General features: G+C 44.9%; 5 protein-coding genes across 9 annotated transcripts; 2 read left to right on the top strand and 3 right to left on the bottom strand.

Annotated features, from left to right (window-relative positions):
- The first annotated feature begins 393 nt into the window (after positions 1 to 393).
- Positions 394 to 32,273, top strand: ZC3H6 (zinc finger CCCH-type containing 6). The gene is made up of 14 exons (XM_054062278.1): positions 394 to 890; positions 12,901 to 13,081; positions 13,928 to 14,053; positions 15,304 to 15,559; positions 17,461 to 17,582; positions 19,922 to 20,038; positions 21,517 to 21,630; positions 22,149 to 22,256; positions 23,030 to 23,280; positions 23,879 to 24,399; positions 24,669 to 24,908; positions 27,036 to 31,132; positions 31,275 to 31,440; positions 32,149 to 32,273. The coding sequence occupies exons 1-12, from the start codon at positions 799 to 801 to the stop codon at positions 28,532 to 28,534; spliced, it is 3,627 nt and encodes a 1,208-aa protein (XP_053918253.1). The 5' UTR covers positions 394 to 798; the 3' UTR covers positions 28,535 to 31,132; positions 31,275 to 31,440; positions 32,149 to 32,273.
- A 184-nt stretch (positions 32,274 to 32,457) lies between these two features.
- On the bottom strand, positions 32,458 to 41,368 carry LOC128851672 (uncharacterized). Its single transcript, XM_054062277.1, has 8 exons — positions 40,929 to 41,368; positions 40,314 to 40,529; positions 39,507 to 39,690; positions 35,936 to 39,187; positions 35,037 to 35,207; positions 34,559 to 34,731; positions 34,135 to 34,252; positions 32,458 to 33,125 (listed from the first exon to the last, which is right to left on the bottom strand). The coding sequence occupies exons 1-8, from the start codon at positions 41,006 to 41,008 to the stop codon at positions 32,871 to 32,873; spliced, it is 4,449 nt and encodes a 1,482-aa protein (XP_053918252.1). The 5' UTR covers positions 41,009 to 41,368; the 3' UTR covers positions 32,458 to 32,870.
- A 3,194-nt stretch (positions 41,369 to 44,562) lies between these two features.
- On the top strand, positions 44,563 to 56,623 carry NAPB (NSF attachment protein beta). The gene is made up of 11 exons (XM_009560986.2): positions 44,563 to 44,719; positions 47,344 to 47,423; positions 48,078 to 48,194; positions 49,347 to 49,393; positions 49,516 to 49,593; positions 50,601 to 50,656; positions 51,108 to 51,192; positions 51,921 to 52,025; positions 52,293 to 52,361; positions 52,831 to 52,881; positions 53,559 to 56,623. The coding sequence occupies exons 1-11, from the start codon at positions 44,622 to 44,624 to the stop codon at positions 53,661 to 53,663; spliced, it is 891 nt and encodes a 296-aa protein (XP_009559281.2). The 5' UTR covers positions 44,563 to 44,621; the 3' UTR covers positions 53,664 to 56,623.
- An 888-nt stretch (positions 56,624 to 57,511) lies between these two features.
- Positions 57,512 to 72,092, bottom strand: GZF1 (GDNF inducible zinc finger protein 1). 3 transcript variants are annotated; one of them, XM_054061434.1, is made up of 6 exons: positions 71,960 to 72,092; positions 65,806 to 67,172; positions 63,651 to 63,745; positions 62,500 to 62,667; positions 61,119 to 61,276; positions 57,512 to 59,650 (listed from the first exon to the last, which is right to left on the bottom strand). In XM_054061434.1, the coding sequence occupies exons 2-6, from the start codon at positions 67,149 to 67,151 to the stop codon at positions 59,294 to 59,296; spliced, it is 2,124 nt and encodes a 707-aa protein (XP_053917409.1). In that variant the 5' UTR covers positions 67,152 to 67,172; positions 71,960 to 72,092; the 3' UTR covers positions 57,512 to 59,293. The 3 variants fall into 3 exon arrangements, with proteins under 3 accessions (XP_053917409.1, XP_053917408.1, XP_053917410.1); XM_054061433.1 differs by lacking the exon at positions 71,960 to 72,092 and adding an exon at positions 70,769 to 70,815; XM_054061435.1 differs by lacking the exon at positions 71,960 to 72,092 and adding an exon at positions 70,534 to 70,708.
- On the bottom strand, positions 71,136 to 82,533 carry LOC104059327 (GDNF-inducible zinc finger protein 1-like). Of its 3 annotated transcripts, none has more exons than XM_054061430.1 (7): positions 82,372 to 82,468; positions 77,746 to 79,050; positions 75,716 to 76,651; positions 74,125 to 74,219; positions 73,721 to 73,888; positions 73,057 to 73,214; positions 71,136 to 72,101 (listed from the first exon to the last, which is right to left on the bottom strand). In XM_054061430.1, the coding sequence occupies exons 1-7, from the start codon at positions 82,395 to 82,397 to the stop codon at positions 71,856 to 71,858; spliced, it is 2,934 nt and encodes a 977-aa protein (XP_053917405.1). In that variant the 5' UTR covers positions 82,398 to 82,468; the 3' UTR covers positions 71,136 to 71,855. The 3 variants fall into 3 exon arrangements, with proteins under 3 accessions (XP_053917405.1, XP_053917406.1, XP_053917407.1); XM_054061431.1 differs by lacking the exon at positions 82,372 to 82,468 and adding an exon at positions 81,709 to 82,046; XM_054061432.1 differs by lacking the exon at positions 82,372 to 82,468 and adding an exon at positions 82,482 to 82,533 and having other exon boundaries at positions 71,137 to 72,101.
- Positions 82,534 to 113,615: the final 31,082 nt, after the last annotated feature.

Genomic DNA, 113,615 nt, shown 5'->3' with positions numbered 1-113,615 from the left:
CACACATACACACGTCGCCCGCGTGAGGCGGTGTGTGTGAGACTGAGGGAAGGAGGAGGGGGCGTGTCCTGTGACGTCACGGCGGCGCTGACGAGCGGCGCGCGGAGGCCAATCGGCGCTCGGCGAGGCGCCGGGGGCGGGGTGCGGCCGGCGCGCGCGGCGGCGCGGAGGAGGAGGAGCAGCAGAGCGAGCGCGGGCGGGTCGGCGGCCACAGCGAAGGCGACGCCATCGCCGCCCCGACGGGCGCCGAGAAGACGCTGTGGTGGTGGCGGCGGCGGTGGCGGCGGCGGCGGGGCCGCTGAGCCGTCTGGGGAGGGCAAAGCGCCGCGGGGGTCGCTGCTGCTGTTGCTGCCGATCGGCTCCGCCGCCGCCGCCGCCATTTTGTGAGAGTGCCTCGAGCGGGCGCCATGTTTGTAAGGAAGAATTAGGGCAGCCATCTCCGGCCACCAGCACCTCCCTCCCCCCGTGTGTGTGTCCTCTCGTTCTCCTGTGCCCCGGGCCTGCTCCTGCGAGCCGCCGCCACCGCCGCCGCCTCCTCCTCCCGCCCGCGCGGGGCGGCCGGGCTCAGCCTTGTGTGCAGCCTCGCCCTGCACTGAGTGCCCGTTAAGTGTCTCACTAAGTAACCGTGAGTGAAACCTTCATCATCTCTCCGCACTGAGGGACTCCTCCTCACCGAGCCGCCCCCAGAGCGGCTGTGCGCGCCGCCGCCGCCTCCTCCCTCCGCACCACGGGCAGCGGCGGTGTCCTGCCTTCCTCCACCTCCCTCCTCCTCCTCCTCACCACACCACAGCCAGCACAATGGCCTTTGAAAGCCTGTTCTCCAAACCCCCAAACCCAGTTCTTGACCCAAACATGCCCGACTCTGACAGGCAACATGCAGGGGACGAAAGGTCGAGTAACATTCTTCTCTCTCCGCTTCTCATAATGGTGATACTAGTGGGGTGATGATGCTGGTAATGATGATGATGATGATGATGATGATGTCTGTTAATGTGCCTAGGGGGTTAACGATGTTTTTGTGGGGCGCAGGTCACCTTCAGGCTGGAAGACCGGGGTGAGGACCGGGGGTGGTGGTGATGGGGAATGCGAGGAGGGGGGGGGGTTTCTCACTGAATTAGATGTGCATTATTAGCAGGGTTTTATTTTCTGGAATGCATGCATTTTACATCTTCATTTATTTATTCTGGCTGGGAAGGGGGACTGTTTTCCATTTCTTTCCATAAATTGTAGTTTCCAGCGGGTGTCTGTTGAATGTCACCATTGTTCTTTTTCTCCCTTGCCCTGGTGCTGCTAGTCAGATAGGAAAGGGTGCTTTGAGTTGGGTTTTTTTTTTGTTGGTTTGTTTTGGTTTTTTTTTGTTCATACAAGAATCTCTCACTAGATCCATGTTTAACCATTTTTTTGCCAGATTACACTTTACACATTTAACTGGATCTTTTTTTTATGCAGATTAAGCTCTGACTGACGTTATCTTTGCCACCTCTCAATCCCCATGCGCAGAAAACCAGAGTCCTGTTCCTGGTTAAAGGACCTCTGTTCCTCCCTCCCTTTCTCTCCTGCAGCTCTGGCCTTCCTAACTAGTTCCAAAAATACTATGCCAGGGTGACAGCAACCAGTCAGTCCTTCCGTCTACATCTACTCAGAGCATTTGTGACACAACTACAGGAGTTAAAAATGCTGGTTTTGGACAGCTGGGCTTCAGTCTGTCCTCCCCACACAGCTCCACAACCATGCTCGGTGCTTGCTTTAGGGGTCTGAAAATCGAGGGGGGAAAAGACATAGGGGAGTGTTTGTGAGGGAATGTAACCTTTCCCTCACTGGAGAAAGATTCTGTGTTACAAATTGGGAAGCAAAGGGCCCTTGTGCTGACTGACCCACTGGTCCAGAATTCGTACTGTGGTTTAGTAACAGGTTCAGGGGAGACCCCAGAGTTGCTGGTTCTTGTTTTCACCTTTCTGATTCTGATTGTGAAATAGTGTAAGTTGTGTCATGCTATACATTCCAAAAAGCGTGCTGTATAAAAAGCAGACGAGTAATCCATTGGGACTGCTGAAGGTAGGGCAGAACTACTTATTAAAAGTGTGCAGCAGTAGCAAGCAAAGTGTTTCAGAGTTCCTGGAGTTAGCAAGTCAGTGACTTTTTACTGTTTCAGGCATTGAAAATACTTTGTGTTTTAAAGTCCTTCAGGACAAGCCCAAGTTACCCACTGTTCTGCTGGAAGTCTAGTTTTTCTGACTTGGGAGTTACTCATGCGATGTTGACCAGTAGAATTCCTCTGACCAGCTGTTCTCACCAGTACGCCTGCTATTACACTGGGAAATTATGAAACAGAATAAATAAGTACTGCCCAATAGTCTAGTGTACTTCTAATACAGGTTAATTTATAAACATTGTTTTATAATGTTTTCAGAAGAGCAGAAGAATAAAAAAATAAACACATTTACCTGTTAAATAATACTTTTGTAAACAAAACTTATAAAACTTCTGCTCATCTCTGGACTGAGATGTGTAAAGTGTATTCTTAATACACCTAGGTGTTGTTAAAAGAAAAAAGCCCCTCTGTATCATATCAGGTGTGTGAATGTAATCCTATCAGAACGTAACATTTTAGTTTTCTGAAGTTTATAAGGATTTCTCTGCCAGCTGGTGCCTGGGAAGGCCTGAAGAGAAACAATGTCTTTCCCGTTCACAGCAAACATGGCTGTTGGCTCACCAGGGGGAGGGGCAGCACAGCTTTAACTATGAACGGTTGTAGTTCTGAATTGGTTGTGTCCAGTCTCCCTTGTAGTCAGCTGAAAAGCCAGTTGTAAGATCTACAGAAAAGATACACTTGTGTTCTTAGTTACCTTGAATTTGAGCCTCAGTGTAAGACAAGTGTAAGACAAGTTTGGTATTTTAAAATTAATTGTTTCCATCAGTTTTTTTACTGCGTTGGTAGCTCAGTAGGACTAGTTTACTGTATTTACAGCCCGTAATAGGAAGCTGCTGAAATAATTTCTCAGTTTAGATCAATTCATGCAGTGTGAATTAATAGCAGTTCTATTAACATTTAGTTAGTTTGATTTTTAATTAATCTGTAGAATCATAACAAATTTGTTAATGTTTTTGAGAAGTAGAATATATTAAAGAACCTCATGTGTGCATACTTCACACTTTGAATATTCTAAGTTGGAAGGTTGTTTTAATTCAAAGTCTTCATTTTCTTTGATGGGGCACCTGATTAAGTAAGGAAGATTTCTCATTCTTTAGATATTTGTAGATAACTCGTTGTGGAGACATTCTCTTGGATGAAGTATTATGCAGGTAACCTTTGACAGGGTGAGAAAATGGTCCAAGCCAGGGTGCAGGCAAACTCAGTTACAGCAAACAAATACACAAAAGCGTACACAAGCAGAACTCCCCTGGCCCTCAGCAATGCCAGGCTGTATCGAAGAGAGGAATGTAGCTCGCTGAAAGGAGCCTCAGTCTATAAGCAGCTGTATGTGCAAATTATTGCTCTCTTCCAGAGGTCAGCAAGGTCTGGTTACCTGGGATAGTTTGTGGTTGCTGGTGCCATGGTCTGCAGGACTGGGCACTTCATGTTTCTTTTAAACTAAGTTTTGTAAGCTCTCTCCCACCTATGCATCGTGCTTTAGGGATATGCACGCCTATATGCACGCCTAAGGGAAGAACCAAACAGTTGTCACAAATCTCAAAGAATGCAGTCCTCATGCAGACTTCTTTTATTTTCTGACTAATCGTGAGCTAATTATGGGCATGAGAAGGACTGGTTTGCAAGTTTGTTCTGCATTTGAAATCGGTGCCAGCTTTGCAATTTCCAGGAACTTTAGAAAATAACTTGGAGTTCATTTACTTTTAAAGTGTGAAACAGTAGGCTGGTACTGGTACTTTCTGTTGGCTCTCTCTGCTTTACTGTCATTTAATCTCCAGACTTGGGAGATTGCTTATACCATTATCTGCGATAAAAATAGCAGTGACCTAATGATGGGTCTGAACATTGAGATGCTAACTTACACATCACGGAGCTGCCAGTAATGCTTCTGTAGCGAGCATGATCCTATGAATCACATTGCAAGTGTCAGTACCAGGGCTGTTTTTGTGTGCTCATGGTACGATAAAGGGAATGCTGCAGTAGAAACAGCTCTCCAACAGACACCCAAGTGGCCTGTGCAAAGATTCTTTAGAAAATTGTCCTGATTTTGGCAGAGGATGTTTGGATTTTTGCCACTCCTGTTGCATTTTGGCTTCCTTTTCTCAAGAACCATGCTAAAAGTGCACCATCCTCGTGCACTTTTAAATTACATATTGATATAATTTTTATATTTTAAAATTAAATTGGTAAAGTCGTCTTGTTATTCAAGATAAACTGATTTGAGTTTTATGAAGTGTAGCTGAGGTGTTTGATTATGCGAGTCTGCCTGCTTCTAACTGTGGTACTGTTCTTACAAAGCCTCTCCTTCACCAGCTGTATGTCCCTGGTGTATGTCCAGATAAGCCAAGTAAATGGAGACTCCACATAGCCACCCCTTTGTTCTTTTATTTTCCCAGTTTCTTCTTCCAGCTGTCTTAGGAATTGCCTACTCCCTTTCCATCTACCAGGTCTGCACTCCTGTTCTCAGCAAACATGATTTACACTCTGCTGCTCTAGCACGTCTGTCTGGTTCACCGTAATAAAGACCTGCTCTGTTAAATTACAGCCGGTGGCAAGGAAATGGAAAAATGCAAATGATGGGTTATGACCAAGATGAGTAACAGCAAATTGAAATCAGTATTTTATACCTTAGTTCTACATTTTCTCCGTTACTACTTAGTCAACATTGTATTGCAAAAGGCTTTGCCTTTGTCTTCTTTGGATCTGCGCAGCTCCTAAGCTCCCTGAAGCGCTGCAGCATTACAGATCAGGGAAGCATTTGTGGAGCAAAAGGGCTAAAGATCTCCTGTAATCTGTAGCTGCTATTGTCCAGCCCGGCTGCTCTCCCAGTCTCCCTTGCCATAAGGCATCCATCCATCTGTGGTTAAACTTGATGACTTTAATGTGTCTCTTTTATTCTACCTGGTGCTTTAATTCCCTGCGCCCACATGTGTGTAGTTTGGTTAGAAAATGTTTACTTAGAACTGGTTATAGAGATTTTTTTTTTTTTTTGTTAGTTAATCTCCAAAGAATGTGTTCATGTTAAATTGAAGTTGTGTGTGATCACTGGATGCAACCTTGTAGTGATTTATTGTTTTTTTCAGCGTGATTTCGAAACTTGCTTTGTCATTAAGAAACCAGGAAGCAAAGAGAGAATTGCTCCCAGATATGCCCTGTGGGCAAGCAAGGCTTGCTTGCCATCCAGCAAACATTGCAGGAGTGGCAAAAACACTGCTAGCTCACCTAGCTGTTACTCCTCATCCTCCTGGGCAGCAGGAGGTGGCCTGTCTGAATTTTTGTGATTTCTTCCACCATAGTAAATCCATGAGAGTGGAGATGGTCAGGTGATAGGTGAGCTTTCCACAAGTTGCTCACTGGCCTACAGCACCACCACAGGAAGCTATTTTTTGGCATGCCTTACTGCTCTCTCGCTTCCTTCCCCTGTTTTGTGGGAACACAGTAGCTGTTAGAGCCAGCCCTGGGGATGAAGGCTTGTGGGGATAGGACCAGGGAGAGCGGGTATAAACTGGAGAGGGGGAGATTTAGACTGGACATTAGGAAGAATTTCTTCACTATGAGAGTGGTGAGACACTGGAACGGTTGCCCAGGGAGGTTGTGGATGCCCCATCTCTGGTCGTGTTCAAGGCTAGGTTGGATGGGGTGTTGGGCAGCCTGATTTAGTGGGGTGTGCCTGCCCATGACAAGGGGGTTGGAACTAGATGATCTTTAAGGTCCCTTCCAACCCTTACTATACTATGATAGTATGAAAGCAAAACAGAGGTTAAAACCCCCAGGCAGTCTGGTCTGACTTTTTCATGATAAAAATTTCACTGCCGGGCTGTAGATAAAATAACATCACATTTGCAGAGTAGCCAAAACTAATGGGTAGGTGAAAAGTGCCTTAAGGGACCTGCATGACATTGTCAAAGAAGCCAGTACCAGTTCTTGGTAGACATTGGCTTGTGTTAACTGTGAAAACACCTTCTAGTTTTGTAGTTATTTTTCTTATTAATTCATAAATTCTTCAGTGTCACAGTGCGCTAGGACAAATATTTTTGTGAATTTTAGCCCTCTAAGAGCTTTAGACGTGATTTTTGTGACATCAAATTGCATCTTGAGTTATTGTGGTCTTCATGGTATTATAAATCCAAAATCTTACCTGTGAGAGTATTGAAGATTCATCACGTGGTAGTGAGCAGGCTAGAAAGTAGTCATGTAATAATAATGAGAGATAGCTGTGTACGTTCATGCAGTCACAAGTGCTGCATAGCACCGTGGTTTTCTAGATGTGTTGCCCATGGAAAATACGTGCGGGAGGGTTACACAAAGCAGTAGGAGAGTATGAGGAGCTAGAATAGAGGGGTCAAGGGAGAAATCTTCTTTGGGGTACTCTGAAAAACATGTCCAGAGGAAACTAGGGAGAAAAAAATGTCCTGGAGGGGTGTAAGGTTTTTTCACCTAGTCAATCTTGACTGGTGTAAAAAACACTCAGGTAGTTTCCCATCAGTTTAGGCTCTGCGCTGCATTATGTGTCTGTATCACAGATATTTGAAGGTCAGCAGAACAGGTGAATGGTGCTGTTAGCAGTGACTGTATATTATGGGCTGTTAGCCTGTTGTTTCTATATGAGAAGATGAGTTTTTGGACATCCTGAATGTTTTCTGATAACCTGTCTCTTCTAGAAGGAATTACATTAAAAAGAGGATAAGGGTTAACTTTAGGAAGAAATAGATTTTATTTTCTGTTTGGACAGTAATATTAAGTTCTCACCAGAAATTAGTAGTTTCCTAAAAATAATTTATTACTCAACGTGTTAGAGATCTGCTCACGTATAAAGTTTGCATTCTTTCTCCTGTACCTTTTCCATGTACAAGAAGTAAAAGGAAGATGTTTTGCAGCCTTTAATTTTTTTTCTACTGATACTTTATCTAGTCTCAGTAATGTGTTTGGTAAGTCTTGGCTACTTATATTCAAGGCTTATTCTAATAAATAAAGTCAAAAGCATTATATTTTAAACAAAAATGGCATTATTTTTAAGTAAGACCTTTCCTCAGCTGTGAAACAAACCTACAAAAAATGGACTAAGATAATGTTTGATGTTAGGGATTCACATTTTGGTTGTTTGATCTTGTTCATCTAAGTTCTTAAAACATAGGAAAGTATGGTTCTTGTGTCACACCTGCTCTGTCTGCAAGTATGCTAAGTATTTCTGCTAGGAAGATTGGAATAACAGTCCCACAGGGAGAAAAGCCTTTTAATTTTCTTAAAATATTTCAGAGCTATAATCATCAGTGTGCTGAGAAAACGCATCATGGACTTACCAGCTTGAGTTGTAACTCTTATTTAAAAAATACTCAGAAAGGGCAAGAAAGGTGAGGTAAATTGGAGTTTGAATGCTGAGAGTTAAAATGTAACCACTAGAGTAATGGTGAGTTACTCTAAGCCTGGCTTTCAATTTCCTTAACCAAATATTTGCATAACTGCTCTTTCAGTGATTTCACCAGACTGATTCTGTCTGAAAAATAATTTGTCTTCTGTGCCTTTCTAATCCATTTTAGAGATGCTCTAGAAATACACTTGGGACAGTGGAAATGCTTAATGGCTTTGGTTTCGCATAGCCAGCAAGCTCCAAGTATCTGGGGATTGTGGAAGAGGGAGTGATCCATCAGTGATTTTAGTTCTTTGTCTTGCATTTGGAGATGAACTGTTTTTTTTTTCATGTGTGCCCAGTCCTTGTACAGGGCCTCATAGGAAGGACCATGCCCAGTATGCTGCCATATACTTATTTAGGATTTGTTTAGCTCATGGAGTCTAGGTGGTGTTAGTTAATTTTGCATCTCCTATGTTCTGGATTGCAAGATTGCATTTGCTGTCCCATGGGTTCTGACAAATTAGTAGAACCATATGGCAACTTGTTTTAATCATTCAAGTCATCTGAGGCTCTTAGTAAAGCAGTTCCAGTGGGCCAGGCAGCGATATCTAAGCACCTCTAAGCAACTTCAAAGGGGTGTTGAATGAAGATGCTTTTGTTTCTCTTCCAAAAGGACTTTAAATACCCTAGGATTGTAAGCCTTGGTAATGCTGGCTGAGATGTCTAACTAGAGGCGAGTTAACCTCTTCTGTTGTCTTTGCGAGAATTTTGTACTGCAGCTCTGCACTGAAATAGGTCAGAAATTAATTTCTGTTAATTTGAAGACATATCAGATTTAGTTCAGTCTTTGAAAATACAAGGATAGAATCTGAGAAAATAACACATGGCAGAAGTTAAAAATGGCCAGTGTTTGCCCCTTCAGCGCAGAGGCTCTTTTTGACTCCTGAGGTATGTGTTGTGTAGGCATCTTAAACTGTCTTCATCCCTCACAGATTGTTGGCATTATTTCAGTGAAGATTCTTTTTTGTGGTCTGTTGTTTTGTGGGATAAGGTAGTTGAAAGAAGCGGATCCTGAAACAGACAACAAAATTATACTTCCTTTCTAGATCAAGAAAATTTTGAGTCTTGTGTGTCAGGTATTTCTAGCAATAATAGAAGCAAACTAAGATAGTTTGTAAGCAAGAGGCTGTGCTTTGCAAAACAGAAATTCATATTCTCTAGTTACATCAGTGTTGTGATTTCTTTGCTGTAGATACTGCCAGAGGGAAAGCAACCTAACACTAAGACGCGTTTCCTAGAAAATCATCTGCTGGTGTGTTTTTTTTCCAGACCACATCTGTTTGTTGGCTTGTATTACTCATAGTGGAAAAGGAGGTAGTCTTGGTTCATATCACTGAAAACCCGAAGCCAGGTCTGTGGCATAAATGTAGGAAGTGGACTTCTAAAAGGTTCTGCACCTGCTTTCTAGCATATAGCTCCAGTTCGGATTTTAAGTGTGGGACAAAAAGCCTACAAAGCAGAAAGCGGTTTCTCCCCTATGACTTCCTGTAAACTTTATTTGAAGACTAATTGAATTATTTCCCTGCAATGAGAAATTTTTCACCATTATCCTTTCAAACCATATTTATCTGGTCTTTTTTTTTTTTTTAACATTCTTGCTGTTCAGTGCTTGGAAAAATCTAGGATGTTGTGGAAAGAACTCAGACATTTGGGAATTAGAGGACTTTTGTAACCTTACCTTTGAAATGTAATTCAAAGGATAGTGTTATTGAGATTCTGCATGATTGTTTTGACTAGAAAGTTATTCAAGTCCTGGATTCGTCTGAGAAGTGTAAATACATGACAGCAGTTCCCAAAGGAACTGGTAACTGGTAAATACCTTATTTCCCAAAGAGCATTTTCAGTAGGATTTCACTTAAGAGGATATTTTAATTGAGTAGATATCCTTGAGAGAGCAAATTTAACTCACTTTGTCAAAATCTGAAATACTGTTTTTTTCTAGTAGCTGCACGTGCTTGATAAATATTTGCATTTCAGTTTGATTAGGCACACTTTATTAATTATCTCCTGGAAAGATGTCACACATGCTTTCTTGGGATATTACATGAGGTACTGCAGAATTTGGCAGGGAATGCTGGACATAATGGACACTGGTATTTGAAGACAGATTTATTTTATGTGTGGGGTACGTATTCAGAAGATCATTTCTCATCTAAAGAATGGAAGTATCTTGGTGCTGCGTTCTTCTTTGTGAGACAGTGTAAGGATTCTGTGTGAGCAGATCTCCATGAGCACCTTGTAAAGATCACATAAAAATGGGTTCTGAAGCTGCCTCTGTACTTCACATTTGGTGCCCACTTGGTAGTGGGCTTACCTTTATTATTATAATTGTAATTGCTATTATTTATTTGCATTATTTATTCAAAAGTTCACTTTGGCTTCATAGCTTCCTGTTGTTTTATATTTGCAATATACAATAATGTCCTTTTCGAAGTGTTTCCAAGTAAATGTTTAAGGCCAGAAGCAAAACTGCTGACCACTGCATTTGCAGTGCAGCTAAACTTAAGACATAGCAGTTGAGCAGTTTTCCTTACCTTTTTTCTAAGTTCCGTTTTGTTTTCCGGAACCCACAGTTGTATTTGGTGTGTGAGAGGGAACAGCCATGCCTTTAATGGGCTTTTTTTCTGTGAATTTGTTCAACCCCTTTCTGTGTCTGCTGCTATCTGCCTCAACAACTGCCTTTGGCAAAGTCCTAAAAGTTCTCTTGCTACCCGCTGTGAGCTTTCTTTTACCACGCATCAATGTGAGTGATTGTCTTTAAATGACACCTTCTGCAATCTGCACCTTTTGTTCAGAGTAAATTTGGGGGTTTTTTATACCTATTTTTTAATATTTTGACATTTGGAAGTTTCTTATAAACTTTCATAGAATCACAGAATCACTGAGGTTGGAAAAGACCTCTAAGATCATTGAGTCAAACCGTCAGCCCAACAGCACCATGCTTACTAAACCATGTCCTAAGGGCCACATCTATACACGTTCTGAACACCTCCAGGGATGTGGACTCCACCACTTCCCTGGGCAGCCTCTTCACCAGTGTCCTCCTGGTAGTGAGATGCTGAAAGCTGAACATAGTATTCAAGGTGCAGCCTCACTGTCTTTCTAGTCCTATTACTTCGCAAAACTATCTTCAGTACTTGTCCAGAAGATTATTTTCTTCCATGTTCCAGAGTATTTTTTTCAGTTGCTAGTCAGGCAGGCTGCCTTTACAGTCCCCTAATGTAATAGATCATGTAATAAAGCGAAGCATCTCTCTTCATGAGCCTGAGATGTATATAATTTGTCTGCGTGGTTGCAGTGGGCTACCTCAAGATTACAGAAAAGTGTTGCAGTTGCTGTAGGAGCTCACCAGTAGTTGGGAATTAAAAGTGTAGAGGTGGTGTCTTGAAATTGATGAATTTTCTTAGTTTTGTTCCATAACCTTTATGTGAGGTTTTTGGTGTTTTTTTTTGCATTGTGGTTGTTAAAGAGTGTTTAGTTCTAAGAAGTTGCAGGACATGTGAAGTGGCAATACAGCAGTCCTCCCCTTTTCTTCTTCCTTCCATGTTCATTTACTCCTCTTACAAGAAGTCAGACCTTTGGGTGGCTTCTAACTTCTTGACCATTGTCTTCTACTGTGGAGACTCGGGTCTTTTGGTTCCTGGTGAGTTCTTCCCCCTTCCTACTATTCACAGTCCTTTGAAGTAGACAAGAGTTAATCATTAGGTTAGCTAATACGTTCTGAATACTGGACTGAGGTGGACAAATTGTAAGGCATTTAAATATAGCCTAATTACTCCTTCTGTCTTAGTACCTTGTACTGCCCCCCGCACTACTGTGGCCTTGGTTTAGATTGGTTTTTTATGTAGTTTTCTAGTATCTACAGGCTTTTCCCTTTACTGCCCCCACCATCTGCTGAATCTGGTACATTCATAGAGAGAGGGTTTCAGGCACCACAGGACTGATGGCATTTTCAAGCAAACTCCATGTAAAAAATCAGGACTGAATTTCCATAAAGTTCCATGATGCCTGCAAAGGCTGAATTCCTGAAGCAGTGATAATGTAGAAATAACTACATAGACCCAATTATAAACGATTAAAAGCAGTAATTTTTTGCACTACCAAACCCCAGCAAGTACCAGATACTAGAAGGGGAGTTTGCTGCAGCAGTCTGTCTGAAGTATAGATGAGAAATAGGTTAGCTGGTGTTTTGCCAGATGTTTCCTTCATGGCAAAATATTTTCAAGGTTGTTATTATTTGGGTCAGTAGACAAAACATGAAATATTTAGAGTCCTATATAACAATAGAAACTTTTTCCTTGAAGAGAAGCACAAGCTGTTCTGTTATTTCGGCTACCAGCACTTAAAGTATTACATTTTATGTATCTTTTTTAGTCATCCTTTGGTGTTATTCTGCTTTAAAGACTTCTGAGACAGTCGCATTTGTGTGCAGAAGTTACATTCACATGCATATTGTTCCATTTACACTATTTATTAACGTATGAAACAACTCCCTACAAATGTCATCGTTACATTTTTTAAAAAGAAAAAAGCTATGCGGAGTAGCTTAAAAAACCAGCATCATCGGGTGTCTGTGGTCTGTTTTTAGATTCTAGGAAATGAAATTGAAATGATAACTACTCCTTTCTTGTCAGCTGCTATTACTAATTCCTTTTGAAGGCTCCTCTTAATCGCTAAATTAATTATTTTTCAAATTGCTCTTGACTTGGCACTTGCAACCTCAATATTACAGATCCATCTTTAGTTCAGGAGCTGATGTGTTGAAGAAAATGTGCTTGTATTACTGTGCATTGTTTTTCTTGTAGTGCTCAACTGCTTTTTTAATTATTGCTACTTTTTTTACTATATGAATGTTGGAGCATTTTAATTGCCTTTAATTTTGACCATATCTGTTCTGCAAATAGAGCAACATAAAGTCATAATTGTTTTGGGAGTATTTCCAGAAATTGTTAAACTACCTCTTCAGTTTGAAATGTGTTTAAGGGCAGGAGAGTGCTTTATATGAAACCAGGGTTTTTTTATATAGGTTAGAGAAAACTGTATAAGAAGAGACCGTTGTTCTGAGAAGTAAAACAAACACATAGTAGTTTTTAAACTTTAACTTTGCAGTGCGTTTCAAGGCTGTTAATGGCTTGCTTTCAATTTTTCTTAATAAAAGGGAATTCTAAAATCCTAGTAGTTACGGGGTTGTTAAGTGTATTAAAATGTATATGCATGTTTACAAAAATAAAACTGGTGGAAAGAAATACTGGGTGTGTTTGTTTTTGGTGTGCTGTTGGACAGATGAGATTGATAATAACATGTAATTTTATTGTATTAATATTGTTCCTACCTACAGAGAAGATGGAGAGCTAGAAGATGGTGAGATAGATGATGCAGCGTATGAAGATGTGAAAGAACATGGTACAAAAGGTGATGATAAACAGAAAAATGAAAAAGGACATAGAAAATCACGGAAGAAACGCAAAAAAGAGAAAGAAAAGAAAAAATCAAAAAGGAGAAGACGGGATAAGCATAAGGTTAGGAAATACAAACCCAAATATTGAAGGTGCTTTTTTTAATTCTAGGTTTCCAGGTTTAGACAAGGATCCAGGAAGTTAGGGAAGAAATCTAAAGTAGTTTTATTGCTATTTAGGCCGTTTTAGGATGCTGAGTGCAATTTTTGAGATTCCTATCTTACCAATGCATTTCAGTATTAAAGAATTTGTTGAAATAGACTTTTGACATGTTGAAGTTTGTATTCACACATTTCAGTGACAGTGGGGTAAGAGACAATAAATCATTAAATAGTGCACCTGTAGTACATTTCAAATGATAGTTTGAATAACTACTTGTTAGCTTTGGAAAATTAAACCTGAAGGTCCTTTGCTAAAAATCACAGAAATATAGTTTTCTTTTAGGGTTTTCCCTCTCAATTTTCTGCAAAACAGTGAACAAAGTACTTGTAGTGTTGTAACAATGATTTTTTTTCGCAGCAGAAAATGACAGGGTCCTAATAACTTTTACAGGCATATGCAAGTTTCTGGCCATCTTCCAGATTTGTTAGCCCTCCAGTAGCATCCCTGCTATGTCGTAAAGAAGCAGGGCTCAGGGACACCCGTAGGAAGCTGCTATAACCCAGAAAAACCACATAGCTCTCAGTGTTTACATTCAGAAGCCTCATCAGATCAGATCTCTTTCTTTGATAAAAAAGAGTGGGTCATCAAAGAGTGTGCTTTTTTTAGCTTCAGAAGCAGAGGATTGTGAGAATTAGGAAAATATTTGCTTTTATTGGGCTGACGCTTCCTTAAAGTATATACACAGCAGACCAGTTACACAGAAAATTATACAACAATGTCTGAGAACTATTTTCTTCTTTCTTTCAGCATAACTCTCCTTCCAGCGATGACAGTTCAGACTACAGCCATGACTCTGATATTGAGCGCTCAGAAAGATCACATAAGAAAAGTAGCAGCTCTTCATACAGAGATTATGATTCTTCGTTCAGTCAGGTAGCATTTTTTTAAACTGATTTCTCATGGCTTTACTTAGGTGTAATTTAAATAGTGCAAATGTAAATGATACAATCCTCAAAGGGTGACTTGATCGCAGTGCCCATTTTCTGAGGTTTAAATTTAATAATGCTTTTAATTGTCTTAAATGCTTTAAATTGGGAGGGGGAAGATTTAAATTAGTTATTAGGAAGAAGTTCTTCACAGTGAGGGTGGTGAGGCACTGGCAGAGGTTGGATGGGGCCTTGAGCAGCCTGATCCAGTGGGACGTGTCCCTGCGCATGGCAGGTGGGTTGGAACTGGATGGGTTTTGAGTTCCCTTCCAACCCAAATCATTCTATGATTCTATGATTGCAGGAAACACAACTAGTTCTGTTCTCCTTGGGTAGATTTCCTATTGTAAAGCATTATCTGTTGCATGAATGTAGGTGGTGTAAACAAGCCTGATATTATTTTTAACTCCATCTGGCAACAATTAAGATATCTTTATTGTTGCCTGCATTGGATTTAGACTGTACTAAGCGGGAACAGCTCTTGAAAAGCCGCCTTTAAATATCTAGCATTGATTCTAATTTCCTGTAGTTCAGTTTGTCCCGGCCTTGTTCAGTCTGTGCAGCTCAATAGTCGTCCAGAGACAGTGGGTGAAATAGAATGCCATTCTCTAAAACTGTGATAGAGCAGGTGAAGACTTAATGAAACTCCAGAGGAAAGGAGACTCCTTTTAGCCTGATACTGTTCCATAAGCCTCTAAGCCAGCCAAGTTTATTAACAAACCGAAGATCTGGTCTGCAGAAATTGTAGAAGGGAAAGTGCTGGCTTAAGAGTAGCCATAAGAAGTGTTTCATCCTGACTGATAGAGACAGGACAGATAGCATCATGTGTGTCCGATATTGTCAGGATTGGAGGTCATGAGGGGAAAAAAGTATTTTAATCATAGTTCATCAAGGTAGCACTTCAAATTGCTTAGGTTAAAATGCTTTGTCAACCTCACTGAGAAGTTTTCTGGAGTATAGATGTTGATGCTGTTCTTTTTTTATCTTTTTTTTCCAATTCTGATGTATTCAGAATCAAAAGTAGTAATTTTTACTGAATACTGATTTTCACTGTGTGTTATTGATGCTTGTTTGTGCAAGTCTGGTAGACAGTGTGCCAATAAAACAGCATAAACCAGTTTGTTTTGCAGAGCAGTTTGCAGGGATGTTTTCTGAAATATTGAGTTGCTACTAAACAATGCAATGCTTTTTGCACAGCATGGACACGTATCAGGAAATTACATGAGTTCACAGAAAATGCAACATAAAAAAAATGTGAAAAGTAAGGAGTATGATGACTACAGTCATTACAGTGATGAAAACTTTGGTAATTATAATGAGGAAGAAAAGGATGAAGATTTTGCTGATCAGCTTAAACAATACAGGCAAGCTAAGGAGACCTCCAGCAGTGATTTAGGACCTCCATTTGCAAAAGAGCCGGTGAAAAAACAGGGGATGAAAGGGGTCCAGAAAGGTAAGGTAATTTGAATTGTTAACGATAGTAATGAATGGTGGCAGCAGTTGTATTGTGCATAAATTCAGCATGTTTGTCTCAAGAGCTGAGTGAAGTAAGCTGTCTCGAGAGCTGAGTGAAGAAAGCTGCCAGTGGTGGCTTTGGTATGAGTTTGCAGTCTCCCATCTGTAAGTGATACTGCATTCATTGTGAAGGAATAATATTGTGTGGTTGCACTGATGCATATATTGAATAAAAAGATCAGGTATCAGATAATGTGTGCGTAGTAAATAAAGAAATAAATCCCTATTAAAAAGCCAAGATCTTTGTTTGATTTCTTACTGCTTGAGTAAGAAATCATAGAGCTGTAAAGTGGCTTTCTGGTGTAGTTTATGAAAGTCTGAAATGAGACTTGATCCAGGAGAAGGAATGTAAATATGTTGATTCTGAAATCTAATTTAGGCCCTTTTCCCCCCAGAAAAGTAGGTATCTAGAAATTTTGATAGGTGCTTGAGTACTTATATCAGTATGCCCCACAGATAAGCCAGTATCCTTTTCTTTTTCTTTATACAACTTTTCTTGCATTCAAAGCTGGGCTAATACAAATGCTGGTGAAAAACTATTCCTCTAAAGCAATGTATTCCTGAAAAGGTCCTGCTGCCCTTATTTCAAGCCTTAGTTATGCAAGCCTGGTTATGCAAGTGTTCTTGTTTGTACCTTTCACTTGGTGTCTGACCATTTCATTACCATTGGAGTGCAAGTCAAGGAGCCAGCTTACATCTCTAGCCTCTGTTCTGACTCCCCAGTCATCTGTATTACTGCATATTGCCCTGGGCTGTGGAAGGCTCGGCAGTGAAGACAGTGCACACCATTGACCGAGATAGCCTGATCTACCACCTAGAGACCCTTAACTTGTTCTCATCCCTTTCCCTATGTGATCAAGTTCTCATCTCAGAAATTGTCTGTTCAGTTTGCAAAATTTTCTCCCTTTAAGATTTTGTCTCCTAGGCAAAATTTGAGCAGAGTTTTGTATGACAATATGAATACTTTATTAGTTCTTGGGAAGATAGTGTGTGTTAAACTGTCTTTCATTTACTACAGTGAAAATTTATTGTGTTCTGCTTTGGTTTGCAGTAAAATAAATTGGGAAAAGATTGGCAGAATCTTTTTAGCTGACACAGAAATGGCTTTTGATGTGCTGCTGCTTGGTAATACTGCTTCAAAATCTGAGATAAAGTCAAGGTGTTTTTGCTGGAATCAGCCTCGCTGTCATGGGGTGGCTACCACCTGAGTCAAGCATGATGCCTACAGAACTTTCTAACTGGTTTTCTTTGGCTTTAAATTGATGAGATAGCAGATCATGTTTTGGTGGCTCTAGTTGAGGCCATTACTCCTGGCATGCTGGTAGCTGGATAATTACCCTCCTGAGGCTTCCAAACAGTTACCATTAAATGGTTTTATATTCAAAGCTGTTCTGTCATATTCCTTAGGTTGTGATCTCGGATTTCTTGCATGTTGTGACAGTGAAACATGCACACGCATCTGGGTGCTGATTGTACTGGCTTGTTCCGTGTTCAGAAAGTGGCCAAAAAGCACAGAATATTTCAAATATTTGGGCTGCTTAGAAATAACATGTCTGCACTTCTAATTATGAAGTGCTGCTTTGAATGAGATTAATTTTATGTTCAGTGTGTCAGTCAGCTATTGATTTGAAGAGCTTTTCAAAGAGCAGGCAGTTGCACAGAATTACGGTTGGCTGGTATAGTTGTACTTGCCAACTCCTGATTCAAAGTAGTTATTTAGGAATTCAGACTGCAAAAAGGCAGATACTAAGTTTGTTAGAGTTTTCTGTATTCAATGTCACTAGATAACCGTTCTTTTACTTTCTGAGGTCATTTAAAGAGGTCATTGCTGTTTTTCAGGTATTTCTCAGAGAGGTAATAATTACAATGTTGGTCGAGGGCGTGGAATGCAAAAGAAATTGAAACGTAAGGATCGTGGAAGAGGAAGAGGGGGCAATAAAGGATCTGACGGCTTTCATGAGGTACATGGAATTAAAGCTGAATTCCTAATGTAGTTGTTTAAAATGACTGGATGCTTTGCTTTAGTAGATGAGTATTTAAAAATACATACCTTTACACTTCTGTCTAGAAAATCAGTACCATTTTCCAGTGCTCAATGTACAAATTATAATTGATAACTTAATACCTAATTTTCTTGTTTTTCTTGGAAATAGGAAAAACTAGCAGAAAGTGATTTATGAGCTTTGATTTTAAATGGTGCATGAACTTCGATGTTAACTGTATCTGAAATAAGGTGTTTTGCTACTGCCAGTTCGCCTCAGATTTTTCAGTAAACAAAATGGACACCTTCACAACTTTTGCCAGTGAATCCTGGGGGATTCTCCTTCTCTTTCCATAGCTGTGACTGTGGAAATGGAAATATATGTGACTTCGGTTTTCATTTAGTAATTCTTTGCACAGGAATTAGAGACATAGTGTTCAGTAGTGCCGCAGTATTCGTAAATTTCTCAATCCAGTCTTCATTTACATGAAAAACAATACAAAATTGATTATTAATGGATCAAATCCAGCCATGGCTGAAAAAAATTATATAACCCAAATCATATTTAAGTCTGTATACTGCAACTAAAATGTCTGTGGTTTTCCTCCATCCTGCACTCAAGCATGCACATGGCTGGCTTCTCACTAATGTGGTGATGTAAAATTCAACCATGTTTGTTTTATCCTGTGTTCTCCAGCTGGTCTAACTCTCTGGGACTCGTGGGTGGTCCTGGTCAGATTTTCTTTTCCCTGCCCTGCATGTGGTAGGGAAAAGGATAGCCATTTGATGTGTTAGGATGATGCCCCGTTTATAGGACTCCTCGTTCTTGTTGCTGCCCTGTCTTCCAGTGCTGTCTCCCAAGCCGTGGGGAAGGGTGGAATCAAGGCGGCGGCTGTAGGCAGGTCCCAGCAGGGCTGGGAGGCAGAAAACAAAGCTGGGCTTCTTGCTACAGCGAAATAATGAATCCTGCGATGCAGGTGTTGAGCTGTGTGGCGTGGTAGGGTAACCACTGAGACTCCTGACCTGCACAGTGACGTGCCTGGGATTCCTGGGGATGCGATGGGAGGATTTCAGCCTTCCTTGGGCCACTGTTTCAAGTGCTTTGTGGCGTGGGTCGGTCACTGGTTTGCAGTCTTCCCAGAGAGGCTTGTGACATTGTGTTCATGTGATATTTGCATTCATCTTGAAATGGATCAGTTATTAGATTCAAATGTGCTCTGTCTGAAGCAGCTGAGGTTTCTCTGGAGTTAATGTGTTCAGAGTAGGAAATGGATCTCGACTGATCCAGGAGTGACATTTCTAGCTCAAAGATTTCTGTTTCTCAATATCAACAAAATGCGCTAATCATTCTTAGTGTTAATGGTTTGTGACATTGCTTAATCTGCTGAGCAAAATGAGACCAGACGCTTGATGTGCTGATGCTTGTGTGTGCTCACGGTTCAGTGTGATGACTTTGGAGAACCACATCCATTCTGTTCAGTATTTCCTACTCAGCAGTCAGATCCCTGTTCACTTGTGAAAATTCTATCACCAGGTCAGTAGGCAACCACACAGCACTGCAAAGAAAATGTTTGTTTCTACCCTTTGTTGCAGTGGCTGTCTGCGTCCATGACTTCAGTAGCTCTGCCCTCCATGCTTGTCCCAGACTCTCTAGTTAAATGAGTTTAATGAGGTTTCTTTAGTTTATCTCAAGTGCAGATGCCATGTGGTAATCAAATCACAAGACAGAACAATTATTTGCCTCATCAGGTACATAGTAATTCTTACGTGTTCGATCATGACTGAACTGTGCTTCCTCTCTCCTTTGCCTCATAGTAGAAGCAAACAGGTTATTTTTCTTCTAATGGGAGAAGAAAGAAAATAGGTAATCTGGAGATAACGATCGCGTGAGAAGCACCTAGAGGGGAAGGATTGGCAAAGTGTAGCCTTATGGTTAAGACAGTGATCTGAAAGCCTGGATGGTTACTCAGCTTCTGGCTGTCTGCAGAGGTGTCCTTTACCAGGGGTTGGTTGGCACTGACTTAGTGGGTGCACTGTTGAATGAAGTGTGGGACACTGTCCATTCAGTGAAGTTATTTGTGTCTGGTTTTACTGTAAAAAGTTTCTGAATTGGTTGCTTTTATAAAAAAACTGTATTAAAGCAGCTGAGTAAAAGTATATGTGTTTACCTGTTATGCTGTGGGTATAACAATTTTAAGAACCTAAATCGTGGTGTAGTAAATCACATTTTGGGGGAATTAGTGCACCAAGTACCCTCTAACATTTTTTGCAACTGTTCTTAATAACTAAACATCAGTGGGATGTTAATTTTTCTTACAGGATGGCAAACCAGTGAAGAAATGGGTTAATATGAGTCAGGAGTTCATAAATCAGCACACAGTGGAACACAAAGGCAAACAAATCTGTAAATATTTCCTTGAAGGGAGGTGTATTAAGGTAATTGTGCACTGTGTCTCTTGGTCTGCTTCTTTGGAAGGGGAGGAGATGCTCTGTTCTTTTATGCTTAAGCTGATGCAAAGAAAACTTGTATGTTGAAACTCAGCGTTTTGAATATTTGTAGATAAATGCCAACAGAAGTACTTGGAGAAAAATATCCTCTCCTGTTACGCATTTTGAGCTCTAAGAAATCTTATTTAAAATTATTGTGTTTGCTTATTAATATATACAGTAGAAACATCTGCAATAATATCATAAACTCACACTGACAGTATCAGTTGTAAATATATATAAAATCTTACTAATATGGGTGTAAATAGGCAGTGATTTCTGCATGTGTAATTTTCTTTAATACGTTATTGCTAAGTTTGAAACATTGAAGGAATTGCTTAATTATGCAAAATTGTTTCTCTCCCTAAAGTAAAAAGTAGGGTTGTAGCAATAGTTCCCCTACCAAAGTATCATCTTCCTTCAGCTAGCAAGTGGAAGGCAGCAGAAAGAAGAGAAGCTATTAAGAGCAGTCAGCTGTCAAGCAAAAGCCCTATCAAGATAGTCTGGTTTTACATTAAAAAAATGCTGTTGCTTCACTTGGAAGCTTCTGCTGCTGTGGAGTTGAATCTTCTGATGTCAAACTAGTTCAGTCAGTTAGAAAACACACTTAAGAAAAACCACATGCTTCTCGAGTGAGTGAGTGCGTCATTTATATTTGGTTCCTCTGTTTATTTAGAGATAGACCGTTTTCTGTTTCTTTTTCAAATAGTGAAAGTAAATGTGAAAATTCGTATGCTTTTTTCTGAAACTGGGAGGAATCGAAAATGGTGCATTTGTCTATTTTAATATGCTGTACTCAGTAAGATGAGTATTTGCTGCCACCTTCAGTTTTAAAACAAATGGCTGAAAGAGCACAGTACATTTTTCATGACAATAAATACAAAAAATAAGCAAGAAAACTCTCCAGCAAAGTAATCCTAATGTTTAATGTGGTATGGTTGATGTAAACTTGATACTTATTTGGACTCCGTTATACCTTCGTTGAAGAGTCTTAATACTTTCCTTGCTGGATTTTTCTAAGTTCTCCCTCACACTCTTAAAACGGAGTCAGGTTTTCTGATCAAATGCATATTGTCTATATGGAAAAGAATTTCAGTAAAGCATTTGTATATATGCCTTTTTAATGCGAATTGCTAGGTGGAGGCAGAGAAAAGAATGGTAACGTGAGGCCAGCTTGTTTTCTGTGACTGCTGCATATATTCCTGATTGGATGGCTATTCAGGAATTCTTGCTCTGTATCCAGGCCCCTCTGTTCACTGTTTTAAGGGACTTTTATAATACACTTCTATGTTAGTAAAGATAAAAAGTTTAAATTCCACTAAGGAGGATGTTTTTCTTTAAATATGAGGTGGAATTACTTAGTATTTGAGATTGATAATGTCTTTTCTTGTTTGTTTGTTTGTTTATTTATTTTTATTTATTTATAGGGAGAGCAGTGTAAATTTGATCATGATGCAGAGATTGAAAAGAAAAAGGAGATCTGCAAGTTTTACATACAGGGTTACTGCACCAAAGGAGAGAATTGCATTTATTTGCACAATATCCTTTAAAAAATATACTCAAACTAAACTAAAAGTTTGTATTTTATTTAATGCAAGTGATTTTTAAGGATAACTAGTTAGTTTTTTAAGAGACTATGCCAAAGACTATGTAGATTTGCTCCAAGAAGATTTACTTTTCTGCTCAAATACTTAGGAGTAGAAAATATGTATAAATTTACTTAAGGATTGGTCTTAAGGATTTTTAATGTTTTGAAAGATAAAACCAGTTGAAGTTAGATGGATTTGTCTGTATACTTTTAAAACCCTAATCTGTTTTTGTTTGTTGTAAAGATCAGTCTGGAATTGAGACCTTCATCTTTTAAAAATCGCAATTCTATAATCAAATAAAAAAGTAATACTAAGGCCACAGTAATGTAATTAATAGAATGGTAAGCAGAACTAGGAGGCAAGTTGGTTATTAGCTTTCAAAATTCTCAACTTATTGCTTTGGAAAGATCAAGTACTAGTGCAAACTGGAGATCAGCCTTTGTTAGGAATCCTTAATGCATTGCTTACATGAATTCCCTTGCAAGTTCTACCACACAGGAGCAAAATGCTATCAAGGAGATAAGTGCAAATTTTCTCATGCTCCCCTGACTGCAGAAACAAAAGAGCTGTTGGATAAGGTGAGCAATTCTTAATCTGTAAACACTGTGTTTGTTTCTAGAATGAATAGGGGGGAGGCTGCTAGAAATTATTGTGGGATTCTTAAGGAGTATGATGCTAAACAGTAATGATGTTAAGCTTCTCTGTTGCTCTTCAGCACAGTAAGTCTGTGACCAAGTTCAAGGACAGGAATTTCACAGTTATTTTTCAGCCATATCAGACTCATTTTCACAACTGAAGCTTCTGCCCGTGGACTTTCTTTTGCATCCCTTTCAATGGAAATCTTTGTGTACTTGTTTAAAAAGAAGTATGGCTTTTATATTGTCTGCCTTTAGCTGCCTACAAGTTAGATATCATCTATCTGACTTCTGCACTAAGGGTGGGGAATGGACTGAGGTGCCTCCTCTGAGTGGTTTATGAAATCTTTTGTGTTAAGTAAGATATTTGTGTCTCTTTCCCATTACTGTACAACAGGCCTTAACAGAAAAGCGGCCTGAATTTAACACAAGAAACATTATGAATCTTAGAATGAATCCTTCAATTCCTGTCACTTAAAATTACTGTTTGAAGGATGTGGACTTGTGTGAAATTGTCCTTTCCTGACTAGAGAAGTGATTTTGTTCCTGGCTGTAAATTGATGTCCTGCGGAACAAGCAATAAAGGATTTATAATTCATCTGAGTTTGATGTCAGTGTATAGGAGTATTGTAGCAGGTAATTATATTTAAATGGGAAATGCAAGATTAAATTAAATGCAAAATTAATGAAGTGTTTGCTGTACTGCTTTGTTCTAGGTTTTGAATAATGAGGAAGAGCCACAAAATGAAGATGAGAAAGAACTGGAGGAACTCAGAAAGCGTGGCATAGTTCCTCTCCCTAAGCCACCACCAGGTGTTGGGCTTCTGCCAACCCCAGAGCAATATCCGTTTTCTGAGTCTGATATGGAAAATTATCAAGATCCTTCAGGAGATTATAAGAAAATACCATCTCTCTTTGAAATAGTTGTGAAGCCTACTGTGGATTTAGCACACAAAATTGGGAAAAAGTAGGTGTTAGAATTTTGTGTAGGACTCTCCTTAAAATGTGGCTGCATAAATATTTAAACAATTATGTTAGTTTCTGACAGAAACATATAATTATGAGTATATTGCTAAGATAATGATCTGTCAGATATTTGCTATCATAATTATTTACTTATTTAATGTTTTCCATAGGAGAGAACTTACTGAACCTTGACCTTCTGGAAAGTCACTCCATTGGCTTTTGTTTTGGCTCTGTGCCTCTGTCCGTTTGCAGGCTGAGCAAAGTTTTGTATTCAGTTTTTTCTTGACCAAAGCCAGTCAACACTCCTGATGGAGACTACTGGTCTTGTGATGTTTAAAACTCTTTAATTGCAGCAAACATCCAGTTCTGCGTGTGCTGATATTGAAACGACGTTCTACTTCCAGACAAGCTCTGTCATGTGTAATGCATACAATTACTGTCTTTGAAAATTATTTTGCTTCTTTCAGGTTTTTATCCAACTTACGATCAAATAAGTACAGACAGACATCTCTAAGAGTGAGGAGAGGGGAGGAGATAGCTAATAGGCTATTAGTCTTTGTAGATGCAAAATGCGATTCACTAATTTTCTTTGCCTACAGGCCGCCGACCTTCTATAACAGTGGATCACCTCCGAGACAACCATTCCAGGGAAATGACCCCCATTCTCAGCATATGTATAATCCAGGCTCAAGTCCAGGGCCAGGACCTGGCATGTCACAAGGACATAATGGACCGCCAGTGCACCCGGGTTCTCCTGGACATCATCCATGCACAGGGCCTCAAGGCCCAGGAATGCCACAGAGTCCGCCTATGCAGGGTGTTCCACCAGGCTTTCTCGGACCCCAGAACCAGTCTGGTATGCCTATGCAAGGACAGCAGGGCGGTCCACCTCTCACACCACCAGGGCTCGGTGGATCTTACAATGCCCCAGGAGTTCAAGGACATATGGTGAATATGCCAAGAGAGAATCATTGTCCTCCAGGGCCACAATACCAGCAGATGCCTAGTGAACGGCAGCCGAATATGAATTACGAGCCTATCCAGAACCCAGCTGATTTCTATGACAATTACTATTCTCATCAAGCTGTACATAACTTCCAGCCAGCTAATAACTCTGGTGGTAAGGACATTAAAAGGTTCCTTGATATGGTGCTTTGCAGTTGTGCGGTATTGAAACATCATGGCTCCAAAGCTGAGCAGCTAAAAGAGTTTTGGATAGAGAGACAAACCTGCTGGGATATCTTCAGTGTATAGGCTTTTTCAGCTGATGCTTTCCAGCCGTGTCATATATGTCACATTAGTTTTGCTTGATTGTGTTTTACGTTTTTATCTCCTCTGCTGTAAAAGCTCGTATGGGTTAGCTGCTAATTTTTTTTTTCTGTACTGCAGATGGCACGTGGCACGGAGAATTTACAGATCACCAGGCTCACCTAATGGCTCAAGAGTCACATCAAGGTGGAAGTGAGTCAGACTGCATGAGTAGCCATATGGGCCATAAACCAGCCATTAATGTACCGGATTTTCTTCCAGCAATGCAGAAGGCCCTTTATGCAAGACTTAGTCAAAAGCATCAAAGAGATGGAGACTCTGTCAGCAGCCAGGGTCAGAGGGCAATGAGCAAAGATGAAGGTAAAGATAATATTGTTAGAGTTCCAAACATACTTACTTGACCATATATTAGCAAAACAATTAGCAGAACAAATCTGTGACTTGGGTTTTCATTACATTCCTATTCACAATTATTGTGAATGAGCAAGTACCAAATCAAATAATGTTTTCAGCTGAATATACTTGCTTTCATTTTCAGCTTGTTCTAGGATTTTAGTATAGGCTTAGCTGTTGCATTCCAGTTCAAAGGAGAAAGAACTGGATAATTTTTGGATGTAGCTCACACTTGTAAAAGGTTCTGTTGTTGATAGCTCAATTATTTATTCAAGCCCTTGACTGAAACACAAAGGTTGTTATTTATAACTGCCAGTACTGCAAGTGCATCTTAGTGTTTACTCAGTTGTGCCACTTGATCATTTTTGCATATTTTTATGCAAAAATGAGCAGTACTTTTTACCTCTGTGATATCTGAAATATGCAGTGTTTAATCTGAGTGTCTCTCCTGTAACCTGGACAATGGAAAGCAGTAAGCCTGCTGATCAGATTCAGCCGCGTGGAGTACGTTTGTCTCTTGGCCTGCTTCCTGCTGCGCCCTTTTCTGAGGCTGCTAGGCTGTTTGACCAGCAATGCACCTTCTGTCCGACTGAGAGGCAGCTGCTGTATCCAGTGTTTTTCAGGACATTGCCAATATAATTCTGATCAAATGATGAGAGAGATCTGGAGTTGCAGCCCTTCAGGCTGCGTACAAAACCAGTGACCTGAAGTGAACTAGTCTGAACTGAAGACCTCTCGCTAGTGCTTTAGAGTAACTGATACTCCTTTCTAGAGCACTTGCAGAAAGCAGTTTAATGGAAAAATGTTCCTGTTAGCTGCCTTCTTGTGGCTTCACCATGTCACTTCCTGTTCTTGAATGTTGTGTGGTACAGGAAGCATTGAGGAAATGCACATTACTGAGTTTTGACTTCATTTTTCATTTTACTGAGCCAGAATAGACCACCAGTCTCCTTCAGGCTCAGGTTATGGGCCTGAGCACACAGCTGTGTTGATAAGGCTCTCCTGAGGATACTTGACAATTTAGCTTTTAAAAGGAAAAAAGAAAAAAATGAACTTTCTGAATCTTGACCTTGCCCTGAAACCTTGTGATTTGATGCAGCAGCAAATTACACATTTATAGTTTACCTGCTTTTAAGACCACTGTATGGTGCCATTTTACATCTCATTCTGCCGCCTCGCAATGAAGGTCAATTTAATTGATTTTATCATGATTTTTAAATGGTTTTTAACTAGTACTGGTAGAAATAATTGTTTGAAAGCAGGTTATTTTCCCAGTTTAATAATGACAGATATCTAGAGAGAAAGCAGTGGAATTTAGAGTCATAGAATCATGGAATGGTTTGGATTGGAGGAGACCTTGAAGGTCATCCAGTCTAAGCGCCCTGCAGTGAGCAGGGACACCTTGCACTGCATCAGGTTGCTCAGAGCCATCCAGCCTAACCTTGAATATTTCCAGGCATGGGGCATCCGCTGCCTCTCTGGGCAGCATGTGCCAGTGCCTCTCCACCCTCAGCAAAAAAAATTTCTTTCTAATAGCTAGTCTAAATCTCTCATTTTTCAGCTTAAAACCGTTACCTTCATGCTATTGCTCCAGGCCCCGCTGAAAAGTTTTCCCCCATCTTTCTTTTAAGCCCCTTTAAGTATTGAAAGTCCGCAATAAGCTTTCCTTGGAGTCTTCTCTTATCCAAGCTGAACAACCCCTACCCTCTCAGCCTTTCTTCATAGGGCAGGCGTTCCAGGCATTTGATCATTTTAGTGGCCTCCTCTAGACCTGCTTCAACAGTTCCATGTCCTTCCTGTGCATGCTGAGAATTCTGGAGCTGGATGCAGGTGTGGTCTCACCAGAAAGAGTAGTTTAGGAATACAGCTACAGTTATGTCAGATTTTGCTTATGTTAGTTGTGGTTGTGTCAGTTTTTAATTTAAATTTATTTTTCTCGTTTTAGATAACAATTATTGTAATATAGGGAGTGATATCTTAATATCAGGCCTTCTCAGTTTGATTCTACTGAGAAGTTACCCTTTATTATGAGTAAACATGTTGTATTCCTTGGTGATAGTTTGCTTGAATATTCCTTTTTTGTTGTTGTTTTAGATGACAATGTCAACTGGTATTCCAGTAGTGAAGAGGAAGAGGGGAGCAGTGTTAAATCGATACTAAAAACCTTAAAGAAACAAAGTGAAAACTTTAGGAATCTACAACAACATTCCACAGAGCAGCACATGCTTGGTATTCCTACTGATCCAAGGCTGGCAAAAGAAAAAGGTGCAGGGCCTCAGGCTGACCCGAGACTTCGAGCCTCTCCAAGGTCCAACCCCAGAAAGCCTTCAGAATCCACGTCCTTGGACCCACGGCTTGCACGAGATCCCAGGATGCACAAGGTCAGTGAGGGTGGTCGTGCCAGCTCATCTCTTGGGGCAGCAAAGTTAGATTTACACCATGCGCACACTGGAGTTAAAGTCAAGCAGAAAGGGGTGGATGATGATGAAGAGGACTCAGAAAGAGAACTGAGAGAACGAGCTTTTCTGATACCGTTGGAACCTTTGCCTGGTGTGACGTTAAGGGATCCCCGATCTCAGCTTAGGCAGTTCAGCCACATTAAAATGGACGTTACCCTGATGAAACCAAACTTTGCTAAGCATATTGTATGGGCACCTGAAGACTTGCTCCCAGTACCTTTGCCTAAGCCTGATCCTGTCTCTTCAATCAATTTACCTCTCCCTCCGCTCATTGCAGACCAGAGACTTAATAAACTAAGGAATTTGAAAAATGATCCCCATCCAAATGCAATGCCAGCTGACCCGCGACTAGCTGCCAAGGCAAAAAACAGCTTAGCGGGCAGGAGTGGCTATTTGGATCCGTCTGCAGAGTCGCATGCCAGTAGCTCAAGCAAATTAGGAGATCCTCGCTTACAAAAAAACGTTGATCCCAGGCTCCACAGACTGTTGAGTACAGACACGCATCATGGAGTTACAAAGGATTCACACCCTCCGAAGTTTGACCCCCGCCTGGCCAGATCTGCTGCTGGCTCATCGCAGCCCACAGAAGCTGCGACTGCTAAACCTGACCCAGACGCTCTGCCTCCATACGCACCCAAATTATCATCGAGTGGTGTCAAGCTGGGAACTCCAGGCTCGATACTGAGCGGTATTAGTTTGTATGATCCGAGAGATCACAGCTCATCATCGGACACAGCTCCAGCTAGTTCAGGAGAGAACGGAGAGAACCAGAAAAAAAGTATTTTGAAAAATTCTGGTAAAAATGAACCCAGTCTCTCAGAAGATTCCTCACTGCAAAAGGCTGCCTCGAATGTGGAAAAAACTACAGAAGGATCCACGGAAGCTACTTTGGATAAAGCAAACAGCACCAGTAAATCTCAGGCTAAACACTCCAGCGCTGCACCTGCGGTGCATAATCTTCCTATCCAAGCTTTATCAGGATTAATCAGACCACAGTATAGTGACCCGAGGCAGGTCAGACAGCCTGGACAGGTAACTCAAACACAGGAAAATGATCCAAATGGGGAATCAGATGATAAGTCATTAAAAGATGTTTTCAAGACTTTCGATCCAACCGCTTCACCGTTTTGTTAGCAATTGATTTTAAGTCTTTTTACTGTTGTGAATATTGCAGTTTTCTGCTGTTTTGTAACTGGTTTACCTCTTTGCTTTATTTATTTTTAAATTATAATTATCAACACTTTTCAGCTGCTAATCTCAGAACCACATGCAGTTATACAGTATGCTATAGTGTTTGCAAAGCTGTGGTATTTTCTATATAATACTTTTCCAATTTCAGGGAGACTAATAATTGACATGTAGAAAAAACCCATGTATTGTGCTAGAGCTGATAAAAGCACTTTCATTGTAAATAAGTCATTAAGAAAGCCCCAAGACCTGTATATGTGTGAGCTGTCTCTTTCATAAACAACATTTAGATATGATTGCCACATTTGTATGATTGTATAGATACAAGCAATATTATGTACATTACTGTGAGAGACACTGTTTGACAAGGATTGTCTGACGTATCAAGCCAAACCTACTAACTGATTAAATCCTACGTAAATGATTTAAAAAGGAAAATGTTGATCCTCCTTTTCAGATCAGTTGATGTAAGACATTGACAGTTTTTATTCATGCCGTCAATATTCTTAGTGTAAAAGAGACCTATATCGCATATTGAGGATTAAAAATGTCATATCTTTTAAAAGTATTTTATTCTATGCTGTATATAGAAATTGTGAAGTACATAAGTAGAAAAAAGTTACTGTTAAAAGTGGAGAATACTTAAGTTGTCTAATACAAGAAAAGGTTTTTATTTAATTTTTTCACGCATACACAATTCTGATTAGTGCTCTAAGTTACATTGTGGTGTTCATGTATTTCAATGTATTTTTGTATTCAGCTGCTTAATTTGTATTGCTTTTTTTGTATTGATGTAACTACAGTACTTGTATTCATGGTGTCTTTATGACATTTTTAACAAAAAAATTAAAAAGGGTACAGTTAAAATCTGGTAATGACTGTGATGTTGACATGTTTGTAGCTGGTTCAGCACCGGGGGAAGGGCAGTGGGGTGTCTGAAGGATGAAGGTGACTACAGCTGGTTTTAATACAGTCACTACACCGCTTTACAGTTAGACAGTAGCGGGTTTTTAAACTAACCTTGTAGTGAATCCCAATGGAGTTAGCTTGCTGTGTGGTTCCAAGATCAGACTGCTGACTTGGAGAAAGTCGTCATTCTCTTACTACACTTACCAGCATTGCTATGAGAAATGTCATGCATGTTCTTTAATTTCTAAAGATGTTGCATGCCGAGAGCACAACTGTCTCAAAGCCTCTCTTGTTTTGCGTTTTGGGTTGCTTTTTGTATAGGGAAAATGTAGTCGTACCTAGCTAGCTACATTTACAATAAAAAATTGCCGTCTGTTCAATAACAATCTGATTCCCGCCCACTTGGAATGTTTCTTTATGTTAAGTGTCCTCCTTGGTGGATGTTTTCTTCTTTGTTTATGTTTGCTGGCCCAGGTAATGCTTGTGAGTGGGACAGTGTAGTGTTTATGACGACTTGTGTGGGTTTGGTTTCTTGTACCTGTGAGACAGTGATCCAGGGTGGAATTGAGATGTCTTGCTTTGATAAGCAGAGCCTGGATGAATGGAGCGAAGCTTCTGATTTCTACATGTGCCAAGACGTGGCAGAGGAGACATTGCTGAAAGCAACAATGGTTTCAGTTTGCCTTCCTAATTTCCCAGTGTACACATTGTATTAATTTTATGATACTCTGAATCATGCTCACTCAAAATAATTGAAAACTAGGTAACAGACACAAAGCTTTGTTGTTGATTTGGAGTGATCTATTAGTCCTCCATAAGTACTTCTGATTACTTCTTCATCTGGTGATGAGTTTCGCTGTTCAAGAATTTCATCAGAAAACCAAGCCAGCAGAATTTGACAGCAGGGAAAAACAAATAGTTTGGAGACAGCTCATGGATTGATAGGGGAACAAAGAGAAAGAGGGACAGTACGGAAGCCAAATGCGTGGTTTCACATTTAGATGTGAAACTGAACTTCAGCTCCACCTTGAAATTACTGCTTCCTGTAAGCTGGTGATGATGGTGTCATCACTGAATTAGATTCTGTGTTTTTTTGAAAGTACTGGAAAAATAAGAGTCAAAGGAAAAGGTTTGATTCCAAGAACAAAACTACATGCTTTACAGCTGAGGTAACTGAAGGATTTTGAGTGGTTTGCCATTGGCCTGGTTATGGACCCATTTGGAGTGGCAGGGTGTGTTCTTGTAGGGGACCCAGAGTGCTGGCTTCTCACCTTGGAGATGCTCTGCTATCTCAGTATCTTTAATACAATACAATTCTTGACTGTAAAAGTGCTACAAAGTAAGGAGCAAGGGTAATCTGAAAGGGGCCGGCTAGTCCTTGCAGACCATTGTCTCAATGTGTAACTGCCTCCTTCCTTCCTTCTTCCCACATCCAGCTGTACCCAGCCAGGAGGTCCCTGTGGGGCTTCCCTGCTGTGGTGTGAGGGTCTATGGGCTGCTACTCTGCATCTTTGCTCATGTGTTCTTGCTGGTTTGTTCATTGCAGATTTCTTGCTGGAGTTTTTGCTTCCTCTGGTGTGCCTGCTACTACTGTGCACTCTCGAAATGCGGAGAAGGTTCATTGCTACAGTGCAGGTACCAAACTACCCTGTACAGGGAACGTGTTGGAGCAGGCAGGTGGGGACAGGCCTGTCACACGAAGGTGGGCTGGAATGGGCTGTAGCCACCAAGCAAGTCAAGTCAGATCTGTCGTGTGTTTTGATTGTATATTTTGCAGGGGAGTCTTGTTTCCGTCTCTACCGCACATGCAGTATGCTGGCACGGAGCATTGTTTCCCTCAGACACTTGCAACTCCTACCCCTGAGGCTGTGAAGCCCAAGTGTGGACAGCAGTTACAGGAGCAGCTAGTATCATTGGTCCTGGATACTTGGGAAGCCTGTGAGGTGGGTGATCATCAGCAGTGAATGTTTTATTCTGGGTAAAAGAATCCTGGGGCTGAGAGGGATTTGGGGAGAAAAGTCTCATTTCTCTGTAGGCTGCAGGATCTGCTGAGTCACAGGCAGCAGGTGAGACAGTGTTCCTGCTCCCGATAGCCCCAGAGATGTGAGAAAGTAAAATGTCTCTGATCTTATCTGTTCTCTGTGCTTCAGAAAGACTGAGCATTGCTAGATCACCACCACAATAAAAATACTCACAGAGAGATTTCAAGTATCCCTAGGTAGCCTGTTTTAGTATTCTACCCTAATGAAAAGACTCTAATGTGAATCCTTCATATTACAAAGTAAATCAATTTATTCTTGCAAAGTAGAAAATACTTAAATGTGCTCCTGTTTTGTGTTTGAAAAGTCAGTGATCCTATCCCTTAGTCTTCTTGCCCACTCAGTTCTTTCCTCCAGCTTTTGTAGTGCATGTTGCCCTCTGAAAGATGTATTTTGTGTATGACCTCCACCCAGCATGCTGGCTCTTCTGCAGGACTACATTATCTCTGTCTGCCCTTCCAGTGCAGCATTTAGGATTGCTAGCCCTAGAAGAAAAGGGGATGGTGGCTAAAAAGGTGATGGTTGCAAAAAAGGTGATGGTGTGCTGAAGAGCATGGCCTGACGAAAACATCCCATCTCTGAGGCTTTCTTATACAATTCAATTATTTACAGAACCTCCTGATCTTTCCCTCCAGCCAGATTTGCTGGTGTTGGTACAAGTGCTTTCCTGCATCCTTCTGCTCACATCTTGGGCACTGAAGAACACAGAATAACTGGCAGGTATTGAAAGTGATATGAAGGTACCTCAGCAAATGCTCTCTTCCCTATATCAATGTTCATGACTGACTACATAACAGAGCTGTCTCACAGCTGGACAGGATGTGCATTACATGAATAAAAAAAGATTTAATTCCTGTGTAGTCCTACTTGGTGGCTATTGATGCAGCAGTAATGGTTTCAGAGTGACTCCCATGCCAGGTAAAAAAAGATCAGTGAGTGATGTTTTACAGAACAGGAAAACCTCTGTTTTCCCTTTAACTGGGTCTTAAAGTTCTTCACCAACTCCTGTGTCCTCTGTGGCTTCATATCACATCTTACTGCTGAAATTCACATGCCACCTGGATGAGAGGCTTCTTAGCAAATACACTAGCATGTGGCATAATTTTATTCTCTACATTCAGTTGCCAGAAGGAAGCAGTGTCTCTGCAGGGTGGAATTTGCCGCAGGAGGAGCGACCAGCGCACAAAAGCCATTTCACGCCTTGCACTTCCAGTCCTCCTGCAAGAGCAGCTCCAGCAGAAGACACGTGAGCTGGCAGGAGTGTCAGGAGTACATTGTTTCTTCTAGGCCAGTTAGCAATGCAGTTCCCCTCCAGCAGAAGTCCCTTCCTGTTTTTACAGGTGGCTGTCCGTAACTGTGTGTCCTTTAATAGTTTTTTGATGCCTGGGGGTATTGGTCTGAGGTGATTGTTCTTGCATCATAGCTGTCAGGGAGGGTTCAGCCCTTGCCTGAGTCTTTCGGAGCCCTAATTCATCCCTGTCTGAGTTCAAAGACTTCTTGGCTCTATGCCACAACAGGTTTTTCCTCCAGCACATGCAAAAAGCAGCTACTTCCTCTTCTTCAGGGTCAGGCAGAGGCTGTTGCAAACCCTATTAGACAATATTTGCATGCTTTAATATATTGTTGTACACAAACTTGTTTAAAATATCTTAAATTATATATAAGTCTAAATGTATTAATGTGTGTTTCCAATGTGGCATCTGTACCTGTTAATGCTTAGAAAATGCTTAAAATGCTTAAAACTTCTTAAAAGCCTGCTTACAGAGAGATAAAAGGAATGCAGTGTAGTTATTTCCCAGCTTATCAATAAACTTTTGAAAAGGGAAAAAGCCAGCCCATAAAAGACTTTGTAAAGAATAGTTAGTTAATTCTGACTGACATCATCAAAGTAAAAAATAGACATATATAATAAGTTTTTAACAGTGTGGACATTTACCCACAGGAGAGGCTTTTCCATCCTTGTGGCTGATTGTTCATCAAACAGGATTCTAATAAAAAATATGTGTCTCTCCAAAAGACATGCTCAAGCTCAGCAGAAGTTGTAGGATTATCTAGGAGGCTAGTGCAGATGAAAAACTGCATCAATGGGAGTCTGATTGTATTGGCACTTGTTTTCTGAGTGCTTTCAGAGAAAGTCTGCTCTCACAAACTATGTACAGAGGAATCAATCAGCTGTAATTCACAGCTGCAAGGGAAGCTATTGGGAGCTTCGATCAAAGCTCATCTCGAGCTAACACAAAGGCTAAGACTGACACGGACTATTTCCAAATAAAGGCATCCAGTGAGATGCTCCTGCTCTCCTACCCAAAAATGAAATGGGAAATGGCCCAGATAAAGATGATATCAGAGTTGGTAGCAGTGACAGAGCAGACTCAATGCTTGGAAAGATGTGTAGTGGGCTTTGGAAACAAATCAAAAAGGCATAAAATAACAACATTGCAGTAAGAATGTTTAACCCCAGCTGGAGTCAACAGAGGGGTTGACTCCACGTCAGCCAGCTCCCACCTCCCATAACCAGACTTGGTTGTAGGATCTCCCCACAGCATGGACTCACCTTGCAAAATGGCACCTTATTTGATGCCGTCAGCTTTAACTTACTTTGATACACGCTGCCTCAGCTGCCTTCAGAACATGCAGAACTGCTTGAATTAGGTTCTGTGCGTTGCTCACGAGCAGCTCAGAGGAGGACTTGCTCTCTGCAGTGACTGCTTTTACCCTTAAAAGACATTTTAAAGGATTTTGCTGGAAGAGCATTAGACAGTGTGCCTCCCCTGTGTGGTCAGAACTATGTTGGTTATCCCAAACCCAGAATATTGTCCCCTGCACCAGCAGAGCAGGTTTCCATTAAAGCAGGTAAGCCAGGTGAGAAAAGGGCTGTTTACAGCATTAGGAAGAAGAGTGGGAGCCCTCTGAATTGTATCTGAACACCCTGATCTAACAAGGACCTCTGGAGACCACCATGCACGTATCTGAATTGGGCCACCGGCTTTGGGAGAGATTGCCCTTGACCCCAGCAACTCACCTGGCCACAATGCCGAGCTGGCTGCTGATGGTGTGGGTCTGCTCTGTGGCGCACAGCAGCTCTGTGGAGCACCTGTTGTCCAGGCAGTGTTTCGCAATGATGTGGCCAAATTTAACGAACACCTGCCCATCAGAAGCAATTTGCTTTGCACAGTCGACAAGCTGGTCCTTGCTCTAAAATAAGATAGAAATAAATGTGTTTTGGGAAAAAAGGAGAACGAAGACCACTTTTCCTGTAAGGCGGGGGGGCACAGGAAGCCCAGATATATTCTGAAACAAGGATAGGACTGAATGCCATGTTCACATTTGATCAGGAGGAAGTAATTTATAATGCTTTGCATGAATATAGCTGGTGCCACTCTTACACAAGTAGGGTAATGCAGGCGTTCCAGCAGGCACTGGGCAGCCTTGTTGCTGGCTTTGACTGGGCTCTTGAGGAAAAAAATATGCTGGGGTGGAGGGAGTGAAACACTCCATACCATGATGGGGCCCTTTTTCCTCAGGAACTGTGTCATGTGAAGCATCCTTGTTGCCATGTCCTTGATGACCTGGGATATCTTGCTGGAGCCACTCTGCCACGTGCCACTGTCTCCTCTCTCATGCTTCCCAGGGCTGCTGGCAAGGGAGACACTGCGAGGACCGTCACAGTGCTGCCAAGACAATGAGCAAACAGATTTGAAGTCTGCAGACACACTGATGCAGAGAAATCTCTGCCTGTGTGTTTCTGAAGCAGTTTTTGGTGAGTAAAGGAGAAAGAAATGCTGCTTGCCACCTTATTGGATCTGCTCTACCTTCCCAACCGGCTATTCTCTCCCCTGTCATCACCCATAGCAGCGCTATCAAATCCCAGTGCCCTGTGCCACCATCCCCAGGAGTTGTCTCTAGATGGGTGGTAGCTGTCAGACAGTGCCTGCGGTTGAGAGGTACGATTAAGTGCTCTAAACCACTCTCTGAGTGATCTGTATTGTGTTGCTGAAGCCTTTGCCAGCTCCTAACAGCCAATAGCAGTTATTGTGGGAGTGGTGGAGTTGCAGGTACTCCCAAAGGGTGCTTGTGGGGAGGAGAGAGGCTGAGCAGAGAAAGGTAGTGTTTTAGGGGAGGGAGAGCAGTACAGCCCTTTGTGCCTCAGAAGAAGCATTTTGGAGATGGGTTTATTTATGCAAGATTGTCCGTCAGATCAGATATCCAGAACTCAGACGAGTAGGGCAGCCAGCAACCTGATCCAACTTTAAAGGTAGCCAGGGGTTGGACTATTGATCTCCAGAGGTCCCTGCCAACTTCCCTTATCTTAATGCTCCATAGTGTGAGTAACAGGAAGGACTGACAGCCCTGACCATCACCCTGCAGTAAGGGTTGGTGGAGGAAAAAGCTACTGTACCGTTTCACATGCCTCTCTGGCAGCTCCACTTCCTTGTCCACTCCTGCTAGGGCAAGTTTCTGATGACTTGGTGTGGCTCAGAGCATCAAGCTCTTGGGCTGGAAAAAGCTTGGCTGTGCTGGTGCATTGTGTTGGGGAGCACTGGTTCCCATCATTCTCCAGGTGTTGTCTGATGAGCTGCAGAACATGTCCACTGATGCCTTGGACAGCCTGGAGCTGCGTGATGAGGTAGTGTGCCTTTGCTGACCAGTACCAGACAATGCTCTCTAGGTGGAGATACCGTTTGTCCCAGCAGCTCTGGAAAAGCTGACTGGCACTGCCCACTGCTTCAGATGTGAGGACGAGGAGGTGGTCTGCAGTGGAGAGCAGGCTTGCCTGCAACTGCAGTTGAGCACTGGCCTCCAGAATGTCTTGGAGGGTGGTTTTGACCCACTGAACACTGGCCATTAGTTGACTGGCCTTCTCTTCAAAGGCCTGTTTGCTTCTCTCCCTGTCCTTTTGAGAGAGGGGGGACAGGGCTGGTCCAATGACATCTCGGATGACCTGTAGGTGTTTGGTATTGACCTTCTCCAGGTGGAGCAATAATGCCTTGGCCCTGAGGGCTAAGTCTCTCTGCAGGAGCTCAAAGCGACTATACAAGCTGGCAGCAGACAGTGGGGAGGCCAAGAGGGTATTGGAGGCATCCAGCAGTGCTTCCATTAGTACCTTTATCTCCTCCCTGAGCACTAGGATTTCACTGCAACCATGCTCCTCAGGGCAGGCCAAGTACGAGAGCAGGGCAGCCTCCTGCAGCCTCAGGGAGTTCTCAGACACAGCAGCCAAGAGGCCCTGTGAGCAAAGCTTGTTCTTCACGGCACTCCTCAGCTCCCTCAGGAACAGAGCATCCCTTCCTATGAATTGATCCACAGCGCCCAGCAGGACACTCATGCTGACAGCCCACTGGACACAATGCAGCTCTAGGATGGCCTTTTCCACTCCGCAGGAGCTGTCAAAGGACATTGCTTTCTCAAGTAACACTTTGGTGTTCATCTGAGCATGTGAAAACTTGGCTTGGACTTGTAGAAAGCTCTCCCAGACATCAGAGGAAATGGGATTTCCGTTACTAGAGGTCATGTTTGCAATGTCTCCTGCTAACTGAACTGCTCCTGCTAAACTCATCATGGTCTCGTCCAAAGCCTGTTTGCCTCTCAGAAAGTCAGCGGACAAGATAAAGCCAAACACTTGCTGAGACAGACTGTACCAAGAGCCGGCCACAGCTGCCAGGCACTTTTCAGTCTCACAGATCCTTTCTGAGAGCATGAGTGCCATTTGGAGAAGTCTACTTGGAAGATGAAGCTGCTCTGGGGCTGTTTCCCTGGCCAGGCTAATAACACGTGGTGTCAGTAATACCATCATCTGATACTGCCCCAGTGTCTCTGTCTCGGGAAACTCGGCAACAGGCAGCGCTTCCTTTGCCGCATCGATACAGCCATTGGAGAGTTCAAGCAAGGCGGAGCAAGCAGCATTGACAGCTGCCATATTGTGAGATCTTGTTGCTGCTAGGAGAGCTGTAATGACAGGGTGCGTATTTCCTCTCTTTGGAACAACATCCGGGTATAAGTTACCTGGTTGTGAAGATGGACGAGCTGAGATGTCTTCTTGCAATGCAGCCTCATCCATAATGGTTTTTAGCCCAGCACCTGATGGGCTGAGTTCAAGCCCCTTTGCAATGCCAGTGTTTCGTACTTGTTCCCGGAGAGGGCTGAGGATATCTGGATGGTTGGACCCATCCAGCCCACCTTGGACATGGTAAGCAGCATCCATCAGGCAGCTCACTGTCTTTGAAAACACATCCCTAGTTTGGAGACAGGAGAGTCTGTCTAGACAAAGGCTTGTGACTGTTTTCAGCTGAAGAGTGCAGCTGGCCAGTTGCTCAAGCCAAACCAGCAAGCCATTCCTGAAAATGGGGTCTGTAGCTCTGTCCACGTACCTAGTGGTAGCTTCAACCACCCACTGAGCCCAACTGGTGAGGTGAGTTGCATGCCAAGAGAGCCTTTCAGAGTCCTGACTTTCCAGGGCCTTTTCACACCATTCCCTGTGCTTGCCCATTTCCTGGATGGACAGCTTAAGGAATTCATGCATGCTGACCATCTCCTCGAAACACCACAACAGGCTTTCTGTTGTTCCAGCCCACATGTGGTACAAGGACTGCAACTGCTCAGCAGCTCTCACCTGGGCTGTATTTTTGCTCATTTCTGTAAGCAGTGGAGGGAGACTGGCAAGAAGCCTCTTCAAATACTCCACCCACTCTCTGATTTCTCTAGCTGTTTGGGTTTTGGTACACCTGGCCAGAACAAAGTCTGCTGCTCTGAGCATCTTCTGCGCGTGCGTGAAGAAGGTGGCAGTTAGGGGCTGAAGCTTCTTTAAAAGTCCTCCTTGTCCTGCTGCAGGACAGCCTGTACCAGCAAGGTTAAGGGCCTCTTCAACTAACTGCCTCAGGGGTTCCTTACCCTCAAAGAAGGTGTTGAGGATTTGGCACAGAGTAGCTGTGAGCACTGCCTGATTGAGAGCCTCCACTTCTTCTTTCATGGCGTGACATTCCTTCTCTAGGCTGCTTTCTCCCCAGCTTTGCCCTGGATATCTTTCCTGATGGCTTACATAGCTGCAGATGCTTTTCCTCAGCTGTAGGAGAGCCCAGCAGTGTTTTACCAGGTCCAGCTTCAGATCTGGCCTGGATGAGTCTGCTAGAAGCAAGCAGTAGAAAATGACCACTTCCACATGAGCACTGAACTCACTGTCGGAGAGGTGCACTGGGTCTGGATGAGAGAGGAGACCCAGCAGCTTGCTCATGTGCTGAGAGAAGGTTCCATTTCTGTCCTGTGGCTCCTTGCTGCCCATATTGTGAACGAGCAGGGAAGTGAGCTCTTTGATGGTCCTCTCCGTCAGCTGGAAAGCATAGTCTTTGGAGAGGTTAACTTGCTGATCCCAGGAGTGTTTAATATCACTGTGCTTGGCTCGATGAAGCACAGGAATGCACTTCTGAAGGAGCTGCAAAGTTTGGGCCAAGCTCTTCTGTCGAGGACAATCTCCGAGTTCCTCGAGGCGCTTCATTGTCAGATTGCTCAGCAGAAGCAAAGCCTCAGAAAAGGCCCGGAAAGCAGCCAGCAGTCCTGGCATGTCCCCTGCATCCTGCAGCATGCTCAAGCAATCCAAAAGCCAGCTGGCAGCCTGAGTTATCCTCCTCGCCCCAGCAGCATCTTTGATCTGAAGGATCTAACCAGAAAAAAATGGCAGAAAAACGAGTCAGGGTGGCTAAGGCTCAATAATCCCTGTTCACTGTTTCTTCCCTTGTGCAGACAAGGTGACATCCCAGTCCTTGCAGGGATAAGAGCTGGATTTTGGTCAGCAGAGCTGCCCTAGTGAACACACAGTGAAGGAACAACCACTGCTCCAACCAGATCTTCACCCAAGCCCCAGCCCATCTCCTGGTGGTGGGCAGCTCTTGTCCCTCCTACAGCTGCACCCTGACCCATTACTGTGTCCTAGCCTGACCTCCTCCTCTGCACTCTGGCACTGTTCCCCTCTGCATTACCTTCCCTGTCTCTGTTACGATTCTCTTTGCTGATGCAGCCAGCTTCTCCCTGTGGCTAGGGTTGTCCGGGTGTACCTGGAGCTTGCAGCCTGCCAGCAGCACGCACCTCCCTGCTAGGACGAGGGACTCAGCTGCACCATGCATCTCCTCCTTGAACATCTCATCGCCAGACTCCTCGGCCAACCTGGAATGGAAACCGCTGTGCTCAGCTCTTCACTGTTGTGTGAGCCTTGCCAGACAGCAGGTACTGGTCTTTGGCTTTATCACAATTACCCACACCAGAACTTTACTGGGCTTGAGTTGATTTTAGCTTTATTTGCTAAAAATAGCTGTTTCAGAGCCTTCTGCAGTGGCTGCAGTTCACTGTATGATCAGGTGTCTGCTGTCTACCAGGGCCTTAACTGTAACAGCAAAATAACCCAGTGGCGAGTGCCTCATCTGGAGATTTGGGCTTTGGTTTATGGAAGCACTCAGTAAATTCACTGAAGCATTTGGTCCGTTGTCCAACTATTCCTTTAAGATGTGTTTAGCTTAAACATTGCTTGTTGAGGTTTTACTTACTTTGCCCCATCCCTTCCAAGCACATATCCTTGCTTCGTCCCATCTCTCCTTTTCCCTTCCTAATCCTATTCCTTTCAGCCTCCCTCATGTTCCCCATCCCTTGCTCCTCACATTCCCACCGTCTCTAGTGGGATGCAGGCAGACAGCACCAGGCAGGAGAGGCAGGCTCTCTGCAAGTTTATTTGCTATTCCTTCCTCCTCCTTCTCAGCCCCCAAATCTGTCAGGGAGACACCCAGCAAACCCACCTTCTTGCAACAGAAGCAAATACTTCTGTGGCTTTGGCTAATTTTTCCACATTCTCCCCTAAATTGGGAAAGGCCTGACACATCCCATCTTCCCGTTCCAGGGCGAGGATTAGATGGCAGAGCTGCACAGCCATGGGACAGAGGATCCTTTGAATAGTTTTGTTTTCCGTTGGGAGCCCAAGGTCATAGAGATAAAGAGGCTCCATTGCATCTTGCCTGGAAAGGGGGAACAAAACCTGGGATTATTTGGGATCCTTTGCAACCTGTGACCATTATCATTTTTAATAGCGACCATGGATTTAGATGGCAGCTTCTGGCTTTGGAAACGTGACAGGGTTTAGTTACTTTCAGCCCTGCGACCTGTGTTTCCCCAGCAGTGGGCCTTTGCCCCAGTTTTCCCAGCACTGACCCTCAGCTCTGCAGCCTGGCTTTGCTCAGCACCCAGACATGGCCATACCTTGGGAATGCACCAGAACCAACCCACGGTCCCATTTTCACATCCGCTTGGCTCCCATCCTGATGTAAGCCCAAATATTTCCTTACCCAGGCACGGATGGTGCTAGGGACGGGGTCATAGGCTGTTCCTTATGGGTGTAAGCCCAAATATTTCCTTACCCAGGCACAGACGGTGCTGAGAACAGGGTTGCAGGCTGTTCCTCATGGATGATGGTGACAGTGACGTTTCCTCCCTGCATCTGTCTGTCAGAGGGGGAATATGGAGGCTCCTGTGCCACCACGGGCCTGTGTTCACGCACACAGCTCCCGGGCAGGGATATGAATGCACGGCAGGCGGTGGGGGGGATTAATTACACCTTGATTACCATCACTGGTCCCTGCGGTGGACACGGTGGAAGGCGAGCGCCTGCTGCCGGTGTGTATGGGGTGCGGGGCGTGTGTGTGTGTGTGTGTGTGCTGGCAGCTGGCACCTCTGTGGGGTTCCCTGCAGATCCCCCTGCTCTTTGGGGACCAGGGAGTTGTCCGGGGGCCAGGATACCGCCTCATTCCTGGGGATGGCTGGAGGGGCCGCAGGCTGCCTGTGCGAGGTGTGATGCCATGGCGGGCGCCCGCCGTGGGCACGCTGGGAGCTGTAGTCAGGCATCAGCCACAGCCGCAGGCCGGAACCCCGCAGCCCAGGGCGGCTGATCTGCCTCGGCCAGCTGTCTGCACGGCTTAGTCCTGGTCCTTCCAGTCCCTTAATCCTCGCACTGTGGATGCGCTCCCTGCCTCCCGAGTTGGGGGCGGGGAGGGGCAAGGGGGCTGTGTCTGGGGACACACCGCTATTGCCCTAAAAACCTGAGGAAATATGGGGCTGTTTGAGGAGTGAAGGCACCTGGAGGGGCTCCCGTCTGAGACCCAGGCTCTGGCTTTGGCCAGCGAGCATCCCTCACTGGGCCTGGGCCGTTTGGCCTTCAGTTACGATGTGAAGCTGGTACAGCTTTACAGGGTAAAACCAGAGTGATTCCTGCCTTCTCCTTTCCTGCTGTGTGAAGTTTGTAAGCCCTGTAGATTTAAATTAAATATTAGGAATAAATGTTTTCCTGTGAGGGTGGTCAGGCACTGGCACAGGTTGCCCAGAGAAGTCGTGGCTGCCCCATCCCTGGAGGTGTTCAAGGCCAGGCTGGATGAGGTTCTGAGCAACCTGATTCAGTGGAAGGTGTCCCTGCCCATGGCAGGAGGGTTGGAACTGTGGATGAGTATTGAGATCCCTTCTGAGTCAAACCATTCCATGATGAAGGAGGGCTCAGCTGTGTGCTTGGATAATTGGGAGGGTAGGACACAAATGGAAGTGAGAGAGAAAACCAAGCACATTTTCTGCCTATTCTGATTTTTTCTGTATCCTTTTGCTTAATGTAGAGTATCACAGAATCACATAATCATCTCTCAGGGAGACCAGGGCTTGGCAACATCCGTAGGGTCCAAATCAGAGTCCGCCTGGGGAAAGCCCGAATCCTGGGTGGAGTCTGGGCTCTCCTCAGGCAGGCTGGTGTTGATGTAGATGATGTCTCCGGATCCCCTGACGATAGGCAGGTTTTCTAGCAGCTTCTCCAGATGGACCTTCAGCTGGGAGAATGTTGGGCAGGCGGCAGGGTCAGCTCTCCAGCACACAGACATTTTTTATACCTGAAAATTGGGAAAGGAGTGTGGTTATTGCAGAGGATGTTGCTAGGTGCTGGGCTACATATGGAACTGGGGTGTGCGTGTTAAATTCTCATCTTCTCTCAAAACTGGGCAAACCGTAAGCTGCTTTCTATTAAATCAAATCAAACCAAACTATCTCCCTTAGGCTGTTTGCCCAGCTGCAGGGATTTATGAGCCCAAGCTGAAGTTAGAAGTCTCTTCCAGTACCTGGCACTCCCTGAGGGTCAGGAAGAGGCAGCCAGCTGCAGCCCTGCAACTGCTCTCTGGGAACATCCCAGTTCTGCTCCTGGGACACCAAGTCCTTCTCTTGTCCTTCCCACAGTGCCTGTTCCCAGGCTGGATGTCAGGGCACACTGGGAACTCCCAGTGTCTCCCTGCAACCACGTCACTGCAGGATACACATCGCCTCCACTGCCCTCTAACAGGCTGGATCAGGTAAACCTTTCTTCGCCGGTTCCTTCAAGGCATTGGAGAAGGGCCTTGTAGAAACTATTGTGTGACTCTGAGCAGCTTTGCTAGTTTAACCATTTTTGTATTTGCAGCTCTTTGCCATAGAACAGAAACAGAATCATAGAGTGGTTTGGGTTGGAAGGGACCTTAAAGACCATCCAGCTCCAACCCCCCTGCCATAGGTAGGGACACCTTTCCACATTGTGGAAACTCAGACAGTGATGTAAATGAAAGCGGAATCAAAGCTGCAAAAAAAAAGACCTTCAGGTTGGGATAAATTCACTTTTTCTTCTTTGTGGCACGCTCTGTACGTGGGGCAAGCATGGGAATGGGTGCTTTGGCTGCGGAGCAGTAAGAATTTAGCCTGACTGAGATCTGTTAGCAACCTGTGCTCCTCGTGGATGTCTGGAGCTGGATCCTGCCCCGATTTGCTCATGTTGGTAGGACTGACAATAACAGTGGTAAGTACTGCTCAGTGTCATCCTTTTTGTCTAGTGACAAAAATGCCTTCAGTATTGTATATTATAAAAAAGTCTGGGAGATAAATGCTGTCTGTTACAATAGTAAATGCAGATTGCAGTTTAACTGGAATAGAGAATGAAGCATTGTTAAAATGTTGGCAACATCAACCATATGTAATTTAACAAGGGCAATGTTGGGTTTTACACCTGGGACATGGCAACCCTGGATGTCCATACAGACTGGGGAGTGAGGGGCTGGAGAACAGCCCGGTGGAAAGGGATCTGGGAGTTTTGGTTGATGGCAAGTGGAACATGAGCCAGCAGCGCCCTGGTAGCCAAGAGGAACCGTGTCCTTGCGGGCATCTAGCATGGCATTGCCAGCCGGTTGAGGGAGGGGATGGATCTGTTTTGCTCCACACTGGTGTGGCCCCACCTGGGATACTGGGTGCAGTTTTGAGTGCCACAGTATAAAAAGGATCTAAAGCTACTGGAGAGTGTCCAGAGGAGGCCACAAAGTTGGTGAAGGGTCTAGATGGGAAGCTGTATGATGAGTGGCTAAAGTCACTTGGTCTGTTCAGCCTGGAGGAGACTGAGGGGGACCTCATGGCAGTCTTGTGCTTTCTCACAAGGAGAGGAGAAGAAGCAGGAGCTGATCTCCTCTCTGGTGACCAATGATAGGACCTGAGGGAATGGCAGGAAGATGTGCCAGGGAGATTTAGGTTGGATATCAGGAAAAGGTTCTTCACCCAGAGGGTGGTGGAGCACTGGAACAGCTCCCCAGGGAAGTGGTCTTAGCACCAAGCCTGACAATATTCCAGTAGCATTTGGACACCGCTCTCAGACACACAGTGTGGATGTTGGGGTTGCGCTGTGCTGTGACAGGAGTTGGATTCGATGATCCTTGTGGGTCCTTTCCAACTCGGGTTGTTCTGTGATTTTAATAACTCCTTATTCTAGGCTGATTCGCCAATGGGGACGCATTTTTCCAGGAAGGTCCTAAAATGCCTTTTGGAATTCAGAGGGTTACCAGCACTTTTGTTGGCACAGCAGCTTCAGCCTCTCCTCCTTGCGCAGCCCTCTCCTTGATGGGAAGACGCAGGAGCCGATCGATTCCGGCTGTTCCCGCAGCTCTCGGGATGCTTTAGCACCGGGCAACCGGATCACGCATCCTGCAGCGTGCCCGCGCCCCGCCCCGTGCGCGCTCCCGCCGCGCAGCGCAGGAGGAGGAGGAGGAGGAGGAGGAGGGAGGCTCGCCGCGATGGACAGCACGGGGAAGGAGCGGGAGGCCGTGCAGCTGATGGCGGAGGCCGAGAAGCGAGTGAAGGGCTCCCACTCCTTCCTGCGGGGGCTCTTCGGGTGAGCGGGGCGGGGGCAGCGTGAAGGAGCGCAGAAGGGAGGGGGTGCGGGTGTGCAGTGCCCGCAGCGTGGGCGAGGGTCTCCCTTGGCCTCTGCAGCGGCTGGGCTGGGGCAGGGCACGGGGAGAGGGGGGACACAGCCCCCACGGCGCTGTGCCGTGCGATGAGCTCGCTCGGCCTCTGCAGCTCGAGGTGTATGTGCGATGAGTTCACTCGGCCTCTGCAGCTCCGGATGTGTATGTGTGACGAGCTCGCTCGGCCTCTGCAGCTCGGGGGTGTGTGTGTATGTGATGAGCTCGCTCAGCCTCTGCAGCTCAGGGTGTCTGTTTTGATGAGCTCACTCGGCCTCTGCAGCTCCGGATGTGTGTGTGTGATGAGCTCGCTCGGCCTCTGCAGCTCGAGGGGTGTGTGTGTGTGTGTGATGAGCTCGTTCGGCCTCTGCAGCTCAGAGTGTCTGTTTTGATGAGCTCGCTCGGCCTCTGCGGCTCGGGGTGCCTCTGTGTGTGTGTGTGTGTGTCCTCCCCCCATGTCCACAGCGGCTGCGCTCATCCCGACTTTATCCCGGTGGGGACTTGCTGCTGCTAATCCTCTCACGGCTGCCGCGTCACCAGGATTCACCCTGCTGAGGGCTTGCCTCTCCCATTATCCCAGGAAGCATCCTCGGGCAGCTGCCAGTGCTGCCAGTGGGGAGGCTCGAAGCCCTCCACCCTCCTTGAGGTTTTGTTGCGGCTTAGAGGGGATTCTGACCAGGCTCAGGGTTTTACAGATGCTTTTCTGCCCCGCAGAGCCGTGGTCCCCTCACAGCGCCCAGCCCATGGTGTGGAGCCCCTCCAGAGGGATGGGGTTGCTGGGGAGGAGCAATATTCCCAGATAATGGTAGAGTTTCATTTTTATCGCATTTGTATGTTCAAAAGTAGATATTACTGCAGGAGCTGTGCCTGGAAGGGTGGCAGGTTTGGCCACCTCTATCTTGGCTATTTTTTCCTTAATTTTTCAGAAAAGAGCATTTACGGAGCGATGCTTCTCATGGAGGCCTCAATGTTTCTAAACAACAGCCTGGAAAAATCGAGGATCTGAGTCCAAAAGGCAGAAGTTTTAAAAATAAATTCCTCTCCGGCCTCTGGCAGATTAATTGGTCAGAGCGTGCTCCAGGGGCGTAATCCGGGCAGCAAATTGCTGAAAATCCTTAGAGTGAACCGGCAGAGATTTTGAGAGACAAATTTCTCATTTTCCTGGGCTAAAAATAGATGCAAGAAAAAATTGCTTTTAAAATGGAAGCAAAAAAGGGTGGTGGGTGCCTTTGCTCTCAGCATCCTCCTGGTGAAAAAGGCTGCCCAGGCTGCTGAACGCCCAGCCAAAAACGTTATTGACAGCTGGGCTTTTTCCTGAAGAGCTCCATTAGCTTGCACAAGTGCTTTTCATTTTTATTTTTTGAGACTAAAAGGGCTGCAAGCTGCCCCGTTTTGGATTCCTCACAGGGTGTAGTGTTACCTTGCGCTGCCTCCTTTGGCTTTAGTTCACGCAAAAGGCGGCTTTCAAGGGCAAAGAAGAGCAATCCAAAAAACCCGCCTGTGCTTAGAAATGAAATGTGGTCGGCTGCCAGAAGCAGGAAAGGAAAGAAGCCCTGGCAATAACAAATGTTGTCACCTCCCATTCTCCAGCCCTTTCTAGGGTCAACGGGACTCTGTGCTGTAGAGGGCAGAACCGAGTTTGCAGGTGTAAGTGCATGAAGAAATCTGCATTTAATTAACATAATATTTAACTTCTCTCTCAAGATAAATTAATCAATAATAATCCAGGTTGGGGAGCTGAGTTATGCTACTAAACCCCATCAGTCAGACTTGTGTTGAGTTGTTCCCGCACTTGCATTTCCTGCCAGAAGATGCAGAGGTGAAAAGCCACCAGCGTGCTGGGGCTTGGTCTGATGAGGTTTATTTGTGGGGGCTGGAGAGCACATGCTTGTTTGTTATGCAAGCAGCAAGTTGTCTTGCATCTCCTAATTTCTTATTTGCTTTATGTTCCCTAAATGATGCAGTCATTTGTTGGGTACTAGAGTTTGCTTTTTGCAGGTTTTTTTGCTGAGTGTCTCTTGAGACACTTGTGAGCTGGCTGCTCCTGCCGGAAAAAGGTGGGACTGGAGTCAAAGAGCAGATGGGGGCTTGCTCCAGGCTTCAAAATCTTTGGGACTGTGCAAGACCCCTAAGATGACATTTCAAGAGTGGGTTTCCCCTCTGCTTCATGCAATGAAAAACTCTGCCTCCCCTTTCTAGCAAGAACTTGGTTATTTAGTGCCTGCCAGCTCTGTTCGCAGCAGGGTCTGGGGGCTTCCGTTAGGTGCTAACTGAATGTCTCCCCACCTCCAACCTGCATTCATAGTGAGCTGGCACCCCCCGGAAAAGGGTCTGGCAAGGGCTGGGTCTGCTACACCCAAATCTGGCTTTCCCCTCTCTGAAAAGCACGATGTTCACCCTACATTTTGAAATTAGGATGGTCGGCCTCATCAAGCGTGGAGGAAGGAGGCACATGGGGCTGCAAAATCCCATACCCTATGTCAGCTGTTGGCCCCTGTTTTGGGAGTGACATTTCATTCCAGCAAGGTATCAGAGTGCTCTCGTTGTGTTTCAGGGGCAACACCAGGGTGGAGGAGGCCTGCGAAATGTACACCAGGGCTGCTAACATGTTCAAGATCGCCAAAAACTGGAGTGGTGAGTACAGCCCCTGCTATTGGGGGAGCTGCACAGAGGGTGGCTTGATGCTGGGGTGGCCCATGAGTGCTTGAGCATCTTTCTCTAAGTTATTGGGGTGGAGTTTTACATCCCAGGCTGTTTCCATGGGGATAGTGCCTGTGGTGATGCAATTTCTCTGCTTTGCCCTGTGACGGTTTAAGTATTAGGAAGGTGGGCAAAGGGGGGTGACCTGACTGTTCCTGAGGTTAAATTATCCTGGGTGTGGTTTACCATTTTTAAATGAAAGCTTGTAGTTCTGCAGGGAAGTCTGCTTAAGGGACTTGCCCTGGGTTTGCTTATCCTGCAAGGAAATACCTTTGAGATAGAATATCATGCCAATGGATTTTGAGATCCAAGGTATCGCCCTTGTTGATCCAGTAGATGCAGGGTGTAGCAAGGATGAACATGCACTGCCAAGGATGAGCGTGCAGGTGTAGTGCCCCCACTGCTCTCCGTGGGGATGAGGTCAGCCCTCGGTAGACAAACAGTGCCTGGACACAAACAGTTTGGGGTTCTTGCATCTCTCAGCCTCTCTGGGTCCTGGGTGGTGACTTGTGCTTTGCTGTTTTGTGGCAATCACGCTTGTTGTTGGGCTAGAGGACTACGTGATGTTGGTATGTATTTCTCTCGTAGCCGCAGGAAACGCGTTCTGTCAGGCGGCCAAGCTGCACATGCAGCTGCAGAGCAAACACGACTCAGCCACTAGCTTTGTGGACGCCGGGAACGCCTACAAAAAAGCAGACCCACAAGGTAAAGAGAGTGAAACCTGGGATTGCTTCTTGCACAGCTGCTTAGTGGCAGAGGAAGTGGTGTGCTGAGGCTTTCAGTAATCACTGGCTCTCTAAGGCTGCAGAGCCTCACTGCAGGCTACTCGAAAGCTGTAACACCTCCTCCACTTCTCCAAAGCAGTCCTTAAGATGATGTGAACTAGGCAGCATTGTCTTGGTCTGCCATGCAGACTGGTACGTGTAGGGGTGTGATCTCCTCCAGGTGTTCTCCGGTGCTTTGGCTGTGCCAAAGCCTTCGCTGAGCTTTGGTAGTCTTGCAGTGCGTTGGTTGTGAAGCACTGCTGTCAGTAGCTTCCTTCCCGGTTTAATTTGGCTTTGGAGACACGCTCACTTCTTAAGGCGTACTTAAAGCAGGTCTCAGGTCTGGATCACAGTGGGATCCCTGCCCTTAGCCCCGGATCCTCCCAGGGTTTCATTGAAACAGAGGTGAGGTGGGAGGAAGCTGGACTGACCTTTAGTGGGGTCAGGATAAAGGATTTGTATTCTTTGATTCTGGTTGTAAAGAGCAGGGTTGTGGTTTCCTGGAAGACCTCTGATTCCCCCCCCATAGCTGAGTAGGGAATCAACCAGCCTACCACTCTTACTGATGGCTTCCTATGCCGGGGGCTGAAGAAACTGACTTAGGGCTGGTGCTACTGTTTTATTTATAATTACAAAACACCCCAATTTCCTAGAAAATGGCAGTCTCTATATACTTATGAGATTGGCATTTTGAATTGTGCTCTGTAGATGCAGCCTGACAACCTTGGGTACGAGTCATTTGTATTTCGCCCATACTAATTTCTGGCTGTTGCCTTCCAGTGTGAGAGTTTTTGCCCAGGTGAACCAGCAGGCTCTTGGTGGGATGCAGGCTGTTCAGGGTGGGTGAATCTGGATTAGATCTGCAGGTGCAAAAACGCAGGGGATATGTTACATCTGTAGGTCTTGGGGTTAAAAATGCCATGTTGGTTGTTCCAGACACGCATACATGTGTGAGCAGGTATTTATTGAAGCAGCTGGTTTGTGGTCTGATGAAATGTTACCTGGATCTGATTTTTGGAGTGGGGAGAGGTCTTGGGCTGGGAAGTCTGTTGTGCTGGCTGACTCTTGTTTTTCTTGAACACTCATGCTGCAGAGGCCATCAACTGCTTAAATGCAGCTATCGATATCTACACTGACATGGTAAGAAGCTGCTCCGGCAGCTCGTGGACTGATGTGCTTGTAAGAGATGCAGTTCAGTAAATACTGTGTGCACTGGCTGGAAGGGGAGCCTCTGACTCATGTGCAACCTCTGCCTTCTCTAGGGGCGATTCACTATTGCGGCCAAGCACCACATCACCATTGCAGAGATCTACGAGGCTGAGCTGGTAGACATCGAAAAGGTAAGGATGCCGGGCACTGCTGGTGCTGCTCTGCAGGTGCTGCGGTGGCTGCTGCATTTCCTTCCCTGGCCAGAGCAGCACCGAGCTCAGTGCGGCCAATAAAACCCATCTCCCATCTGGCATCAGACTTCTTTATGTAGGTGCCAGTCACCTTTAACTTGAAGTTAGTGTTAACAAGGCGAGTGAGGATTTTCCTAGTATGGGTCTCTTGCAGGGCAATCCCAGCTCTTTCTTGTGCCCCTTTGCTGAGCAACGGCATGGCAGGGCTGGCAAAAATGCCCAGGTGAGAAACTTTCATGACTGAAGTGGTGTTTCACATCTAAAAAGCACTTTGGGAAAGGTGTGGCGCAGTTTTATAGGTATTTTCTGGTGCACCCAAAGGAAGCTGCTGTTACTTCTACGTCACTGTTCAGCACTGACTCTCTCTCATTCCCATAACTGAGGCCCCTGAACAGGAATTCTGCACCAGCTCAACTGGCTGCAGATCTGCTTGAAGTTTGCAGAACCCAAGTTTATGGTTTCCAGACATTGTTTTCTAGACAAACATTTGCTTCCTCGGCTCCACTTCCTTGGATCTGATCTGTCTCTATCAATGACTTCAGTGTTACCTCTCCACATGCGGCCCCACTTAAAGCAAGCCCTGCTCTGTTGGGACTGTTCTGTTAAGCAGTTTATTATATCGAGGCAAATCTGGCAGAAGCTTTGCAGCGCTGTGATTATAAGCAGTTGCAGTCATAACTTCAGTAGTGTCATCTGTATCAAACCTCTTCTGGACTTTGGGGCTCTTAACAAGTTCATGGTCAGATTTCCAAGGGTGTCCTCCTGTTGTGAGCACATAGGGGATGCGCAGCAGCGCCCTGCTTCAGCAGAAGCCCCGTGGCGTGCCATGCTGCTGCTCCCTTTGTGCGCAGAATGGGAAAGCTTTTGTGAATACGGTCACTGGATGCTGGTCTGACCAAAAATGGTACTTCAGAAGTGGCATTGAAGCGCGATGTTTCTGTCCTCAGGCGATTGCACACTACGAGCAGGCTGCAGACTATTACAAAGGAGAGGAGTCAAACAGGCAAGTGATCTTTATTAGAGGGTCACAACAAGGAAGGGTGGAGACATGGATTTGTCCTACATGGCCCACATGCCTGCACATGTTGCCCGCCTGCCTCTTCTGAAATATTCTTTGGTGGGATGGCCAAGTCCTGCTTGGAGAGATTTCTGTTTAAGCTTTTCATCCTGCACACTGGCTTGTCTGTTTTGGGGTGCCTGATTTGGGTGCAGAGAATGCACAGAGGGATTGAACGGTGTCTGACCCCAGGTCTGTGTTATGCTGAAGGTCTTTGTGCCTTTCCGTGTGTTTAAATTTTTCCTGTTAGAAAGAAATCTCCCCTAATTTGCAGCTTTTTGGTTGCACTTTTATTTATGCTAAATAGTACAGGTAGTGCTGGGAGGTACCAGGGTATGGATTTTTTTTTTTTCCCTTGGGACACAATTAATTACTTTAATGCTATAATTGATTGTAGCTCAGCCAACAAGTGTCTGCTGAAGGTGGCTGCCTACGCTGCACAGCTGGAGCAGTACCAGAAGGCGATAGAAATCTATGAACAGGTGAGAATGCGTGCTTCGTCTGATGGGGAAAGGTATCTTGAAAATGAAAAGCGGGTCAGTGTATTGGCTTCACAACGTTGCTGTGGCTTAGAAGCTCCTACACTTACTTATTTTGGAGCTGACTGTGTCCTTATGAGACGTTTGCTCCTTCGTTTTTAAGAGTTGCTTTAACTTTCCAAAGGCATTTTTTTCCCTTAAATCGTAGTGTTTCTAGAGAAAGGCTGGGGGAAGCAAGGGGAAGGAAATCTGTAATTACACTTTGATTCTATTTACAAATATGTTTGGCAGAAAATTTCCCCTATATTTATAAACTTGATTGCTCTGCTTTTGTGCCAGGGATTTACCTGGAATCCTGGCTGTGCTGCTTTTGTGCTTCTGGAGGGTTAATAGTGAAGCAGGTTTTTACTGAGTCAACTCGCTTTCTACATCAGACAGGGCGTGTTGAGGTGCCAGCATGGTACCCCTGCACTGGAGCAGTGGCTCCCTGGGAGGACTGGCTGCACGGGTGCTCGCTTGTGGCTGCCTGCGAATCTCTGATTTCACTTGGGTTTAGTTAAAAATCTGCCTGGCTTCCCAGTTGCTTTCTGTACGAACACTGGAATTTTTTTCTGTGGTCTTTATTTGCATTAGGGTTCTGTGTGTCATTTTCATCAGCTGTCCTCTTTTTGATTCAGTTCTTAATGATGTGGTTTTATTTCCCAACTCTAATAGTATCTTTTTGTGCCTAGGTTGGAACAAACACAATGGATAATCCTTTGCTCAAGTACAGCGCGAAAGAGTATTTCTTCAAAGCTGCTCTGTGCCACTTCATTGTGGATGAGCTGAATGCGAAGGTCAGTGGGCTCAGAGCAGTTATCTCAAACCTTCTGTGTCGATCTTTATCTGTCTTTGTCAGCTGAGACACGTTCTTGCGTGCACGGGGATTTGTGTCGCTGTTGCACGGACTGAAGCTTGAAGTGCCGTAGTGTTGAACTGGATTTACTGGGAACACTTTCCTAAGCTGTCTGTGTGGCTTTAGGATGGGAAGGCAAAAAAATGAAATAAAAAGCAAGTAGTTTTGTGTGAAACTAGTGTAAGGGTTCCCATCTTCTCTCTTTCAGCTTGCACTTGAGAAATATGAAGAAATGTTCCCTGCGTTCACAGATTCACGGGAGTGCAAGCTATTGAAGGTGAGTAAAGCCAGTATTGAAATAACAGGCATGCTTGGAAATGTGTACTGCTCGTTACTTGATGCTTTTTCACCTTGCTGTATATCTGATCATTTATTCCAACATTTTAGAGAAGATCAGACTGGCTTTGCATTGAGTTTGTACCAGATCGTACAAGTAGCTGCAGCAGAAGAGTGTAATCATCGTTGGATCCAATCAGTCTCTATTAATGACTTCAATGTTGCCTTTCAATGGGCAGCTGCACTTAAATTGGGTTTGTTCCAATTCCAGCTAAATTAAAACCCTGAACCAACCTATGCTTGTGCTCGTGGCAGATGGTTTGAAGAGGTTGTGCCGCTGCTGGACTTGTTGGGTGCCCTGCAGTGCGGACACAGAGGTCCCCTCGCTCTGAGGGATGAACTACCCGCACATTGGCCCTGAGGAAACACAGTAATGGAGTGTTTTCTAATATTTAATGGTGTTTTCCTAGAAACTGCTGGAAGCCCATGAGGAGCAAAACAGCGAGGCATACACCGAGGCAGTAAGTAGTCACAAATTCACTAAGGTGTGCTTGTGGGTGGCGGATTGTTACTTTTTGATCTTTATTTAGTGTGTGTGTACTGTTAAATGTCAGGTAACTGGTTGCCTGAGCTCTGAGTGCTGTGACTGAGCCCAGTGGGGCAAAACACCAGGCACCGCTTCACCGTCCTGCCATGAACATCCTGCAGGAAATGGACGTTAGCAGAGCTGCTTCCAGTCTGTGCTCCACTGAGTCCCAGATTTAATGCTGTAAAACTACTAGTTTATCTTTGGGAGTTAAGTGAGGATCCTGCCTGGTTGTGCTCCAGCCCCTTTTGGTGTTTGACAGGGTCTTGAAGTGCTGTGTGTGCTTTTGGATAGATAGATCATATTCTCTCCTCTTCCTCTCCTCTTCCTCTCCTCTTCCTCTCCTCTTCCTCTCCTCTTCCTCTCCTCTTCCTCTCCTCTTCCTCTCCTCTTCCTCTCCTCTTCCTCTCCTCTTCCTCTCCTCTTCCTCTCCTCTTCCTCTCCTCTTCCTCTCCTCTTCCTCTCCTCTTCCTCTCCTCTTCCTCTCCTCTTCCTCTCCTCTTCCGTAGAAGTTTTAAAAGACCATACTTGAAGAACTGCAAAATACTTCTTTAGAGCAGTCTCATTTGCTTTCTAATATCTTAATGTAAACCTTTTTTCCCCCCCTAATAGGTTAAAGAATTTGATTCAATATCGCGGTTGGATCAGTGGCTTACAACCATGTTGCTTCGCATCAAAAAGTCAATCCAAGGCGAAGGGGATGGGGACCTGAAGTGAATCGTGCGTGGTATTTGTGGCATGCAGCCTAAGTAATCTGTTGTTGTGTTACAGCCAAGGACCACTATGGGATACGTGATACAATATCTAGCTTTATTTTGTTGCTTACAAATCCAATGACTTGTGTATTTCTTTAGTATCCTGCTCTTTGTTGTGACAACATGGGTAGATGGGAAGCGATGCTCTGGGTATCATGGGCAGATCTTTCTGAGGCAAAAAAAGCACTTGTGGCAGAAATACTTTATTGGTTTTATTAGCTATGAGCCCAAAGTTTGCCCTTTTAACTACTAATTTTTCTTGCTGTTCTGTCTTAAGGCTCAGTACCATTGATTTCAGCATGTAAATATTTTGTCCAGGCCAGTACAGTACAAATAATCGCTCCTGATCTGTTGCTGTATTGTTACTGTTTTCTGTTCCTAATAGACCTCTGTCCAATACACTTGGTTTCGTTTTTTTTTTAACTGAATGAGCTTTTTTAACGGTGCTAGTGAAAAGCTTTGTGACTTATATGCAGTAAGCGTGTGTCTATACATCTTTTACCGATACATGTGTGCATGTATAGGTACCGAGTACACGATGACCTAGTGCTGAAAGCATTGCACGCGTGGGGACAAGACTGCTTAGATTGGCACCAGCCCTCCAGACGGTTTGTCACGAGTAGGCCTAGTTAATGGTGTATTTTATATTTCAGATCTAAATATAAAATGTAAGGCTCTTCTATATTTTCTTGGATCTATTTTTCCACTTACTTTATTTTGTGGTGCATCCCATCCCTCTTACCCTGAGACGACTTGACCCGAGTAATAATCTATTTTTCTAACTTCATTTTCCTGAGCTCCTGCTGCCGTTCCTCCTAAAAGGTCTTTTGTGTGGGCTGGGCAATACCCATTAGTTTCTCACCCCTCTGCTGCTGGTGAAGCTGCCTCGTTCTTGTGACGTGCGAAGGTGTTGACCGAGACTTGATGTTGCACAGAACCCATGTGTTGGTTATCTGCGTGACAGGTGAATCGAGTTTGCTTTGAAAAGGTGTAGACACTATCAAAAATTCTTGCAGTAATTTTAGACATTTAAAATGTCTGCAACCAAGGCTCTTCTTCACAATGCTTTGTTTAACTAGAGATGATTCAGCTACCTAGTATTCCATGTGTATCCATGAAGTAGGTCTTAGAAGACTATGCAATTTGTCGGTGGGAGTTGTCACTCAGTATTTCTTTGTAATGAGGTGATTTTCAGCTGCACTACTGACATGTAAAGAATGAAAAAGTAATTAATTGCTTTATTTGGCACCACTGCTGTTTAAGTGGGCCCTCTTCCACGGCTGGGGCAGGAATAGCATAGTAGCCCCCAGTAGGCAGCTTGGGCGGGCAGCGCTGCCCAGTTTGGACTCTGCCTGTTTGTTTTTTTGAAGAAGCGATTGTCTCTGCTCATATTCTGGCAGCCAAAATGCTGGCTTTTGCACTTCTCTTCAGTTTGTTTTTAATCTAGATGTTTATTTGAGCCGAACACAATTTGGCTTTTTGGTCCAAGGGGCTGAGTTTTAGTAAAGTGGTATTTTCTGTCTACCACTGGCTTATGAAAAAGAAAACAAAAAACATGCTGACTTTTTCCTCTGACTCATCTGGTCAGTCAGATCATTTTCCATAGGCCGGTCTGTGATTGTAACTAGGAAGAAAAGCTGTGCAGAACTGGCAAGGTGAGTGCATTAAAAAAGCCTCGATGGACAATGCTCGTTCTTCCAAGAAACTTCAGTTTCTTTGCTCCTCAGAGGTGTGTTTAAAGCTGCTGCTCACAATCAACCTCTGTCCGTAACACAACCATCACCTTAACTTGGACCACCCTGTGCTGCGTCTGTCCTTCCAGAAGTGTGGCAAAGAAATACTTCACATTCTTTTTAGCTTGTGGTCCTGGTCTGTGTCTGCCTGAGATGCTCTGAGAGACAGGTGCGTGCCTCTGCTCATCAGGAACAAGGACCGAATGGCATTTTCTGAGGGTGTCCCATTCTTCTACCAGAGTCCTCTGCGTGCTCATCCCACTTCCACTGGGCAGAGACAGAACTGGCCATAAGACGCAGCTAGCACGATAGGTAGGTAACCTCGCAGCTGATGTTAGATGAGCTTCAGATCCAATCTCATTTTGGACGAGAGGGCCAAAAGATGTAACTGCTGCTGAACAGACCTGTCTTAAAATTATGGGTTGGAGTAGGTTTTTATTTAATTTACGTGTTTCGTTAGTGAGCAAAGACCCATCGTATTGACGGGTTCGTCTTGACTTGTATCCAACAGTGTTGGAGCTCTGTCGAGGCAAAGCACAGGCTGAGAGGTTTGCTTTTCCTAACGTCACACAGAACTGAGGCGAGTGTTTTATGCCTTTTTATGTTCGCTTTTCCAGCTGTCGGTATTATGCACAGTTGTAACGAGATGAAGACCGTACCCATGGGGTTGTGTGGTCTGTTACTGTGCTCTGGAGTCATAGCATTAAAATACCAATGTTAGTTCTGTAGAAGTAGGCTGCAGCATGTCCTCCAGTAGTGTATCAGTGCTGAATTGTGACCCTTTCAAAATAACAATCTGCCACACTGCTGTATTTCCCCCCCTCCCAGTACACAACTCTGTACTATGAAAACTTATTAATGAAATGGCCTTAGCGAGAATATAATGTTTTGTGTGAATCTGTACATTAATAAAGTGAAAATCATGAATGTAAGTAGCAATACGTGTTCTTTCCTGGAAAATGCAAAAGGCAGGCTAAAGGCAGAGCCCAGCGTAAAGCCATGGGGTGTGATGGTAAAAGCCAGCATGCATTATGCTTCTGTTCAGTTACTTTGACATGTGAAGGCACATGTTAAGGGTAAATACTCCTATCAGAAAATGCTGGCTGACCATTTTACAGCAACTGTTACACCATTTAATTGCCTATTGTATAATGTGTTGTCTGTAGGAAAGGCGGATGTCCCAACATGTCACATTTCCTATTTTTTCAGGAGTGTTTCTTATCACCTAACTAGGTGGGCTCCAAGAAACTGATCCTGACTGCGGGAAGGTGGTGAGGCCTAGTTCAGGCTTCCATAGTGCTGTGCTGTTGCTCTCTGTCAGCTTCAGGCCTGCAGCAGTGCCAAGTTAGCATTCACACCATTCACAGCGAAGGGAATCTGTGCATTACATGGAAGTGTAGAAACACTCGATTACCATCATCAAGTCACTGGAAAGGTTAGACTTAATATTTCAATATTTTAATAAGAACAGTTCATACAAGTAACTCACTTCGTACATTCATGGAGTACAAATGTTTCCCTGGCTACAGGTACTAATGCTCAGACTTTAAATATATCTACAAACTCTTTACATTGGTCATCGGGAATACTGAGCTTCAACAGGAACATCGTGCTTGAATAAATATTTCAAATATAACCTCTTGGAAATGTTCTCTTTTAAAAAAATTCCCTTTCTATAGATTAAGTTATGATTCCATGTTAACATATCAGAGATCCCTTTAAAGGTTCAAAAATAGCTCTGTGCCACAGTTTGGATATTGTTATTGCTTTGCCAACCCCTAAGCCTTAGAACGGGCCCTAACAAGACTTGATTGTGCTTATCTTCATGCTAATGCAATCTTTCACAAAGTTTATCTCGCAGCTTCAGCTGAGACAGTTTCTGTGGAAATACTATATTAATATTAAAATAAAGAAAAACAGAAAAGCAAAATAGGAAAATTAATTAGAAAAGCTCCAGATTTTTACGTGGTGGCACTGGAAATCTGGTCCTGAGTTTGAAGTGTCAACCATACCAACAAGTTGCTGTTGATTTACAGCTCCTCTCGAAAATGCAAGTCATCCCAGTCAGACGTTTCTGTGTCAGTGGCGACTACTTCAAAGGTTTTTTTCCCTGCACAGGGAAACTATTCCAAATCCTCCCAAGCATTCCTGTGAGGTTAATGTGAGGTCAACCAACTTAACTTTCTCATGCCAGCCCAGCTGTGGTGTTAGCAAAGGAAACACACAAAATGTTTACCCTGGACAGAAACTCTCTCAGGTTTCCCTATGCAACAGCTTTCCCAGCTACTGGACATGACTGGGGAGAGAACAAGGGGATGTACCCCCTGGGGAAGGGGAGGAGACATCAAGGAAAGATCTGGCTGTCTTGGTAAGAAATGCCCAAAGAGAAGCATGATTCCCATAGTGATGGGTGGTGCTGGGATCCAAACCCAGTGGGTGTTGGAGCAGACTGTGTGAAGCTCCAGCTCTGGAACGTGGGCTGAACAGTGATAATACTGGGGACCCTTGATCCCTCTGCTCACTTTGTCACATTTTCTTATTTAAAACAAACCAAAAAAAGGCGCATTGCCAGGGTTACTTACTAAAATTCAGCAGCAAACACTAATCAGTTAAAGCCTTTGAACTGTAAATTTGTTCATCCCTTACATTTGTAAGGCCTGCCTCAAAACTTCACGGGGACTCTTAAACAGACCAGAACTGCCACTCAGGCCCCAGCACGGTCTTACAGACAAGGTATTCAGTCTGAAAAGTGAAGACCTAAATCCCTTGAACAGCCCTACACATTTTTCACTTATTTGCATCTCTTTATGCCATCAGTCATATGAACCCTGACTGCCTCCTGTTCGTAAGTGAATTTGTCTCTGGAGACTCTTGCACTGGTGGAATTAGCTGTAGCGACCTGACAGCAGAACAGTAATTAAATTTTCCCACAGGAGTTATTACTTAATTTAAAAGCAGGTTTGCAGTTCAGAGCAACAGCAATGTTTGAGTTACAGTGGAGAAGAGCATCACTGACTAATCTAGATGAACAGAAAACAGCTTGGATAGGTACCAGTTAGCAGGACAATGCCAAGAAGCTGTCCTACACCAGCTTTTCCAGCACAGCTGAAGTACTGCTTTTCAGAGGTGGTTTTACAAACAAAGCTGGAGCCATAAGATGACAACTCTGACCGAATGTGACCAAGTTCCACTGAAGTGTAAAAATAATACAACTACCTGCGCAGACACAGCACTTGGCTCCCACTGCCCATTTTACTACTGGAGAATCAAAACTCCTGGAATGAAACTCTAGATTTTTCTGCAACTTGCTCCCACTCATTCCAAAGGAGCGAGCTGGCTCACTGCTCGGATCTTTGGCAAAAGCAGAGATAAACCAATATTTCCTGAAAAGCAATTTGGTAAAACATTTTATGTATCCATTTCCACTAGGGAAAACAAAATTTCACTAGGCTACGAGGCTGGGAAACACAAGATAATTTCTTTTGATTGTACATGTGACATCAAATCAACCGGAAATCAAACTCACAGCTTCTTTATAACCTATCTGAATGTAGGTACTTACTTTCACTGCAGGCCAGCGAGAGAGTAAGCTGAACTGCAAGCTTTTATGCATAGGGAATAAACTTAATGGGGACTACTGCCACCTCTACAACCACTCGGGCATGGTGAGACTCTGCCCTGCCTTCCAGAGATGGAGCTGTACACATTGAAGGTGGATAACGATTTTTTGAGGAAATTCTGGAAATCCAGTGCATGTCTTTCATGTTTACCCCTGCTTCATTGTTCCCTCAGTAGGTTATTGGCAAAGTCAAAGGACTATACAAAGGGTGCAGCTTAAACTGGATTTGTAAACACCACACTATTCCATATTCACCAGAGCATGAAGCTGTGGCTGAATAGAGTCTGTCTGTGTGTGCAGCACTGTCAGCTCACTCAAAGTGGTGGCTATAAGGGCTTCCTGAGGTCCCGGAGTCCCATCTGACTTACAGTCTGTTCCTGTGGCAGAACCATTGTCATGCAGCGCGGCCACGCTCCCCGGGACAGCAGTCAAGTTCTGATAGTGGCCGTTCTCAGAGAAAGACAGCAGCTTCTCTGGTATTTTAGGTGACATGTCATATTCTTCATCAGGAAGCTCTGTTTTGTGACCTTCGTCGTTCTTAGAGGCTCCTTCAACAATGACAAGGAAGGACTTCCAGGGTGTGTTTTTATCGTGTATCTGAAAAAAAAAAAAAATACCCAAGAAACAGAAGGGTGAACACATGATGACTGTCTGGGAGGTAAAAGCTTGGATTCAACTCATACCTGACACTGGCAGAAAAGGTCTGTATTTTCATCCCACATAACTATCCCAAAACTAGGTCAGTATACATCCATGCACTAATCTGTGTACCCAGTGAGCTTCCTGATTTCAAGAATCATAGAATCATTAGGTTGGAAAAGACCTTAGAGATCATCGACTCCAATTACACCTGTCTACTGCTAAATCATGTCTCCAGGCACCTAATCTACCTGCCTTTTAAACACCTGCGGGGATGGTGACTCAACCACCTCCCTGGGCAGCTGTTCCAGTGCCCTAGAAGCCTTTCTGTGCAGAAATTTTTCCTAATGTCCAAACTAAACTTGCTCTGACACAGCCTGACACCATCCCTCTTGTCCTATCACCTAGAAGAGACGAACACCCACTTCTCTGCAACCTCCTTTTAGGTAGGTGTAGAGAGCAATAAGGTCTCTGCTCAGCCTCTTCTCCAGGCTAAACCACCCCAGTCCCTTCAGATGCTCCTTCTAAGACTTTTTTTCCAGCCTCTTCACCAGCTTCGTTGCTCTTCTCTGGACACGCTCCCGGACCTTAATGTCTTTCTTATAGTGAGGGGCCCAAAACCAAACACAGTATTTGAGGTGCAGCCTCACCAGTGCAGAGTACAGTAGGAGAATCACTTCCCAGGACCTGGTGCCCACATCATTTCTGATACAAGCCAAGATGCCATTGGCCTTCTTGGTCCCCTGGGCACACTGCTGGCTCATGTTCAGTCCGCTGTCAACCAACACCCCCAGGTCTTCCTCTGCCAGGCAGCTTTCCCAGCCACTCTTCCACAAGTCTGTAGCACTGCACAGGGCTTTTGTGTCCCAAGTACAGGACTCTGCACTTGGCCTTAATAAACCTCATCCCACTGGCCTCAGCCCATCCATCCAGCCTGTTTAGAACCCTCTGTAGAGCCTCCCTACATTCCAGCAGATCAACACTTCCTCCCAGTTTAGTGTCATCCAGAAACTTGCTAAGGCTGCATTAGATCCCCTCATCTAGGTTATTGATAAAGATATTGAACAGGACTGAACCCAGAAGCAGCAGCATCTAACCAGTCCAGTAGAGAGTCTGCCCCAGCAGTGAACTCTCCTGTCCCCTGCCAGCTCAATGAGGAACATGCTCAGAGGTCACAGAACAAATCCATGACTGAACAGTCCTCAGGCATGACCTATACAGGCTATGCCATGATGGATTAAGAATGGCTTCCCTGAAGATTCAGAACGGAATGCAAATCGTTGGAGAATTTTAACACTATGTCAGAAAAAGAACAATGTGCTAAACCCAACAAGAACTAGAAAGAAATCCTCTTCAGGCCTGACAAAGTCAATACGTCCCCATGGAGGAAGCCTGAGGGCTACAAGGTGGGATGACTGGTTCCTACCGAAGTGTGCCGTCGGAGGGTGGACTTGTCAGTGAAAGTTCGCCCACAGGCATTGCACATGAAGGGTTTCTCCCCAGTGTGAATTCGATGGTGACGCTGCAGCGCATTCAGCTGTGTGAACTGCTTCCCACACTGGTCACAGCAATAGGGCCGCTCGCCTGAAAGCAGAGCACAGTGTTAAAGTGGAGACGTAGGGTTACTGCGAGAGCTGCTCGCTGAGGAACCTCACACAACCCTGTACTTCATGGAAGGGTAAGGCACACTCAGGCACCTCCAGAAAAAAAACCAAGATGTTTTCAGAATTCTCACAGTTGGGCAAATTTTGACATATCTGAAGTTAGCAGATACTTACAGAGTCAAGGCTAGACCCATAGCCCACAGAAATCTGTGTGATCACTGAAGCCTCCACATTTTTTACACGTATTTTCCATTAGCAACTGCAGTCTTGTGTGGAATACAAATTTTTCTACTTACAAGGTACATTAATACCAGAGCTGCTCATAACACCCCTAGGTTCTCTCCAAATACATCATAAGCTGCCTCGCCACAGTCACTATACTAAGCACTTTTTGAAAGAACCACATGATACTCCTCCCTTGGTTAAGGTAGAAAAAGGGATGCCAAAACACTTTATAATGGGTACAAGAGGTGTCACAGAAGAAGGCGTAACATTCCAGAACAGGCAAAAATTGTAAACATGAGCACTGCCATGCCAATGTCCCCAGATCCTCCTAGAGTAACACCATACTGGGCACAGATGTAGGAAGTAAAGAAAGAGCAAGCCCCACAAAACATGAATTTTATTTACACAGAGTACAGTGGCTGGGACACTTCCTGCAGTGGCACTGGATATGCAAGCATGGTATTTATTATGTGATGCAAGTAACATGAATATTTGCAAACTACTGTATTGCTGAACAGCGTGGACTTCGAGAGAGCAGACAAGAAAACTTAAAAACAGACACTGAAAAGAAAATCTAAGCAGGAGAGACCAATGAATGGTGGGCAAGAAGACAAGAACAAGATTGGCTCTCTGCAGTGCTTTGCTCAGAGCTAAAACAAAGATGGTTCTTTGGTCACTAATAAACTCGCTAATAACACAGCAGCATCATTAACAATATCAGCATCATTAACAAGATCTGCACAGCTCTTGGAAGCATTTCAGAGAATTGCTGTAGCTCAGTAAATAGCACAGGGAGTACCAGGAGAAGAGATGTAGATGAAAGTACATGCTGCATCAAGAATTAAAATGTGCACAGAGGGTAGGAATTAAAATAATGGGAAATCCCAGCTGAGAAATTCCTTGTCTGAACTATGCAATTGTCAGGTCTACGTCTTTAAATTGTTATCGCGTGTTTCGAACAAAAAGAGCACCTCCTACCTGTGTGAACTTTTATATGCTGGTAAAGAGAGTTCCTTTGTGCAAATGTTCTGAAGCAAACTTCACATTTGAATGGTTTAGATCCAGTATGGATTCTGTTATGGTGCTTCAAGTACTCCTTAGAGGCAAAACTCTTCCCGCAGGTTTCACACATAAAAGGTCTTTCTCCTACAACAATGGTGAAAAGGACAATGCTATTAATCATCACACACTAAAAGTGAACGCTGTTAGATACAAATGAAGCACGTGCCGGCCTCACTAAGGGATCAGTGACAGCAGTGATCTCTGCATACAGCACAGAGCTTTCCTCAGAGACACCTGCACAAAAGCCTCCCCGTGCAAGGGCAACTGTGTGTACCCAACCGTACACTAACAGCTCTACATCATCCATGAAAAGCCCAAGGAGATCTGCAGCCAGCAGTCTTCTCGCCACCTTTGGAGTACCCTGGCTTACTCTCATCATAAACACAATGCTATGTCCCTCTGATGAAAAGCCTCCAGCTGTAAGTAGCCACTTCTAGTTACAGGTGTCTTGAAAAGTGTTAGTGGAATTACATTTCATCATGATTTAATGTTTTCTGCTATCCATGTTTAGCTACAAGGTACTGGCAGAAGGCAGACCATTTTAAGACAGGCCGATTAAGAGATGCAGAAGTACCACATACAACGTGTGGGTGGTATGAAGGGTGAATTCAAAACACTGATTTATACTATGAAGGATACCAAGGAGGAGGACACATGCTTTTAAAAGGATTTCTTTGCAGATCAGGATAAGCAAAGACAGCTGTTTTATATTCCTTTATATTCCTTTCATTTATAGAGAAATAATTTTTCTCTTTAAGAATTGAACTAGACCATTTATTGATGACAGATCTTGGGATACGGAAGACTACCCAAAGCAGACTCAGTCCACGCTTCAGATGTTAGATCCCAAGCAGATGGAAGCTCCTTTTCTCTTTAATCAGCTCCTTCTATTCCCTACACTGTCTGTCTATAGGAACCTTTCTCACTAAAATCGTGCCTAGAGATGATAATATCTGATTTTATATAAAGAATAACCACAAAAAAAGCATTTTCTGAATGAAAACAAGATATCTGATTTCACAGCAGGCCTTCTCCTATATGTAGTACACCGCAGAAGAAAGCCTTACCTGTGTGACATCGTTTGTGATAGATAAGCATGTGATTCTGAGTGAACCTGGCACCACATTCATCACAGACAAAAGGTTTTTCACCAGTATGGATTCTGAAATGAGAAAGCAATATTAAAGCACCACAGTCTCTCTTCCCTCTGCAGCACAATGCAAGCTGTCTTTACTTTGTGGCTGCTTTCTGAAGAGTGACTGTTAAGCCTGCACAGCATTTTAATGTCTTTCAGAAACACCTTCAGGTGGGCCAAGTTCTGCACTGTCATTTCTGCAGTGATGCTTTTATTGGTCTATCAGGCATGTACTGCACAATCAAGGCACAGATCCAGAAATTTCTTTACAGTAAAAACAAATTTTTAAAGGAAAAAAATTGAGTCAAGTTTAGAAAATCTGAATCCAGACAGACAAACTGAAAGGAAAATGTAACCACCTTTTGGGATCTGAAGTAAAGTGGGTATCTTTATATTGCTGACCCTTTCAACAAAATACTCCACATGGAACGTGAGGGATGTGTTCCGTGTCACGCTGCTCTTGCAAGGTGATCGAGTAGGGGACTGGCTACTGTGGAACAAATGGCAGAACGAAAAGATGCCACTTTTATGCAGTCATTTTTCTTGCTGTCACCCCAAGCCTGCAGCGTGATTCTCCAGGGAAAGGTGTGTATACATGAAGGGCAGTTTACAGAATTGTTGCCTATACTGATATTCCAGTTTTCTCTACATTAAACTTTGCTCCCATCCATGCTTCAGGACTCTCTTGAATAGTGCTGCAGGAACACAGCCAACATAAGGCCAGTTTTCATGGTAATACACCCACAGGAGTAGCATATATATAAATATATACAATGAGATGAGAAATCCTCCCCACAGACTATCATGACACACAAGCTGGACGGTATTGTGTTTCCAGTGTTCAACAAGCTCACTGAATAATCATAGTACACAATAGAGGAGAAACTCCACTTATGCCCAAATCTGATTTTTTAAGTAGCACAAAGCAGTTAAGTTAGACAAGGAAAGCACACACGATGAAAGAGATAGAGAGAGAGTGATGCTGTGCAGCTGCATCAGCAACAACATCATAGCAACGCTCTAGCAAAAATTGCGCTTCTGGGTGTCCTTTCTACCATTGGGGGTAAACCCACTGACTTCAAAAGAGGCAGTGAAACAAAGCCGTGGTTAACAAACCCTCCTACCTCATAGGAAACGCCACCTAGGAGTACACCACTGCATTCTCTTTTTGGATCTGAGTAGTAGTACTAAGCTGCGGACACCTCACTCCTGGAGGTGTTCAAGGCCAGGCTGGATGAGGCTTTCAGCAACCTAATCCAGTGGAAGGTATGGCAGGGGGGTTGGAATTTCATGATCTTTAAGGTTTCTTCCAATCCAAACCATACTATGATTCTACTTTGGGTATTTCTCCTACACCTCCCTCTCCACGCTTACTCCCTGGCTATAATCTGCTTTGGCAGACCAATAAAAGCAGGTTAAAGCCCTCAATAGCTAGAATGTTTGCCTTAGTAAAAATGTCTCTCCCATGAACTCTTAAGACCTTTGCACCTCCACCTTTGAGTCTCACTGCAATGGAAGTGCTACAACTGATTTCATCAGGTCCACAGGTGTGCCTTCAGTGCCTCATTCACCTGCAGATGGTGATGTACTAGCCTGTTTCTAGTCATATATCAGTTGCTTTCTATGCTTATCACCCAAATCTGGTGTTCTTGAGTTTAACACAGGCCAAATCTTTTCAGAGTATTTTCATTCTTATTGCCTACCATTCTTCTATTGGCTATAAAAAGGCATCAAATTAGCTAAAATAATTATAGGCCTAATCCTGCAAGTAATTAGGCATGCAGGTTGCTATTCTCATGTGAAACATCCCATCGACTCTTAATAGGTCTGCTCCCATGAGAAAAGCTAAACATGCACTATGGCAGTGGCACGCCTCAGCTCATGCACCTCTTACTTTGGCTTAAAGAAAATTAAAATAACTCCTTCAGCCTGAAAAGCAGGAAAAAAAAAAAAGCTAAAAAAGGAAATGCAGACTTCCAGTCAAGTCAGGTTTTACATCCCCACTCCACTTGAAGGCTCAAGGTGTGTTCCAGGGGATTCTGCTTCTCCCCCCAGAATCTAACAAGGCCAGTTAAGTCTGTTCATACCTCATGTGTGTTTTAAGTGCAGAAGGCTGAGAAAATTTAGCCTCACACTCTGTGCACCCATAAGGCTTGTCGCCTGTATGCGTCCTTTCATGGAGCCTCAAGGCAGTTTTGGAGCTCAACCCCTTTCCACACTGCTGGCACTGATGACGCTCCCCACCACCCTCATGAACCTGGAGAATGTGCCTCTTGACGTCCTTCTTCCTCTTGAACTTCTTACCGCAGAGCTCACAAGGGAAGTGACGCTCGCCGCTGTGGACATGGCGCTGATGGCTTTTTAGGTTGCACCGGTTGGCAAAGGTCTGACTGCAGGTTTCACAACGATAAACTATTTCGGCTGCAATGCCGTGGTTGTGTTTTATGTGCTTGAGAAAACTTTTCTTATACAGGAATTCCTTCTCACATGTGCTACACTTGAAGTTACTGCCTCGTTTCTTTTTATCCTCTTCAGATTTTTTCAGGTTTTCTTCCGATTCAAAGTTGCCATCACACTCCTCACTCTCAGGTTTGATGTTGTTCTCTGCTTGCTCCTCCTCTCTCTCCATATCACACATATCTTGATCTTGAGGGTATTTGTTTCCTTCAACAGCAATCTCAGCACTCTTCTGCTGCTCTCTCAGACGCCTCGTGTATTTCTTCTTTGGAATTTCCACAAATACTTTCCTCCCAGCCAGTCTCCCACTTGCCCTTCTGATTTTGGCATAAGGAGGCTTCATAATTTCCTTCTTTTTGTCCATTTTCTCTTTTGATTTGGTAGCCGGCACCTCAGGAGACATTCCACAGCTGGGCCTGTCTACTGGGGAATCCAGAGGATGCAGAGGACAGTCTGCCTGGTCAGCTTCTGCCACAGCAGCTGCTTTGGACTCCAGCAAAACACTTGGCTGGGTAGTGCTCTCTTCCTCAGAGTTCTGAGATTCAGAGAAGTTTTGCAACTCCAACAGCACTGATTCAAGCATTTGTTTCTTTAACTGAAAGCAGGTTTCAGAGAGATCCAAGCACTTCAGCTTTTCAGCTATTTCTAGCATGCGCTGCACTCTGTCTTCTTCCACCTCTACCTTAGAGGTATAGACAAACTCAAGAAATGAAGCAAAGTCAGCAACCTGGACCTCATTCAAGAACACGTTGGTCCTTGGGCCATCCACGCCCTTCTCATTAAGGAACACCTCCTTAAAAAATTTGCTTGTTGCTGCCAACACAGCCTTGTGAGCAACAAACTCTGCCCTGACACCTTGATACTCCACACTGACGGTCACGTCGCAGAGGTGGCCCAGGAGACGCAGCTGATGCATTTCGTTCAGAAGGTTGATAGGAGAGGACTTGGATTCCAGTAAAACTGCATTACTTTCCATCTTTCTTCTCTCTGCAAAAAGCTGTTAACAACATTACACGTTAGCTATTTGCATGGAAGCTAACATAATCCAAAGATATCAGTGGCCAAAAGTCACAACTAGACTTTTAAGAGTGCTTCACTTTAGATTTAAGCACTCGAGGTGCTTGAGCTTCAGAGACCAGACTTTCAAAGGAGCACTGTGAAAAGTCTGGCTGGAAGCACAGATTTGAACAAGTGGCACCCTAAGCGGTCGTATCAAAAAACACACTGCCAGTCATATATAGAGACTTCTCTGAAGTTAATTTGAGTTTAAATCTCAACCGTAATTTTACCTGAAACAGTAGAGTCTATTACAACCTGTAATAGGGACAAAGCAAACAGAGGAAGATCAAAAGGAATGTCCTCATTAAGGCACGTGGAATTAAGAAATTATTCTCTCTTCTAATCGGGCAATAAGAGAAAGGTAAGATGAAGCAAAAGTTGACTGCAATCCTAAATAAACACTTCCTCAAACAGGCTTCTGAGATAAGACTTTTAAACAAGACTTGGATAAAATCCCAAATGCTTAACCGACCGAAGCACAGGACCTGCATGAATACATTATCAAACTGTAAATCTAAGAAAACATAAAACTTCCTTGAAGTGTTTTCTTTATTAAAAAAATCATCACTCAAAATGGACTTTTATCCTCTAAATGTTCAACGTTCATTTTCAGCTTTACCATTTCCACTACTGTTTAGGTTATGTCACATTCCCAAGTAATGGTTGAAGTTGCTCCAAAGTTCTCCAAAGAACCAAGTTTTTTTTTAAAAAACCCCACATTTGATCCCAGAACAAACAACATTTCTGTGAACTCTGAAGATGCTCTGAGCAATAACCCCCCTTGCACTCTACTGAGCTTTACTATGTTCCTAACAATGACGTACACGTGCATTAAGAATCTGGAGAATTTCTTCCCACTTCCTAGAAGTTAATTAAAGTTCCTATTCTCTGTACGTGCTCAGGTATAGTAGACTTTCAGCCTTTTATAAATGGAGCACTAGAAATCTTGCTTAGAAAGAAAACAAAAAAAAATAGTGTACAAATGGAACAAAATTTATATTAAAACAATACTGAGGAAACTATATTAAGCATGAAAGAGACAAAAGAATAACATCCATAGCATCAGAAAGAGATATTTCCCCCTCAGCCCCCAGAGTTATAAAATAAAATTTTAGTCCATACTAAAATTAGTCCAAACAAAAATCAGACTCACATCCCAATACAGTTTTCTGCTAAAACAGCTTTGATAGAAGTATTATAAGAAATGGCAAGATAGAGTTGTAAAATACAGTTTTATGGAGATCATTAGTAGCCGTGCAAAGTGAATGCTTCATGGACGTGATGCTACAAAAGGTAAAAAGCAACAGGAAGCCCCTGCCCTAAGGAGTTTACTAACAAGGCAGACAAGACCACAGGAAGCAGAATTGTTCCCCCAACCTTAGGCAGCAAGGAAGTGGCAGAAGAGGGGACACAATCCACCACGAGCACCCAAACTTTTACATAAGATCCTACAGAAAAAGATTATCCTCAGAACCAAGCCCATCCTATTTCCTAACATTTGAATCTTCAGTTCAATAAGCTTTTAATATTAAGATCTAAATAGCTTGATTAATGTTATTCTAATAAATACCTAAAACCCACTATTACCAAGTCACACTTACTACACCTGAAACAAAAGACCCAGGAAGGGGACAGAGAATGGCCTACACCAGCTCAGCGCTCAACAAGCATCTCAAAACACTGTTCACTTATAAAGGCAAACCCCCAAGCTGCAGTGTAGTTTTGATAGAAATTTTGTATGAATGGGAATTTGACTCCTAACTGAAAGGCTGACTCTTACAAATAAGCATAAAAAATTATGTTTAAACTTTGCTTCCCTTTTCTCCACAGTCACTCTGTGATTTTTCCTCCTAGTTGCACAACATACTGGCACTCTGCGTATTTGAGGGTTAATTAAGCAGACTCGCTGAATGCTTTATCTGAAACAAACACTGATATAAAAACATAACTTTTTTTTTCCTCGGTACAATTATTTTTTAACTACTTATCATGTTATTTCATCACTATCCACCTATTTTCTATTTAAGCACAGAGGAAAAATTGTGCTCACATGTAAACAAGAGTGATCCCAAAAAGGAAACAAGAACCCAAACCACAGACACCTTCCACTTGGGTGAACAAGCTCATAACTATATTCAGCCAACTGCTCACTTCAGGAGCTGACCACAGACGTGTGTGTTAACAGACGTTATGCCAATTCCTTTCTTCTTAAGGCTGCAGAACAGAAACCTCCTGTTTTTCCCACCACAGTATTTGCAGAATCAAGAGCTGCTATTAGAACACATCGCTTGCTCTCATTGCCATCCTTCCACTGGTTTGGAATTTGTCCAGAGGAAGTGATCCAACACACAGAGTAAGATATGTTGCACCATGAAGGCTTTTAATTGCCACTCCTGTGGCAAGGATTCCAAACAGCTGAGCACTGGGCTGGCACAACATCTTTCACAAAAACACGATATATTCATCTTAAAAAGACAAGACCTGAAAATTTGCAGTCTGAGCCTGCTCACTAGGGCTGGCCTGGAGAACCGAGATTCAAATAGAAGCAACTCTTCCAGACAGCCAGCCATCACACACCATGAACATGTCCTCATCCAGAGGCAGAACTAGCCGAAAAGAGATAAACAGAGCCAGCTAGACTGAACAGATTGTGAACCCACAAACTTGTCTACTGTTCTGCACCAACAATTCCATGCAACCTAGTAAGAGACGTGACTGCTACACACCAACCTGCCTTGTTTAGGATTGCTCCAGCTACTGACACTACAATAACGGCACTGCGACACGAGGCACACTCCCCTGCGCTGAAGCAGAAATTAAACCTACAAAGCAAAGGGCGGTGCAATGCAGCAGACACACAGCAAATGCTCATTTGCCTGAGCACTGGGCATAGCCCCTGCAGCCCCGGTGAGTGCAGGGCACTCAGAGAGGCGCACTGACCCCAGAGGTGGCCAAGAAACTCCTGCAGGGAAGAAGGGGGCATTCCCACATCCTTTATCACAGCTCATGTGAGAAGGCCTGCTGCCCTCCTCCTCAGCAGGTTTCTCCTCAGCCTCCCCGCCTGCCACAGGCCCCGAAGCAGCCGAGCTCAGGGCCAGGCTACAGCCCACATCTCCCTCAGCTCCCCTAATTGCCGCAGGGCCCAAAGCAGCCAGGGCTGCGATGCAGCCTCCATCTCCCTTGTCCTTCCCGCTCGCCACAGGGCCCGAGGCAGCCCGGGCTGAGACGCAGCTCTAGCTCCCTCAGCCTCCCTGCGTGCGGCAGGGCCCAAAGTAACCAAGGCTGAGACACAGCCCCACCTCTGCCGCCCACGCCTGGGACAGGTGACAAGGCTGCCCCCCTGCTGCCCGGGGCGATCCCTTCCCGTTCGCAAGAGGCCGCGGATCACGGGATCGCGCCCCACCGCCCCCGCCGGCGGGTCGGGGCGCCGAGCGGCTGCCGGGCCGCGGCGAGGAGGGGAGGGGAGGGGAGGGAACCGGGCCGGGGCTGCGGGGGGCGTCGGGGACCGGGACAGGGACCGGGACCGGCACTCACCGCGCAGCCCCGCCCGCCCCGGCTCCGGCCGGAAGCGTGCAGCCCCGCCCCAGCGCGCCGGAAGTGACGCCGCGGCCGAGCTTGCGCTGTGCGTGCGGGACCTGGAGGAGTGCGTCTGCTGGTCTCCCTGGCCGCTGGAATGATCGGAGGAGCGGGAAACACGCCCTGCGAAGGCTGAGAGGCTTAGGGGAGACCTCATCACCTTGTACAGTACATAAAGGGTGTCTGCCAAGAGGATGTAGAAAAGAGAAGGGGTAGCGGGCAGAGGTTGCTCCTGGGGGGATTGCAGTTGGATTCTACAAGGGCATGTAGTGATAGAGCAAGAGGGAATGGCTTAAAATTTGAGGGGGAAGGTTTAGATTAGTAATTAGAAAGAAATTCTACACGACGAGGGTGATGACCTACTGGCACAGGTTGCCCAGGGAAGTCATGGATGCCCCATTCCTGGAGGTGTTCAAGGCCAGGTTGGATCGGGCTTTGAGTAGCCCGATCCAGCGGGAGGAGCCCCTGCCCATGGCAGGGGGGTTGGAACTGGATGGTCTTTAAGGTCCCTTTCAACCCAAACCATTCTGTGATTTCAGAAGAAAATTTTTTACCATAAGAACCGTTAAACATTGGAACAGTTTCCTCAGGGAAGTGCTGGATTCCTCTACACCAGACACTTCTGAGGCTCAGCTTGACAGGGTGCTGGGCCATCTCATTTAAACTATATATTTCCTAAAAAGGTTGGACCAGATGATCCTTGAAGTCCCTTCCAATCTGGCATTCTGTGATTCTTTATTCAAAACAAGCAATAACTTACAGTAACGGCACCAGCCCCATGTCCACATACACACACAAACCCACATGCTGTCATGAAGAGATACTCTGTGGTGTATTCAAGGCTCTGCAAAAAATAGAGCTCAATATGGATCCAAAATCTAATTGGCAAAATCTAATTAAAGACTTCTACAACAGAACGATGAACCCCTTCTCCGATTCAAGGCCAGTCACTCCAGCTCACCTGTGGGAACATGGCAGCAGGCACCTGAGACAAGTTCACCTGTTCGGACCTGGAGAGACTGCAGTTTTCCATCAATAACTAATGTCACAAGTACAGAAGGGAGCGATCGGTACCCTCTGCATTATCCACACCCGATGGCACATGTTCTGCTGCTTTAAGAGTGACACTGCCAGGTTTATAAAGTTTACCTTGGTCAACCGACCAAATTTCCGGCATGGAGTCTTCGCCCATACAGGCTTCTGAGAATGTTTCTATCTTCGACCAGTTATGGTCTTTTTTGGTTGTAAGATCTATTAAGAAACTTCTCCAGTGAGCGTTCCGGTCATGAATCTAGAAAAAAGAGGGAAAACAATTATAGCTGAGTTTTTTCTAACAGTAACTTTAATACTGAAGACGAAATCCAGTGCAGAATCAAACAGTATTGGGATTAACTCTGTGATGCTCAAATGTAAAAGCTGAATTCTGAAATGCAAGAACAAGTCTGGCTTGCTAACCCTATGCTGATTTTCTGACTGCTCTCAGGGAAAACTTCCAGAAGAGGCCAGATTTTTAGCGAACAGGCAAATATTAACTTAAAAATTTGTAATTGGAAAACCTCTAATGTTCCCTCTTAACAATTACTTCAAGTCACCACTTGGTATTTAAAAGATGTGTAGATGTGGTGCTTAGGGACTTGGTGTAGTGGTGGACTTGGCAGTGCTAGGTTTATGGTCGGAGTTCATGATCTTAAAGGTCTTTTCCAACCTAAATGATTCTGTGATTCAGGTACCCAAATGTCCCTGAAAATAGCTAATAATTCATTTTTCAGTGTATTGCAATGCTGGAAACACGTAAAATCATATTCATCTGCAACACAAAAATGTTATAAACCATCGTGTTATGGCCACTGTAGTAATACAAAACGCAGACTCATTCCTTTTCCAAGAAAAGGACTCCATCAGCAATAAGCATTTCAACTAACCACTGTCTAAGATGAGATTTTCATTTTGAAGACGACACAAGTACTTGGCAGATGGTTGGTTTGACAGCCAGTAGTGGGAGCTGCGGTGCTGCTGAGGAAAGTTCTGCACACTACAGAAATGCACTGTCAAAAGCTGCCTGTAGATGGTAGACCGAGCTCACAGCCCTAGTAATAATTCTTCCACTTTTTTTTGTTTAATAAAGATCCTTAAGTTCTGATCTTTAGCACCAATGTGAACCTTCATTAAGGCAAGAAACTTCTCTTGGCAGTTATATGTCACCACTGCAGTCTGCCTGCCACAAAGACCCCTGAAGGACAGCGTACCAACACGTGTCTGCGCAAGGTGGACATGTCCGTGAAGGTTCTCTCACAAGCTCTGCACTTGTATGGCTTTTCCCCGGTGTGAATGCGCTGATGCCGCCGGAGAGCACCCTGTTGGGTGAATGTTTTCCCGCATTGTTCACAGAAATATGGACGGGTCTCTATAGAGACAACAACAAAAACCAGGAAGCACAGAATTAGAAGGCAGGTTCTTTTGGCACTGATTTCAGCAGACAAAAAGCGTAACGAACTTTTAAAAGATCAATATTGATTTGGTGGGGTACATAGGAGATATGATCTCGAGGGCCTATTTTTTAAAGCTATGTGATATATGTTTCTTGACTGCAAAGGAAAGCCTGGGAACAGCTCTGTGATCTTGCAAGGGGATTAACAGCAACTACAGCCGCTCTCTGCTCTGACATCCTTCAGCAACACAAAGCAGGGCTCAGACTTCTGGTAAAGCCTCACCTGATACGATACAAGACAGTATTGAGCCCTGCTTAACCAGCCAGGATCGGTATGAACCTCACTTCTTCTCATTGCCTAATTCAAGGAGCTTATAAAAGTGGTTTTGGAATAAAATGTCAACATCCAAGCTGGAAAGCACTTACGTCCCAAGCTTCCAATGCTGCTTATATTCCCAGCCCCAGTGAGTTTATTTCATTACCTGCATGGACGTTACTGTGCTGGGCTAGCGAGGCTCTCAGTCCAAACGTCTTCCCACAAACCTCACATTTGTAGGGCTTAGCACCCAGGTGGCATCGCTTATGGCATTTTAAATATTCATTGGTGGCAAAATGCTTTCCACACACATCACATTTAAAAAGGCGCTCTCCTGAGCAAAGAGAAAAAGACACGTAAATTCACAGCAGAATTTTGTACTTCAAAGCTGGTTTTCAAATGTCCTTCTATCCATTCCGAGTAGTTCCTTCCTGGTACTTGGGAGTCTCTTCTGCGGGTTAAAAAAAAAATCTTGTACCTTCTTCAAATCCCAACTAGCCCTTTTTTAGCAGCATAAAGGGAGGTGACGGGAGAAAGCAGATGGAAGGAACACAAGTATTCAATGCCTACCTGTGTGGGTCCTTTTGTGGCCAGTGAGTTTGCCTTTATCAGCAAAGCAAGCCCCACAGTCCTCACAAATATATGGCTTTTCCCCTGTATGGGACCTTAATGAAGCGAAACACAAATGACTATGAATAAATCAGCTCTTGCAGCACATTCTTAAAATACTATATTTGAAATTACACACTACACATTACAGATCCACATTTTTTAAATGAAGTGGAAAAAATGTATATTCTGCTCAGTCAGGAAATAGAATGTTTGCCAGTAGAGGTGTTACACTAGAGCACTGAAACTCCCAATTAAGATTTACCTTTTCCTCACTCTTGGGCCCTACAAAATCTACCCTTCTTTCACAAGTTATAGCTCATAGTATCAGCATCAGAAGGGAGAAAGGAAAGACGACAAGCTGCTGCTGTGCTAAAGGCTGAAAAAGCATCCAGATTGTCCCTAGCATAATGCCAGCAGCAGATCTCTTGGGATGCAGTGGGCCACATTCTTGACTTCCGCAGTCCCTCCGTTTCATGTCCTCTGGCCTGCAAACTTTAACTGACAGGATATTCCCATTTTCAAGACAAAAGGCACTAAGGAAAGTCAGGCAAGCAATGTTTTCCAAATGCATGCTGGACATCTGGCTTTAAACTAGTACAAATCGGAGTAAGTGAGCCTAATGTTTGGTCTTAACCCTGTGCTGACTACCCTTACTCCTACCCTAACAGTATGATGTGCAAAAGCATGGATGATCGTGAGCTGTTAGGCAAAATGCTGCAAATATGAGACAGCCCATTACCCAATACAAATGCTGTGAGTCACTGCTTTGTTGCTCTCACTCTGCATCTCACAAGCAGCACAGCTCTGCTGCATTTCAGCTGACAGAGATTATCTTGATGTTTCAGATGTTTTGCTGATCCTGACTCTTCACAGTTTTTTTAATCACTTAGAAGAAAGCTGGGTCCATTGTCTGTATTAATGGGATTTCTCTCACCTCCTTTATCCCTCCAACAATTAAACCTCCTCTCATAAGCTATCTGCTAGGCTCCCTGCTTGGAGAAAGATAGGAAATTCCATGGGATGATTCACCCTCTCCTGGAAGAGGACACATGTAACACACGCACCACCAGAGAGCAATTCATCCAGTCTAGCTCCAGTGACTACAGAGGGAGCCCAGATGAGAAGTCCAGCTTTTGTAATGCATACAAGAAATGAAATCCCACACCAAATTATTTGCTCAGAGTAATGAAGAGTGAGCAGGGCTCAGCATCCGGGTCTCTGAGGTCCCTGACTAATTCTTCAGCCTATGCTACTTTTCGTCAGTGAAGGCCATCATCGTACTTTGAAGACTGTTTTAGATGACGGGCTTTTGCTTACAAGTTTGGATAAAGCATATTTCAAAATCCCTACCAAAACTGATGCAATGACCAGATGATGACAAAGCCTTTGCATGAAAGTATTAATCACAGATACTACAGACAAATTATAACCCACTGTTCCTTTTATAAGGATATGCAAGGTGAATGACTGAACTGGGAAGTCAGAAGAGGAAAAAGAAGTGCTGCAGTAGAGGGGGTGAAAACAGGAGGAAGCAGTACAGTAGGCTGACCTGGTATGGATCTTAAGTTGTGATGGCTGAGCAAATTTTGAATGGCAAATGCTACATTCATAAGGTTTTTCTCCTGTATGTGTCCGCATATGAAACACTAGTGCTGTCCGGGAGCTGAGGATCTTCCCACAGACAGAGCAGAGAGGGCGTTTGACTCTGCCTTCATGCTTCCGCATAAAATGCGTCCTCACATCTCGCTTTCTTTTAAAAGTAGCATTGCAAAGGGTGCAGGCAAACTGCCTTTCTTCACTGTGCACACATGCTCGATGCTCCTTCCAGCTGTTGTAACTAGCAAACGACTTGCTGCAGATGTCACACTGATAGACTTTACCAGGCAAGCACTGATGGACATCTCTGCAGTGATCCACATACTTTTTCCGCGAAACAAACTGCTTGTTACACTTATCGCATGTTATTACATAGGCAGATTTCTTATTCACCCCACCTTTATTGACCTTCTTTATTTTAAACTCATCTGATTCACGTTCTTCTCTGTCCTTCTCATTAGAGTATTCATCATCTTCATCGTCCTCCTCAGTAGAGTCCTCCTCATGATTTCTACTATCTCCAGCTTCTGAATACCCTGCTTTGTAACCTACCTCCTCCTCACCCTTCACACTTGTTTCACCTTCATCTTCATTCCTTACTTCACTAATTTTTTCACTTCTCACTTCAGCTTCTTTGTATTTCCGCTTCTGTTCTCCCTGCTTATTGCTGCTGTCTGCTTTGGTAATAGATGAAGCCCCAGGTTCTTCCTCACAACTTGTGGCCACTATGTGCTGTGCACCCTTTGGTCGTTCAGCCCCCAATGTTCCATCCCATGTCTCTCTGTCAGTATCTTTGTCACAGCTTGTTGCATTTGGTCTATGCGCAGGCGGAACTACCATCCAATAGACAGGCAGAAGTTTCCTCCCTTGCCCAGACTCATGGATTTTTCTGTTAAAACAAACAAACCACAGAGCACAACTTCAATAAGTTTAATTGTTTCAATTCAAACATGTTTGCCCTGGAGGAAGGGTCATTTCCTCCTAATTGTTCTTCATGCCATTTAAGAAATTAACAGAATGTTTGTAGAGCCAGGAATAGGGATATTTTGTGTAGAGGTGGACCAGCTAATTAAAGAAAATTAAAGAGTCTTGGTTTCTCAGGGATTACGCCTCTCAGGTATACATCTTTGTCATCTGACTAATTAACATAGGATGGACTGTAAATTTTCATCCAAGGCCATGTTAGACAGGACAAGAAATTATGGACTTAAAGCAAGGGAAATATAGATTAGATGTCTATATGGAAAACCAAAACAGATCCCGTTGTAAGCCATCAGCTACAGCAGCTAAGTCTACTTATCATGACTCAGTGTGTGGAACAAGCCATGTCACTGCACTCATGACACATCTGGAGAGTTTTTTCTGCTACTGGACTGCACTAGAAACAAATTGTGACTTTTTTTTTATAAGGGAAGCTGAGATCCAGTAGAAAACCACCTATGTCTGTGTACCATACAGGGTAGAGAGACGTGTGACACGTACACTGGCTTTTGCAATTTCAACATCTTGTTTTCAGCTAGGCAGCGCTTAACAGGCCTATCTGGAAACTCAGGCTACGCAGCAAAACAGCAGACAGGATACCTGGCCCATGAAAACCATACTAAAAAGAACCAACTGCCCTGACATCTATTAAATAGGCATTTTTTGGTGCATTTCAAACAGATGCTAATTCTTTTCAGGCTCCCATTTAAAAAAACAAATGTGATGCTTTCAGAGATCTGGTTGCACAAGTCCCCTTTGATTCAATGGGAAACATTTGCCTGAATTCCCAGTCTGGGAGACCTCAAACCAGTAATCTGGACGGAGATCTTGATGAGGTCAATGGAAAAATCCATGCTGATTTCAACACGCTTCTGATCGGATCTAAGGAATTCTGGAACTAAAGCAGCAAGGACATCAGGAACACTTTTATCCTGGCACTCAGAAAGGAAATACCACTTCCTGTGTGTGCACAGACATACACTTACACCAAAAATACTGTACCTCACATGAGTATTGTAAGCAGATCTCTGAGCAAAGCTGGCTGGGCAGCGTTCGCATTTATAAGGCTTCTCCCCTGTGTGTGTTCGTATATGGACTGTGAGGCCACACTTGGAACTGATGACCTTGTCACAGTATGGGCAGGCCTGGGGACTCTGCTTCTTCTCATGCACCCTGCGGATATGGTCATTTATGTCCTTCTGACGCTTAAACCTCTTGTCACAAAACATGCAGCAAAAGCCCCGCTCATCACTATGAACCATGAGGCAGTGCTGCTGGAGGTTCTGGTGAGTTGAGAAGAGCTGCTCACACATGTTACATCTGTACTTGACAGCCAGATTAATGTCATGCTTGAGCTCCATGTGTGACTGGTACTGCTCGATAACACGGAATGACTCATGGCACTTCTCACACACAATTGGTGGCAAAACTTTTGCCATGTGCTGCAGTGATTTCCTACCCTCAGTTTTACTGGCAAATTTGGAAATTGAACTATTTTCATCTTCCCATTGCTCAGGCAGTGTGTTCCCAATTACTACACAGGCTTCCTTTGACTCAGTCTGACTAAGGAAAGAACAACTAGTTGCATTTTTCAGACCAACGATATCCATGCTGAGTCTGTTTCTGGTATCTGCCTTGTTACATTTCAGTAGCTTTGCTGTCCTGGATTTTGGTTCTGGAAAACCAGTGTCCTCTTGCTCCAGGCTTGCTGGTTGACCTTCAATGAGTTTGTAGCCAGCCAGCAATTTCTTATGTTTTTGTTTATCCCACAGTTTCCTCTGCATGGGTATCGCCACAGCTTGGGAAGAGGTACTCAGTTTACGGTCCTCTTGCTGGATGCGAGTCCACTGTTGTCCACCATTTTCACACAGCTGACCTTTCAGATGGAGGCTTAAATCTAAACTCTTCCTGCCCTCGGCTTTCACTTCTTCACAAATGTCAAGCAAATCCTTGCATTCAAGCCTTTCAGCTATTTCTTTCATCCGCTGCAGTTTTTCTGCTTCAATCTCCACTTCTGCAGTGTAAACAAACTCTAGGAAGGAGGTGAACTCTTCCGTATAAATGTCTTGCAGAGTCACTGTGCAATTCTTGGTGTCAAGCATCTCATCATGCAGGAAAAGCCCCTTGAAATAATTGCTGGAAGCCGCCAAGACAGCTTTGTGAACCAGAAACTCCTCCTGAATTCCTAGATGTTGCGTGTGAACTGTCACGTCACAGAGATGACCAAACTGGTACAGAGAATGCAAAGCCCTCAGGAGGTTTGGAGCAGCAACTTTGGATTTCATTAGAATTTTCTTTTTCTCCATCCTGCCACAAAAAGAGACAAATGTTTGAATGCTTGTTCTCCCTCTTCCATGGGCTACCTTTTCATTCATGTATGACATCAATCACTTAAGAAAAAGCCCAGTGGAGATCCATGTCCTAATTCCTTATTTACAAGATGTGGTAAAGACTTCAAGGTTACTTCTATCAATGCAACTGTCATCAGCAAACACAGTTTATTACAGTCAGAGATTTACATTTACACTTTAGAATAATCTTTCAGGGTGAATATTCTGTTAGACAGATGGTAACAGTAACAAAATAAGAGTAACATGATTAGCCAGCTTAATAATAAAACATTCTTCATATGAGCACTTTTCAACAGTAGAGGTCACGCCAATTTACAGTAGAAACAAGCATCTTTCCCCACTCTTGTACCAAGGGGGAACTGAAGCACAGCAATCACTTCGTTTCCAATTGCTTCCAGGCTGATGTTGAAACAGAGCTAGTGTTTTCACAGCCCCACATTAGGCTCCACTCACTGCACCCAGCAGCCTGTTAGGCCAAAGCACAGATATCAATCTTTGGATCTGGTTCATTGTTGTTTCTGTTTGGGTTTTTTTCCCTATGTAAACAATCAGACCTGGGGGCTAATAAGGAGAGTTAGTAAGGTTCTATTGTATCTGGCCACTTAAATAATAAACAAGGACAAATTACATATCTAGAAATAGCTACATTTCTTTAGGAGTTATTAGTGTCTTATTTGAAAAACACTTCAAGATGGTTTACTCCTTCTCAGCCAACAAACAGAGGCGTCAGAAGTGTTTTGTCTTTTTCAGAAAGAACAATTTGCATCTCCCTAGCAGCTCAAGAGACAGACGCTAGCTATTATTACAGTAAATCTGATACCAGAAAGCTCTGTGGCTTTCCTGTCTCAACCTACATACAACACCTATACTGCTGAAACAAGAAGTCTCATTTACCCTTGCTCATAAAGCACAATGACGCTGTCAACCTCACCGAGGCCTTTAGATGCTCTGATATGATTCTTTTAGGCTGCTATTCCTCATCTAACACAGTTTTAAATGTCTGTTATTTAGCACACACTTACAACAGCTCTGTAAGCAAGGAAAGAACATTAGGCCAAAATAAACAGACAAATCAGCTTGTTACTTCTTAGAGGCTCCATTTAAGCTTGGCTTGCTGTGCTTCTCTCTCACAGTAATAATGGTTGGCAGAAAATCACACCAAACTTTCACTTCTCATCTAAATTATGTTTGACATTCTACTAAATACATTCCTGGCAGATATAAACTGTCTGATTAAGAAGATAAATGTGTCTTCAACATAAAGTACCAGGAAGTTGAATACAATACACAGCCTAGAGTGCATAAGTTTGAATCACAAGCTTAAGAGACAGCTTTGAGAATACTCTTCCTATTACAAACTACCGCAGCAAGCACCGCAGGGGATAAGCATTTTCTAATGTGCAAGGCACAAGTGATTCAATACTTGTGACATCCCAAATAATATTTTAAAAACTGCATTTAAAAGTTTACATTGATTTTTATAATGACCCCATTGGAACATGTGCAGGTGCATGTGTAGGAAATAGACAAGATTTATACTAGGTATAAAATGTCTCTAAATTTCAGTTATGCAGAAATTGAATATTAGTATGTAACTCTGGGGTTTGTACTCAGTGAGCTCCAGTGAGAAGTTCCACCCTGATCAATGGGACTGCTTGGGATCTCAGCCTTCTCATTGGGCTCTTCACTGCTAGCATGTTCAAAGACATTTACTCAGAGAAAACAAAAATATTACTAGAGGAAAATACTTAGGGCAAGTAACTAGAAGAAAAAGACAAATAAAGCATGTGTTGAAACATGCCATAGGAGCTGGAAATTGAGGACAGAGATGTGCAAAATAGCACCGTCTAAATTCTATCAGAAAAGGATTGCTCGCATCCAGACTCATACAAACACCAAATAATTATCACGGTCTCTGCCTTATGAATTCTGGCCAGCAGACAGCTTTAAAATGCCCCCAACTCAACACTTGCCAACTATTCCCTACTGATGATCACCTGTTATGTGGAGACATAACCCTAACAGCTCCTATGGCACATCTCAAGGCTGCAAGAAGGGCAGATCAGTTCACAAATTCACAAAAGTTTTCACTTAATCTGCCCCATGGCTTGCCCTTCTTAATATTTTCCAAAAGGATAAACTTCTTCATTTCTGTGCAGAACTGACTGGAGGGCTTCAAAGTTCACTGATCAGTAATGCTTAAAGAAATCAATGAGCAGAGCATGTGCTAATTTCCTTCTTTTCCTTTCTAAGATCCCCATCTGTGATACATTCTCAATATGTGCTCACATGTGAGCTCCACTAACACTGGTATCTGATACTAAGCTAAATGGAGATGTACTTCCAACATCATCTCTTTAGTTCAGCTGGTTCTAGATTAAATCAGCCCAGAAAAGGTTTACTGAAATGTCTTTCCAATGAAAAATGCCACAAATCAGTCAATGCTCACAATTTTTTTTTCTTCAGAAAAATGAGACTGTATTTCTTGTTACCATTTGGGGAGGAAATTGACCTTTAGTTTTCTGAAGTGGTGTTGAATATAGTTTGTTTTCATGCTTTACAGTTTCATGAAGCTGAGAGGAGAATACAATGTTTCAAGAGTATGAAACAGTACCTAAGATCATAGCTTGAGCCCATTTTCTCTCATTCCATCACTTGTCACTTGGGAGAAGAGACAAACCACCGCCTCGCTACATCCTCCTTTTAGGTAGCTGTAGAGAGCAATAAGCTCTCTCCTTTTCTCCAATCTAAACAACCCCAGCTCCCTGAGCTACTCCTCGTAAGGCTTGTTTTTCAGCCTCTTCACTAGCTTTGTTGCCCTTCTCTCGACATGCTCCAGCACCCCAATGTCCTTCTTGTAGTGAGGGGCCCAAAACTGATCACAGGATTGGAGGTGCGGCCTCACCAGTGCTCACCAAGCAGGGGAGAGCTCACCCCCACCAGGCTGTCACCCGCCACCCGAGCAGAGACAGCACCCCCCGCCGGGCTGTCACCACCACCCATGCAGGGACAGCTTCCCCCTCCAGGCTGTCACCCACCACCCATGCAGGGACAGCACCCCCCGCCGGGCTGTCACCCACCACCCATGCAGGGACAGCTTCCCCCTCCAGGCTGTCACCCACCACCCATGCAGGGACAGCTCCCCCGCCAGGCTGTCACACCCCCGCGCGCGGGACACCTCAGGCCGCCCCGCCCCACACAAGGCCCGCTCCCCGCCGCCGCCCCGCCCGCTCCTGAGGCGTCGAGGCCCGGCCCGCGCCCCAGCCGCTCCGCTCACCGTCTCGCCGGCCGGGGTGGCGGCATTAGCGCCCGGGCACCGGCCCGGCCCCCACGGTGACCCCGCGACGTCCCTCCCGCCGCCCCCCCACGGCCGCGGCCCGGCCTTACCCTGCCCGCCGCCCCGCTCCCGCCTCCGCGCTGCCCCGGCCGCAACCACCACTTCCCCTCTTCCTCCCCCCCTCCCCAAGGCGGAATGGTACGGCCCGCCGTGACAGGGCCCTGCTCCCCTAAAGCAACATGGCCACCCCGGCTTCGCCTCATAGGCTGCCTGTCTTTGGCAGCCATCTTGACTGAGGGAGGCTGTGGCTGGTGGGGGGCGGGCGCCATCTTGGGCGCGGCCAGGGACGCGCGCAGCGGGCGTTCTCGGGCGCCACATGGGTTCACGCTGCGGGGCGCGAAGCCCTCGGTGTGCGACAAAATGTCTCAATATTCCTCAAAGTTCCTCAAAATTGCAGGCGGGAGTCGGTTCTCCACACTACTTGGAGTGCCTTCTGCTATGATTTGAATTATTTTCTCAGATGAAACTGCAGCAACTGCCCCGTTGGTCAGGAGTGAGTGGTGCAGTTGCCACACTGGAAGGACGGGATGTCATCCAGAGGGACCTGCACAGGCTGGAGAAGTGGAGCTGTGTGAACCTCATGAGGTTCAATAAGGCCAAGTGCAAGGTCCTACACCTGGGCTGGGGCAATCCCCATTTTCAGTGCAGGATGAGGGATGATGTGGTTGAGAGCAGGACTCGAGGTTGCTGGTTGATGAGAAGCTCGACATGAGCTGGCAGTGTGTGCTTGCAGCCCAGAAGGCTAACCGTGTCCTGGGCTGCATCGAAAGAAGCGTGGCCAGCAGGGAGAGGGGTGTGGTTCTGCCCCTCTATTCCTATTTATTGAGTCCGCCTCCTGTTTCTGTATGGGACAGCCCCAAAATTCACACCAGTCATAGAATCATAGAATCGTAGAATAATTTGGGTTGGAAGGGACCTTAAAGATCATCTAGTTCCAACCCTTCTGCCATGGGCAGGGACACCTTCCACCAGACCAGGCTGCCCAAGGCCCCATCCAACCTGGCCTTGAACACCTCCAGGGATGGGGCAGCCACAACTTCCTTGGGCAACCGGTGCCTCACCACCCTCATGATGAAGAAATTCTTCCTTATGTCTAGTCTAAATCTGCCCCTCTCCAGTTTGTACCCATTGCCCCTCGTCCTATCACTACAAGCCTTTGTAAAACATCCCTCCCCAGCTTTCCTGTAGCCCCTTCAGGTACTGGAAGGTCGCTATAAGGTCTCCTCGGAGCCTTCTCTTCTCCAGGCTGAACAACCCCAGCGCTCTTAGCCTGTCCTCACATGGGAGGTGCTCCAGCCCTCTCATCATCTTTGTAGCTCTCCTCTGGACCTGTTCCAGCAGCTCCCTATCCTTCTTATGCTGAGGATTCCAGAACTGGACACAATACTCCAGATGAGGTCGCACAGAGAGGAATACAGGGGCTAAATTGCTTCCGTTGCTAATGGATTTCTATGTTGGGATTGTTACTCAGTTGCAGTAAATGTCTTTTCTCATCTTACAGCCTAATTTGCTCTGCCAGCTAGATCCAGCTCCTCATCGTCTCCAGGTTTGGATACTGCTGGATTATTTCCAGTGTTAAGAGGTTATAGGAAAGGAACTATAACCTTTCTGCACTCTGGTGGGGTAAATCTGGGCTTAGGAGGAGCACAAATGGTGTCTCACATCTCTCAGAACTGCTGTTCCTGCAGGACAAGCCGTTGTTCCTCACCAGTGACCCCATATTGCTGTTATTTGTCACGCAAAATGATTTTAAACAGCCAATGGATGGTCCATGTCACTGTGGGCTGCCAAGTACTTTAAAGACAGAGATCTTGTTTCCAAGACAAATCACAGATAAAATTCCTCCTTGGAAGCATTTTTAACTTAAGTGCAGGTTTTAATCTTCAGATTTTAATGGCTTGTAAAAATGTTGGATGATGACTGTAATTCCTTGAGGTAACGTAAAATAAATTCCTTCATTAAATTAGGAAGAGGCAGACATCACTGCAAGTTATTATGCTATTTACCTTTCTTTTCTGTACTTCTGTGACACAAATTTGAACATGGATCCCATAATTATCAAGCTGCTGGCCAGATATTAGAACATGTTCACACATTTAGGTGACAACAAGACTGCTGTAGGAGAGACAGAATAAAAATACTTCAAATAAAAATAGCTAGTGCAAACTCAACTTGCTTAGACTTGTACAGGCTGAGAGGAAAATCTAGCCTGACAGATAGCTCCCATGGAGGAGTGCATGCTTCAACCATGAATTTGGTTTTCAACCCTGATTATTTTGTTTGTATTCGGGGAATGTTTCTATTGTCAAGACACAGCTCTAGGAGTGGAGAGAATGAGCAGCAATATGAGTGATCCATGCTAAAATGTCAGGATAATATTCCTGTATCTTAGCACAAGGGAATGGTGTTTGCTTTTACTTTATCAGAAACCTGGTCTGCTCAACAGTTCTCACCCAGAGGAGTTGGGAGAGAAGATGAAGTGCGGGCTCCTGTCCAATTTAGTCTTGCTTTCATAAGGATTGAGTGAATTGCTGCTGAAGTTGGCAGGGCTGTTGCACTGGGTTGTATTGGTGTGTCAATCTTTGTGGAGCTACCCAGGAGGGATTGTCTCAATGCTCCTTCTGCACGCCAGCGGCTGCGTGACTCCAGGCTGGATTTCACACTACCCTCTGCCACCGGTCTTATTTTTCAGGCTGGAGGAGATGGACTTGATTCTCTAAATGTCCTGGGTACTCAAATGCACTTCAGGGGTGAATGTTACCCTGTGGCTTCCTACAGCAGAAGAATGAACCCAGTCTCCCTCATCCCCTATGAGTGTCCTGATTGCTGGGGTCAGGGTGGTGGGGAAAACTGAAGGAAGGGTGTCTTATTCACCCTCTCTGAATCATTAAGTCTTTTCTACAGAGTTGCAATGGCAGGGATGAAACAGTTGGGAGGCGGCCCAGAGGTGTCTGCATCCTGTTGGGCTGATGAAGACGCTGAACCCGGGTACCCCATGCATGAGGCAAGTGCTCCAGATGCAGGGCTGGTGTAGTAAAACGGGACAATAACCTGTTTTGTCCTTTAAGACAAAACACAGCAAAGTCCAGGAAAGAACTGCATCCTGGGAAACCAGATTTTATCAGAGTATTTCCTTCTCCTAGGAGTGAAGGCTTTGGGCTTTGATCATGGTGACTAAGACCAGGAAAAGGGAGAAGCTGGGGAGCATTTTTGACAGATGGGTCACTCTGCTGCGAATACAAGTTCTGCTCCTGCAATATCGAACCATCAGAAATTTGCAGATGCTTGCCCAGGGTCAGCGTGGACACCTGGACAAAGCAAGGAATGGAAATGTAGCCCCCAAATCCCAGGCATGATTGCTGCACTGCTTCTTCCTCTGTGAAGCAGTGGGTAGTTCCCCATATGCCGCATCGCCTGGTTGGCATTAGGGCATTTGCGATTTTGGCTCTTCCTGGTTCCATTGCAGGGATACATTTTTAGAGACCCCAAACCCTTCCCTGGCATTGCAAGAAGGAACCTCATCACGTCTCTTCCCCGTGCAGCCAAGCTTTCCTTGCAGCTCCGCCAGAGGATGCTGCAGACTTTGGAAAGAGCAGCCTGGATTGCAGTCCTGCTCATCCTTTCCACGATCCAGAGATCTGCCGCCGGTGTAGCAGACATAACCTTGGCTTCCTTGCATACGAGGTGAAGCAGACTTTAACACACTCGTAATCAGAGAAACTAGCTCTGCAGCTCTGTTCAGGATCACCACCAGCTCCTGCTGGCCTTTCCCCACCAGTTTGTGGGCTTGGTCCCACCAGCAGCACAGCAGCTCTCCCCTGTACTGGTGGCATTGCCAGATTTGCAGGCAGAGAGTGGCTGCCAGAGTCTAGCCTATGGAGAGGAGATGGAGCAGGTCTGTGCAAGGCACCCTTCCATGACAGCCTCGCAGCAGGAGCGCAGTCTGTGATGGGGTGCCCCTTTGCCAGAGGAGAAGGAGAAAGACTGGTTAAATGGTTGAGGAGCCTAGAGTGAACATGTTCTGGTAAGGACAGAAAAAGGCTAATTTGAATAGTTTCCCTTGGTGGACAAATTCATCCCTCATGCTGCTCAACTGTGTGTTGCATCACAAGGAATCTGACCACATGTCTACAGAACCTTTTGAGGAGGAGAGGGCTTCAAAATGTGTTTTTCCCAACTTTGGAGCTGATAAAACTGAAGCTGTCCTGAATGGGAGCCAAGCCACCGCTCAGCAAACCTTAGTGTTGTCCCCGAAACAGAGACAGAGCTTTCAGCATAGTCTAAAAATGCAAATTCCAGACAAAATTCTAATGAAAAACAAACAGCAGGCTCTTAGTCTGTATGTCAGTGGTGCATACTGGTTAGCCTCTAGTGCGGTTCCGCATAACATATTTTGGCATGATTTTGCTACAAATCAAACATACCATATTTACTCCCCCTTATGCTGTTTGTATATTACGTCTCAAGAAGCAGGAGATGTATATACTCGGGCAAAAAATTCTAAGATCTTGGTTTCACTTGAAAAAACATGTGAATTGGTAAAAGTTCTTATGCATTTTTTGTCTTAAAAAGGAGATATTACAATACTACAGAGAAGCAAAATTTAATTTTTAGCATGGTAAAGATTTTTTCACTTGAGAGAGAGTGGCCACTGGAGCAAACCAAAAGGAAACATAGAATCATAGAATAATTTGGGTTAGAAGGGACTTTAAAGATCATCTAGTTCCAACCCCTCTGCCATGGGCAGGGACATCCCACTAGATCAGGCTGGCCAAGGCCTCATCCAGCCTGGCCTTGAACACCTTCAGGGATGGGGCAGCCACAACTTCCCTGAGCAACCTGTGCCAGTGCCTCATCACCCTCATGATGAAGAAATCCTTCCTTATGTCTAGTCTAAATCTACCCCTCTACAGTTTATACACCTTGTCCCTCGTCCTGTCACTACAAGCCTTTGTAAACAGTCCCTCCCCAAACAATGGCTACTTCTTCTCCAGATGATTTTAATCACTCTTCTGGGGGAATGCTTTAGGTAGCCACAACTGCACTTAGTAACTGCGTAACATCATATGGTTGGTGGTAAATGAGGTTAGACTAAATGGGCTAACAGCCCTTCCTGGCTTTAAAAATGTATCAGTATATAAATTATGTAAATTTTGTGAGGTCTATGATGTTCTCCAAGCCTACTCTAGATGAGTTGGTTCAACTGGGTGGTTAAAATCATGATCCCTTCCTACTGGTGGCTTGGCTCCACCATGAGAACTTGAAGCTTTACAGAGCAGATGATGTTAACGTTTACCTCTGTCTGGTACCAAAGTGATGAATAATGATTTGATGAGTTATAACTTGGAAAACATAACAGCCTGTGTCACCTTTCTGATACTGTACTGTGAGGTAGTGCACGTTTAGTGCATGTTCCCGCTATGTGGCTTACTTTAACCCATGCAGTAAATGATTTTACGTGCTGCTGCATAGAAAGGAAACAAGCCTGCTAAAATTCCCTGCTTTGTGCAGGGGCTGTGGAGAGGTCTGGTGTGCTAGTGTGGTGGGAAAAGCTGTTTTCACTACTTGTTCCCTTGTGCTATCGAGCCAATGTTTTTGATGTTAACTTCATGTTACTGATGTGGGGACATATTCAAAGCCTATAAAAATCACTGGAATGGCTCCCACCGAGGTCAGAGGCTCTGAGCAAGACCCTTATTTGAGAAGGTCTCTTGGAAATGAACTTGGAGCCAGGTCAGCATCACCCGATTGGCATTAGGGTGCCTGTGATTTTGGCTCTTGCCTGTGAATTACTGATGCAGAGCAGTGCTTTTCCAGTTTAATTTTTCTTTGTAGCTCATTCCTGCATTTAGGCATTTGCGATGGGATGTATTCCCACAGCTTTGGAGGGAGACTGCTTTTGAGTTAATTCACTAAAATCCTGACACCACACTTTTGACAAGTGGCCTGTTAGTTCGAGGGAAAACCAAATGGAAGACGTGCATCAGTGGATGGTTTCCCTATATTACCAAATAAATCCCTTCCACAGCTCATTTGTTATGTGCCCTTGTTTATTGCACATATTTAAGCTGTTGGCACATTGTAAACTTCTCCTTTTTCCCTGCACTTTGCCGAGAAGCAAAACTATTTTAACCCGTGCTAAACTATAGGCATGAAAACCAGCCATTGCCTTTGGAAGTGTATCATTTTCTATCACGTTCCAGGAAATATTGGAGGTCTGATGCAGCTGTGGAGAGTGCATGCAAGCTTTCCCTCTGTGTGCAAACCTTATTTTTTAACTTCATAGCTCTTCACATTTCCATTCAAGCCTATATTCAAATATTTTGCTGAGTCTGGGTTTGTGAAAGACCATAAAGATCTTGTTTCTCTGTCAAGAATCTAGAAAGCAGGTGGATGATGTTTAATCTCTGGCTCACAGACACTATTGATATCTGCAGGATGCTAGCGCTTTTTCTCCCTTTGGAAACAAACTGCCCTCCTCTTTAGTTACAGACACTTAAATATTAAAAAAAAAAAATATGCAATCAGCAGAGAGGAAAAAGCATTTTTTCCCCTTTCCTTCATAAGGCCAAATGGATTGCAGAGGATTCTGGAGAATAATACTAGCACCTTGCTCTCAGCCAAAATAAATAAAGCAAAACCCCCCAAAGTTATTCTTAATGACAAGAAAATAGCAATTTCTTGCCAGATTTACAGTCCCAGCCTCACACTGCTAATGCTATCATACTTTATTTTGATCAAGACTTCTATTAAAATAGCTGACGATTTGATGGAGGTGATGCCAGACAAACTCCACCTGATCCCAGCTGTTGACTGATGAGAATTTTAACAAAAAGAACCGAGTCCAAATACATCAGACTAGGACTCTTCTGGAATGAATAGCTGTACCTTCCCTTGATTCCCAGAAAGTAGCTTTTCCTTGAAAGACCCCAAGCTTGCTGAAATTGTGCAAAACCCCTCCTGTGAAGCCAAGTCAACCAGCAAAGCATCCCTGTCGCCTGCAGGCTACGTCTGTCAATTAAGTCTTCGCTGTGCACCGACTTCGATCCCTAGAAGCCAGCTGGCTGCTTGGGACCAGGCAATGGTGGGAAAAGACCTAAGTACCTTCCTGCAGCTCTTCCTCAATCAAGGTTTTTCTACCATAAGCTAAAAATAAGGTAATTGTGCCTCTTCCCTTGCCTCTCACCGTAATTCTGTATATTAATAACATGGCTATTAAATTTTGCTAAGGACTTAATTCATGTTCCAATACCCATCTCAGCCCTGGTGCCAGCCCGTGGTGCTTCACATGCAGCAGAAAGGAACATGTCCAAAAGAACAGACTCAATCCCAGAAAGCAGTGGTGGACTTGACAGTGTAAGGCTTATGGTTGGACTTGACGATCTTAAAGGTCTTTTCCAACCTAAATGGTTCTGTGATTCTGTGGGGGATCTGCCCCCTCAGTGTCGTCTTACATAAGCCTTCTGACTTTTAGACATCTGAATTAGCCTATGTGGCTTTTTTAATGTAAACATCTCCTGTCTTCACAGAAATAGTATGGTTTTTCTTAGTGATTGTTTTCCGTAGTGATTGGTCCTCATCGTGGTCTGAGAATCCAAATTATTTGGAAAAAAAATATAAAAACTTAGGTTTGCATGTGTCACACTCTCTGGAGGGGTAGACCTGATGTCCTGGACTCGAGTGTCTTCAGAGAGATGTGATCTGGCTGTGAACTTTTTGCTGTAGGCATTTTTGTACCTCTAACTGCTATTGCTTGTTCCTCATCAATGATGAGAAGATGCCCTTTTATCACCAGATTGGGTGTGGAGTCCTTGCTTGTGATTGAGTAAACATGCAAAAGGCAGCTGTCTGGAGAAATGAGCACCTGGCAAAATATTTTTGGAAATTTCATCATTAGTCATTGTCTGTGTGTTGGGAAAGTCAGACCCCAGCTGTGCAGCTGGGGTCACGGGGAGCATTCCTGGAGACTGCCACTGGATCTGGTTGCTCAAAGCCTCATCCAACCTGGCCTTGAACACCTTCAGGGGTGGAGTATCCATGACTTCTCTGGGCAACCTGTGCCAGTGCCTCACCACCCTCACAGTAAAAAAATTCTTCCTAATATCTAATCTAAATCTTCTCTCTTTCAGCTTAACACCATTACACCTCGTCGTGTCACTACAGTCCCTGATAAAGAGCCCCTCCCCATCCCTGTGAGCAGGTGAGAATGGACTCAAAGGTAAAGTTACCTGAAAAATATGCAAGTACAACTGCAGGGCATCCTGCAGTCTGAAAACAAAGCACATGCTCAAAGACTTGCCAAGGCCCAGCAGGTATCAACTTTAAGTACTAAATGCATCTGAAATGTCATCTGAGCTTTGCTCTGCGTTTCAAGCAAGTGGCAAAACTTCTGTGGGGATTGTCCAAAATATTGGGTGGGAAGTGGTCATTCCCATGGGAGTGGACAAGCCCTGGTCATAACTAGCAGGTCCTGCAGCTCCCCATTCTTGGGTTGGAAACCTGGGTTAAAGTCAGCACAAGTAGCCACATGTGGGGCTCTGGAACTTCATCCAAGAAACCTGATATGTATACTCTGAAATACAAATAGACAAGCAAGTACAGTACAGAAGGAGAAAAGAACACAGAGTAGACACACCAGGAGATGAAGATATTACAGCAGAAGAAGAGAGGGACAAGTTGAGGGCAAGATGTTTCAGTCAGTATACTGACATTTCAGTCAGCCATCCTGTCAAAACCTCCATCCATGAGCCACATCTTTCCCTGGCTCCAGAAGCTGCGCTGCTGGGCATTGAGCTCCAGCTGCTTTGTCCTGGAGGTCATCTGAGAAAAATCTTCTTTATTTACTGTGATGGTGGTCAAACTCTGGAGCGGACTGCCCAGAAAGTCTGTGCAGTCTCTGTCCTCTGAGATACTCAAAAGCCATCTGGACATGGTCCTGGCAGCTGGCTCTGGGTGACCCTGCTTGAGCAGGAGTTGGAGTTGGTTCAGGGAATGAACTCTATATTTACATATCAGTATCACCTCTGTGTTTGCTCCCTTGGGAAAAATGCACCAGATGGGGATGTTGGGCTTCACCCAGCCACACGCCAGTAAGATGCAGCCTGAAAGCCTGAATTTTTACTGACAGGAGATATCTTTGAATCAGAAAGATCTGTCATCTCACAGCTGCAACCGGAAATCAGAAGCATTTGCTGAAAGACTTGGAGAATGCTCCTCCTGCTCATAAACCTGCAGATAAATGGGTTCTCACATTGTTTCAGAGAGAGAATTTTGTGGCAAATTACAGCAGCACTGCAAAGGCAGCAACAGGAACTCTTGGCAACAAATTGCTGTTTCATGCAGTGGCTGCTCATGAAGCAGCACATCATGTTTACTAGCGCTGGATTGGGAACAAAGCCTGCCTATTAAATACGTGATTCACATAGATACCAAACAGCAATACCTTTCTAGCCCTCTGTTTTTGTTTTCAACAATTTACCAAATTATCTATCAAGCCTAACTCCAGAGGTTTTATAATTTGCAGTATCTCCTCTGATAGCACCAAGAGCTCTTACTGCAGCACTGGGCATAATTATCTACCAGATATCAAACAGAGAAGAGACACGTGAAAACTTCTTTACACTACTTAAATAATATTTGCTCTATGTTTCCTGTAGGGGTAATTAGATAAGAGACTAACCATATCCTGGGGTGCATCAGAAGGGGGGTGAGGGAGGTTATCCTGCCCCTCTACTCTGCTCTTGTGAGACGTCACCTGCAGCCCTGCATTCAGTTCTGGAGTCCTCAGCACAGGAAGGACATGGATCTGTTAGAGCAAGTCCAGAAGAGGCCACAAAGCTTATCAGGGGGCTGGAGCACCTCCCATACAAGGACAGGCTGAGAGAATTGGGCTTGTTCAGCCTGGAGGAGATAAGGCTCCAGGGAGACCTTATAGCACCCTTCCAGTACTGAAAGGGGTTACAGGAAAGCTGGGGAGGGGCTCTTTGTCAGGGACTGCAGGGATAGAATGAGGGGTAGTGGTTTTAAGCTGAAAAAAGGGAGATTTAAATTAGGTATTAGAAAGAAATATTTTACTCTGAGAGTTATGAGACACTGGCACAGGTTGCCCAGAGAAGCTGTGGATGCCCAGTCCCTGGAGGTATTCAAGGCCAGGCTGGATGAGTCTTTGAGCAACCTGATCTAGTGGGAGATGTCCCTGCCCATTTCAGGGCTGCTGGAACTGGATGAACTTTAAGGTCCCTTCCAACCCAAACCGTAAACTATATATTACCTAAAAGGTTGAGCCAGATGATCGTGAGGTCCCTTCCAACCTGGCATTCTGTAATTCTGTTATTCTGTCATTTAGTCTACCTGCAATACTCTACTAATGTGAAAACCCAACTCGGGTTTCCTCTATGCAGAATCAGCCCAATGCAGTTTCCCCATCTGCTTTCAGCTTTAATTCTATGTATGTGCTCCTTGTAACTGCTGGAGAAGGGCCATGCTGAGATCGGTCGTTGTCACCGCTAGCAGAAAGTGGTGATGGGACATCATGATCTCTGAAAAGTCCACAGAAAGCTTCAGTTTCAGCTTCAGTTTCTGTGCAAGTGGAATGTTCAGGCTCATTAAAAACACAATTAATCCCCTTTTAACCATCAATATTTGTTCCCAGCATGGTCATTAAACACAGAAAAGGAGGGGGAAAAGTTTTGTGCTGGAAGCTAACAAATTGGTTATTTTTGGACTCCTCCCAGAGAGTTTTGCTTTTCCCTAAAGCCCTCCTTGCCCTCTCCAATCCCCAAGGCTCCATGTTTGGATGGGAAATAATTAATTATTTTTCTCATAGAGTAACAACAAAGAGGAGTAAAGGAAACAGATGAGAATGGTGTTCTGCTTGATGAGGAGGTGAGTCTGGCTCTCCTGGGAGGGCAGGGACAGACAGACATGGTCCTTTGCTCCAAATGTGGTGGAGCTGCAGGGACATCTCACTTCTGCAGGAGCTCTCAGTGTAGATCAGACTGTTTGCTCTTGCAGATATTAATTATGATAAAACTAGAACAGTACTGAGATAGCCATCTTCCCTGACTTGCAAGCAAATCTTAAAACAAAACAGTTGGAGGCGTGTGCTTGGACATGCCAAAAGGCCTGTCTTTGTGGGAGAGTTTAGTGCTATGGATGTGGGCTGCTCCCCAGCTTGATCCCAGGATGAGTCTTGAGTATGATTAAATGCTTAGTACAGGCATAGCCTGAGAGTCCTGCGGCTCTGATGGTGCAAGTGAGAAGACAGCAATGAACACTTCCATCAGCCTCTTGTGGGCAGGGTACGTGTTTGTAGCTCAGGGTTGTGCCAGCTGTGGGGTTAAAAGAGCGCGTTGTTGAGGGAACCTCTGGCTGTTTGGCTCTCCGAGCTTGACTTTCATTTTTACTCTTTTCCAATCGTTTTTACAGCTTGTATTCCTTGGCTACAGAACTGCTTTTCTAGGTCAGCAAACAGCGCTTGCCTCGCCACGGTCTTCCTCTGCGTTACCCTTGCTTGCCATCCGTCCATGGGGTCGCACTGCCTGAGCATATGAATAACTAATAAAAAGGAGGGTTGATCTGTCTAAGGAGATTAACAAGGGGTCAGTGAAATGCAATGTAATCTGTGCAGGAGTTAATGGACTGAACAGGCAGAATGACAGCTTGAACTGAAGACTTTTTTTACATGTTTTTGTTGAGATACAGCTTGCTTTGAAAGTCATGAAAGTCAAAATTAATCCATGTCTAAGTTGAGGGGCTTTATTAACTTCAGCTGAAGGAGCAGGAGCAGGCTCACAGTGTTTTTCACCAAGGCTGCAATATTTTACTAGCTTTGTTCTTATTTAAAATCATTACATACTACTAAACCTAAGGGATGGTTTTCATTGCTGGAAGCAGACCAAGTGTAAGCTCGGCTGAGACCTGCTGTTGTCTGCTGCGGAATAATAGCCACTTTGCTCTTTAAATATACAAGATAAATACACCGAAGTATGTCCAGACAAGTAACTGATATTTTTAAAAAGAATTTTTCCCCAACTACCATTAAAAAAGAATCATATTGAAAAAAAATCATATTCATTTAAGCTGAAAGCAGGGAGATTTAGATTAGATAACAGGAAGAAATGTTTTCCTGTGGGGGTGGTGAGGCACTGGCACAGGTTGTCCAGAGAAGTTGTGGATCCCCCAACCCTGGGGGTGTTCAAGGCCAGGCTGATTGAGGCTTTGAGCAACCTGATCCAGCAGAAGGTGTCCCTGCCCATGGCCAGGGGCTTGGAACTGGCTGGACTTTAAAGTCCTTCCAACCCAAACCATTCTATGATTTTATATTCCCATAGTGATAGGGCTAGGCCATACACCCTTCACGATAAGCTTGGTGACTTTTCTTCAGGCCATGAACTCTTTGTTAAAAGCATCTGCTTTTACTTCAGGACATTTAATGATTGTAGAATGCCAGAAACACACAAATTCAAGAGCTGTAGAAATGCCAGAGTGAAGAAAGTAAAAATATTCCTTCAGGCAGAGTTTGAGTTTACAAAATTTTACTTCATCTTAATTAAAATTCCAGGACATGTGCACCAATAGGCTTTGCATTCTTATTTCACTACTCTTTATGCAATTATAAAGTATATTGCAGAGAAATAAGAAAATAATGTTGCTGCAAACGTACTCTTACAGGAACTGTAATGCAAGCCTAAACCTTTTGTACCTTAAGGAGGAATTGTGCTGTGTATACATGGCACAGCTTGGCTTCTCCTCCTTGCACATGGAGCTGAGCCTGATTGTCCATGGCCAGGGTTTGTTCAAAGTTGTGCATTTTATTGAACCAACTGCCTAAACACAGCAGAATCTGAATATTCACAGATGCTTTGGGAAGCCTTAGATTGAGCAAGAACTTAAGGCAGAGGGTATGTGCTGAGCTTTGCAAGGGAGAGTCTGCCAGCAGGGATACAGACCAGCCCAGGCAGCTGGGCACAGGGCTGGAGAAGGCACCAAGCAAGGCAGTTTACTGGAGTAGGCACAGGAAAAATCAGCTCTAGTGCCTAAAGGTATAGATCTGACCTCTCCTACACTGAGCACCATCCTTCCATCTCCCTCACCCCAGACTCATAGGGAAAAAATAATTTCTCCAAGTGTGAATATTAGCAAAGCAACTGTGTTTTGTGTGCATAGACTTGCTGAGCAACTGGCAATGACACTGCCAGCGTGGCTTGCTTTCTTAACCCCATATATCAATACAAAAAGATGTAAATACAGCCTGTCCCTAGATTGCACTGTCTGGAGACTGTAAACAAACCAAGAGGAGACAATGTCAGACAAGGGTGCGAGCGATGCTGCAACGCACTGGAGACGGCATTGCAAGTGCAGGGTTTTGCAGGGAAAAAGTTGAAATGCATACAGAACCAGATTTACTTGAATTCCTCCACAACGAGGACCTTTAAGTACAGTCAGTTGGACACTTCTGATGTAATTTGGAAGGAAAGCCCAGTGAGAAGAGGGCTGAGCCCAGGCAAGCTGGGAATGAAGGACCTCTGAGCAATTACAGAAGTCATGGCCATGATTAGCCAGTTCCCTATTGCCATATGTAGCACCAATTGCTTTATCAGTCTGCTCTGCTTAAATCGAAAACGAATCATTGCACCCTGTGTGGCAGGAGGGGTCTGGGATGTTGTTATTACCGCCCCCGTCTACCTCCCACCTGCAGGGAGGAGAATCCACATTGCACCAAAACCAGCCACACAAAACAGCAGTGCTTCCATGTCACCACTTTGGCTTAAACACTCTGTGACCCTCCTGCAATCATGGCTTGGCAACTCCTGCCTTTTTCACTAGTTGAAGAAAAGCACAGATAAATCACAGCGGTGAGCATTACTTGCTTATATCAGTAAGCTTATATCAGTAAGGTCTCTGTTCTGGTTTTATTTTGATTACGTGCATTGCGTCTCAAAGCTGTGGTTTGTTTCATTTCTCTATTATTGCTCTCAAAACAATCAAAATAGAACTCCCTGCCAGAACCTCTGAAATAAAGCAAAGGCCAGGGCTCTCATTCATCATCTTGGGCCAGGCTGATCCATCTCCCTTCTTCTGTCACTCTCCTCACTCAGCTAACACACCATTTATATAAACTCACTCAGCAAAACAAATCTGCTCAAGGATTATAACAAGCTGCAGCCCCCCATGCTGTGCCACCCTCCAAATTAATAGAAAAATCTTGATTTGATTTGATTTATTTTTAAGTGCTCTCAAAAATGGGGCAAATATAGGGGCTTTTGGTTAAATACAGCTAGGCATGTTGTCTTTCTAACACTCCTCTCCGTCTTCATACTCCAGCCATGCCAGCAATAAAGTGTTCTAACATTAATGGTAGGCTCTGTAAGCAGTTGTGTCACTTGATAAAAATGTATTTTCAATTTCTGCAAAGTCCTAGAGAGCGCAGTTATCTCAGTGTCTGAAAGCTGTAAAAATTACATTAAGAATCTCTATAAATCAGCTTGAATTACCAGTTCCTGTAGAAGCTGGATGACACAATGAAACTGCTGGAGGGGAAAAAGATGTTTTATACTGACTTGCAGAACAATGCAGGCCTGACAAAGAACATTCATTTACATTAGAACTTTTATTTTTTTTGGAATAGAATCACACTTGCAGAGAAACTGGGTCCCCACCGATGTCTGAAAGATCAGAAAAAAGGCAGGTGACATTTAGTGAACCAATTTTCAGAGCTCAGAAATTGTCAGAGCACTCAGCTCCAGATGAAAATCTGGGCTTGTAGGGATTTTCAGCATGCAGAGAGCTGGCCCCACATGCCTGCAATGTCAGTTACAGGTCAAGATGGAAACGGAGACAGGTCAGACATTGCCATGGCCTCCACAAATGATGAACCTCTCCTTCAACTGTGCTGCTCTTGTTCCAGGAGGATGTCCAAGCGCATTAAGCAGCAGGTTTTTATGTAGAGGAATAAAATTTTTCTCCTATCACACCGAAATATAATAAAGATAATTAGTTTGCTGTTGCAGAGTGCTCCTCAGCACTAGGTGCCTACTGCTGGTGCAGTGGTATTTATTTTAGAATGGTTTGGGCTGGAAAGGACCTTAAAGTTCATCCATTTGCAGCCCTTCTGACATGGGCAGCAACACCTCCCATGGGATCAGGGTGCTCAAAGCCTCATCCAGCCTGGCTTTGAACACCTCCAGGGATGGGGCATCCACAGCTTCTCTGGGCAACCAGTGCCAGTGGTTCAGTGCCCTCAGAGTAAAATAATTCTTCTCAATATTACATCTCAATCTCCCCTTTTTCGGCTTAAAACCATTCCCCCTCATCCTATCCCTGCACTCCCTGATAAAGAGCCCCTCCCAGGTTTCCTGTAGCCCCTTTCAGTACTGGAAGGCGGCTACAAGGTCTCTCCAGGGCCTGATGTTCTCCAGGCTGAACAAGCCCAATTCTCTCAGCCTATCCTTGTATGGGAGGTGCTCCAGGCTGTGGATTATCTCTGTGGCCTCCTCTGGATTCAGTGTAATAGATCCACATACTTCCTGTGCTGAGAACTCTGGAATTGAATGCAGTACCCCAGGAGAGATGTGTCAAAGGATCCCAACTGCAATTACAGGAAGGGGGGAGGACCCGACAACAGAGTTATAGAGCACTTTTTATGCTAGCAGAACATCCCAAAATGGATTTTTCAGCTCATAGGTGTTTTGCCAGGAGAACTGCCCCCAGCCACGCACAGCGCATCCCAACCCCAGCCAGCCATGCACCACCACCACACCGCTAAGAGGGATGAGCCTTTGAAAACCATGACCCGTGAGGAAGGAGAAGAAACTTAGTCATCTCTTCCCATCAGCAGCTGAGCTGCAAAAATACTGCAGCATGGCAAGGGCTTTCCACATCTCTGAAGCAATTACAGGCTGTCACCACTTGCAATAACACATCACACAGAGTCATATCGTTTCAGAGACAGATCTCAGATGACTCGCATGATACTGAAAGACAAGGCAGGGGACGGAAACCCTGCTGGCATGCTGCTCAGTTGCTAGGCTGTCTCCTCTCCACCCACCCTGCAGCTGACTAATGCTGGTGACCCCAGAGACGTCTCACTTGTTTAAGATAAAACAATGAACACAAGGTTTTCAAACTTTCTATTGTCTCTATGGCGTGATTTTCAGTTTTGATGAAGGGGAGCACCTCTGCTGGAGGGCATTGCGTTGTCTCAGCAGGCTGCTGTGGACTTCTCAGGAAAAACACAGGAAGGACTTGGATCTCCTAGAGCGAGTCCAGAGAAGGCCAAGAACATGATCGGGGGGGGGTTGAGCACCTCCCATATGAGGACAGAGGGAGGGTTTGACTTGTTCGGACTGGAGAAGAGAAGGCTGCAGGGAGACTTTATAGCAGTTTGTTACAGAGAAGCCAGCAATTCTGCTAAAGGCTTTGCCTTTCCAAGGCCCACTGCTGTTTTACTAGGGGGCTTGGCTTTGAGGTCAGCTGTCCTCCCCCAGTTTTGGGGGAGTCTGGCAAGGAGGCAGCAGGGCGAGTGTGTCATGCTATACAGCCAGGGTGGGAGGAAGAGCAGGGTGTGCTTGCCATGCGTGCCAGCCTTCCTGCACCACCCCAGGCTGGTCTGGCTGTGTCTCTGCTCTCGTGCAGGATGCTTCCCTCATCAAAGGCTGTCCTGGATGTCCCGTGTTTCCTCTCTCTCCTCAGGAGACACGCAACCTGCTACCCGCCCCAGGCTTAGACTGCAAGTGAAGCATGATTTGCTATGCTGACCCCAATCTCTTGTCTTCTGATCATGTTGATGGGTCAATAAATGGGTCTCCGCATGCATAACTAGCCAAGATCTCTGCTGCAACAGCTCTGTGGTCCCTGGGGCAGTATTTGTGAGAACAGGGAAGGTGCTGGTGGCTGCAGTCAGGATGGTGCACAGATGTATGACCCGAGATGGGCCTGCTTGACCGGATCCAAGCTCCAGCTTTCGTTGGGTGGCTGAAGAACATCCCAAAATATGATGGACCTGTATTTTTAAGCCCTACCTCCCAGAGATGCATGAGGACATGAAAAAAAGCAACCTTTTAAATAAAGACAACAGGCTATATTTTTTAAATGTCAGAGAAAAATCTGGCAGTGACTTAAATGCCTTAGCAAGGCTCGGAAGCCAAAAGGAAGTAAAAAGGATCCAAGACTACTTTTTAAGTTAATCTCATGAGTTGTTGCAGCTCAACAAGAGACCGCCAAAGGCACAGCTTGCCACAGGACGTTGAAAGACCAAGAAGCCAAATTCCTTCTCAGCACGTGCTGGTGGCACAGTGAAGCAGAGGAAAACCAGAGGCCGGAGAAAGCCAGCAGAAATAACTGTCTGCATGGATTCTTTTAGCATTTGTTCACAGCCCCAGAGGGCTGACCGTGTCCAGGCTGTAACCATTTACTGCCAGCAATTATACAACAGCTTTGTAGAATGCTTTGGGTTTGAAAGGAATCTTAAAACTCATCCAGTTCCAACCCCAATGCCATGGGCAGGGACACCTCCCACTGCATCAGGTTGCTCAAAGCCTCATTGAGCCTGGCCTTGAACACCTCCAGGGATGGGGCAGCCACAACTTCTCTGGGCAACGTGTTCCAGTGCCTCTCCACCCTCACAGGAAAACATTTCTTCCCAATATCTCTATTGCTTCCCAATATCTCTCTCTGCTTAAAACTGTTTCCCGTCATCCCATCCCTGCACTCCCTGATAAAGAGCCCCTCCAAGGCTTTTCTGTAGCCCTCCCTTGATGTACTGGAAGACTGCTGTAAGGTCTCCCTGGGTCTTTTCTCTTCCATACGGACCAAAACATTCTCCCCACGGCACCTGGTTCCTCCCTGTAATTCATCACAGTGGTGGCATACGCTGCCCAAAGGTGCACAGGGGCAGAGGTTCTCTGAAGCAGAGGTGCTGCACTTGAAGCATGCCAGATGCTTTTCTTACTCTGTTAAAGACTTCATGGTCTTGGGAAAATAATTTACAGCTCCCTCAAGAACAGCTTTTCACTTTCTTTAAGCCCTTCTTACTTGGATGGACTCCTCAGCTGGGGAGCGAGGAACAGACCAGCTACTTCTGAACACAGTGGATCTTTCCTTGCCCCGTGCTGCCAGGAGATGCAGCAGATGTGTAATGTGACATTTAAAACTTCCCAAGGGAACCTTGCACTCATCCACAGAGGTTATGGAAAAGTTTATGAGTGCATCTGTGTGAGTGTGGCTCTGCAAATAGCACTTTCCACTCCAGAGCAAGAGGTTAGGTGTTCAAGACATACACCTAGAACTGAGATATGAGCAAACAGGCATTTATGAGCCCAGAAATCTTACATCAGTAAATGCCAAACACTGGGCTGCACAAATGTTTCCTGCCTTTTTCCAGTGCTAACCAGCCTGTGAGAGACCCATTGGCAGCAGGACAAGGTGCACTAAGTCACCATACCTCTCACTGTGGGTTGAGCCATGAGGATCAGGGTGGGACTTTTGTTCCTCTGGAAAATGTTAGTGCAAGGGAAGGAACATCCCATCTTTACTTCTGGACAGAACAAAGCAGTAACCTTACCCTTTTATTTAAAGGACAGGGTGCAGCACCTGCACATGATGTCGAGCAGCTGGGCGTCTAACTCATTGGCAGGCACGGAGCAGAGGAAGATGGCTTGGCACACTCTGCTCCTCATCTCTTAACTTTCTAAATGGGGCCAAAAAAGTCACTTGGGTTATTTTGCTGGGAAACACAAACCGGAAAGATAAAACCAAGAGGCTGGAGGACCTCCATGCCTTGCTGCAAACTTCCCCTATGGCCTCACACCTGCGGCACCCTTGGAAAGAGCCAAGCAACTTCTCGCCTCCAAAGTGCTCACAGTGTACATTGGGGAAACGCTTTCCTTGGCTGATTCATCCCACCCAAAGTATCGCAGTCAGCCAGGGCTGCTCTTTCAGCTGTAGTGATTTGGGAGGTCATGCAAGTGGGTGTCCCCTCCCACACAACCCTTTGCACCTCAAGCAGCAGCACAAACGTAATGCTTCCAAAGATGATCCTGGGAATTCCCTTTTCCTTGGTACCTTGGGGGAGCAGCGTGCAGCCCGCCTGTTTATTTTGGCAGGGTTGCCCTAGCTGGGTTGGATTTTCCACCCCTGAACCACTGGTAAAGCAGTCAGGCCCTCTCTGCAACCCCATGGGCACTGCAAGCTCATCCCCAGGTGCTTCTTCAGCTGCCTGCCCTGAAAACACAGCTGAAGTGCCAAGACACAAGTGCCTGGGGGCTAACATAATGTCAACGTGAAATGTGCTCTCCCTCCAAATAAGCTGCCCACCCAGAGCTCATCAGCTACACACAATAGTTCTGCTTATCTTGATTTTGTAAAAATAGAGGCAGATCATTTCAGCTGAACAGTCACAGGCTGGTGGGCAGTGCTTGGAAATAGCCAATGCATTTGGCTGTGCTGAGACCACCACCCTCCCACTGGAACAGCTCTGCTAGACAAAAGGTACCATCCGGGATTTTCCCACTCATGACACATGTGGACTCACACAGTATGAATGTCATGCTTAATCTGTTACTAAGCTGAAAGTCAGCCAGGCCAGTATGACGAAGGCAGCACGCAAGCTGTGATGGAGCAAGGCAATCACGCCACTACAGATGTCCTCATGGAGGACCCGTGTTTGCTGATTTTCTGTAATCCTTTCAAGCTGTCCTGAATTTAAAATGTTTTAAAGAGTTAGAGCTCATATGTTCACACCGTTTCTCTGAAGGCTGCTCCCTCTAATCCATTCCACGCTACTTGAAGATGGAAAATGTTTTCCTGAAAAGCGCCTCTGGCAGCTCTAAGCCTGCCCTGCCATCGTGGTGCCTCTCCAAACCCACTGGGCAGGAGCCGGCTGAAAGGGGGTGACCAAGAGATCTGACCCCTGTGTCCAGCGTCAGAAGCTGGTGGAGGTCCTCTGACGTTTCTCTGAGGTGGCTGGGATACTTGAGCAGAATACTGGAGCATATCCTCATTTCATGATTTTTCCATCCTCTTTGCCAGTTTAAAGCTGTTTTCGCAGATATCCAAAAATAGCTTCATTTTTCTAGCATGATCTTGGGATCTTGTGTCAAGGAAAGGGATAGCAAGAGCCTGTGAGAGCAGCCGTCTCCCGTTGCTCAATGCCTGCTGCTCCCTGTGTTTCTGGGAGGCTGCTACAAGAAGTTTAATCCATCTCTTCCCTAGATTAGGCTAACAAGGATAACCAATAAGGAGAAAGAAAGTGGTTAGCCTTTTAATAAAAATACTTTACTTGTAGATGTCAAGGTGCTCCCAGTTCCCTGCGAAGGTATTAATATCCTGAGCACAATTTTGAGGGTTATTTTTCACCTCTCTAAAGGCAAGAGTGTGCACAAGGAAGGGGTGCATTTGCCTCTAGCCCCTTGAAAGGTTCTCTCTGAAGATTCCCCTGTGTGCTGCTCTGTGCTGGAGTCCTCAGCCAGCGAATCAAGAGAAGCAGAAGGTTCTGAGAGAGAAGTGGAGGCAAGGGAAAGGAGGATGAGGAGGTGCAGAGGGATCCAACCCATGGCAAGGTGCAGAAGAGGAGTCTTCCCATAAGAGCTGCAGCAAGATGTTCCTCATACTTGCTGCCTGTCCTCAGGGTCCAGATTCTTACTGATTTACACCCGAGGCACACTTTCCACCCAACATGAACACACATTTGGTTTTAAACGCATAAATCTCCTGGCATGCTGCATGCTGCATCCCGCTGCATGCCAGAAAGCGCCCCACACCCCATGGCAGTGGCCCTTGGTGCCAGAGGTGCCCACAGAGCTGCTCCCATTGACTCGTCCCAATGGTTTTTCCACTTGGATGGCAGGGCTCCCCTGCGACAGCCCTGGGAGGGTCCAGATAGGGTGTCCCTTCCTCCCAGTTCATATTTCAAGCCCCTGCCTGCCTTTGTCTCCTGGCTTCTTTGTGTAGACCAGCTTTTAGCATAGAGTCTAAGGCAGTGCAGCTCTATTTCCCATCTCCTTAGCCAAACCATATCTGCAATTCACCTCCTGCCTCGGTCGGGTTTGGGACTGGAAATGGCATGCTGGAGAAGATGGGAGCTCCTTGGGCAGGCAGGCAGGCAAACCACAGATGACCCCATTGAGCTCTGCTGATGTAAACTAAGAGCTTACTGCCATGGCAACAGAGACAGGACCACAACATGTGTTTTTCTGGCATGATCTCAGCAGCTCCCGGTTCATACCAGACAGCTTGTTCTCACGGGACTGCGGGATTAGGAGGTTTTGCTCTCTTCCCTCTGGCACCAGGAGCCAGGAAGGTTGCTCCCGTGCTTCATTCACAGTCAGATCAACCATGGGACACAAAGAGGGTTGCCAGGCCCTAAGAGTCTGAGATAAGTGAAGAATATCCCAGCCATCCTGGGAAGTAGGGAGGGATAACTCAACCCAGCGCAAGTGCATGAACAGAAGAAAAAAAAAGCTAGGATGTTTTCCACCTAGTTTCTGTGAAACACCACTTTCTGCTCTCTGAAACCCCAGGCTTGCAGGCTGGCCACACAACCAAAGCCACACGCACTGCGTATGTGAGATTGCTGTGACTTACTTGCAACCAAAATTTGGAAGCAGCAGAGCTTCAGCATTCTTTCCTTCCAAGTTTGTGGCTGTAATGAATGCATGGGATGATTTGTACAAAGAAGCTGTGTGCCCTTTCAGCAAAATAGGGGTTTGGTTTGTGCCAGCAACAAAAGGCTTGGGCAGGATTCAACCCATTGCGTAGCACTGGCTATCCCCAAATATGTGTGCTGGTGTTTTCAGTAAGCATCTACAGCTGGAACACCTGGAGATAGATGCTGGGGCTGCTGTGTGAAGACTGAACACTCATAAATAACACTCATTCCTTACTGGAGCCATGGCTGTTTCACCCCAAGACAGATTGTCCGGGGACGTGGTGGATTCTCCACCTTTACAATATTTTAATGAAGACCAAACGCATTTTTAAAGCTAGGCAAGAGTTCAAACACACATTATTTTCACTCAGTGCCAAAACTGCTGGGTGAAATTTATAGCTTGAGTTACACAGGAGGCCAGTCTCGAATGGTATGAACTTCGAGATGCACATATGAGCAAGATCATATCTGAGATTCAGTCTGCAGTGTTACGATGCATCCAGTGATTTGTGGCTTTTGTTCATAAACCAGAGAGGCTACAGGAATCCACTGTGATGAGCCAACATGAGAATTTGCTGAGGATAAATAAAGGAGCACCGTCTTACATTAGAAACCTCTCTTTCTCAGAAGACATACAGATCATATCATAAAGGAAGTATAACTCTAGCAGGCAAAATTTATTGCTGCCTAGAAGGAAATTTGTGGTTTGGACAAATCTGGTACTGCCTTTGCTACTTGAGTAAGATGGGATGTCAGCAAGAGCACTGTTATGCCATCATCCCATGGCTTTGCTTTTCTTGGTGCCATCTGTTAATAGTAAAAATGAGGAATAAATAAAGAAAGCTTGAGAAACAGGGCAGGGAAGAACTCCAAAAGAAGAGGAGGATGACTGTGCCAGCACTGCACATTCCCACAACCATGAGCTGAACCACGGGATGCCACATTTCCACCTCTGCCCTTTAAAGAATCAAGGATGTACTGCATATTTTAAATTCTGCCAATACAGAAGTGCAATTAAAAGAAAAGTCTTGCCTAACTGAGTGATTCACCCATGCACTATAACCACAAAGGGCAGAGAGGGCAAGCTGCCCCAGCTCCACGTTGGGTGTAGGGTCTGCTGTGCCAGCAGAAAGGGGAGCACTGACCTGCAGGCAAGCTTGGGTGCTGCAGTAATGCAGGCAATATTATAACTCTGATCGCATCTATTTGGGAAAATAATCTTGCCCTCTGTTTCTTTGCAAGATGGGACTCATTCTCTATTTCCCAAGTAGTCTAATTTGCAGTGCAACCTGCTTCCCACCAGAGCAAACGGATCTCCCGAAGAATAGTGCTAAGTTGCTATTTCTGCTTGCTATAAGGAACCCGCAGCACTGGCTCTCCTATCAGTGTGTTGCAATATTGATAGGCAGAGCTGCCTGACGAGGCTTTTCCAGTGTTTCATGATAATTTTCTGAAAACCACGCCAAACCACCCAAAATGAGCTGTTTAGAAATGAATCAGCTTCATCAGGAGGGGTTAATGGGAAGCTCAGCCTCAGCACAGTGCTTTCTCTTGGTCCCAAAGGGCAGCCTTAAGCGAGCTAAAAAAAAAAGAATTTGAAGCTTCTAATTCAGGAGGTTCTGCCCCCCAGGCCTCCGATAGCTGCCAGGCAGTCAGCTCAGTGACAGCCCTGATCCCAGTGGGAGCCCTCATAGGATCTTGGTGGCAAGAGAAAGGGGTGCCAGCTTGTCAGGAAATCCTGAGAGGGCTTTGGGAACAGGCTAAGGTTTTATGCATGGTTCATCGTGTTTTGCCACAGCTGAAGGCACACAGTTTTCCTTAAATCTTTCTGCGTGTCCAGTCTCTCATTTCCCAATCCACTCCTTCCTGCGAAAACAAGAGGGAGGGAATATTTCCCCAGTGAAGTCAGTGGAAAGGCTGCACTTGCCTCCAGCTGGGTTTGGATGAGGCCAGGGCACGCAGGTGTCTGGGAGGGACAAGGCACCACAGCACAGACAGCTGAGATTTGTCCTTTTGGCCCTTCTCCCCCCCACCAAGGGCTTGCAGGGGTTTGCAAACACCCCCACAACAGTCCTATCCTCTGTGAGACCAAGCCCGCACTCAGCCCCTCTCTGTCCCCCAGACCGGGACCCATCCCTTGTTCCTCCCAACATTTCTCCCTCTGCTCCTTTTTGGATAACAATTGCAGGATCCAGATGCTTATCTGCAGGTCTCTTCCCACCACCACCCCACACTTCCAGCGGGATGCTTGCCTGTCCTTGGGCCATGCTGTCCTTCACCAAAATTCATGTGGATGCTCAGAAAGCATCCACAGATAACCCCTACAGATGGACTAGCTCCTGGGAAAGATAAAAAGCCTGGGAAATACTGGAGGAGAGGGAATGCCTGAGATATCTACAATTTTTCTTATTAATCTCAACCAAATTATAAACACAAGAATTAGGTGAGATTGACCATTACTTAAACAGATGGCAATGAAATCCCATACCAGCTGCAGCTACGCTACAGCACGCACACACACCTGTTGATGAATCACCAAAATATGGGAAAACATTAAGCTTCAGAAAGGGGAAGCATCCCACCTCCGTGCTGCAGGGCCAACTGCCTCTAACATGGAGCTGTCAGCAGGATGCGGCCCGCAGAAGGTCTGGTTATGGTCCCGATGCCTGCAGCTTCACTTGAGGCAGCCAGTGGGTTTCCCCTTCGCAAAGCAGAGATGGGACATATCTCTGTTTTGTAAATATCTGAGTCCTCCTGAGAAGAATAGCAAGAGATAGGAAATGATAATGGCATTGTGGCGTCTCAGGAGATGGAGACTGGAGCCCAATACATCTTGCTTGTTGCTGTTTACATTTTCTGCCTGGTGCCAGCGGTCTAAGGATATAGTGCATCAAAGCCCTAAAATACCAGTGACCTCAGCCCCTGGCTTCGTTAATCAGCCATCCCCGCAGTAAGCGAATCAAGCGGCGGATGCCTATAAGACACATGTTTATCGTAGTGCAGGGGAGGAGCCTGCCTATGGGGACACGAAGAAATAGTGCTGTAAAAGAGATAAAGTGCCTTTGTTTTAAACTCCTGAGTAAGCATTTTCTTCACTGCTTTTGGCAGTTCAGGACAGGAGGGTGAAAAAAAATAACCGGAGTTGGGTCCAGAGTCAAGGGGAGGCTTTCATCCAGCTGAGACGCACCCTAGAGCCCAGCACTTCTCCCTCCCCAACGCAGAGCAGCACTAGACAAGGGGATAGTCACTTTTAAAAAATGTATTTATTTTTGCTAAAGGAGGCCATGTTCCAGCTCGGGCATCTAAACCCAAGCAGCCAGCACATCCCCTGGCACCAGAGCCCAGCTCCTGCCACACAGTGATAAGGAGGGAGGAATGTAAACATCGGACAAAGGGTACACATCCTCTGACCAGCTAGAGAACAGTCTGGACAGGCATTGCACAGCCTTTCCAGCTCTTATCTTTATAGCCCATGTTACGAACAATTGCCATGTCCCCATCTTTTATTTATGAAGTTCTTATCCTGGAGGTTAATAATTATAAACCTCCAGGATCTGCATACAGCGAGGGCAGCCTTGGATGCACCATATACCTGCACACGCATGTGGGATGCAGCCACATCTGAGCTCAGCTGGGATGCAAGATGCATGCTAACGAGTACAAATAGCAGCTCAATTCAAGCAAAAAAAGTCTACTCTTTCTTAATTATTTTTTTTAATTAGTCTAAACATGCATCTTTAGAGCAATGGCAAAAAAAATTTAACACTCTCCCTTCCTCAACAGTGCTCATGGGGTGCAGCCCCCAGGGGTCCCAGCCGTGTGCTGGGGGCACACAATGGCCAGGGAGAGAGGACAGCTCAGGGCCAGCCAGCACCCAAGCCATGACTGCAGAAAACTGCTGATGTTTTCCTGTATTGCGGGATCCCTCCCTGCAGGAAATAATGCATTGTATTGCAGAGATCCTCGCTTTTCTGCAGAATCCCATTGGAGGGCCAGCCCTTGCCTCTGCCCTCCACGACTAACACTGCACCACCAGCGCTGCGCTGGAGGTGAGATTTCAGCTTGTCCATGGAGGGAAAGGAAGGCAGCGTGACTCTTGCTCTCCAGACCATCACTACTGAGGAAACCCTCGGAGGAGTTTTAAAGCAGAGGCTGGCAACTCCCGTAAATTATGTCAGGCTTAAAGCCAGGGACCTTATCAGCAGACACTGTTCACCCATGCCTCAATTTGGGACACACAGGCTTTTTATTAATTTACCTATGTCTTGCTGCGAGCAGTGCCCTTTTATTCATTTAGAATCATAGAATTGTTTGTTTGGAAAAGACCTTTGAGATCATTGAGTCCAACCATACCTGTACACTGCTAAAACATATCTCCGAGCGTCTTGTCTACCCTTCTCTTACATACCTGCAGGGACGGTGACCACCACTTCCCTGGGCAGCCTGTTCCAGTGCTTGATAGCCTGTTCAGTGAAGGAATCTAACACTTATGTGCTATGACAGGGCAGACCACAACTCATTATTAATTGCTTTACCAGACTAATAATGCAAAAGGGGTCACAACTCACCTGGGTTGTGGAAACAGCCACTATCACATGGATCTGTCCCAGCTGCACATCTTGCCTCCTATTGCCTTCTGCAGGGTGAGGACCTGGGGAGAGGGAAGGGGCTCCCTGTGCCATGGGTCACCAGTTATTAGTCTCATATGGAAATATACTCATAGAGCAAGTTAATTATGGACCCGATCCAAAGAGAGCAGAAATTTCTGCCCCAGCAGTGGTGACCTTTGGATGGGATCCATTCTGTTTCACAGCTATTACAGGAAGATTAGTAACATTTTTCTGTGTCACCTCCTGCTTCTTGGGGTCTTCCTTCTGCCAGAGCCATGTTACTGTCCCTCCAACCCTGATCCCTCTGGCTTTGGGAAGAGGTTTAAGCATGCCGCTTACTCTCTCCAACTCTCCACTTAGTACAAGCCCAGCCTATTTTAGCAACTCAGAGCACCCTGGGGTCAGGACCTGGGCTTTATTCACACACAAATCAACGTGGATGCTGAACAAAGGGCATCTCCTACCAGCATCCGCCCAGGAAGACCCAAGATCCCAGCAGCCCTTCAAATGAAGCAGGATTGGCTTCTGCCTAGAGTCAAAGCAAGAAAATAAAACCTTGCTCGATCTTTTCCTGGTGATTATAGAGATACATGTTTTTATTTCCCCAAAACACTGTTTTCCTAGCTTCTGGTTTGCCCCAGAGCAGAAGCTTAGCATAAGGTGCTCCAGCTCTAGGGATGCCCCTTTTATGAGCCCTTCATCAGTTTTGCAGCTGAGGGTTGCAACGATGGGAGGCAGCCCAGCTCGGAAGCTATTACTTCTCCATACTATTTAAATGTAAGGAAGCATCTCAGGATCTCACTGCCAGCATCGCGAGCGGCACAATAATAAGACGGATGCAGAGGTCTGACCTTTTGGCAGACAGCAATGCCGCGTGGGGCTTGGCAGCTCCTGCCTTCCTGCCATTGAAATGCTGAGCAGCACTGTTTCCGTGGGTAAATACAAGATTTAAGTGGTAAAAGAGTTAAATGAAAAAAAAAAAAAACAAACCACCACCCCCTCCCCAAAAAAACCCCAAAACAAACAAGGAAAGAAAACTTGGACAAACTTGAGTACATGGAAAAATGAAAACCAGTTTGGAATTGCTCTGTATGTTCCACCAGCTCTCCCAAGCTGTAATCAGGAACACGCCTCGGTTTGTTTTCCATGCAAAAGGGTTTTTTGTTGTTCTCCTCCCATGCCATCATCGCTAAGGTAAACAAGACCTTGTAATAGCGCAAAGCTTTTGCTTCCCTCCTATTTTACATGGAGTTTTTTTTAATCCATCTGCTCTACTGCAAGCTATGAAAACCACTGTCAAAGTATACCTCTCAGGAGCTCGAGGAGAGCCTGCACGTAGTCATCACACTGGCTTAAAAACCAGTAACAAAAGAAATGTGGGTGAAAGGCAAATCTTTTCCTCTCAGAATGGTAAATGTCCAGGACTTCTGTAATTATACCAGCTCTCAAAATGACACAGGATGCACATTTATTACTCTGATCCTGCCAAAGGCATCGTGCAATCCCTGCAGCTCCTCTCCCGTTAGCAATCCCCCAGGCTCAAGGAGGCTTGACGTCTCCTGTGAAGCTCAGCCAGAAGAGGGCACGTCTACCTTGGCTGCAGAATGGAGATGTCAGTGCTCTTGAGTTCTATGGAAATACCTTGCAAGGGGTCTGCCCGTATGCAGGTTTCAGTTAAAACCACTGAAGTGAAAAGTTCCCACCTTAGACATGATTCCTAAAGAGGCAGCAGTGTGGAGAGATGCTCCCCCCAGGTCTGGAAGGAAAGGGGCCAGCCCGAACCCAGGGAAGGCCATGTTAGCATCGCCTCCTTGTTCAGGAGCTGCATGAATCACATCCTGGCTTCTGCTCAAAGCAAGGACTGAGGATCATGCTGATAGCCTTTTGAAATCCCTTTTTTTTAGCTTTTTTTCTACTCGGTTCTATTTGCTTTTGGGGTTTTAAGTGCAAGGGTGGGGTAGATTTCTGAGCATCTCTCCACAACCAAATGGGCTAGCAACTTTAGTTTTTTTAAAAAAACCTGCAAGCTGAAGCATCGTGCAATTCTGGAAACTGAGATATCAAGGAAATATTTGCACATTTATTTACTTATTTTGGCCTGAGCGGGAACAAACGTTTATTTGCCGCTTCACAAAACCTTTGCAGTTCATTGCTTGCCTGTGGTAAAGCACAATACTTTCCATGCAAGTTAACACAGTGAGCAGGTAAATGACTAGTTTAGGGATTTCTACACATTTGAGAAGGGGTCAGAGTGGGACCCAGCTCTGCATACTTCAGGGCAGGGGATGACTAGGAATTCCTTGCACTGGGAGCTACAGCATCACACATCCTGGGTGAGAAAATAGACCCAGTAGCAACTTCCACAGATTCCAAGGCCCAGATCCCAGGGGACGCATGCTAGAAGTAGGGGGAGGAGTGAAGGGAATAGTTATTCCAGTGTGTTTACTTGGGATAAAAATTTTTGGAGTTTAAACTCTGACCTTCCCAGCATCCAGACTCTCAAGAACAAAGTGCTGGCCACTTCTCGCTACCTTAAGCATGACTTCCAGCTGAACCCTGTGTCTTAGAAAACAAAATCATCAAAAATGGGGACCAGATCACATGGACAGGCTTATCTTTGACTTCCCCTTGCCTTTCTGTTTGTATATGGTTATATTATGAGGCTTATATTGAATAATGTTAAAGATAACTCACTTGTTTATACTGGATTCTACCAGCTTTGAAGACACTAGAAATAAAGCTTCAGCAATGCTTACCAGCTGGCTCCTGACACATCCATAACTTCTGCTGAGCTCCCTGCAAAAAGCTGGAGCAGCTTCTTGCAAAGACATGGGCACACATGAAGTTCAACCGAAACCCAGGGCACACTCTCCATAAGCACATGTCCTCAGAAAGGCACAGGCTGGGGCTCCCAAAGCAGTGCTCTCTCCTGGAACGTAATTCTGGATTTGCAAAGAAATTGGAAAGGAAAGAAAAGAAAAGGAGGGGAAAAAGAAAAAAGGAATAAAAAGCCCACGCTATTCCCAGTTAGAGGTACTGTGGAAGAGGTGCCCAGAGCTGGCATCCACCCTTATAGCAGGGAAGCAGAAAGTGAGTTGGGACAATCTTTCTTTCAGCTCCTCACACCACATGTCAGCTATAAGTATCAAATTTCTTTTGCTTCTGTGTGGCAAACTTCACTAACAGAAAGGAAAACAGATTTTTCTTGGGGTTCCTCTCACGTGACTAGAAAGTTGAGTGCTGATTTTACTGCACCTTCAGTCCCAGGGCAAAGCAAAGGCACCTCCCAGGCAGTGTGTCAATCCTCATCCTCCTCCTCCAAAGAGGAAGATTTGCTGGATATAACTAAATAAAAAATTTCTTCACTGAAAGGGTTCTCAGGCACTGGAACAGCTGCCCAGGGAAGTCTCCGAGTCCCCATCCCTGGAGGTGTTTAAAAGATGGGTAGATGAAGTGCTTGGGGATATGATTTAGTGGTAGACAGGTACAGTTGGGCTTGATGATCTCAAAGGTCTTTTCCAACCTAGGGATTTTACAACTCTATGAATTAGCCTAGAAAAGAGCCTGGTTCTGGAAGACGCCAATTGCAAAATTCTTGGCAAGAGCAGTCCACACATTGCTCAGATCAGTTCCTTCTGCATGGGGTCCCTGGAGGAATGACCTCAATGTTTTCATGTGCTACAAGATACTTTTCTGCCAAATTTTCATGGAAGTGTTTGAGCTTTACGCTCATCTTCCTTATTAAATGCACCCTGCAATGGGACCTCTCCCTGGCAGCAAATACAGAAAAGGGCTGGGGCGTCTGCATCCCATAGCAGGGAGCTGTCAGCCTCCTTGCACTGCTGGTAGCGGCTCAGAAGCTCCATACTCCCTAGTTAATGACATTTTATAACCCCTCTTTTTTCTATAGGATCACCGTTCACCCACACACAGGGATCACCAAGAGTTCTCGAAATGGGCGGCATGTCCAGCCCACATCTTACAAATGCTGTTTTTCTGGGAACAGAAGATGCATGGAAGACCTATTTGAAGAACAATAACGTCACTCTTGAAAGCAATAAATTAATTGTTTTTCTTCTACCACTGCAGGCTGAATTTCATGACCTTGTCACACCACAGCCCTTGATCAATCCCTGGTCATTTGGGCTAAATCAGTTTTTTAACCCAGTCTCCAGGCTGTAGAGAAGGGAGGAATAAGCAAACGTATCCTATGCCCCCAAACTGATGGTCCTGTGAGTTGGGAAGGGTCCGGGGGAGCAGCTCATCTACCCTCCCTTTCCTTCCAGCTATTGCTGCCCAGGCAGGGCAACACCCATCCCTCTTTGAGCCCCTGGTTTGTTTGCAACCCTGCCTTTTCCTTCACATTTCCCTTGGGCAGGTTTAGGCTGCCTCCAAACCCATCTCCCTCACGTGAGCAAGTGCATCAGCAAGAGGTAACAGGGGAGAGGAAAAGAAGTTCAATGCAGGGGAAAAAAAAAGAAAAAAGGAAAAAAAATAGAAAAATAAGAAACAATCAGTGGGTGTGTTGGAGACGGAGGCAGAGGGATGGTGCTGCCAGCACCCGCCCTGCTGAGTCACACCAGTCCCTTCTGGGCCGACCGGGTGTGGGAATTGCAAGTAAATCACGCTTAGCTCAGCAGCAAGAACTTGGTGTTCAGGTTGCAAAGCCAGAGCAAGCTGATACCCTGTTTAAGCCATTTTGTGCCGCTTGAATTCTTTCCCATCCACATGTTTCATGTTTGGAGCTGCCAGGCAGCAAACCTCTGCCAGGAAATTTGGGGGAAAGCCACAAACACAGAAAGTCTTAACAGGAGGGCAAGGGAAAGCAGGCAGGAAATTGTGCATTACAAGTAAACAGTCTATAAAGGGAGGAAATTAATATTTAAGAAAAGAAAGCCCACCACTCCCGTGGCTTTGCTCCAGAAAGG

Source organism: Cuculus canorus, chromosome 3 (genome assembly GCF_017976375.1).
Source record: "Cuculus canorus isolate bCucCan1 chromosome 3, bCucCan1.pri, whole genome shotgun sequence".
Taxonomy (NCBI): Eukaryota; Metazoa; Chordata; class Aves; order Cuculiformes; family Cuculidae; genus Cuculus; species Cuculus canorus.
The sequence above is the reverse complement of the archived record's forward strand: the minus strand, read 5'-3'. Positions and strand labels throughout refer to the sequence as shown.

Bases quoted from the DNA above. Each gene is read 5' to 3' on its own strand.
- LOC104059327 (XM_054061430.1), bottom strand. From the start codon at position 82,397: ATGCCGCCACCCCGGCCGGCGAGACG. The intron at 76,652-77,745 runs GTACAGTATTTT...TTGTTTTAACAG, and splicing joins GCTTACAATACTCATGTGAG to AAAAATCCATGAGTCTGGGC. The intron at 72,102-73,056 runs GTACGCTGTCCT...TCTTTTTTCTAG, and splicing joins CCTTGCGCAGACACGTGTTG to ATTCATGACCGGAACGCTCA.
- ZC3H6 (XM_054062278.1), top strand. From the start codon at position 799: ATGGCCTTTGAAAGCCTGTTCTCCAAACCCCCAAACCCAGTTCTTGAC. The intron at 15,560-17,460 runs GTAAGGTAATTT...GCTGTTTTTCAG, and splicing joins GATGAAAGGGGTCCAGAAAG to GTATTTCTCAGAGAGGTAAT. The intron at 24,909-27,035 runs GTAAAGATAATA...TTGTTGTTTTAG, and splicing joins GGCAATGAGCAAAGATGAAG to ATGACAATGTCAACTGGTAT.
- GZF1 (XM_054061434.1), bottom strand. From the start codon at position 67,151: ATGGAAAGTAATGCAGTTTTACTGGAATCCAAGTCCTCTCCTATCAAC. The intron at 62,668-63,650 runs GTAAGGCTTTCT...CCATTGTTGTAG, and splicing joins TCACAAACGATGTCACACAG to GAGAAAGACCTTTTATGTGT. The intron at 59,651-61,118 runs GTAGGAACCAGT...TTTTTTTTTCAG, and splicing joins CCCTCCGACGGCACACTTCG to ATACACGATAAAAACACACC.
- NAPB (XM_009560986.2), top strand. From the start codon at position 44,622: ATGGACAGCACGGGGAAGGAGCGGGAGGCCGTGCAGCTGATGGCGGAG. The intron at 48,195-49,346 runs GTAAAGAGAGTG...CTCATGCTGCAG, and splicing joins CAAAAAAGCAGACCCACAAG to AGGCCATCAACTGCTTAAAT. The intron at 52,362-52,830 runs GTGAGTAAAGCC...GTGTTTTCCTAG, and splicing joins GGGAGTGCAAGCTATTGAAG to AAACTGCTGGAAGCCCATGA.
- LOC128851672 (XM_054062277.1), bottom strand. From the start codon at position 41,008: ATGCAGGGAGGAAACGTCACTGTCACCATCATCCATGAGGAACAGCCT. The intron at 35,208-35,935 runs GTACAGTAGCTT...TTGTCTTGGCAG, and splicing joins CCAGAGAGGCATGTGAAACG to CACTGTGACGGTCCTCGCAG. The intron at 33,126-34,134 runs GTAAGTTAAAGC...ATTGTCTAATAG, and splicing joins CTGAGGCAGCGTGTATCAAA to GGTTTGCAACAGCCTCTGCC.